The 106,606-nt window shown below is 44.0% G+C and overlaps 2 protein-coding genes across 3 annotated transcripts; both read right to left on the reverse strand.

The window, feature by feature from the left end:
* Nucleotides 1–470: 470 nt before the first annotated feature.
* Nucleotides 471–23,733, reverse strand: DUSP11 (dual specificity phosphatase 11). Of its 2 annotated transcripts, XM_075273040.1 has the most exons (13): nucleotides 23,592–23,733; nucleotides 17,009–17,084; nucleotides 16,794–16,925; nucleotides 13,766–13,889; nucleotides 12,806–12,866; nucleotides 11,631–11,677; nucleotides 9,858–9,933; nucleotides 7,817–7,921; nucleotides 5,220–5,372; nucleotides 4,835–4,930; nucleotides 4,499–4,588; nucleotides 3,468–3,560; nucleotides 471–2,496 (listed from the first exon to the last, which is right to left on the reverse strand). In XM_075273040.1, the coding sequence occupies exons 1-13, from the start codon at nucleotides 23,705–23,707 to the stop codon at nucleotides 2,268–2,270; spliced, it is 1,398 nt and encodes a 465-aa protein (XP_075129141.1). In that variant the 5' UTR covers nucleotides 23,708–23,733; the 3' UTR covers nucleotides 471–2,267. The 2 variants fall into 2 exon arrangements, with proteins under 2 accessions (XP_075129141.1, XP_075129142.1); XM_075273041.1 differs by lacking the exon at nucleotides 4,835–4,930.
* A 2,907-nt stretch (nucleotides 23,734–26,640) lies between these two features.
* Nucleotides 26,641–62,206, reverse strand: LOC142202938 (disintegrin and metalloproteinase domain-containing protein 9-like). Its single transcript, XM_075273327.1, has 21 exons — nucleotides 62,162–62,206; nucleotides 58,557–58,677; nucleotides 56,654–56,703; nucleotides 56,471–56,532; nucleotides 55,764–55,842; nucleotides 55,089–55,165; nucleotides 54,319–54,484; nucleotides 51,887–51,946; nucleotides 50,776–50,847; nucleotides 45,779–45,951; nucleotides 44,353–44,434; nucleotides 44,108–44,244; nucleotides 40,823–40,994; nucleotides 39,143–39,235; nucleotides 37,283–37,478; nucleotides 36,028–36,130; nucleotides 32,832–33,009; nucleotides 31,064–31,144; nucleotides 30,127–30,277; nucleotides 29,951–30,081; nucleotides 26,641–26,655 (listed from the first exon to the last, which is right to left on the reverse strand). Exons 1-21 carry the CDS (start codon nucleotides 62,204–62,206, stop codon nucleotides 26,641–26,643), a joined length of 2,244 nt encoding a protein of 747 aa, XP_075129428.1.
* Between the last annotated feature and the right edge of the window lie 44,400 nt (nucleotides 62,207–106,606).

Consider the following 106,606-nt stretch of genomic DNA (forward strand, 5'->3'; position numbering starts at 1 on the left):
TTCCTCACCATTTTCCTACATGTGAATGGACCCTAAGTCTGGCTGGGGTCAGGGACCCTCATCTATCAGAGATTTATAGCATATCTTGTGGATAACAGAAATAACCCCTTAAGGCTGAAGCCCCTTGTTGCATTTTACATTACCTGCAAAGTGGATGAGATTCTGACTCAACCCATCCACACATTGCAGAAAAAAAAAAAATCTGCAGCAGATACGCTGTCTTTGAAAATCGCATTATGTCAGTTATACCTACGGAAATGCTGGCGGTTTAATAGTGGCAGAAAGTCTGCAGCGTTTTTCTTCCTTTACTTCATGTGAAACACTCTGTAAATAGAAGCAATGCTTTTCCCGCAGCATTTTCTGGCTGCGGCCTACTATTTGGGGCCTTAGCCTGACTCGGCGTTGTGTCCATATCTATACACAGGCTTCCATTCAGTTTACAGTAACATTTCCCACCAAGATTACAGAGATTTGCAATTTTGGTTCCTTTATTCTTAGAGTATTGGACACAATAAATCTTTAACATTATTACCACACAGAGCTCAAGCCTTTTAATACATTATCGTGTTCTTGTCAGACTGACATGGCGTCATTTCCACTTGTCAAGGCATAATTCTACCAACAGAAAGAGTAAAAAAGATTGGACACAAAAATTTAAGAGATGAACATTGAACTCTGTCTCCGGCCTAGTGGAGGTAAAATGGCTCAAAATTCTCTGATGCCGGGACAGCAGTCCACTCGTGGGCTGGAGAAATCACAGAACCAGCAGCATACAGGCTCTTGTGATATATACCCAAGAAAAACATATAGTACATGTATACCACAGAAATACAAGACTGAAGGAGATAGAACGTACAAGGCCTAGTAACTGTGGGAGCCACTATCTTATTAGCGGAAAATACTCTAGGTGATAAGGATCGACCATTGTGCCAGTGCTTTACTCACAGGCACACCTGCAAAAATATATGAAACCTGGTGGGTGGAATCTGATCGAATGCAATGGGCACACATTTTCACGCCACTAGGCTCATTTACGTAAACAGTATAAGTGGCCGTGTTGCCCGTAGCATCTAATGTGCACTCAGCTTTAATTTCTTATACTGTTCTTGGAAATGGAAAGCTTAGATGGGATTGGTCAGTGTAGACAACCAGGCCAGGTTTTCTGTTCTAATAAATGGGACTCACTAGTGTTACCGTCTACAGAAGTCTTTGAGGACCTTTTACCATTTCCAGTTCATAGTATCTTTTAATAGGTGCTGCTCTCCACCGATTCCAGTGCAGTCCCCACCGTTCTTGAGTAATAAAGTGCAGTTAGTTTTGATGCCTGTTATTCTACTTAGGCTTTGGATTGTCAGGACGGCGGTGTCAGGCAGGAACAGAGAATGGTGTAACTCAGAATCATACCCCATGCTTGCTCGTGACTAACAGCGCCCACCTAACAGTACAGAGCCCAAGTAGAATATTAGGTACCAAAACATAGCACTTATTGCTCAGGAACAGTGGAGGCTAGAGAAAAGAAATCCAACTGTGCCAGAATCAGTATATCCAGAAGTTGGACTTTTTAGGGGTGGTGAAAGGTCCTAGTCTGAGGTGGAATGGCTGCCAAGCTGCTCACCTACTTCATGTACGGTGCTCCAAATGTGATGTTTGACACACTTATTGCTAGGGAAAATCTACAGCAGTAGAAATCATCTGACAGGTTCACTTTGAGGCAATGCTGCAAATGTATGCACCAGTTTAGTTTGTCTAGTAGTTTATCCTGCACCTAGTTTTCAAGATGATAGTCCCTTCCGGACACGAAGTTATGACCTTGTTTTGAGAGATAAGATACCCATTTGCATTCTTGTGTACATGATCTTTTATATATATACAGGCAAACATATAGTGGTGAAGACAACAGTATGAGGACATGCCTAAAATGCTGCACGTATAGGATTCAATGATCTTTGCAAATGGAGATCTCTGATATACATAAGGTAGATGTTATGTAATAATCCTTCTTGTACACTATATATGTAATGAGGTAATATCTAGACGGAATGGGCAAGGCTACCATTCAAGTATCCAACCCTTACAATATAATGCCAATAGATTAGCAGCAATATTATATCATATTTGTTTTTCTCTGCAAAGACTGAACTTTAAATGTAATTTTAAAACATAACTTTGTAAAAGATCTTGGGGCAAGAAAAAAACAAAAACAAAGAAAAACAACCTAATAATTAAAAACAAAACAGACACCATAAAATAATAAATAGCACCACTTGTTAATGCATGGGTTTATTTTTGAGTCCAGGTTTTGGATGCCTCTTGTAAGGTTTTTTCTTGCCTTGCTGTTGTGGTTGAGGAGGCTGTGCTGGAAAACTGCCAGGATTTTTGGGGCTCTGCTGAGGAAACTGTGGTCTATAGTCTTGCGATGGTGCACCATTGACTCCATCATAATCTCTGTGCTGAGGGTTGGGTCTATGCCGATCATGCTGGTGTGCAGTAGGTCCTCTAATGTACAAGAGAAAAGGAAGTGGTTCATAAAAATGGTAAAAAGTGGTACACAATGGGTAATAGGCAATGTAAGTATAATTTAAGGGGTAGAGGCAAAAAACAAAACAAAAAGGCTGTCCAAAAGCGGTTCCATCTCACTAGAGAGAAGTGTCCTTAGTTCAGGATCCTCATCTCTTGAACAGAGTGAAGAAGGTCCCCAGAGAGCATTGCTCACTCTAGAGGACCCATCATGTCCTGCTGTACACAGAGGTCATTGATTTTAATGGGCATTGTGCAATGCCTTAGTTCACCTTTAGTGGCGCTGCAAGAAAACAGCACACTTGCTACCGTGTTTTCACATAGTTTATGGGTGAACACCCCGGGCCCAAGCAGAGGGACATTTTGTTATCTGCAAACTGTATACGTATTAAAGAGTACCTTTCATGGCCTCTAAATTCAGCGGTGTTGTATTCCGCTAGCAAGCTGACAGTGCATTAAACTGAGCGCATTGTTTGCTTTGCTGGTATGTGTCTGGTGCCAGAAATAGCAGTGCCGTTAGTTTTGGTACCGATATCCCTGCACTGTCAGAAGAACGGGCTTTACAGCTCAACATCATTGTATGCCCTTCCATAGCTTTGTACAGTCGTGGGGCGGGGGGTCCTCACAGCCCAGAGATGCCACTGAGCTGTAAGGCTGCCCTTCTGACAGTGCAGGGATATCTGTGCTTGACATGATCAGCCGCTTTCGGCCAAGCTTTAGCCAATATGTGCACACATGGCATTTTCTCCATTAGTGTTGATGTTGGGATCCCAACATTGATCAAATGAATACATCATAGCCATCCAACATGTATGGAAGCCTAATGCCAATCTGGGATTTTATCAAGGTTGTCCGATAGGATAAACGAGCACATATAGACGTGATGTTACACACTAAGCACTTTGGAATGAGGATGCTACAGTTTACTAAAGTTACTAAATTGAGATTACCCATCTCTCCTGGGCTGCTTCTCCGGATGTGGCGGCATTGAATTGGGATTCTGTTTTTGTTTCTTTGCTTGAGGGTCATCTAGTCCGGCATTACTTTATAGATAAAACAAAAAGAAGGGTAACAGAAATTTCTACACAAATCCAGACGTCACATGACAAGTCCATTTTTAGTTTATTCTATTAAAAGTCTACTACACCAGCACCGCCCCCTTAAATGTCCAGACAAAAGATACTGACTGGTGGTGGTAACAGAAGACACCAAGATCAGAACCTACACAGGGAATTAAGCAGGAAGCAAACATGTCCACCCTCTGTGTAGTGGCCAAGCCAGGTTACTGCAGCCGAGCTGCTGGGTATATGTTTGGGTATATACAGTATGGAGGAAATGTCTTAGGTGGGTGTGGTACAATGCTGGAAAGTAAGAATGCGTTCAGAAATACAAGTGTTGGTAGTTTAGGTTTGTCAATTAACAAAATGAAGTGAACAAAGAAAAGACAAATCTAAACCTTATCAATATTTGGTGTGGCCTTTGCCCTTTGGAGTTGAAGGCCTGGAAGTGATCATACAGTCCTCATGAAGCCCTGATCTCAACATCATCCAGTCTGTCTGGGATTACGTGAAGAGACAGAAGGATTGGAGCAAGTCTACATCCACAGAAGATCTGGGCTTAGTTCTCCAAGATGGCGGGAACAACCTCCCTGCCAAGTTCCTTCAAAAACTGTCTGCAAGTACCAAGAAGAACTGATGGATGGCAAAGAGCGGTCACACCAAGTATCTGACGTGATTTACATTTTTTTCCTCATTCCATGTGCATTTTGTTAGAATACAATAATAAAAGTGTCACAAGCCTATCCTTAGGCCTCTTGGGAGCTCACATTAGCTGTTTGAAGGGGCCACAATACCTGTATAAGTGCTGTAACATCTCACGTGGTCGTTTTTATAACAATCGAGCAATGTATTTACCGCCCCGCCCTACAGAAGTGAATGAGACAAAACGATAGTTTTTACTAAAGTTACTAAATTAAGATTACCCATCTCTCCTGGGCTGCTTCTCCGGATGTGGCGGCATTGAATTGGCATTCTTTTTCGGGAGGTGTTGCTGATTCTTGGCTTGAGGATTACTTTATAGATAAAACAAAAAGAGGGTTAACAGAAATTGCTACACAAATCCAGAAGTCACATGACAAGTCTATTTTTAGTTTATTTTAATAGAAGTCTACTACACCAGCACCGCAAACCAGGATGCTAACCACTGAGCCACCGTGCCACCAAGGAGTGTAGTTTTAACCAATAAATTTCTATGTAAAAATAAAAACCCATGCTAAACTTAACAACTCAAAAAGGTAACTAGTATATTAGAAAGTTACCTAAACTGGCGGGGCGGGTGACCAGTCATATGAGGAAAACTGTGCCTGGGACCTGGCATACGATGGAAACCAGGAGCAGGTGTCCAAGGACCATGACTACAATGAAGTACAATAGAAAGATATAACAACGCGCAGTCCTTGTTACAGCAGATAATGTGTACATGATGCTACATCATGGGGTGAAATAAAATCTACAAAACAATATAGCAGGCACTGCATGGCAGCCAACCAGCGGTGTTCTGATATGACCATGTCGGATCATGTAATATCCTAAAAAAATATCTTCTACAGGGACAATGATTCACAGTTGGCACAAACATGGAAACACAGAATTGCATTCCCCATTCAAAAACAAAGGAAAAGAAAGAAAACGTGAAAAACTTACCTAGGAAATCTCTCATAAGAATGGGAAAACCCATGGCGTGGTCCATTCATTTGACCTCGGTGATGAGGAGGAAATCGTTGGTGAGGAAATCGTTGGTGTGCAAACGGTGGCCCGGAAGCCCACGGTCCCTGTCTTGGAGTTTCATTACTGTGGCTGCACAAGAAGGGGAAAAAATAAATAAATAAAGATCTCTGTTTTCAGTCCTACAATCCAAACTTTATCTTTTTTTCCTTCCAGGAGCTAAAACGTTGCCCAAGTCATGTGAGGACTCATCTGTAAGAACCATTATAAGGAGCTGGGCACCTTGGCGTCCACCACATGACACTGAAGATTCCTACTGAAGAAAGCAGAGACACGAAAAACCACGAGATTCCGACGCACAAACGACACATCAGAAAATGGTATTACAAACATTTTAATTTTTTTTTAGCAAATAATTGCTGAACTGTTAACAGGTTTTTTGCAGGTGGATTATTGAGGTGGATTCTGCCACAAAAAACATCTCCCACCTCTCCCATTTATTTCAGAGGGACTTTTTTTCCCCACTTCCTATTCATTTCAATGAGCTCTGGAAAGCAGAAACTGCTTGAATATAGATCATGATGCTTCTTTTTTCCTGTAGCGCATAATAATAATAATAATAATAATAATGATAATGATAATCATCACCTATCTGCTGCTGACTCTATTGAAATGAATGACAGTTGGAAGATGTGTTTTTGAGATGGATTCCACCTCAAACTCTACAAAAAAAACAAAAAACTTTCCTTAAGGCCAATTGTACAAGGCCATGAATTACCGGTATACCGCCCATGGTTCCGCGGCCCCTTTCATTAACTGAATAGAAGCTGCAAAATAGGACAGGAATAGGACTTGTTCTATAAATTGAGGCCCAGACTGTCGGCCCACACATGTTATTGTATAATTCATGGTCATGTGTACGTGTATAGAAATTAATGGGTCAGTGTGCTATCCTGGAAAAAGGTAGTATACGTTGGGTGAGAGAATATATACCGCTTGCTTAGCTAATATTTGTTAATTCCTACATGTCTAATGTCAGCTTTACGCTAGGTTCACACCTGCGTTCATCTGGCCGTTCTGAGCTTTCCGTCTTCTGCATGCCAGAAGTCGGAAAGCTCAGACCGGGTCCGGCCGTGAGCGTTTTAGGCTCTCCGCCGCGAAACCAGATTTTTTAAATCCGGACACAGAGTACTGCATGTCCGACTCTGTGTCCGGATTATAAAACCCGGTTTCGCGGCAGAGAGCATAAAACGCTCACCGCCGCTCACGGCCGGACATCTCTCTCACCCATTCAAATGAATGGGTGAGAGACTCCTGCAGGTTTCCGTCTCCTGCTCTGTTTTAGGCAGGAAACGGAAACCTGAAGTACGGAGTGCCGGCACAGATGTGAACGAGCCCTTAGCAGTTTGGTCTTGGGGATAGAGACATTACAGAATATGGCTGCTAGTCTGACCGGCTGAACAAGCTGCAGCTCCTGCTATATCTGTAACCCACGGATGTACGGGCTGAATTACACTATGTATGCCTGAACAGCACTATCTTTACTTATATTTTGGAGTTATCGATAGTTTGTCTATGAGGGGGAGGGCTTATGTATATGTAGTCCTTTAACAATATATTCTCAGTACCTAGCAATCAGATAGCCAGGTCTGAGTGTCTGGACTTTATCCTTGCCCTACCTCCTATGGATGTATGAATAGTGAGGTCTTATACAATTTAGGAGGCCTCCTCTCGAGTTTTAATAGGGACTTGGTTCTTTTATTGGAGTTAATAAAAGTTACGTTTTAGGGTTATTATTTTTCTTTTTCGGGGGTACCCTTTTTGATAAATTACTATCCTGGAAAAACCCAGATAGCACACTGCTCTCGGCCACAGTTGTCTGCAAGAGGCCTACGGTCCCCTTCAGACTGGCTGTAATGCACCTGTATTTCACAGTTTTTATTATGGCAGCGAATCTCATCCCAGCCTGCACTATATACTATGAAGATCAACTAGCACCTACAAATGCATTCTACAAAACAATGAATTTTATTTTACCTATGAAAGATAAAAATCAGGTTTTTGTTGATGGCACTAGACACTATCATGTGCTGCAGTCTACCATTATTTGAGCCAAGTACCTTAAGAACATCTTAAGCATTTATTGATGTTGAATTGTTCAAAGGGGTTCTCCAGGCTAAATAACTGATGGCCTATCCTTAGAATAGGTCATCAACTAAACCTCAGCAAGGGTCTGACCCGTGGCCCCCAGCTGATCAGCTGTTTGAAGGGGTCTCAGCATACAGGTGGGTGCTACAGCCTCTTCAGCACTCACCACCACAACATGGTACATTTGTACAGAGGCCATGCTTGGTACCGCAGATCAGCCCATTCACTTGAGGGTTTGACATGATCAGCTTTAGCCAGTATACGAGCACACAGCATTTTCTCCGTTAGTGTTGATGTTGGGATCCCAACATTGATCAAATGAATGCATCACAGCCATCCGCCATCTAACATGAATGGCAGCCTAATGCCAATCTGGGATTTTATCAAGGTTGTCCCACAGTTTACTAAAGTTCCTAAATGAAGCTTACTCATATCTCCAGGGCTGCTCCTTTGGATGTGGTGGCATTGAATTGGCATTCCTTATTGGCAAGTATTCTTGTGTCTCAACTTGAGGTTCATCTAATCCAGCATTACTTCATAGACAAAAAAAAAAAAAGAAAAAAAAAAAAGAGATGGTTAATAGAAATTGCTACACAAATCCAGACGTCACACGACAAGTCCATTTTATTTTTTCTTTATTTTAATAGCAGTCTACTACACCAGCAACGCACCTTTAAATGCCCAGACAAAAGATACTGACTGGTGGTGGTTTAACACCCAGCACTCCCACCTACCGCCTGCTAACAGCAGATACCAATATCAGAACATACGCAGGGAATGAAGCAGGAAGCAAACATGTCCGCCCTCTGTGTAGTGGCCAAGCCAGGTTACTGCAGCCGAGCTGCTGGGTATATGTTCGGATATATACAGTATGGAGGAAACGTCTTAGGCAGGTGTGGAATAATGTATAAGTGTTGGTAGTTTAGTTTTGTCAATTAACAAAATGAAGTGTCTGAAGAAAGGAGAAATCTAACCCCATCAATATTTGGTGTGACTGCCCTTTGGAGGAGGAGCCTTGGAAGTGATGATACGGCCCCCGCAGAGCCCTGATCTCAACATCATCCAGTCCGTCTGGGATTACATGAAGAGACAGAAGGATTGGAGCAAGTCTACATCCACAGAAGATCTGGGCTTAGTTCTCCAAGATGGCAGGAACAACCTCCCTGCCGAGTTCCTTTAAAAACTGTTCACGAGTGTACGGAGAAGAACTGATGGATGGTAAAGGTCACACCAGATATTGATGGGATTTACATTTATCTTGTCCCCGTACCATTTGCATAAACTATTAAACACTTCCATTTTTGAAAGCCTGCTTCCACACATGCTTAAAACTTGCGCACAACAATGTGTATCTGACTCTTTAGATCCATTGAGGAAGTTGACCTGGGTGAAAGGCGCCCTAATATTGGATGCTGCATGGACCCCAGTGCCAATATTGGCGTTTTACTGCTACTTCTATTCACCACTGTATTTTCTGAAGTGTTACAAGCCTATCCTCACTAAGGACACTTGGAGCTCCCATTAGCTATTTGAAGGGGTCACAACACTTGTGCAAGTGCTGTAACATGTTCATGGTTTACATCGCACGTGCTCTGTTTCATAGCAGTCATGAAATGTATTTACAGCCTCACCCCACAGAAATGAATGGGACAAAACTATAACGCCACCACATGGCCACTATGAAATAGACAGTGTTCAACGTAAACAGTGAAGAGGTCACAGCAGCTGGGGTCCCCCCCCACTGATCTCTTATTGATTACGTATACGGAGGATAGATCTTTGATAAATATTAGTTGGACCTTCCTTAAAAAGTATAGAGAATGTAACATCACTGGATTCTATATAGGAAATAAGTAGTCTAGCGGACTCTAGTGGTAGAAATCCAACAGTACAATGTGTTATGGAGGGCACTACTGAAAATAATAGTGTATATTGGCAAATATATTATGCATATTGAACCCTAGACAACAAGCAGAACAAAGTTTTGCCCTGTCGGGAACACCCAGCAATCCATTTTAATCTGTGCAGAAAGGGGCTGTCCAGGATTCAAGTTTTTATGGTCTATCCTAAAGACAGGTCATAAATAGCTGGAGGGTCCGACAGGCGCTGCCCTGCACCAATTAGCCGTAGGGATTATTTCTGGTGTGGCGTTCATACTATAAACAAAATGGGTCTGCCAGCAGTTGACCCTGTGCCTTGTATATTGGTATACTGCAGCTCAACCCCCTTTTGACTTCAATGTAATCTGAGCTGCAATACTGGCACCTAGCCACCGTACAGGGATAGGAGCCATCTATTTCTGACCCCATCATTTGTACAGTATAGAGTTTCAAGTGGCCCCGTATAGCGGATCCACGTGGGGCCACCGTTTCAGGAATCCTAAATCCTGGACAAGCCCCTTCAACTCAATATTCCCTAATATAGTATATTATAAGGAATACCCACAATCCTTATATTGTAGATACTTACCTTCTAGTCTGGCCTGTCAAAAGGTCATCTAGGTAATTACTTCTTTCTATGCAGTGTCCACGGCTGTTGTTGAATCCTGTAAAAGACGAAGCGCTACGTTCCTTACACAATACAAAAGACGTGGTAAACTAGAGTGCTTTCATGTTGTATCGGAAGGTATCCAGGATGAAATGGGAGACCTAAAGACGCTGCTAATACAATAGGACAGGAAGCTAGACAGCCATCCTCTCTGCAAACCGATGACTGCTTCAGGACTACAGGCCGGAAACCCGGTTTACCTCATCCACTATTTTCAGGGATCTATTAGGCTGAGTTCACACAGAGTTTTTTGGTCAGGAATCCAGCTCAAGATCAGCCTCCCAATAGAACTCTATTGCAAGGCTTTTCTTGGAGGCCGATTCCAACAAACTCTGCCTTAGGTAGATTTCTGCAATACTACTCAGTGAGGCTAAGGAAAGCTTAAGAACCCTTCAATTTTAAAGACATCTGTACTAAGGATAGTATAAGAGCATCTTCACACTGGTGCATGGGTTAAGGGTCCATTCGCACGTTTAAGATTGGATAAGGATTAGGTGTCAATTTCACACCTAAAAATTCTGATGAAATCATAGACACATGCTGCAGATAAAAATGCAGGGTGTGCACAGTGGGAAAATACGCATAAGCATACTGCATCAGGATTCCACATAGGAAACCTGCAAATGAACAAACCTGACATGTGTGAACACACCCTACTTGTGGATGAAGGACCATATGGGAAGTTGCCTATTTTGGAGAGGGTGCAACTGCTTGCAATGGACAACTGCTCCACTTTTCCCCAGTACTTGTCCTGTGTAGGTTTTCACATGATCCTGTAAGTGTTGTTTCACTTATAGAAGTTATATGAAAATAGCATTCCTCGCTGTTTTTGGATAGTGATTTATCCTTGGTAGCATGTGAAAACAGACTCTAAGGGCCAGTTCACACGGAGTTAACGGGTGCGCATTCTGCCACGTATACACATGTCAGAATGTGAGCGCCCAAAACAGAATCCCATTTGTTTCAATGGGTCGTTACGGGCGTATAACGCGCATAATTTTGTGTGCCAGAATGCGAGAGCGTTAACTCCATGTGAACTGGCCCTTAGACAGGGCCAGGCCATTCATCTAATCACACAGTCACAGACTTAGTGTGGCATATAAATAGGGGGAGTGGCAAGTAAAAAGGGGAGTGTTCTAAAATAATCCTTCATTAATTGTAATGGAGGTGACATACTCAATTAATTGTGATTTTGGTTTAGGTTATAATCACCAAGCTGTACTCTCATCAGGAATACTTTTCTAGCCCACTCCCCCCATTAGGCAATTGCTATATCTGTACATAGCAGAAATAAACAGTAAATACACCCCATGCCCCCTTTATCTACAATGCTGGCTGCTGAGAGATACATTCAAAGGAATTATGGCATCTGTGTGTAGCTGCAGTAACTATAATCCTGCCCAGAGACTGTTAGGTTGGGTTCAGACAGAGTTTTTTGGACCGGATTTTGAGGCGGAATCTGTGTCAAAATTCGGCTCAAAAACCCGGCTCCCATTGAATTCAATGGGTTCCTTTTTCCGTGAGCGGTTTGTTCCTGCTTGCGGAAAAAAGAAGCGACATGCTCTTTCTTCAGGCAGATTCCGTGGTTGATTCAGCCGCAGATATCCGCCTTGCAAAACTCCCTCCGGATTAGGCCCATTCATTCCTAAATCTAATATCCCAGCTCAGTAAAGTGTGCACATATTCTCCACTCACTTTCTATAGCTTCAGAGGGATCCATGCTCTGCACATCAATCAAATACCTAAGATAGAAGGGAAAATAACACACTGGACAGTAAGACATAAAGCTTCATTTCATCAACAACTTCAAGATTTACTTTTGCATACAGAGAAGAAAAGTAGACATGGGGAAAAATTCAAAGACTGGCATGTAAGTCGGTCTTGTGGTCCATGTGCCAGCAAATTTATGATAAATTAGGCGCTTGCCTCAGACATACTTGCGCCCATGTGCAAATATACAGCAGCCAAGGAACTGCCATAGAGTCTAGTGGCATTTGTGCCACTTTTGCGGCATAAGGGCCCGTTCCCACGGAGTAATGCTGCGCTCATTCTGGCACGTAAATACGTGTCAGAGTGAGCGCTGCAAAACAGAATTCCATTTACTTCAATGGTTTCCATTTAACGCGCGTAACACATTGAAGTCAATGGGATTCTGTTTTGAAGCGCTTACTCTGACACGTGTTTACATCGTTTGCATTGTTACTCTGTGGGAACGGGCCCTAAAGGTTCATGAATACGACACAGACAGGGCACAAAGGTGAAAACAAGCTGAAAAGCTGACCAAAGCCAAAGGGGCACTGCTTTCAGCACTTTTGCCTCCTTATTCTAGCAACTTGTGAGATTCTCCATACCCAAACATGAATAGGAACAGAGCTGGTTCCGGCCATATACGGCTTCCAGTGGCCAAAACAGCTGATCAGTGTGGGGTTGGCTATCCAACTTTGACAAGTCCTGCACTATCTTACTTCTTAGGAAGCACAGCCATGTACGTTGCATAGTGGCTGTGCTTGGTATTGCAACTCGGACTCATGCACCAGAATGGGAAAAAGTTGTGGACAGGCCATGAGAGCGATGAACATGACATCACAGGCCTGTGAAACAAAACAGCTGATCGGCAGGTGGGTTCTAGTCTCCCAACCAATCTTTTATCAATGACTTATCCCCAGAGTAAGTCCATAGTTACATTCCAGAAAATCCCTGCAGTTATAGGACGAATTTAGGCGATCTAGAATCAGACCGTGCATTTATTTAATTTATTGTGTGTTTGTAATAAAGCCGCTTGCAGGATCAGACTAGAGGGTCCTCTACTCATGAATACAGTGAACTTGTGTCGCTAGCAATAGAATAGTTTAAGCAAATGGTCTACTAACCTGCAAATTAAATATCCAGTCCTATTCAATCCATGAGTACAATGTACACCAACAAGTTTATCTGTGAAGGGGGAAAAAGTCGGATTATATTAGCCATTCATAGTAGGAACTCTTAAGCACATACAGTGACCTATATTCTAAAGTGGGGTTTGTTTTGTGATGCTTACATTACATTAAATGGGATTTTCTACTCCAAATGCGTTTTTAATATGCCTGACCTGTCCACAGGATCATCAGTATATGATCTGCAGGGTATTAACATCTGAGAGCCCAAGCAGATCTGCTGTTCCAGCAGCTGCAGATGAGGTCTGATCCTATTCAAGTAATAGGAGCAAAACTGCAGCTCTGTCCTGTATTGCGGTGGCCCCAGGGTATTGCAGCTCCTATTACGTGGAGAGGAGCAGACTCTATCTGCTTCCTTTTCACTACTGCAACTTCCAGAATCTGGCTGAGCTGTGAAGGGTGTGGGTGTCGGGCCCAAACAGGTCATATACTGATGACCTATTCTGTGGATAGGTCATCAGAATGAAAAAATGCATTTGGGGCCTGAAAACTCCTTTGATATCAGATTGTTAGGTTCTGACTCCTGGCACCCCCAGTGATCAGCTGAATAGAGCAACTACAGCACAGTGCTGTACTTCACTATACAGTGTCCTAGAATAGGGTTGCAGCTCCCTCCTATTCCCTAAAACTGGAAAGGCTTGCTGTACCATCCCAGGCCAATGTACAGTGGAAATTGTGCTGCCATTTCCAGTACGGCAGTGGCCCCTTCAATCAGCTGACCAGTGGCCTTGTTAGGAGTCAGAACCCCATTGATCTAATAATGATGAAGCCTAGAGATTATGTAATCAATACAAAAGGGTCTCAAAAACCCCTTTAATGGAACTAAGATGACACTGCCTTATCTGGAGGCTGCAATACTAAACCAAGTGCCAGGCATCTACACAGGAGACCACTTACTATTCTCAGAGTTCTGACTTAGATATTGCTTCACCGTGCTCTTAAATTTTTTGATGACTTCATCACTAGGCACTGCTTTTCCCATTGTGAATATCTTCAAGTGTTTTATGTTTCGGGGAAGCTCCTAAAGAAAATGAAGATAATAAAATGAAGAATCTGTTACTATAACATACCCCTCTACAGTATGTGTGTGAATATAGGGTTTTTTTTTTTTTGCTCATAAACAATACATATTTTACGGCACTTACGTTTTTCATATTTTTTGATGTATTAACATCAGATTGAGGGGATTCCCGGCACCTGACTGAAGCAGCCGGGGCACTGGGATAAGAACTGTGTCCATAGCGCCATATGCTGTACAGTGACTGTGTTTAAAGGGGTATTCTCATGTACATAGATTTTTTTTTTTAATTTGTAGATAATTAAAAGTTGAACATTTTGGCAAATATAAGTAATTACACATTTTGCAGAGTTTTAAAGATTTTCTCTAAATATCTTGTGGTCGCAGTCTTGTTGTCTTGATCAGATGCCCGTGGATACGACCACTAATGCAGAACCTCTCTAAGGTCAGAAAATCAGCCATGATTTCCTTATTGTGGCCGGGATATCTTCTGATACTTGTAGTGTCCCTGCCTGATACTCCGGCTACAATAAGAAAATCATAGCTGGTTCCTGACAAGACCCAGACCATAGAAAGTTTCTGCATTAGTGGTCATAGCCATTGGCAACCGATCAAGATAACAGACTGTCACCATTAAGAATGTTAGAGAAAATCTTTAAAACTCTGCAGAATTTTTAATTATTTATATTTGCAAAAAAGTTTAACTTTTAATTACCGTATTTTTTGGACTATAAGACGCACTTCCCCCCCCCCCCCCAAATTTGGGGGGAAAAGAAGAGTGCGTCTTATAGTCCGAATGTGGCCGCCCGGCATCTGCTGTAATAGAGAGGCGGATGCCGGCGAGGGATAGACGCCGGGGCCTGAGACATCGCTGCGCTCCTCTGCCCTGCATGAAGCCAGCAGCGGGAGGAGCGATGCTGCTATTCCGCTCCTCCGTCCCCCCCGCCGGGAATATCAGCATCGCTCCTGCCGCTGCTGGCTTCATGCAGGGCAGAGGATCGTAGCGATGTCTCAGGCCCCGGCGTCTATCCCTCGCCGGCATCCACCTCTCTAGTACAGCGGATGCCGGGTCTGTATTGGCGGCCCCACCAGCCCCATACCTGTAAAGTTGCAGGCCGGCTCCTGCGCGGCGATATCGCAGGAGCCGACCTGTTCGGGTGACAGCCGGGAGCCTAATGAAGGCTCCCAGGCCTGTCACTGCTATATTACTATTGCGGCTAGTCTACGACCAGCCGTAATAGTAATATACAGACTGTCCCATAGACGGCAATACAGTTGTATTGCCGTCTATGGGACTTGCAATCAAATGACCGCAGGTTCAAGCCCCCCAGGGGGGAATAAAATTGTAAAAAAAAAAAAAAAAAAAAAAAAAAAAAGCTTTAAAAATATATAATAAAAAAATGAAATAAGTAAAAGTTCTAAATCACCTCCTTTCCCTAGAATATATATAGCAGTAGAAAATGCCCGGTCTACTAATACTTTTCCTGTACGGTGAACGTCAATATCACAATTGCTAAACCGCCGGGTTTTTTTTTCAATAAAAGGTGATCTAAGCAATAGATATTCCCCAAAATGGTATAACTAAAAAGTACATCTGGCCCCGCAAAAAAACAAAAAAAACACTCTATGCGTCCCCGTACAGCTGCAGGGTCACCTGTCAATATGGCCTTGCAGCTGTTGCAAAACTACAACTCCCATATATTAAATATTTTACCATTTTTTGCTTCAAATTTTTTTCCCCTTATTTTCCTCCTCTAAAACCTAGGTGCGTCTTAGGCTCCATTCACACAGAGTAACGCCAGGCGTCATTTGTGTGTCTTTTACGGCCGTCATAAAACGTTTACATAGAGTTCTATAGGAAAAGACGTCCGTAATTTACGGCCGTCATTGTAATGACAGCCGTAAATGACGGCCGTAAATTACAGACGTCTTTTCCTATAGAACTCTATGTAAACGTTTTATGACGGCCGTAAAAGACACACAAATTACACACAAATGACGCCTGGCGTTACTCTGTGTGAATAGAGCCTTATAGTCCAGTGCGTCTTATAGTCCGAAAAATATCTATAGATATGATTATGTACATGGGAATACCCCTTTAATACAGGAGCTCAATACCATTCATGTCAATAAGAGCATCTTAAAGCTACTCCTGGGTTGTGTTAGGCCGGGTTCACACAGAATATTCTGGCTCGTCATTTGGTACGTAGATGCCGCGGGAGGATTTGCGGGCCGTATACGCTCCCATTGTTTTCAATGAGAGCCGGTACCGTACAGGCGGCGCTATTCTGCGGCCGCCGCAAAATCACAGCTGCAAAATAGCGCCGCGTGTACGGTACTGGCTCTCATTGAAAACAATGGGAGCGTATACGGCCCGCAAATCCTCCCGCGGCGTCTACGTACCAAATGACAAGCCAGAATACTCCGTGTGAACCCGGCCTTACAGTTTAAAGCTCTTGTCAAAAGTGAGACGACTCCCCTGACTGGATGGCAGGGGATTGTCTGGAGGCTGAATAAAGATAAAGCCCCCAGCATTCACTTTACATTAGTATGCTCTGTAATATATCGCTGGAGTTGAGCTTCAATATATCACCCTGTTGAACTGCACCCCAAAAGGCACATAATACTAGGAGCCTCTAACAGAGTTTGAGAAGCTACGGCCTTATTAAACACAGCATCACTATAAGCAGTGAGGTGACTGTAGATTTCTCCCAGCCGGTTCAGTATGTGGGCAGGAAAAATCTATAGCGAACGATATGCACCTAGTTTGTGACTGTCTGCTGGCCTCTGAGTGACAGATAGAAATAGCTAGATCAATTTTTGGGCAGATTGAGGGATCAAAATAATAAAAAACTGACACATTTCGCACGGGGCCAAGAGTGGTTCCCTGGCATACTATAGAATTACCGATGGTGAATAGTAGCGCTCGGTGCACGTTAAATCCACAATCAATCCGAGTTCTTCATTTTGTTTCTCCACTTCCATCACAAGATCGCTCGGGGTGAATCGCTGCCAAGGTGACAGTCTGTTGTTATACATCTAAAAGTGAAGAGCAGGGCACATTCAGCTACATGTAGTACTATCGGCATGTAGGAATTCACTGTTCTAGGCACAAAGCTTACACTTGCTAGTGGGACCTTAAAAGCAATAAAACGTGTTCCTGTGATACGTCGTCCAATTGGAATGTATTGTGTCCACCTGCAAGAGAAGAACAATGATAAGAGTTCTAATTCACATCGATAGAAGAAGGATTGACCCCGAGAATCACAAGAATCCCATAAAAGGAGTCTTCCCCCTTATTATAATGTACTGGATTAAGTCTGTAGGCTAGTAAATGACCCCGTATTCTAACAGTATATAGGCAGTTCCTACCCATAATGCCCAGGCAACAGGAAACAGCCAGTCAGCTGTATGTAATTCAATGGACGCTGGGCTGTCTGGTCATACTAGGTACCAACCTTTATGGTGTCACGTATTTTTTTTAACCCTTAGTCTCTCCCTTTAATGTCACAATATGACATTTAAGGGGTTAAAAAGCTGAGCCCACCATTAAGTCGGATCTGTGCGGTGTGCAAGTGGCTGCAGCTGTGAGTTACACAGGTCGGGTAAAAATAGAAAATGTGCAGGGGTGCCGATAGTAGGAATTCCTGCCCATCTACAATTTTCTTTTTTATAAAAGTGGATAAACCCTTTAAGGCTAAGGCCCCACTGGCCTTAAGCGCTGCAGGAACAACCGCGGCGTGAACGCATTGCAGTTCTTCCTGCAGCGCTTTGAACAGAAAGTTCATGGAGTTTTCCTCCGCAGACTTTCTGTTACAATTATATCTATGGGAAAGCCGCTGGCATTTCTGTAGATATAATTGACATGCTGCGATTTTCAAAACCGTGACGGTTTTGGAAATTGTAGCGTGGCCGCGCTGCGATTTTTCAGGAAAGTGGGGATGGGATTCATGCGAATCCCATCCACTTTGCAAGTACTGTAAAACTCTGCGGGCAAACTGCAGCGTTTCCGGCCTGATGGTTCTATCCAGCGACGTGAACCCTGCTGTGTGTGGACATTGGTGCTCAGGTCTGTATATGATCACCAATATTGTTAGGGCTAGTTCACATGGGCGGTGGATTTTGGCACCGAGAGTGAAGCGGGGAGCCGCGTCACTCTCTGGTCAAAACCCGCCTGTCACGGCTTCCCGCTCCGGAGTCAGCTCAAATGAATGGGCCAACTCCAGAGGTTGCTGCCGCCAGGCGGACACTGCGGCTCATTGAGGCGCGGAATCCACCTGAAGATATTACAGCTCGCTTCTTTTTTCAACATGCCGCTAGCGGAAAAACGAACGCTAGTGGTCTCCATAGACCACCATTGTATGGAGGCGGATTTTGAGGAGAAATCTGCGGTCAAAATCTGTCTCCTTGCCCCCGTGTGAACTAGCCCTTAAAGGAGCTTTTAAAGACAGGGCTGTTTGTACACTTCACAGAGTAGAGATTGGAAGGGGCTCAATCCCTGTAAATTGAGAGCAGCCCGATCTATAGTCACGGCACTTCTGAGACAGGAGTCAGAATCAGTCAGACAAGGAGTGCCGGGGAAGCTGATGGCATAGTGATATTCAATGTAATGTGTGTGAGATCCAGGCAGTATGCCCATGAGACAGCAGCATCTCCTCAACAGGCTGAAGCAAGCTGACTGCATTAGTGACCTATGATGCTGTGAATTCTGATCCAACTATCAATATACTTCTATAATGCTGTGAGTACAGGACGGCAGACGTGCGGCCAGGCTAGAACTCACTGCCTTGTAGAGCACTGTATAACAAGGATTTTAGTTCAGCCAAGCTGTGGCCAGTCTGGGAAATGCAGCCGTCACATAGGCCATACAACCATACCCACCAGTTCCCTGGTGTCTGTTTGGTCTCTTGCCATTGTCCTCAATGTCCTGCACTTCATGTGACCACTGTGATCAATCAGTGGCCTCATCAATCATTGGAAAGGAACGTTTGCAAGTGAAACCTCTGGTCTCACTGGCAGCGGACAACAAAACGTCAATGGAGAGGTGATTTTTTTTTTTTTATATTTCCCTCAGCCTCTACAGGGGATGGTCATATTCCTGGACCAACATATCTATTTCCCATTAAAATCTACTACAGCCAACACAAAAGTGGAGTGTGAATCCATCTCTCGAACTCAGCAGCTAGCTATACAGCGCCTTGGTCTCATATTATTTATTTTACTAAAGTGTATTTTGCCAATATATTCCGCATTGTTTTACAGACAGTCACTGTCCCATTAGGCTCACAATCTAAAATCCATTCAGAATGTGTTTGGAGTGGGAGGAAACTATAGTACCTGGAAAAAACCTATATGCATAAAAAAAGCGGTTACCAAACGAAACCTGACGACCCCATAGACTATAATGGGGTCCGTGTGGTTTCCGCACAAAAAATGCGGAGAGAAAAGTGTTGCTTGCAGGACTTTTCTCTCCACATATTTCATGCGGATAGGGGAACGGAATGGCCCAAACGCAGATGTGAACGGGGCCTGAAGATAACGTTGTACAGCCCTTGTCCACCATTTCTGTTGCAAATATATAGAGATTAGATTATATCCAGCACCATCCCTTTCTACAGGGGAACAAAGTCTATAAACATACTATATTATGCTGCATTTATACACTGAGTGGCCAAAAGTTATGGGAAGGTACCAGATGCGCCATTAATAGCGGGTCGCCTCTCCGCGAGCCCTAATAACTGCAGCAAGACGACGAGGCATGGACTCCACGAGGTGTTGGAAGAGTTCTGTGTAGGTGCTGAGTCCATGGAGCGGACACTGGTATCCACAGCAGCCCATAAATGCTCTATGGGGTTGAGGTCGGGTGAGTGGGCAGGCCAATTAAGGGTCGTGAGGTCACTGGTGTGTTCATTAAACCAGTCTCATGCCACCAACAAGCGATGACATGTTGCATTGTCCTGTTGGTACACAGCATCCCCATCAGGGAACTCCAACACCAGAAAGGGGTGCAGATGGTCTGCCATAAGTTGCACGTATCGAGCACCGGTCATTGATCCCTGTACCCAGACAATGGGGCCCAATTGCGACCATGTTTACACAGCCCAGACCATGACGGAGCCACCTCCCGCCTGGACAGGGTCCCTGTTGGCATGCAGGATCCATGGCTTCATGGGGGCATATGCCACATTTTCATATGCCCATCGGCTCTATACAACTGGAACCATGATTCATCAGACCATGCTACATGCCGCCACTGTTCCAAGGTCCAATGACGAAGGTCGCAGGCCCATGCCAGTCTTGAAGCTCTGTGTTGCGGCGTTAGCAAAGGGATACGGGTGTCGATGGTTGAAGCCTATTCGATGCAGTTCTCGGCGTACAGTCCTAGTGGAAATGGGGTCCCAACACCCCACATTCAAATCGGCAGCGATTTGACCCACAGTAGAACGTCAAGAGCCCTGTACGACTCTGCAGAGGTGACGTAACGTCCGTTCATCGAACGCTCGTGGTCAACTGGTGCGCTCCACCAGAGACACTGTTGACCTCAGAAATCTAACTTCCTGGTTAATCTCCAAAATGCTATGCCCCATGCGTCTTGCACCGATCATTCCACGTTCAAAGTCACTTAACTGGTGACGTGCTGCCATGTTCATGAGACACCTGTCTGCATCAGACTGCTCAGATATCCTGGCGACACTAGCACCATAGGCCGCATTGTGTCACACTGTTTGAGTGTCACATCCGACACAATCGGCACTGGGACACGCCTTCCTGTGACTTTTGGCCACTGAGTATAAAAGTATAAAAGTACGGTTTTCAAGAAAATAATATAAAAAGCTTCTCAGCAATGGATATACAAAGAATGGAGCAGGAAGCAGGCAGCTCCATTCTCTGTGTAATGGTTAAACTAAGTCACTACAGCTCAAGTCCCATTCAAGTGAACAGGAGCCGATCTGTAGTAACCTGGTCTCATCTGTCAGAGGATCAGAGCAACGCACTACAAATTGACAGATACAAGAGAAAGACTGTTTGTTTGTATCCATCATCACCATCAGGTGGGATCTACTGTTCTGAGCCCCTGACAAATAAGAACAATAGACTAAGGCCAGCCTACTGTGACTTAAAAGCCTTAGGCTCGGTGCAAACGACCATGGCGTGCGTCAGTGTGCTATCCATGTATTTCCCGGACAGCACACTGACCCATTCTTTTCTATAGGCCCATACACACGACCGTGATTTTCACAGTCCTGTGTGTGGGCGGGCTGACAGTGCGGGCCGCATCAGATAGAACAGGCCCATGCTTCCACGGCTCATATTCATTTTATGAAGGGAAGCTCGGACGCAGGGCCTGTGAGGCACACAGGGACATCCCCTTGTGCAGCCCATGCTTTTAAATCACAGCAGGCCGGTTGCAGCATGGTCGTCTGCAACTGGCCTAACCCTTCGTTCACATCTGTGTTCAGTATTCCGTTCAGGGAGTCCACATGGGGACCCCCAAACGGAATACCAAACGCAACTGCAAGCGGTGTGCAGTAAAAGCAGACGGATCCCATAGACTATAATGGGGTCCGTGTGCTTGCCGCGCGCTGCCCGCACGAAACATGCGGACATGCAGGCAGCGGGGGACCAAGAAAATAAAAATGCATTACAAGTATCCTCATGTTTCTCTAGATAAAGGAGTAAGTAAGGATCTTCAAACTGTGCTAGATCTGAGAAGATTTGGATTACCTGCATCCCCCTCTCTGTTCCTGCCCTGGACCACCAATATACACAGAGCAGAGTTCGGCTGCTTTGGTCTCATCGATGTCACCTGATGTTGCCACTCTGTATACAACCCAAGTGGTGACAGTGAAGGATAGCCCAGGACAGGAATGGAGGGGAGGATGCAGGTAAGCGTACATGCATTTTTACTTTATGACCCTCTCCTCCGGCCTGCGTCTTGCATTTAACTTTTTGATCCTAGACAACTCCTTTGGGATGAGGCCCTTATGTTGCAGAAAATGCTGCTTTTTTTGTTGCAGATTTTGCTGTGTTTTTATGACCCAAAGCCAAGTGTGAATACAGTAGAACGTAGAAGTATAAGAACATAAGAACTTTCCATATATTTCCCAATCCTCTTGTAATCATTCTTGGCTTTGGCTCAAGAAAACACAGCAAAATCTGCAATAAAAAAAAATCTGCAAAGTTTCCGCAATGTGGGTCCTCAGCCTAAATAGGTTGTTCAGGCAAAGTGGGCCGGGAGAGGTTTTTTTTTTTTTTTCTTAAAAAAAAAAAATATATATATATATCATACTCTCGTGTGCGTCACATGTTTTTCTTTGAGGCCGCTGATTGACCACAGTGGTTACATGCGGTGGAGACTTCCACTGTACAATGGACCAGAAGGACTGGATCGCTATAAACAGCTGTCGATACTTTTTACTCACCTGTCCCGGCCGCCCTCTGCTGCCTACACTGACGTCACAACGCTGAAGAACGCCGGGATGCTACGTACAGTGTCCCAGCCTTCTTCAGCGTTGGCAACAGCGCACCCTAGAGGCGGCAGTGTACAGGAGTGTGGACAGGTGAGTAAAAAAGTATCAGCCACTACTCTGTGTGGGGAGAAAACAGGGGGTCATATACTGTATGTGAGGGGGGTATAAAAGGTGTCAAACTGTGTGAGGGTCATAAATAAGGGAATCATATGCTTAGTGTGTGGCGGGAAAAAAAAAAAAGTGTTTGATATACTGTTGGGACAGAAAATTGGGTCACCATATGAGGGCTAAAAAAGTAGGTCGTATACCATGTGACGGCCCAGAAAAATGGCTTCATATACCGTGTGAAGGGCCAGAAATACATATAACTATATCAAAATATAACTTTTTTTAAAAATTTACTATAGCTACAAATATCACAAAATTCTGAATATTTCTAGATGTGACACGCCACCCGAGTTAACCCTTAAGTACTATCATGGTGCCTACCATACACATATCATTACTAGAGATGAGCGAGTACTGTTCGGATCAACGCTCCATAGAAATGAATGGATGCACCTGGTACTTCCGCTTTGACGGCGGCGGCTGCTTAACCCCCCGCGTGCCGGCTACGTCCATTCATTTCTATGCAAGCGTGCTGTTCGGATCGGCTGATCCCAACAGTACTCGCTCATCTCTAATCATTACAATAGACACCATAATAGTACGGGAGAGTTAAAGGGATTCTATCATTAAAATTCAATTTTTTTCTCCCTAACACGTACGAATAGCCTTAAGAAAGGCTCTTCTTCTGTCTTCTCCGCGCTGCCGTTCCGTAGATATCCCAATTCTCGTCGGCATGCAAACGAGTACGAGAGAACTCATTTGCAGATAGAAGAAAACTGGGATATCTAAGCAACGGCGGCGTGGAGAAGACATCTAAAGGTAGGAGAAGAATAGACTTTCCTAAGGTTATTCCTACGTGTTATGGAGAAAAAAAATTGAATTTTAATGATTGAATTCCTTTAAGCTAGGGTTTTTTGTTTTTTTTTTACAATTTTTGACACATGGAGTTTAGACGGTCATCCTGACAACTATCACCCACTGCACTATCAGGAACAGAACAGCCCAGCTCTTACCACGCACATCCCTATAGCTATGGAGCCATCATGGCTCATCTCCACCCCATGATGGAGCCACCCATCAGCCCAGAGTCTCCCCGTGCCACCCCGGCCATGCAGCCTGCTCTCACCGGTCAGGTAAGGTGTTATTCTTGTTCTTCATGGCTCCGGATTGAAGATGGATATGACGGACCACAGGAATCCGGAGAAACGAAACTCGAAACTTTAGCAGCCAGATGACTATCATGCAGACCACGCCATGTCCGTAGCCACGTCACAGGATGCGCGCAGGGTGATGACGAAAGCGCGCCGACTGGAAAGGCGCCATGTTTGTTTTGGGCAAGAGAAAAAGGTCAGTGCATGTCTTTCGTGATCACGTGATCGTGTGGCTTAGCGCCGCCTAGCGCTGTAGTGAGAGCTTAGGTTTAGGTGCATGTTTAGCCATGGAGGAGTTTAGCTTCTTGGTCACATGGAGTGGCAGCATTTATCTTCATGGCATACAGTTGTGTATCATACTACATTAGTTCAGCTCACACAATACAGGCATATCTTACTGACCAATACATAGCCATTAAAGCATGCAGCCGCACAGAAAATAATGGATCAAATACAAATGAGCTTTATTAGCGTTACCAAAGAATAAGACATTTGGTGTTGCCAAAGCAAAAGGAGGTTTGGGGGTGGTGGAGGGGGTGGGTACGGGGTCCGTGGGTTGGGGGTTTTAGTGTCCTCGTTTGGGGCATGTGGGTGTCGGTGGGTATGGGGTAAACAGGTGATGGGGGTGGTGGGGGGTTTGATAATCCATGCGTCTCATCTTCCTCTTGTTTGGTGACAGCTGGACACGTATTGGGCAACGATCTCCACAGTGGCCTCTTCTTCTCTCAGTAGGATGTAGAGTTTCCTCTTCTCATCTGCAGATATGAAGTCTGGGATGTGGGCAGAGAGTCTTTGGTAGTAGACGGCCCTCACAGCTGATTATTTGGTGCAGTGTAGCAGGAAGTTGGTCTCGTCTTCTAGGGCCCCCTGGTCACACTGCTGGCACAGTCTGTTCTTCCGTGGCTTGTACGTCTGCCTGTGTCGGCCTGTTTCGATCTCTAGGTTGTGGGCGCTCAGTCTGTACCGGCTCAGGGCTTGTCTGTGTTTGGGGTGGCGTATTCTCTCCAGGTAGGTGGCCATGGTGTAGTCTCTTTGTAGGGATTGGTCTCTGTTTGCCTCTGTGGTCGCATTTATTTGGGCCATGGTCATCGTCTGTTGGTGTTTTTGGTTTGGTGGTTGGCTGCTGTTTGGTTGGGGGTTTCTGTTTTTTTTCGAGTTATGTGGCTTAGCCATGCTTGGTGGTGGTAGGAGTCGGGGTTGCTGCCCTGAATGTGCGCCTGGAAAGCTAGCGCCCTCTTCTGTATGGTGAGCCATAGGGGGAGTCTGCCTAGCTCTGCCCTGCAGGTCATGTTGGAGATCCTGCGGTGGACATGGAACAGGTATTTGCAGAACTCCAGGTGGAAGGTCTCTGTTGGGCTTCAGTCCCATTTTGTCTGGTCTGGGTAGGTGGCTGGGCCCCAAACCTCGCTGCCATAGAGAAGGATCGGAGCAATGACTGCGTCAAATATCTTCAGCCAGACCCTCACCGGTGGTTTGAGGTGGTACAGTTGTCTCCTGATGGCGTAGAAGGTTCTGCAGGCTTTTGCTTTCAGGGTTTCTATTGCTGCTTTGAAGCTTCCTGATTGGCTGAGCTCCAGCCCCAGGTAGGTGTAGCTGTTGGTTTTCTCCAGTGTGGAGCCGTTCAGTGTGAATTGTGGGGTGAGGGCTTTGTTGTGGCCCTTCTTCTGAAATACCATGACTTTGGTTTTCTTGTGGTTGATGGGTAGGGCCCATGTGGTGCTGAATTTTTCCAGCACTGACAGGCTTTCTTGGAGGTCTTTCTCGGTCGTCGGCGTATAGTAGGAACTTCACCTTACGGTCATTCAGGGTGAGGCCTCCAGGACTGTAGCCAGTTCATTGATGTAGATGTTGAAGAGCGTTGGGCTCAGGCTACAGCCCTGTCTGACCCCTCGGGCCTGTTGGAAGTATGCTGTCCTTTCCCCATTCACATTCACACTGCATTGGTTTCCGGATCTATTCACAAGGCCATTTATGTAATGGTCTCTGTCACCCATCTGTTAAATAATATAATATGCCATTTCTATTTTCCTTAGATCCCTCAGTAGGGGTCAATGAAAACAGATTACCCTCACATGTACACTGGCCTTGAAAATGATATTTTTTCAGGGACAAGTACACGGTCCTGGGGTATGAATGTGTTTGCTGGCCACAGTGTGGCTTTTTTGCTCCCCCCAAATCCATTCAACCTTGACCCAGCAACCAGCCCAATTGCCTCCCCTCTCACCCCTGCACTAGCCATGTGACTGGTATAGCCATATGTTGTTCATGGGCCTCACCACAGTGGACATGTACTTGCCTTGTCTTCCATCCATGCACTAGCCATCTGATTTTGTTAAGGCTCTATTCATATTTTGTCACGTCATGAATGGGAAGGTGAGACATATAATGTATGGAAGGAAAGGTGCGGTCACACCAAATGTTGATGGGATTTACATTTCTCTTTTCTTCATTCACTTCATTTTGTTAATCAACAAAAATAAACTGTTAACCCTTCTATTTCTGAAAACATTCTTACTTATATTCACTGCTAGTAAAGCTGGGACCACACAGGGACTTTGGCCCTAACTCCCATTGTATGACCCAAGTTTGCAGTGTCACCCTGCGACTTCTATCTTGAATGCAAAAGTCGCAGGGTGACATGGTGACCTTCTGTTGTGCGCCAGGAGTCGCGACCAAAGTCGCTTTATAGCCCTAGCCTATATGTTGAGAAGTTTCCAGTATTGTGTTGATGGCCTGTAGAAGTCAGACTGAGATACACGGTAAGAACAGTTTGAGTCCCAATGAAAAATGACTGCGAGTAAACGTATTCCCAATTATTTTAATAATCTGACAGCAGAATGGATTTTCCTAGAACTATGGTGTATAAAGCTATTATTTCCTGCAATAATATTTTACAGTAACCATAAACAATATATAATAGAAAAAAATGATGTTACAGATTGAAGATACATATTTTAGATACTATAACATAGGCTGTAATCAGGATAGCAGGGCAAGCAAGGGTTAACGTTACGTCCCAGTTCTTTACCCCATTGGAAGCTGAAAAAAAGAAAAAATACATTAGTAAGTAATCGACGGTAGGGAAATGTAGTTTCAGCATTTCAGCACTTTACACAAATTAATAGCAACTTTCTAGGATACTACAAACCCTTCGACCTGTGCAAGAGGTGTAAGCTGACCATACACATTAGATATATGACGAAGGACTCTGCCAGGAACAGATGACCATCTAATGCGGTGTTCACACTTGCACCACTGTCCACCTTTTGGGTTTCCACCTAAATCCCCGGAAAAACTGCATTAGGGGACAGTTTAAAAACCTATTCATTTCACTGGGTGTTGAAGCAAACTGATGGTATCCATATGCGGCCTCTCCGCGGTAAAACTATTTTTTTTTGCATGGACACAAAGTCCTGTATTTCTGACTTTGTAACTGTGCAAAAAAATGTTTGTTTTTTTTTACTGTGGAAAGGCCGCATACGGACACCGTCAGTTTGCTTCAAAAAACCCAGTGAAATGATTTACAGAATCTATCATTAGAATCCGTTTTTGACTTACCACCACATTGGAATAGCCTTAAGAAAGGGCATCCCCTGTGCTGCCAGAAGACTCTCCAGCGACGTCTTGTATCTTCTTCTCGAGACCACCTCTTCACCGCGTCTTGATCCAAAAGCGCCGACTGCGCATGTCCGACTTATTTGCATACGTTGAAAACTGAGAATATCAATGGAACAGCAGCGCGGAGAAGAATTCTAAAGGTAGGGGAAGAATTGCCTTTCTTAAGGCTATTCTCATGTGGTAGTAAGATTCTAATAATAGAATCCCTTTAAGGATATACAGTCCTGTGAAAAAGTTTGGGCACCCCTATTAATATTAATCATTTTTAGTTCTAAATATTTTGGTGTTTGCAGCCGCCATTTCAGTTTGATATATCTAATAACTGATGGACACAGTAATATTTCAGGATTGAAATGAGGTTTATTGTACTAACAGAAAATGTGCAATATGCATTAAACCAAAATTTGACCGGTGCAAAAGTATGGGCACCTCAACAGAAAAGTGACATTAATATTTAGTACATCCTCCTTTTGCAAAGATAACAGCCTCTAGTCGCTTCCTGTAGCTTTTAATCAGTTCCTGGATCCTGGATGAAGGTATTTTGGACCATTTCTTTCTACAAAACAATTCAAGTTCAGTTAAGTTTGATGGTCACCGAACATGGACAGCCAGCTCTCAAATGATCTGAAAACAAAGATTGTTCAACATAGTTGTTCAGGGGAAGTATACAAAACGTTGTCTCAGAGATTTAACCTGTCAGTTTCCACTGTGAGGAACATAGTAAGAAAATGGAAGACCACAGGGACAGTTCTTGTTAAGCCCAGAAGTGGCAGGCCAAGAAAAATATCAGAAAGGCAGAGAAGAAGAATGGTGAGAACAGTCAAGGACAATCCACAGACCACCTCCAAAGAGCTGCAGCATCATCTTGCTGCAGATGGTGTCACTGTGCATCGGTCAACTATACAGCGCACTTTGCACAAATAGAAGCTGTATGGGAGAGTGATGAGAAAGAAGCCGTTTCTGCACGTACGCCACAAATAGAGTTGCCTGAGGTATGAAAAAGCACATTTGGACAAGGCAGCTTCATTTTGGAAACAAAAATTGAGTTGTTTGGTTATAAAAAAAGGCGTTATGCATGGCGTCCAAAAAGAAACAGCATTCCAAGAAAAACACTTGCTACCCACTGTAAAATTTGGTGGAGGTTCCATCATGCTTTGGGGCTGTGTGGCCAATGCCGGCATCGGGAATCTTGTTAAAGTTGAGGGTCGCATGGATTCCACTAAGTATCAGCAGATTCTTGAGAATAATGTTCAAGAATCAGTGACGAAGTTGAAGTTACGCCGGGGATGGATATTTCAGCAAGACAATGATCCAAAACACCGCTCCAAATCCTCAGGCATTCATGCAGAGGAACAATTACAATGTTCTGGAATGGCCATCCCAGTCCCCAGACCTGAATATCATTGAACATCTGTGGGATGATTTGAAGCGGGCTGTCCATGCTCGGCGACCATCTAACTTAACTGAACTTGAATTGTTTGTCCAAAATACCTTTATCCAGGATCCAGGAACTGATTAAAAGCTACAGGAAGCGACTAGAGGCTGTTATCTTTGCAAAAGGAGGATGTACTAAATATTAATGTCACTTTTCTGTTGAGGTGCCCATACTTTTGCACCGGTCAAATTTTGGTTTAATGCATATTGCGCATTTTCTGTTAGTACAATAAACCTCATTTCAATCCTGAAATATTACTGTGTCCATCAGTTATTAGATATATCAAACTGAAATGGCTGTTGCAAATACCAAAATATTTAGAACTAAAAATGATTAAGATTAATAGGGGTGCCCAAACTTTTTCATAGGACTGTAGATACTGGTATTTATTTCACTACTATAGGGGGAAATCTCTTTTAGGCTAAGGCCCCACGGGATGATACGCAGCGCTAAAACGCTGAGGGAAAAACCGCAGTGGGAACGCATCACGGTTCTTCCTGCAGCGCTTTGAACAGAAAGTTCACAGCATTTTCCTCCGCAGACTTTTTGTTACCATTATATCTACGGGGAAGCCGCCGGCCTTTCTGTAGATATAATTGACATGCTGTGAATTCCATAACCGCGCCGGTTTTGGAAATCGCAGAGTGTCCAGGCTACAGTTTGAAATGCAAAGTGGGCATGGGATTCGCATGAATCCCATCCACTTTGCAGATACTGTAAACCGCCGCAATTTATCCCGCGGCGTTTCTGCTGCAGCCATATCATGCTGTTTCCGGCTCGTGGGGCCCCGACCTTGGGCTATGGCCCTACGTTGTGGAAATGCAGCTTTTTCTGTTACAGATTTTACTAAGATTTTTTGAGCCAAAGCCAAGTGTGCCTACAAAAGGAGTGGGAAATATATAGGAGGCCCTTATACTTCTCCTTTCTGCTCAATCCACTCTTGGCTTTGACTCAAAAAAACGCAGCAAAATCTGCAACAAAAAAAGCTGCGTTTCTGCAATGTGCGGCCTCAGCCTAAAGGGTACATTTGGTGCACTAAACCAACAACAGATCCTGGTCCAATGGTTTAATGTTTCATATATCTATATAGTCAAGTTCCTACAAATATGTTTATACTCATCTGGCTACTAGTTCTCCTTCTGCACGCAGATTGTTCACTGAAGCTGAGATAGTACATCTCAGTTTCACTGCCCATGTGCCAGAACACGGGCACATACATAATAATGCTGAGTTCTTCTGCCCAGTCTTCAGTGCGCATGAGATGAGTCCCATGAGACTCACCAGACTCATCTCTTCTTCCTCTTTTTTCCTCCCTCTTTTCCCAGACACAAACAAGATACTTGGGAAACCAAACCAGTGGTCCATAAGGACCTGTTGTTGGTTTAATGTCCCACATTTACATGACATGTTTCCTTAATGGTTAATTGAGGAACATGCATGCGGCATAGTATGTTTACCTGCAGACTTTCCTTCTTTTGGTGGGCTGTATCTGATGAAGGAGTTCTTGGTTAGTGGTCCACTATCTACACTTCCTCCATAGCCGCGCCTGTTGCAGTGCGGAGGGGCCCATTCCATATCACAGTGACAGTTCTTCCTATTATTGCATACCTTAACCATAACCATAGTGTTATATGTTGTTTATTATGCTTAATATGTAACCATATAAAACATATCACCCTACTTGTGTGCTTAGTCCTTGCAGCTTTACCATTAAAAATATCATGGTTGTCACATCTATGGATACTCATATGAGACTCATATAAGAGGTGACCAAATAGAAAAGTTGTGACTCTACATGTGTGCAGTCCTTAGGATAGGCCATCAACATAAGATTGGTAGGGTCTAGCTCATGGCATAGCCACAATGTACTAATTTAAGGGGGCATACTCCCTTTAATTGTTGACCAGGCATAGCCCTGCGCTTTTAGTAGTTGCTGTACCTGTTATTGCAGCTCAATCTTATTCACTTGAATGGATGAAGTTGTAGTAAACCACCCAGGACAGAAGGACCTGTTGAGTCTTCTCCCACACAAACCCTTTCCAAGACCTTTGGTCAAATTCCCTTGCCTCTTTTTGCTTACAATGCAGTTCCTCTGGAGTACCCCTCATTTACACGACAGTGCTACTGTTTTGACATGAGTCTATTGAGGGATCTATGAAACCGGTCCGTGAAATAGCAGGCTCTAATTTTTCTTGTACCCTTCACATGGACTGTTAAAACAATGGTTGTGTGATTAAGGAGTCAGTAATACAATGGCTAGCACATGGATGATGAATGTAGCATGAATGGCACATATGAAGTCCTGGACCACCCAGTGGCAAAGCAGTTGAGATTAAGACGGACCTAGCAGCCGCACGGTAGGCCTCTATGGTATTGACCTTGCCCTCTACTTACCCCTTTTCCGCCACACTTGTTCTTTGTGTCACAGTCATATTCTAGTACAGTCAAATCCACACATTTTCTGTGAAAACAAAACTTAACAAAGAAATAATGTGACTAAGTGTAATGTTAGAGAACTGTATTCAGAATGTAATAATACATATATATAATAATAATAATAATATATATATATATATATATATATATATATATATATTGTAGGCAGGCAGTGGGAATGGTTGTGGAGGGGAGATATATCCCATTGAGATGGCTCCTCTCCACCTGGTGAGGGACAAATCCATGTCCAGGTTTTGGGGTTTGTTGGTAGACCCGGGCCCGATGCTCTATCCCAGGGTTTGGTAATAGCAGCAGTGGGAGCTTTAAACCCTGTCCAACAGTTGGGTGTGTCTCTGACTTTCATTGTTGCTGCTGCTGTTGAGAGCTGAGGACCCAAACCCAGTATAGCTGAGGAGAACCAGAAGGGCCAGCCTGTTAAGTTTATGGACTGCATTGCCTTGTGGCTGAAGTAAGCCTTTTCTTTTCCTTTGTTGCTGAAGAAAGCTGTTTATGTTGAACTTTGTGAATTTGCTCTTAATAAACCGAACATCCGTTGAACCTGAAGACCAAGCTTCACGTGTATTTTACTTGCCTAACAACCAGCCCCAAGCACCCGCTTTTACAATATATATATATATATATATATATATATATATATATATATAAAATAAATATCAGTAACAAATTGAAGTAGTCTCAGCACGCCGGATGATACGTTTTCTTAAAAAAAAATTCCAAATTTTATTGTGGAGACATGCTCCAAGTTAAAAATATATATATATTGTTCTTGGAAGAGCAGTTGATGGATATGTCCTTGTGCAGACGGGACAGAAGGACGAATAAGCCTACGCGTTTCGAGGATATGACCCCTTAGCAATGTGGGGCCTCAAGCTAAAAGAACAGATACCTGGCAGCAGGGGTGAGCCTATTCTTTGTGATGCCTGAGGCGGACGTCAGAAAGCCCCCCCCCCCCCAGGGGGCAGAGCCGAGTTGAGGGGGTGGAGCAGAGGGGGCGGATCAGAGCGGAGGGCGCATAGCGGGCGGCGTTAGCAGGCAGAGAGCAGGCAAGGAGAGGACCTGCTCTCTGCTAAGCGTGAGGGGCAGCCGCTGGAGCAGTGCTGCATCCACAGGGCTGTCCCAATCCACCGCTCGGTGACGGTGATGCTAAGCCAGTCCAGCAAAAATGCCGCCCCCCCGTCGCTTCAGGTCGCCTCATGAGAGGTGCGGCGCTGCCTGGCAGATCCTATTATAGTTAAAGGGGTCCATCTGACGGCGTTGGTGTTTCCATTTTAGTGGTCCGTGTGTCTGTTGCTCCAATCCTCTGATGGACCAGAACAACAGACAAAGTGCCACAAATATGAACATAACATAAGAAGTCACGTTTTCTTAGGTATTCACCAAGACAATAATTAGAACAAATACAAATCCATGGCAAGATCCAGCAGTAGTTAACATGTCAACATGCTTGCTGACAGTTTCCAAATGCCAAAATATTTTTCTTCCCTAATTAAACAGAAAAATAAGTGAAAACAACAAAACAGCTGATGATCAAATACAAAATATTTTCTAAAGAAAAATTGTGGGCACAATGCAATTAGTAGTCCTGTAATGCCTGCATTCATTTGTGTTACATGTAGAAAGATGATCTTGCTATGCAATATCTCTATTTTAAGAAACGTCTATTTCTGTGTCTGGATACGCACTAGTTACTTTTATAATTCTATACCTTTCCTATATCACATAATGCTCCATCTGGCACAGCGCCCTGGTCATGGGATCCTTTATGGAAATCCAGACCCCAGCACAGCACGTCTCCTACTGGGGTTGTTATGTAGGAGGACAGTTCAGGATGAGAGAAGTTTCTGCTCACATTGAAGCACTGGATCTGTCCACACATTACATCCCTGGCAAGGAAAGGAACATAAAATTAGTTATTAAATATTCATCCAATATTCTAGTTTGAGCTCATCAACATAGATGCATGCAAATACATATCTATCTATCTATCTATCTATCTATCTATCTATCTATCTATCTATCTATCCATCTCCTATCTATCTATCTATCTATCTATCTCCTATCTATCTATCTATCTATCTATCTATCTATCTATCTATCTATCATCTATCTAAACTCACCGGCCACTTTATTAGGTACACCTGTCCAACTGCTCGTTAACACTTAATTTCTAATCAGCCAATCACATGGCGGCAACTCAGTGCATTTAGGCATGTAGACATGGTCAAGACAATCTCCTGCAGTTCAAACCGAGCATCAGTATGGGGAAGAAAGGTGATTTGAGTGCCTTTGAACGTGGCATGGTTGTTGGTACCAGAAGGGCTGGTCTGAGTATTTCAGAAACTGCTGATCTACTGGGATTTTCACGCACAACCATCTCTAGGGTTTACAGAGAATGGTCCGAAAAAGAAAAAACATCCAGTGAGCGGCAGTTCTGTGGGCAGAAATGCGTTGTTGAGGTCAGAGGAGAATGGCCAGACTGGTTCGAGCTGATAGAAAGGCAACAGTGACTCAAATAGCCACCCGTTACAACCAAGGTAGCCAGAAGAGCATCTGTGAACGCACAGTACGTCGAACTTTGAGGCAGATGGGCTACAGCAGCAGAAGACCACACCGGGTGCCACTCCTTTCAGCTAAGAACAGGAAACTGAGGCTACAATTTGCACAAGCTCATTGAAATTGGACAATTGAAGATTGGAAAAACGTTGCCTGGTCTGATGAGTCTCGATTTCTGCTGCGACATTCGGATGGTAGGGTCAGAATTTGGCGTCAACAACATGAAAGCATGGATCCATCCTGCCTTGTATCAACGGTTCAGGCTGGTGGTGGTGGTGTCATGGTGTGGGGAATATTTTCTTGGCACTCTTTGGGCCCCTTGGTACCAATTGAGCATCGTTGCAACGCCAAAGCCTACCTGAGTATTGTTGCTGACCATGTCCATCCCTTTATGACCACAATGTACCCAACATCTGATGGCTACTTTCAGCAGGATAATGCAATGCCATGTCATAAAGCTGGAATCATCTCAGACTGGTTTCTTGAACATGACAATGAGTTCACTGTACTCCAATGGCATCCACAGTCACCAGATCTCAATCCAATAGAGCATCTTTGGGATGTGGTGGAACGGGAGATTCGCATCATGGATGTGCAGCCGACAAATCTGCGGCAACTGTGTGATGCCATCATGTCAATATGGACCAAAATCTCTGAGGAATGCTTCCAGCACCTTGTTGAATCTATGCCACAAAGAATTGAGGCAGTTCTGAAGGCAAAAGGGGGTCCAACCCGTTACTAGCATGGTGTACCTAATAAAGTGGCCGGTGAGTGTATCTATCTATCTCCTATCTATCTATCTATCTATCTATCTATCTCCTATCTATCTATCTATCTATCTATCTATCTATCTCCTATCTATCTATCTATCTATCTATCTATCTATCTATCTCCTATCTATCTATCTATCTATCTATCTATCTATCTATCTATCTATCTATCTATCTATCTACTGAGGTCTCTGATGTCCCAGCTACCTGCATTGCCATCTAAAAGAAATACAATGGCCAAGGATGCATGTTTATCGCCACACATGTCACTACAGTATGTATGATCCGTTTCCATGTTTAGAAGCCATGAACAAGATATCCTGACACCCTGCTCTAAATAAGGAGTTGGGAGGTAGGGGCAGAAGAATATTATAAGATACGTATATTGGAAAAATGTTTTATATTTGGATTTTTACATCAAACTCCCTAAAAACTACCTTCACATTATTGGTACATCCAGTACTTTGGTACAAGGTACAGTTCTTGCCCCATTTCTCTTCACACTGTACACTGCGGACTGTAGGCACAACTCCTCCAGCTGTTACTTACAGAAGTACTCCGATGACTCTGCAATAGTAGGCCTTATCACTGATGGTGACGATAGGGAATACAAAGACTTAAACCGGGAATTTGTGGAATTGTGCCAGCAGAACCATCTCAGGATTAATGCTGGGAAGACCAAGGAGATGGCGGTGGACTTTAGTAAACAGAGAAGTGCTCCGACCCTGGTGGAGATCCAAGGGACATGCATTGAGATAGTCAGGACCTATAAGTACCTGGGGGTGCGCCTCAATAATAAACTAGACTGGGCTGATCACCTGAGTGCGCTGCACAGAAAGGGTCACAGCAGACTCTACCTGCTCAAGAGGCTGAGGGCCTTTGGAGTCCAGGGCCTTTTTCAACTCTGTGGTTGCTGCAGCCATTTTTTCGGTGTAGCCTGCTGGGGGAGCAGTATATCAACCAGGGACAGAAACAGACTTGACAGGCTGATCAGAAGGATCAGCTCTGTCCTGGGGAGCCCCTTGGACCCAGTACAGGTGGTGGGTGATAGAAGGAATCTGTCCGTAGTAACCTCCATGCGGGAGAACAAATCCCACCCCATGTATTGGACCTTGATGGCACTTGGCAGCACTGTAAGTGACCGTCTGCTTCACCCCAAGTGTGAGAGGGAGCGCTATCGCAGGTCCTTCCTTCCAACCATGCTCAGGCTGTATAATCTACATCAGACCAAGCGAAGATCACACCACACAGAGAACTAAATGATTCTGAAGTCTTCCTTCTTTCTTCTCTTCTGAAGCTGCTATGGACTCCTAGTATATCTTCTTTTTCTCAGCATATGTATGTCTTTTTCCGTAATATAATATTGTTTATTATCCTGTATCTGTATTATCTATGCTGCTGTAACATGCTGAAATTTCCCCACTGTGGGACTATTAAAGGATTATCTTATCTTATTATCTTGTTAATTAGGATGGAACCCTGACCATTTTTTTTGTCAAGTGTCCTCCAGCAACCTTGGTCTGACCCTAATCACAAAATAGAAACCAGGCTAAAATCTTATAAGCAATGATAACATACTCAATGTCACACTCAGGCAACTCGCCATCTCTGCCACAGTTTCCAAACCTGTCGCCAGCAGTGTTCACAATCTGAAAACAGGAAAGAGGAGCCACCGTGGCACCTGTAAGAGGGAAAATAACCACAGCCGTGTTATAAAACAGTATTAATCCAGAAATGCTCATACCAAGATCAGGCATATTATATAAGGCAGGGGATCTTGTCATAAATGTTATACTGTAGGGAGCAGTCATATAGCTGAATATAGCTTCATAACATCACTTCTATGACTGCAATAGGACATGATTCTGGCAGATATATATCCTGCAGCAAAGTCCTGTACTGTGCCAGTAGAAACAAACTGGAATAGAGCCGTCCTGGCACACAGATATGCTAATCTCTAATGGAAGAGACTGTGAGAAAAGGGCAAATGCTGTGATATATTATAATGTAGGATCTACAATGAACCTGGCTATGAGGACCTCTATGTATCTCAACCAGCGATTCCCAACAGGGGTGCCTTGGAACAGCCAGAGGCCTACAACACTCTGGTTGGGACTACATGACTTCATACAATGCCTTATGTGTCCATAGAATGTTTTTTTGTCTTTTGGTCAAAATTATTTGGTAGGGGTGCCATGAGGATTTTTTTTTTTCCAGGGGTGTCCTGAGTTGGAAATGGTTGTGAAATACTGATCTAGACCATGGGAGATAAGCACTATGAGCATTGTTATGAGGCTGCCACTAGGGGGAGCTACTACAAGTACTGTCACTACTCTCCGAGCAGGATTGGACCTGCTTTATAATCACTGGAACAGAGCATCGGACCCTCTCATCGGAAGAACCCTGGTCTGCATACTCGGTTGTGTGCTTGAGGCCTAAGGCCCGGTTCACATCTGCGTTTGGGCCATTCTGTTCCACAAGCAACACTTTTCTCTCTGCATTTTTCGTGCGGAAACCACACGGACCTCATTATAGTCTATGGGGTCTGCTGGTTTCCTAAGAAAAGCACTTTTTATGCGGACTAAGTTTTTGTTCAGGGGGTCCCCAAGCGGACTCCCCAAACAGAAACCTATGCGCAGATGTGAAGCGGGCCTATGGCGTACCACTGATTTGAAAACCTGTAGGATGCACCAACATCATAAATGTGACCATTGCTATTAAAATTAATTTGTACTATTGTTTCTTAGGCCACCACTGGTGCCAGCTATGCCCCTGGAGGGAGAGTAGCTGCAATTATTGGCACAAACAACATAAGCAGATGGAATCGGCGTACCTTTCCCAAATAACCTTTGGCAATGTTCATTGTAATCATAGCAGTTTTTCTTGTAGCACACAGACTGTCCATCTTTGCACGGTGTACCATCCTGGTGATATACGTCTGTAGGGCAGGCGCTGGATTTACCATCACAGTATTCTGCAAGGTCACACTCTGTGCTGGGAAGTCTGCATGCTGTCCCTTCAAGTGCAAACTAAAAATGGATACAAAGAATCATCTCTCTAGCAGTGGCTGTAATCCTTGCTGCATATAAGACATTTTAAAGCAATTTTGCAGGTGGTGGATTCTTTATATAACAGTATTCCCCCTAAAATAACTCAGGAGCATCTTTACTTACACTCACCGGCCACTTTATTAGGTACACCTGTCCAACTGCTCGTTAACACTTAATTTCTAATCAGCCAATCACATGGCGGCAACTCAGTGCATTTAGGCATGTACACATGGTCAAGACAATCTCCTGCAGTTCAAACCGAGCATCAGTATGGGGAAGAAAGGTGATTTGAGTGCCTTTGAACGTGGCATGGTTGTTGGTGCCAGAAGGGCTGGTCTGAGTATTTCAGAAACTGCTGATCTACTGGGATTTTCACGCACAACCATCTCTAGGGTTTACAGAGAATGGTCCGAAAAAGAAAAAACATCCAGTGAGCGGCAGTTCTGTGGGCGGAAATGCGCTGTTGATGCCAGAGGTCAGAGGAGAATGGCCAGACTGGTTCGAGCTGATAGAAAGGCAACAGTGACTGAAATAGCCACCCGTTACAACCAAGGTAGCCAGAAGAACATCTCTGAACGCACAGTATGTCGAACTTTGAGGCAGATGGGCTACAGCAGCAGAAGACCACACCGGGTGCCACTCCTTTCAGCTAAGAACAGGAAACTGAGGCTACAATTTGCACAAGCTCATCGAAATTGGACAATTGAAGATTGGAAAAACGTTGCCTGGTCTGATGAGTCTCGATTTCTGCTGCGACATTCGGATGGTAGGGTCAGAATTTGGCGTCAACAACATGAAAGCATGGATCCATCCTGCCTTGTATCAACGGTTCAGGCTGGTGGTGGTGGTGTCATGGTGTGGGGAATATTTTCTTGGCACTCTTTGGGCCCCTTGGTACCAATTGAGCATCGTTGCAACGCCAAAGCCTACCTGAGTATTGTTGCTGACCATGTCCATCCCTTTATGACCACAATGTACCCAACATTTGATGGCTACTTTCAGCAGGATAATACGCCATGTCATAAAGCTGGAATCATCTCAGACTGGTTTCTTGAACATGACAATGAGTTCACTGTACTCCAATGGCCTCCACAGTCACCAGATCTCAATCCAATAGAGCATCTTTGGGATGTGGTGGAACGGGAGATTCGCATCATGGATGTGCAGCCGACAAATCTGCGGCAACTGTGTGATGCCATCATGTCAATATGGACCAAAATCTCTGAGGAATGCTTCCAGCACCTTGTTGAATCTATGCCACGAAGAATTGAGGCAGTTCTGAAGGCAAAAGGGGGTCCAACCCGTTACTAGCATGGTGTACCTAATAAAGTGGCCGGTGAGTGTATATCTCTGTGTTGTGCCATTGCTTTTGTTTTTTATTCTTGGCACTGGAATTGTATGAATGGTCTCCATTTCCTTTTGTCAAGAAGTATGTGCCTACATGTTCTGTCACTGTCCAATGAGTGCTGAAACTTTCAGATCTTTGATGTAAGAAATGGACGTACTTGGTATATTATATCTACTGTCTGGTGTAGAGATGGTGTATATAGCAGTGGGCCTCTATAAGATACCCATATATCCTAATATGACCCTATTATATTACCATAGTCTACATGACTCTCATCTGAACTGATGATCCTCACCTTACACTTGTGGCAGCATGGTCCTGATAAACATGTTGCGTTCTCCTTCAGTTTACAGGTTACTGGGTTACAGCACAAATTATTTTGACATTCCTGTAAATAATAGTACAGTAAATTAGTAGGCAGGCAAGTTAATAAAAAAAAAAAAAAAAACTATCAAAGCATTGGAGGAGTTTTTAACCCCTTCCTACTGCAGGCTTTTTTTGATTTTCACTCTTGACTCCCCGTCTTCCAAAAACCATAACTTTTTTATTCACAGAGCCGTGTGTCAGCTGTATTCTATGGATCAACATGATTTCAGTGACACCAAATGTTTTTACCCAAATCTTTGGGAAAATAAAAGGGCTTTTTTTTGTGTGTGTGTGTGGGCAGATTTATTAATAACTAGCCTCTGCTTGCAACTTCGTTTGCGGGTTGTTGGAGTGGATGATCTGCCTATATTCAGCAAATTGCTGCCATCGATGGTTTGCCTGCTCCAGCATTTTGTCAGCTCTCAAGCTGTCCTGCTGTTGAATTTGTTCCTCACACCGTGCCTGTGATTGTACCGATATCTCAACAGCTCGCTGGGACGCTATATAATGAGCGTGTTGTTGGTGTGGATGATCTGCCTGCTCCGACGTTTCGACAGCTGTCAAGCTGGCCTGCCGCTGAACTTGTTTCTTGCGCTGTGCCCATGATTGTTCTGGTATCTCAGCAGCTCGCTGAGACGTCATATAATGAGTGTGTTCTTGGTGTTGATCATCCGCCTACTCCGGCATTTCGACAACTGTCAAGCTGGCCTGCCGCTGAACTTGTTTCTTGCGCTGTGCCCATGATTGTTCTGGTATTTCAGCAGCTCGCTGAGACGTCATATAATGAGTGTGTTCTTGGTGTTGATCATCCGCCTGCTCCGGCATTTCGACAGCTGTCAAGCTGGCCTGCCGCTGAACTTGATCCTCGCGCTGTGCCTGTGATTGCTCCAATATCTCAGCAGCTCGCTGGGACGCCATATAATGAGTGTGTTGTTGACGTTAATGATCCGCCTGTTTCGGCTTTTCGACAGCTGTAAAGCTGGCCTGCCGCTGAACTTATTTCTCGTGCTGTGCCTGTGATTGTTCCAGTATCTCAGCAGCTCCCTGGGAAGCCATATAATGAGCGTGTTGTTGGTGCCGATGAATCGCCTGCTCCGGCATTTCAGCAGCTGTCAAGCTATCCGCTTGAGGAGAACTCTGTTGACTTCTGGCTCCTTCATAGCTCTCGTTGTTTGCGACAAATTAGATTTTCTTTTTCCAGGCATGTTTAAAAGTAGCAAACTGCCAATTTGGATTAAAGGTGTTTTCCCATCCGGTGTGTCAGCATGTTGCCTTGAGCAGATCAGATAATATGCAAAAGCATGTACACAATGGACTGAGTGTTAGCTGAGTGTTTATAAAGAGAGATAACAGTCCTGACTTTATCAGAAGATGAGATAAGCTGCTGCCAAGAACAGTTTAAAATAGTATGTGAACATAAATTCATAACAGTCGTGAAGCCATGTCATTTACCGGGATAAAAAGTAGCCTATGTGTTAATCCAGGTTATAAAATGCTATCTATGTGCCAAATTTCAATCAAATCCGTTCAGCCGATTTTGTGTGATTGAGTAACAAACATCCAAACACACAAACTTCCACATTTATAATATAAGTAGGAAGGCACAAACCTGTACAAAGCCACAGTCACATTCTTCCCCAGTTTCTAGTATGTTGTTGCCACATTGAGCTGTCTCAAAGGGGACGTCAGAGGCCGGGACATTCCACAGACAAGAAGCGTTGTCACTGGCATAGAACTTCTCCATATCTCTAACACTGCAATCACTAAAACTAGAGGACAGCCTGTAGGAAAACAGCATTCATCTTAAAGGAACTGTCTACAAACACAGGACTGCCTTCTTGCAGAAAAATAGCCACACCTGTCCATGTGTTATGTCTTGTGTGTCAGCTAGGACAGGGCTGCAGTACCACATATAAATTGGGGACTGGTATGGACCTGTTTCAGTATTTTAGCTAACAATATCAACATCCCAGGTCAGACTGCGTCCAGGGTTGCAATATGTGGCTTTAAAAGGGGTTATGCCATGAAACGTATTTCTCGTCTATCCACAGTACAGAGGATAAATACCTGATGAATGGGGTCTGAACGCTGAGACCCCCACCAATCCCATGAAAGGGGTGTCCTATCCCCCGACTGCATATTCAACCTTTAATGGGATTACCTGAGATAGCTTGTTAGTGTATTTTCCTGTAGTCATGCTGTATGAGGAGCAGAGGAGAAGGATACACTATTCTAGGGGTCTCAGTGGCCAGACCCGCATCCTATGGATACAGCATAAATGCTTTTCATGACATAACCCCTTTAAAGGGGCTCTATCATTGGGGGTATGCCAGGGGTGAACCTAGTCTTTGTGGTGCCTGAGGCGGACGTCAAAAAGCGCCCCCCCCCCTCCCGGGAGGAGGGGGCAGAGCCAAGCGGAGGGGGCAGAGCCGAGTGGAGGGGACAGAGCAGAACGAAGCGGGCGGCGTTAGCAGGCAGGGAGAGGACCTGCTCTCTGCTAAGCGTGAGGGGCGGCCGCTGGAGCAGTGCTGCGTCCACAGGGCCGCCCCAATCCACCGCTCGGTGACGGTGACACTAAGCCAGTCCAGGACAGCTTGTCCTGGACTGGCATAGAACGGCAAAAATGCCGCCCCACCCCAGAGCCCCGGCATAGCGCCGCCTGAAGCGGTTGCTTCAGGTCGCCTCATGAGAGGTGCGGTGCTGGGGTATGCATTGAGAATATGCTCGGCGGCCATCTTTATTCTACACCTACATGAGCTAGGAGGACCAGGACATCGCAAGGGGTTTGATGCAACAGCCCAGGAGATGGCATTCAAGCCATGACAAAGCTGTGTTTAGAGACCCCTGTGCTTTCTACATGGGAAAAGGGATTTATTTAAAAAATGGCGGTGTTGAGAACTGAACCAAAGGTAGGAGTAGAATAGCCTTTCCAAATTAGTTTAAATTGCATATCCCCAATGATAGATCCCCTTTAAAGGGGTTGTCCAGGCAGAAATGGACAACCCCTTTAACTTTTAAATCAGCTGGGGGACAGTGGAAAAAAAAAAAAGAAGCATACTCACCTGTCTCCAATGTCTCTGGTGTCCTACTGGTGTGTTCCAGTCCTTCTTCTGAATGGGTCTCTTCCAGAGTTCTCATTAAGCTGCTAATTGGCCTCAGTGGTCACATGACCGCTGAGGCGAATCAGCAAAAGGCCTTAGTTGAAGGGGCTTGTACCAAATTTCAAACTTACACATTGGACAAGTAATAAGTGTCTAACCAATGGAGATCTAACCAGTACAACCCTTACCGATCATAAGAACAGGGCTCCAGTTTCTCCATGTTACATATGAAGAGAATAACCTTCACACATGCGTGAAGCAACTACATTCATCACTGTGGGACTGCCAAAGATAGCAAACATTGGCGTCTCCTTGGACATTTATATGGAGGAACTCAGGACCACCATCCTTGTGGTCAATGAAGATACCAGCAGTTGGACCATCATAAATCAAACCCCAATGGCCTACCCTATGGATTGGTGATACGTTTGGTATAGCACCTTTAAACTTGACCCCTTATATAGATGTGACACTCTTTAACTTGACTTTCTGCAGTGTGATATCTTATCTCCGAAGAAAACAAAAGCCATTGTAAACCCATTGAAAGAGTCAAGATAACACTCTTGTTCCACAGTGTTGTTAAGACATTAAAAGTCATGTTAACCTGTACATGTTGATTTCAACCTAAGATTAGTAGTGAATTATATAACGAACACTACATTACTAATTGTAAGTATTACGCTAGGTTCACACCTGCGTTCGGGTCTCCGTTCTGTGGTTTCCGTCTTCTGCATGCAAGAAGACGGAAACCACAGACCGGGTCCGGCCGTGAGCGGCGGTGAGTGTTTTATGCTCTCCGCCACAAAACCGTTTTTTTTAAACCGACTCTGTGTCCGATTTTTAAAAAACGGTTTTGCGGCGGAGAGCATAAAACACTCACCGCCCCTCATGGCCGGACAGCTTTCAAACCCATTCAAATGAATGGGTGAGAAAGAGTCCTGCAGGTTTCTGTCTCCTGCCTCTGTTTTGTGCAGGAAACAGAAGCCTGCAGAACGGAGACCGGGCGCAGATGTGAACGAGCCCTTATCGAACCATGTAAAGACATCGTGTCTTATTATTTTCTGTATTGACCACTTTTTTCTGTTCATCACTTTCATAAACTACAGCTTTTTTTCATCCTTCAACAGACTCTGCTCAGGGCCATTTTAACACATTGGTGCAAAGATTTCATAATTGGGCCCCTCATCACCACTACTTAGAAATACTTGACCTGCACAAATTATAATGCTACCCACATAGTATAATGCCCCTTAGTGTCTCTCACACAATATAATGCCTCCCTAGTGACCCCATACAAAATGTCCCCTTCCAGGTTACCTCCAGATTCCTATCCGTACACCTGTACAATGTCATGTGCCCCCCCCACGATGCCCACACACTGTCATGTCCCCCTCAAGTTACCCCCACAGTATCATGTCCCCCCATTCCCCAGGTTGCCCCCATAGTATCATGTCCTCCCACCCCATAGATTGCCCTCACGGTTTCATGTCGCCAACTGTATATATCAAAGAGAAAAACAAACCTTAATACTCACCTTTCCCCATTCCCCCGTTCACTCCTCTCTGGTCTCGGAGTTAAGGAGTAACAGGCGCAATGTAAGTGACATCACTACATCGCGCCTCCTGCTCCCAGGGCACTTGAAGCAAAGACAGCGGCCTAAATAGATTACCATACACCAACATTAACTGTACTTATTAAAGATTCTAACTGGTGAAAGGTCCTCTACATAACTAAGTGCTTATATCAATTAAGAGAATGGACATTAGACGTAGATGGCCATTATTACTACTTACAAGCCTTCTCCAGCCATAGCACAAGGTAGTCTCCCAGACTGGCAGCTACATCCCAACGCATCATGCTTCATTCCTAGAGCATGACCTAAGTCATGTATAAAGGTGGCAGAGCTTATTACCAATTTATCACGATCCATCTGCAGAAAAGAAAAAATGACCAAAATACAGCATAAAGATATAAAAGGCAGACAAACCTGAACTGTACAGAACCAGATGAAGAACAAGTACAACAAAATATTCATTACCACAGAAATAAACGCTGAGTTGTCTGGGTCACAGGCCCCACACCAGCGTGCCAGTCCAGATGATGACATCTTATGTTCTCTCCTACAATGCACACAATACAATTTATTAATGCACTAAATTGACTTTCCATGTTAAAAACTTACCTCCGATTATTAAACAACTTTTCATGCCTGAAGAGTACAAGTGAATATAATGTAATATATCTTGAAGAAAAATGATTTGTACTTCACTTATCAAACTGAGTTACTTCAACACAGAAGTCTATGGAGAAGAGAGGAGAACAAAGCTGCTAGAAAAGATACTCATAATGCAGCTGCTAAGTTCTCCCATACTTAGTAACTAAGATAACTTGTTTGATTTTATCTTGTTGCTAAAATGTTGTCACTGTACAGAATGAAGCAATAAATCAATTACTAGCTGTCATAAGCCTTCTTCTCCCCCTCCCCTCTCCATAGACCTCTATAGGCAAGTGTGAGAAGGTGACAGGTAGATTGCTGGAGTCCTGGTATATCTCCTCCAGGTTTCTGAAATATGTGTAGTCCAGTGCAGGTCATGAGGCCTCCGCCCCAGGTGTGGGTCCTAGGCTCGTTATCGGGCCATAAAAGGCCACAGAGCCTGCAGTTCAGGGCAGATTCTGAGAGCGAGAGGAGGTGCCTGGGTCTGTCTTGAAATACTGAGAGTCTGGTGAGACCATACAGTTCTACTTTGTTTGTTCGTATGGTTGGTAGTAAGCCACATATATATTTTTTTACTGTTTAGTTCAAGCTCGGACAAGCAGGGTTTTGTTTGACTTTTTTTTTTTTTTGCCCGACGTTAAGGCTGTATTTTATTTTGTTTATTCTGTGCCTGAAGTGAAGGTTTATTTATTTTGCTGTTTTTCCAAATAAACCTGTTTGCATCAGACATTGTGTCCCTGTCTCTGACTGGTTGGGTCCGTACCATTGCTCCTACCGTGCTACCTTCCCCACACAAGGTACATGTAAATATATATGTAGAGGTGCTAGTATAGATTAGAGTCTGTGTAAAGGAAAGGAGGAGAGAAGCAGCCTTATAAATGGAGAAGAAAACTTGATTCTTTTAAAAAAAGTTTCTTATTTCCATGTGTATTTTATAATTGGGGGTACACTTTAATATATTCTCCAATATACATTTTCCTAAATATTCGTTTTATATGGTCATGGCTTTGAGTTTAGGAATGGTGCAGCCTGTGCAGGTAGGGCCTCATAGTAAAAGGCTTCCCTGCTCCTCCTTGATAACTGGTCATAAACCTTTTCATTTCTTGCCTTACTCTGGCCTTTGTTCCCCACACTGTATAAAAATAGTTTATGCATGTACGCCATTGTTGGTACCACTAAAACTCCCAAATCCCCCAGTGTGCATACATTCAGTTTTATTATTCCAGCACCGCTTCTTGTTCTTACTTACAAAGACAATCCCACAACATCATAGGTTATTCGATCATCCAAGGACTTCTTTTTCCACTCCAAGAAATCTGAAAGGATGTCTTTGGCTGACTCTCTTTCTGTGTAAATGAGGTTCCCCTTGGACCAGATTTCGAGACCCACAAGGACTATCTGAGTGTTCAAAGGCTGGAAGACCTGGGGAGGAATATACAGTACATGAAGAACTGTATTTTTCGGACTATAAGACGCACTTTTTTTCCGCCCAATATGGGAGGAAAATGTGTGTGCGTCTTATAGTCCGAATGCAGCGTGTGCAGCGTCTGTGTCCTGTCTATGAGAATCAAAAGGAGAGCAGCACGGTGCCTGCCTGCTCTGCCCCTCCTTCCCTGTCTGTGTCGCGTCTTTGCAGGAGCGAGATATGAGAGGCAGGGAAGTAGGGGCGGGCCAGACAGGTGAAGGAAGCGTGGTTTCAAGCTTGCCGAGAAAACCACGCCTCTTTCTCCCGTCTGGCCCGCCCCTCCTTCACTGCCTCTCAGATCTGGCTCTGGCAATGAAGCCACACAGACAGGGAAGGAGGGGCAGGCCAAACGGGAGGAGGAGGCGTGGTTTTCTTGGCAAGCTTGAAACCACGCCTCCTTCACCCGTCTGGCCCGCCCCTACTTCCCTGCCTGTGTGGCTTCATTGCAGGAGCCAGATCTGAGAGGCAGTGAAGGAGGGACGAGCCAGACAGGTGAAAGAGGCGTGTTTTCAAGTTTGCTTAGAAAACCACACCTCCTTCACCCGCTGGCCCGCCCCTTTTTCTCTTCTTGCATAGCTTCACTGCAGGGTGTCTCTTTCCATCCATGGATGATATATATATATATATATATATATATATATATGTTCAAATCACCCCCATATCCCTAGAATACATATAAAACAAAAACATTACTGTGAAACACATACAGTGGGGCAAAAAAGTATTTAGTCAGTCACCAATAGTGCAAGTTCCACCACTTAAAAAGATGAGAGGCGTCTGTAATTTACATCATAGGTAGACCTCAACTATGAGAGACAAAATGAGAAAACAAATCCAGAAAATCACATTGTCTGATTTTGTAAGAATTTATTTGCAAATTATGGTGGAAAATAAGTATTTGGTCAGTAACAGAATTTCATCTCAATACTTTGTTATATATCCTCTGTTGGCAATGACAGAGGTCAAACGTTTTCTGTAAGTCTTCACAAGGTTGGCACACACTGTTGTTGGTATGTTGGCCCATTCCTCCATGCAGATCTCCTCTAGAGCAGTGATGTTTTGGGGCTGTCGCTTAGCAACACGAACTTTCAACTCCCTCCAAAGGTTTTCTATAGGGTTGAGATCTGGAGACTGGCTAGGCCACTCCAGGACCTTGAAATGCTTCTTACAAAGCCATTCCTTCGTTGCCCTGGCGGTGTGCTTTGGATCATTGTCATGTTGAAAGACCCAGCCACGTTTCATCTTCAATGCCCTTGCTGATGGAAGGAGGTTTGCACTCAAAATCTCACGATACATGGCCCCATTCATTCTTTCATGTACCCGGATCAGTTGTCCTGGCCCCTTTGCAGAGAAACAGCCCCAAAGCATGATGTTTCCACCCCCATGCTTTACAGTAGGTATGGTGTTTGATGGATGCAACTCAGTATTCTTTTTCCTCCAAACACGTAAAGTGGTGTTTCTACCAAACAGTTCCAGTTTGGTTTCATCAGACCATAGGACCTTCTCCCAGTACTCTTCTGGATCATCCAAATGCTCTCTAGCAAACTTCAGACGGGCCCGGACATGTACTGGCTTAAGCAGTGGGACACGTCTGGCACTGCAGGATCTGAGTCCCTGGCGGCGTAGTGTGTTACTGATGGTAGGCTTTGTAACATTGGTCCCAGCTCTCTGCAGTTCATTCACTACGTCCCCCCGCGTTGTTCTGGGATTTTTGCTCACTGTTCTTGTGATCATTTTGACCCCACAGGGTGAGATTTTGCATGGAGCCCCAGATCGAGGGAGATTATCAGTGGTCTTGTATTTCTTCCATTTTCTAATTATTGCTCCCACAGTTGATTTCTTCAATCCAAGCTGGTTGCCTATTGCAGATTCCGTCTTCCCAGCCTGGTGCAGGGCTACAATTTTGTTTCTGGTGTCCTTTGACAGCTCTTTGGTCTTCACCATAGTGGAGTTTGGAGTCTGACTGTTTGAGGGTGTGCACAGGTGTCTTTTTATAGTGATAACAAGTTTAAACAGGTGCCATTACTACAGGTAATGAGTAGAGGAAAGAGGAGACTCTTAAAGAAGAAGTTACAGGTCTGTGAGAGCCAGAAATCTTGATTGCTTGTAGGTGACCAAATACTTATTTTCCACCATAATTTGCAAATAAATTCTTACAAAATCAGACAATGTGATTTTCTGGGTTTGTTTCCTCATTTTGTCTCTCATAGTTGAGGTCTACCTATGATGTAAATTACAGACGCCTCTCATCTTTTTAAGTGGTGGAACTTGCACTATTGGTGACTGACTAAATACTTTTTTGCCCCACTGTACACATTTGGTATCCCTGTGTCCGAAAGCCCCCGGTTCTATTTACATTGGTGAAATATTATATTATTTGGTTATTAAATATTTCACCAATTTTTTTTGCTTAAAATTTTTTTTCCCTATTTTCCTCCTCTAAAACCTTAGTGCGTCTTATGGTCCAAAAAATATGGTAAATGCTGTATGATAGAAAGCAGCACTGCGTAAGGCTCGCTAATATCTGTTTCTTGCTTCAGTTAGATGTATACATCATGATTTTTTCCATTAGATTTATTGGGGTATTACCACAAACTTAACCATTTTTAAATATGTAGATATTCAAAATTTTGCAGAGTTTTAAAGATTTTCTCTAACTATCATGTCCTGACAATTAGAGATGAGCGCACACTGTTCGGATCAGCTGATCCGAACAGCACGCACCCTTAGAAATGAATGGAAGCACCTGGCACGTACACTTTTCCGGCGGCCAGTCGCCGTGCCAGGTGCTTCCATTCATTTCTATGGGTGCGTGCTGTTCGGATCGGCTGATCCAAACAGTGTTCGCTCATCTCTACTGACAATCTGTTGTCTTGATCAGTTGCAATTGGACACGACCATGAATGCTGGACCTTTCTAAGGTTGGAAATTCAGTTATGATTTCCTTATTGTACCGAGTTATCGTCTCATATACATAGTGTCCCTACCTGATAATTTGGCCACAATAATGAAATCATGGCTTGGGTTCTGCATTCATGGTCGTATCCATTGCCAACCGAACAAGACAACAGACTACACTACGAAGATAGTTGTAGAAAATATTTAAAACTCTGCAAAATTTTTAACTACTTATATTTGCACAAATGTAAAACTTTTAATTACCGTATATACTAGAGTATAAGCCAACCCGAGTATAAGCCGACTCCTCTAATTTTACCACAAAAAACTGGGAAAACTTATTGACTCGAGTATAAGCCTAGGGGGGAAATGCAGCAACTACTGGAAAATTTCAAAAATTAAAATGGTTGGAGTTTTTGGGTGCAGTAGTTGCTGGGTGCTGGGGAGGGGGTGTTTTGGTTGTCTGTCTGCTCCTTCCCTGAGCTGGAGGACTGTTTTTTTCCCCCCACTTGGAATTCAGACTGGCTGAATATAGGGGATCTGCACTGCTCCTATTAACCCCTTCCCGACAGAAGAGGAGCACTGCAGATACCCTATATTCAGTAGACCGGGCACTGTCAGACACGGGGATACCTAATGTGTATAATGTGTTTCACAGTAATTTTCTACTTTTATATGTATTCTAGGGAAAGGAGGGATTTACAACTTATATATATATATATATATATATATATATATATATATATATATATATATTTTTTTTAAAGCTTCTTTTTTTCACTATTTTATGGGAGATTCTATACATTACTACTGCAGCTGCTCATAGACACCCCCCCCCCAAAAAAAAAAAAATAATAATTTTTTTTTTTTTGCTTGACTCGAGTATAAGCAGCAGGGGGCTTTTTCAGCACGAAAACTGTGCTTAAAAATTAGGCTTATACTCGAGTATATACGGTGTCTATAAATATAAATGTAATAATCTTCATGGGAATACCCCTTTATGAAAAGTAGTGAGAGGGTCATTGGTAGTGAAGAGAAGCCAGAAAACAAGTGTCTGGTGCCCAATGATTTACTGGACCAAAATTGGTCTACACATAGGTTGGCAATAGCGGAGAGTGCAAGGAACCTGCCATAGGGGGCAAGGACACGTACAGTCAGGGACAGGTGTATACTCCTCACATATATACACAAACGTATACAGATTTTGTGTCTCTCACATGGTCTCTTGCGCCCACACTCTGTCTTGCCTCTCACTTGCTTTCCTGATGCTCATGTTCTGCTACCCCTTACGTATTCTTTTGTCCCTCACAGGCTCTTTGGCCCCTGGCATACTCTCTTGCCCCTCACATGTCCATATATGCCATAAATGTTTGATAGATGTGGTCCCACCTCTGGGACCTGCGCATATCGCTAACGTGAGTTCCCCCTACCTTTGCGCCAACCAGTGTAGGTCTGAGCTATGCTGTTTCCAGAAATCCAATAAAGGAGAATGAGAGATACAGAAACAAAGTATGACACCGATTTTCCTGCTAACAGATTCCCTATAAGACCTTTGCTATCAAAACAGTATTAGTAATGGCAGAGTGACAGCAACATATATGACTGCGACTGATCCAGAGTCCCTCATGACTGTCTGCGGTAGAGAAAAGACTGTCTGAAGGCATTATGGGGAATCCCACCAACTCAATACCCAAGGTCATGTGAACCTTGTTCTTCTGATCTTTAAATTGGTGGCCGCCATATCCAGTTATTCATTTGGGACAAAAGCTTCAGATTTGCTGGAATCCAAAACTTTAGGAAATTGGTAATGAATTCAGTTCTTGTTAGATCGATTTGCTCATCTCTAGTTTTCAACACGGGCAGTTTGCATTTGTCATACTTACAGTATTGACATGGTTAATGAGTTCGAGCATGCTCTCAATCAGATACGTGGCGTTCTCATCATGGAATTGGAACTGGAGAGACAAACATAGCTGTACATATGTAAAAAGTTCCGTAATACTATATAATACAGCACTACATTATTATACTATATTAGACTTGAATGCAATTTAGGAATGAGGACATGCTCTGCGACTTAAGTAAACAATTACATATGCAGCTGCTGCCCTCTACAGGCATCTTTGTAGTATAACAACATATTTTATACGTACACTGAACATTATCTACGTTGTAAACTGTGAAAGTAAATCTGGCCATAAATCAGACATACAGTCATACAAAAGTCATTACAGTACAATGGCTTATGAACCACATTTTTGGTCAGATATCAAATATCTTCCTGCTAGTAAAGTACAGTACGAGGAACATCTGTCCTGGGTTAGGAATGGTCACTCAAGCAATATCAGCACAAGAACTGTTTGTTGGGAGCTTTGGGGATTTAGTTTCCATGGCTGAACAGCTGCGTGACAGCCTCTGTTATTGAGAATGAGAGACCCCCAGCATCGAAATGTAATGGAAACACTTGGAAGAATGGAGCAGAAAGAGGGGACAGAAATGTATGGCCATGTATTACATCTGATTCTGGTTATTATTTATATACCATTGATATACTCTGCAGAATATGGATTTACGGTAGTCACATCAGTCAAACTGGTTTAAAAGGGTTATGCAATAAGATAGAGGATAAATACCTGATCGACAGGGGTCTGAATGCTGAGACCCTTACAATCCAGAGAATGGGGGTCCTTATTCTCCGCTGTGTATTCAGCCATATCGTATCCAAGTGCAAGTGTGTCACTTGTTGGATGGCAAGCTCAAGTTTGGATGGCAAGCCAAGCAACCTACGGTCAGGCTGAATGTGCAGTGGGCAGAAAAGACCTCCTGTTCTTAGGATTGGTTGGGATCTCAGCAGCCAGACCCCACAAATCATCATTTATATATTTATTGTCTATCCTATGGATAGAGGGTACATAGTTTCTGTTGTTTTTGCGCTTCTTGTGCCTTTATCCCATAAGTGCTATAACTATACAATGTCACATGTAGAGAACATACCTGTAAAGAAGAAACCACCATAAATAGCTCCAAGTATGCCATTCTCCGTTCATGTGTCTTCTGCAAATAAAGATCATAAATCAATTCATGGGAAGAATATACAAATCTGACTTCCATGATGTAATTAGGAAGTCAGTGCCTCAATCATACACACCAATAGAGGGCGCTCACTGAGGATGTGCAAGTCTATCTTCCATGATGAGGCACCGACTTCCTAATTACATCATGGAAGTCAGATTTGCATATTCTTCCCATGCTCCCTTGCACAGTGGAGCGCTAATGGCTTAATAAGACTCCACACACCTAAATGGTGGTCTCTCCCTATGGAGTGACGATATCCCCCCAACCCTACATCAATTCACAAACTGACATGTGGGAATCTGGTTTCCACTGATCTTTCTGATCCCCTGACAATCTTTGACAAATTCATTTGGTTATTTCTAATTCCAAATGAAAAAAGTTGTGATTAAAACAATTATGAAACTTGGCTGCTACTTACTGCTCGACTTTAGAGCTGAGATTGGGTTGTTAATACAATGGCAAGTCACAGATATGGTGTGTGAGACTTCCCAACGAAGTCCATTGTAAAGTCACAAGCGACCAAAATCCAACCAGTCTGGATTTTTTGCAATTGTTGTGTTGCAGTTGCATAATGTTGAATGTGGCAATGTGATATTTATGTTGTGCAACTTTTGGTTGCGTGACATGTGTCATTGTGTAGCCCTAGCCTGACTCTAATCCCAGCCCTGGTGATAAATAGGTGACTTGTGTAGAACATGGTTTGGATCCATTTTTCTTCAGACAAGAATTATTACGATATTTTGTATCATGCCATTGCAATGGTTGCACAGGCTGTGCCATTGTCTAATAGAAAGACATTTCTCCAGTGGTGTAACTACCACGGTAATAGTGGTAGCAGCTGCCACAGGGCCCAACACCTTAGGGGGCCCGGGCCCCCTCACTAGTTAATACACCAAAAAAAAGAAATAAAAAATAAACTTTACTTTTTGAGGTCCGAGGCCACCTTAGGTGTCGGGTTCCGGGCAAGGGAGAGCCTCAGCGTGCGTCCTGACAATGGAGGAGGGGCGGAGACATTGTGCAGGAAGAAGATAGTGTCGGGGGATTCATCTTATGCAGTGAGCAGCGCAGCGCTGAAGTCTTCTGAAGGGTGAGTGTAGACTGGTCAGTTTAACCCATGTGTGCAGGGCAGGCTGTCAGCACACAGTACTGTCCTGGCAGCCGCCTGCTGCTCTTTCTGCTGTTTGAGAAGAAGGGGTTACAATGCCACTTTCAGTGCTGTAACCCCTTCTTCCCCAGGCAGCAAACTTATTACAGTATTATGTATTACAGTACATAATACTGTGTGCAGGGGCCACTATTGGGCATAATACTGTGCACAGGGGCCACTATAGGGCATAATACTGTGTGCAGGGGCCACTATGGGGGATAATACTGTGTGCAGGGGCCACTATAGGGCATAATACTGTGTGCAGGGGCCACTATGGAGAAATAATACTGTGTGCAGGGGCCACTACAGGGCATAATACTGTGTGCAGGGGCCACTATGGAGGAATAATACTGTGTGCAGGGGCTACTATAGGGTATAATACAGTGTACAGGGGCCACTATGGGGCATAATAGTGCGTGTGCAGGAAAGCAGCAGGGGGGGGGGGGGTGGTTTGAGGCGTTCGGTCAGGGTCATTAGGGGGGGGGGGGGGAGGCATGTCAAAAGTTCACCACGGAGCCCATTCCTAGTTACACCATTGCATCTCACATCTACATCCTTGCAGCTTATGGCAACAAAGCTATTTCTAAGACGACATACAAAAATCTGTGTGTGTTTGGTGAGCTGTGATATGTGTGGATGACATCTGTGTGCCACCTGTGCCTCCTTAGTCACAGTGAGGACAGGCCACAGAAATAGGGAACATGAAAATACACATTATACATTACAATGCCATAAAGCGGAGCAATAATAAAACTGAAATATTCAGTTATGGAATTCCTTAATATAGTCATTAAAATGGCAGAAATTCTTTTTTTACCTAAACCTCCAATGCACTATTAAATGTACCTAAACTTTTAAGACTTATGTCTATTTAAAGGGCTTTTCCATTTTCTATAAACTCTTTTCTGTTCAGTCTATATGCTAATATAGAGCCACAATTGATGGTTGTCCTACCCTTGTTCCGTTTTCTATGGATAGGGCTCCCATCCATAACATGGCGGCAGCTGGAGGACCGTGTGACTATTACATCGCACAGCCTTCTCCATAGTACAATGCTGCACTCTGGAAAAGAGTGCAGACACATTAGGGAAGGCTGGGTGACCTCTGGGGTCACATGGTCTCCATCTGCTGCCATGTTCTGTACAGTAGCACTGTCCACAGAAGTGGTGGTGGGGCTCTGACAATAAGATTAGATATACTCTACCTTTGCATTGTCAGTGTTTGCTCCCATAGTTTCCTTGCTGGATATATGTAGGTTACAGTTTACATCAGGTTCAGAAGCTTCAATATTGTACACAATGTGCCTAAAATCCTGCAGAGGTCCATCTGGCTCAATGATGTACATAAAGTGATCTGTGTACATGGTGCCCCTACAGCAGGAAGATACAAGGAGAGTCTAATATGCAACATGGATACTATAAACATTAAACCATAGTATATTCCCATCAGCTATACTTAAAGGGGCTGTCTAAGAATTTTTCTTTAAATAAATATCTGGTTGGTGGGGGGCTGGCAGCTAGCCCCTGCATGGATCAGCTGTTTGGAGGTACATCCAGTTTCCCTACTATACAGTGCATGGAACGGGAATCAGATGGCTGTGTGCCGTGTATAGTGGTTGGGTGTTGTTCCGCTTGGGGACACCCTGAACGGAATATCGAATGCATTAAGAAGCGGTGAGCATTGAAACCAGATGGACCCCATAGACTATGATAGGGTTTGTGTGTTTTCCGTGCGGCTTCCGCACAAATCATGCAGAGAGAAAAGTGCTGCGTGAAGTACTTTTCTCCCTACATAATTCGTGTGGACACTGCGTGGAAAACACACAAACCCCATTATAGTTTATGGGGTCCATGTGGTTTCATTGCTCACTGCTTTTTAGAAAAACACAAGAAAAACAAGATAAAACTGCATAAATGTGAATCCAGCCCATGTATTTACATCAAATAGTCAGGAACGGAGCACAAGCTTGTTTACCTAAGCCCAGAACATATGTTTATTGCCACTGCTGAGTGTGGATGATCTTCTATGTATCCATGATAAAAGCACGTCGTCTGCAAAAAGAAGCAATAGAATAATATATAACTACAACCAATATGTAATGTATAATCCTGTATAAACCAATGTATAATCCGGAAGATATACGCCAAATCGAAGTAATAACAGTTCCCAAGACACCTTTCTACCATATGCACTGAGGTTGGGCTCTCTGCCAATACCAACAACAGCGGTGCTTGGTCCCTATTCCTGGCAGGGTGGCGGTCAGTGATCTTCCATTTTATGGTACATGACATCATTAAAGGGCTCATACCACCAATATAGTGGATAAACTGATGATCGGTGAGGTTGTGACTGCTGAGATACCCACCAATCCTGGGAGCGGGAGAGTTTTCCCAGAGATAGCTGAAGTATAGCACCCAGCTATCCCTGGCACTCCCACTGAAGTGAATGGGGCAGGGGCTCATCTCTGTTTGTCTGCTTCTCCCACGACTGCATTCCCAGTAGGGTAAAACACCCCCGTTCTCAGGACTGGTGTGAATCCCAGTGACACCTATCAGCAATTTATCTTATCCTATGGAGAATGGATAAATATTTGATGGCTTAACCCTTTTTAATGTTTGGGTATGTGAAGAAAGACTGGAAAGGACTTACCGCAATATGAGGTTCATAGGAATATAACTGTTGGTTCTTACTATAGGTAAACACTTTGAAGTCTGGTGTCATAAGCACTCTGTAGTGGAAATAATACATGAACTTACATGAGCCAAATAGAATATAGCTGTAGAAATATGAAACAAAATAGCTAAATAACAGTCGCCAGCACTATTAGGGCCAGTTGTCCAGGACGCTAGTAAATCTCAGTTGCTTCATATAGGCTCGATTTATGATTGGTAATTTTGGGATCAGTGGAGCAAGTGACCAAACCTCCAGTGATCTCCAGTACAGGCAGGTGCCGGCCATCAATACAGATGTGTCCACCTTTTACTTCCAATGAGTACTATAGATCACCTATTCTAACTGGGGAGGTTACTGCAATGTCTCATTGACTTGAATGGATCTGAGCTTAGGACAGATGATCAATACCGGGGACTGGTGTGCTGGGGCTGACACCCGGCACACCCACTGATCTGTCCTATATAGTGGGCAGGTTGGGTTACTCCATATTATCTCCCTTTCACCTGTGCATGGGTAAGCAATACACCAACCCATTCCCCTTCTGACATTGGTGAAAGTTCCTTATGACATAGAATAGTTTTAGTAACTTTCATATTTTTCCGTGCATACAAAATATCCTTGTTTTTGAGATTTTTTTTTTGCATTCTGTCTTAAATACAATGTTACATTATTGGAATACTCACGCATCATGTACTAGATGTAAGATATAATTGTTCTTCTCCAGGGGGATCATATATGACAGCTCCTACACAATTGTAAAAAGAAATAATGTTACATCATTGATGTGTAGTACTAAATAACCATTCATTGGACTTGCTATATTATACTATGTAACTTTATCTACTGTATTATGTTTAATAACTTACTTTAGAATTGTTATTTTCCAGCTTTATGGGGATCACTATGTGGTTGACATCTAAAAGGGAGACAAGGCAGTAAGTAACAGGTGGGTCCCACATATGTAAAACATTGGATGCTATATACTGTGGAGGAAATGGACTAGTTCTTTAAGGAGAGAAGATTACCAATAGCTTACATCATATTATCATACTTGGTATTAATGTGTGACTGTGTCATCTTTTGATGTCAGACATAATGAATGTTACGGATCTACTCCCAAATATCTACAGTCTTGTAAATGGGATTGTACTCATATTACCATTTTTTTCTATCTCTTAGGCCGGTGGCAGACGACTGTGGCCGTGTTCAGTGTGATATCCATGTATTTCATGTATAGCACAAAGACCCATTAATTTCAATGGGCCCGTACATGCAGCCGTGAAATTCACTGCGCCGTGCGCGAGCTGACAGTCCAGGCCGCAAAATATAGAACAGGTCCTATTCCTGTCCTATTTTGCTTCCGTGGTTCCTATTCATTCAATGAAAAGAGCCACGGAAGCACGGTCCATGCACGGGCGACAAACGGGGGGCATCCAAGTATCCCTGGTGTGTCACCCGTGCTTTTAATTCACGGCCGGCCGGTCGCCTGTAACTGACCTTACTACTACGTTTCAAAGACCTTTCTTGTGGCGCCCCCCACTGAAACTTCTGTTACTGAAAAGTCAAGTTATAAGTTTTTAACCCCTATCCACTGCAGGGAATTTTTCGATTTTTCTTTTTGACCCCTCATAACTTTTTTTTTTTTAATTTAATGTTTGCCAAATAAATTACTTGCACTTTGTAATGGTACCATTTAATGTTCCATAAGATGTACTGGGAAGCTAGAACAAAAACCAAGAAGGGACGGAATTGGAGAAAAACTGCGTTTGTGCGACTTTCCTACGGGCATCATTTTTACAGCGTTCACTCTGCAGCCAATATGATAAGTCACCTGTATTCTATGGGTCAGTACTATTCCTGGGATTCCAAATATATATGTTTTTTTTAACGTTTTAACCCCTTAAATGTCAGAGTCCCTATATACAGACACCCATAACTTTTTTTAAAATATTTCCATGTATGTGGATGTATAAGGCTCCTTGTACATGACCATTTACAGGCCATCGACCATGACTGAACTGGCCTTCTTCAGCAACCCCATTAATTCAAACCGTACAGGAATAGGAACTGTTCTGATTTTTGTGGCACAGACTCTTGGCCCACACATGGAGCCGTGAAATACACAGTTGTGTGCTTAGGCCCATTGGAAATGAATGGGTCAGTGTGTTATACGGGGAAAAACAAGGATAACACAGTGAAATAGCATTACACTGCTGAAATAATCCAGTATGTAATGGCCTACAGTGCCTCTGTGGGGGTCTGTTTGTGGGGCGCTATATTATGTGGGGGCCTGTAATAGGGGCCCGTACTGTATGAAACAGGGAGACAGTATACTGTGTGGGAGGATCAGTAAAGGGAGCGTTATACCGCTCTGAGCAGCATATTAACAATTAAAGGGCAACTAAGAACGATATTACACAACTTAAGACCCTATTACACCAATCCCAGCCAGGATGGGTGCTGATCAGTGACAAACACATTGATTGACACTCATTTGCATCAACCTAAATATACAGGCGGATACCAAGGAAATGATCCATTTGGCTGCATGGACTGTAGTCAGGAATGTTACGTAATGTGTGGCTGATAATCTAAATCTCTTAAACATGCAATGAGCCGACTCGTCTTATGTTCATCGGTCGCAGGTTAGACAGGGCAGCTATCAGGGATGAACACTTCTGGGAGAACTTATTCATGATAATTGCCCTGAATATTAAGCTGTGTAATAGGGAAATCCTGATGGGAGATTTGGGGTCTACACTTGTGTACCTTCTATATATGACAGTAGTTCATTGCCTTCATGTTGACTCTTATTCCACTGTGGGCTGTCTCCTTCACCTTCCACAATTTCCAGATCATCAGTGAACTGCATATTGTGACTTTTCACCACCTAATAAACAAATTATTACAGTCATAAAGAAAGTATGATCCCATGACACCTAGAGGAGTCTTTAAACATGTGGAAAAATAGGCGCATACGTGTACATCCATGATTTATTGAAAAGAACAGGAGGCTTGCCATTGGAGAGTGAGTGATATCTAGAATTATTGTCTGCAGGCAGAATCGAGCTCCGTGCCTTATACCAATCCTCAGCTCCCCCGTGGCAATTTATTCCGTTTTCTATTATCTTAAATGATCTCATAGCACCATCTCATGCCAAATACAATATTGCTGCTCCCAGAGTAATAACACTGTGTAAGATGCTTCATTTTAAAGCACATTTGCCAAGAAAAGGATTGTTGTGTTTAATGCACAGACGGAAAGCGCTTAGTCTATTTTGGTGATTGAGATATGTGCGTATATATATATATATATATATATATATATACAGTCCTATGAAAAAGTTTGGGCACCCCTATTAATCTTAATCATTTTTAGTTCTAAATATTTTGGTGTTTATAACAGCCATTTCAGTTTGATATATCTAATAACTGATGGACACAGTAATATTTCAGGATTGAAATGAGGTTTATTGTACTAACAGAAAATGTGCAATATGCATTAAACCAAAATTTGACCGGTGCAAAAGTATGGGCACCTCAACAGAAAAGTGACATTAATATTTAGTAGATCCTCCTTTTACAAAGATAACAGCCTCTAGTCGCTTCCTGTAGCTTTTAATCAGTTCCTGGATCCTGGATGAAGGTATTTTGGACCATTCCTCTTTACAAAACAATTCAAGTTCAGTTCAGTGTGATGGTGGCCGAGCATGGACAGCCCGCTTCAAATCATCCCACAGATGTTCAATGATATTCAGGTCTGGGGACTGGGATGGCCAGTCCAGAACATTGTAATTGTTCCTCTGCATGAATGCCTGAGTCGATTTGGAGCGGTGTTTTGGATCATTGTCTTGCTGAAATATCCATCCCCGGCGTAACTTCAACTTCGTCACTGATTCTTGAACATTATTCTCAAGAATCTGCGGATGCTGAGTGGAATCCATGCGACCCTCAACTTTAACAAGATTCCCGGTGCCGGCATTGGCCACACAGCCCCAAAGCATGATGGAACCTCCACCAAATTTTACAGTGGGTAGCAAGTGTTTTTCTTGGAATGCTGTTTTTTTGGACGCCATGCATAACGCCTTTTTGTATGACCAAACAACTCAATCTTTGTTTCATCAGTCCACAGGACCTTCATCCAAAATGAAGCTGGCTTGTCCAAATGTGCTTTTTCATACCTCAGGCGACTCTATTTGTGGCGTACGTGCAGAAACGGCTTCTTTCTCATCACTCTCCCATACAGCTTCTCCTTGTGCAAAGTGCGCTGTATTGTTGACCGATGCACAGTGACACCATCTGCAGCAAGATGATGCTACAGCTCTTTGGAGGTCATCTGTGGATTGTCCTTGACTGTTCTCACCATTCTTCTTCTCTGCCTTTCTGATATTTTTCTTGGCCTGCCACTTCTGGGCTTAACAAGAACTGTCCCTGTGGTCTTCCATTTCCTTACTATGTTCCGCACAGTGGAAACTGACAGGTTAAATCTCTGAGACAACTTTTTGTATCCTTCCCCTGAACAACTATGTTGAACAATCTTTGTTTTCAGATCATTTGAGAGTTGTTTTGAGTAGCCCATGATGCCACTCTTCAGAGGAGATTCAAATAGGAGATCAACTTGCAATTGGCCACCTTAAATACCTTTTCTTATGATTGGATACATCTGGCTATGAAGTTCAAAGCTCACTGAGGTTACAAAACCAATTTTGTGCTTCAGTAAGTCAGTAAAAAGTAGTTAGGGGAATTCAAATCAATAAAATGATAAGGGTGCCCATACTTTTGCACCGGTCAAATTTTGGTTTAATGCATATTGCACATTTTCTGTTAGTACAATAAACCTCATTTCAATCCTGAAATATTACTGTGTCCATCAGTTATTAGATATATCAAACTGAAATGGCTGTTGCAAACACCAAAATATTTAGAACAAAAAATGATTAAGATTAATAGGGGTGCCCAAACTTTTTCATAGGACTGTATATACACACACACACACATAGATGAAAAAAGAAAAAAAGATAGCACTGTGATAAAACACCATTATATGCATGTGCTGTGTTGACTCATTGGGGGAATTATTAACCCATTTTTTTGGCGTACATGGGTGTCATTGTGGTACATCTTTGGCACATTGCTATTTCTTGTGCTGTAGATGTGCGACAATTCCCCTTCTGCACCTCACTCGCCATTTTCTGCAAATGTTGGTGAAGTGGGGTGAAAAGTGGGGCTCTGGCTTATGTATTATAACTCAAGCCAGAAAGCTGGTGGGAATTATATATGAAAGTTTTGTGACTCGTGTAGATCTATTAAGAGGCCAGAGCTTCTTGATAATTCAGGCAAGCCTCGTGCCAGTATGGCCTTATATTAAGACTAGTATAGGAAACCAAGTCTTAATAATTTCCCCCAACTCCAATTTTGGAGTGGTGCATTTTGGACGTTTAATATATTACTATATATTATAATTTTTTAGATGTACAGTGTAAATCCCATCAATATTTGGGGTGACCTTTGCCATCCATCAGTTTTTCTTGGTACACTTGCAGACTGTTTTTGAAGGCGCTCTGCAGGGAGGGAGGTTGTTCCCGCCATCTTGGAGAACTAAGCCCAGATCTTCAGTGGATGTAGGCCTATATCCACTGTCCTACATCCTTCTGTCTCTTCATGTAATCCCAGACAGACTGGATGATGGTGAGATCAGGGCTCTGTGGGGGCCGTATCATCACTTCCAGGACTCCTCCTCCAAAGGGCATAGGTGACACCAAATATTACTGGATTTAGATTTCTCTTTTTTTCATTCACTTCATTTTGATAATTGAGAAAAAAAATAACCTATTAACCCTTCTATTTCTGAACGCGTTCTTACTTTGAAGCATTTGTTCCACACCGGCCTCACACTTTTGTATAGTAGCGTATATATAGTACACACGCAGTACATACATTTACCTGGAGAACAGATATATAGATGGCTCCCATGATTTCTCGTATCACACAATGTAAATAACAAGTGCTCATTTATGATCACTGTGTAAAATTACAGCGCCCATTTGTGTTCCTTATCTCTATAATTAAAAATGGGTGATACTGACCGAAGCTGGTGTGATATAGGGCTGAATTTATAGCATATATATATATATATATATATATATATATATATATATATATATATGTGAACCCTTCATTATAATACCTGACCCCGTATGTGTGTGACTGATACCATAGCTGAGTCTATTCAAGTGAATGGGGACCAACAATCAAATATTGTTGGACAATCCTCGGGTTGGTCATGGATGTAAAATCCAGGAAAACCCTATAAGATGATGTTATTCCTATCCTGGATACACAAGTAAAAATAACATAAGATGATGATGACATACTGTCAGATATATCACTGCGACAACAAGAACCAGCGGAGCCGACATGTCTGCCGATGAGGGTCTCCAGGGGACTAAAGCCCTACGGGTGAGTCCGTTGCTCGGCATCTCAGTGTCATGTGACTTATTCCCAATCACATGATCCAGCCTGTAGGGAATGGCCATTATATACTGTAGCTTCATGGGTCATTTATATGGCGTCTATCACCGCCATCCAATAATACAAGCTCTCATGACTTAAAGATTAAACTTAGCTAAGACATAACCTTCTACTAATAACTAAAAATATCAAATATCAGAAACTACCAAACTAACCCTAAACAAGCTGGAATCATTGATAACTATTAACTACTTCATGACTGGGCCACTTTTCTTGGTAAATAACTGGGGGTAATTGAAACAGTTTTGTGTTTATTTTCAGTGACTTTATCACTTATTATTGAAGTTTTTTTTAAAAATATCTGGATAAATGTAGAAAAAGTGGAGGAAAACATCAGTTTTTAACATATTTTTAGCATATAGTATTACTTTTTTCCTTTTATTTATTCACGTTGTGGTCATTTGCATTTGCAAGCGGTGAGCAGTGAAAGCACACAGATCCCCATACACTATAATGGGGTCTGTGTGCTTGCAGTGAGATCTCCACAGGGAACATGCGGACAGGAAAGTACTTCACAATCTACTTTCCTGCCCGCATCTTCCATGTGGAGATCTCGCAGCAAGCACACGGACCCCTTTATAGTCTATGGGGATCTATGTGCTTTCACTGCACACCATTTGCAAATGCGTTCGGTAGTCCATTCGGGGGGGGGGTGACTCCCCATGCGGACTCCCCGAATGGATTACCAAACGCAGATATAAACCAAGGGTAAGAGGCTAAAAAAACTGTTGTTAACAAAGCCAGTCTTCATTAATCTGCCCATTCAATTGTATTTCACAACAGCTCCATTTTTATTATTCAGTAAATATATCCATTTTTTTATAAAAAAGGAAAAAAAGGGGGAAAATTGTAGCCGTTTTATTACATGGAAATTAATGATAAGACAGAGGTGACTAGATCACCGAGGATTCAGCCACAAGTCCCATAGTATACTACTGTTGGGACCCAAGTAAGTGATGACATCCAGTATTAACCCCTTCCCGCCAATGGCACTTTTTGACTCCTGACAAAGCTCGATTTTTCAAAACTGACTTGTGTCAATAAGTGATTTTGAGATTGTTTTTTCGTAACACATTGTACTTCATGTTAGTAGTAAATTTTGGTTGATATGTTTTGTGTTTAATTATGAAAAAATAGGATATTTGATGGAAATTTTGAAAAATAAGCATTTTATAAAGTTTGAAATGATGTGCATTGCATACAGATAGTCAGACCGCCAAAATTATATCATAAATCTCATGTCCCAGATCTCTGCTTTATGTCACCATCAAACTTTAGGCGCCCTTTTATTTTTTCCGGACCTTATAAGGTTTGCAAGTAGAGATGAGCGAACAGTGTTCTATCGAACACATGTTCGATCGGATATCAGGGTGTTCGCCATGTTCGAATCGAATCGAACACCACGTGGTAAAGTGCGCCAAAATTCGATTCCCCTCCCACCTTCCCTGGCGCCTTTTTTGCACCAATAACAGCGCAGGGGAGGTGGGACAGGAACTACGACACCGGGGGCATTGAAAAAAATTGGAAAAAGTCATTGGCTGCCGAAATCAGGTGACCTCCATTTTAGACGAATAGTGGATTTCAAATCCGGGTCATATGAGAATGTGAACTTTGTGACTATGAGACAGGGATAGCTGTACAGGCAGGGATAGCTAGGGATAACCTTTATTTAGGGGGGAATGTTATTAAAAATAACTTTTTGGGGCTCTATCGGGTGTGTAATTGTGATTTTTGTGAGATAAACTTTTTCCCATAGGGATGCATTGGCCAGCGCTGATTGGCCGAATTCCGTACTCTGGCCAATCAGTGCTGGCCAATGCATTCTATTAGCTTGATGAAGCAGAGTGTGCACAAGGGTTCAAGCGCACCCTCGGCTCTGATGTAGCAGTGCCGAGTGTACATCAGCAGTGTGTAGTTGAGCAAAACTGACTCAGCACTGCTAAGTCTGCATTCGCATAGGAATGCATTGGCCAGCCTTCGGCCAATCAGCGCTGGCTCTGCCGGAGGAGGCGGAGTCTAAGGTCGGACCTGAATGGAGACTGGTGTGGAGCGATCTTAGACTCCGCCTCCTCCAGCAGAGCCAGCGCTGATTGGTCGAGTTCCGTACTCTGGCCAATCAGCGCTGGCCAATGCATTCTATTAGCCCGATGAAGTAGAGCTGAATGTGTGTGCTTAGCACACACATTCAGCTCTACTTCATCAGGCTAATAGAATACATTGGCCAATCAGCGCTGGCCAATGCATTCTATTAGCTTGATGAAGCAGAGTGTGCACAAGGGTTCAAGCGCACCCTCGGCTCTGATGTAGCAGAGCTGAGGGTGCACAAGGGTTCAAGTGCACCCTCGGCTCTCCTACATCAGAGCCGAGGGTGCGCTTGAACCCTTGTGCAGCCTCAGCTCTGCTACATCAGAGCCGAGGGTGCGCTTGAACCCTTGTGCACACTCTGCTTCATCAAGCTAATAGAATGCATTGGCCAGCGCTGATTGGCCAGAGTACGGAATTCGGCCAATCAGCGCTGGCTCTGCTGGAGGAGGCGGAGTCTAAGATCGCTCCACACCAGTCTCCATTCAGGTCCGACCTTAGACCTTAGCACACACATTCAGCTCTACTTCATCGGGCTAATAGAATGCATTGGCCAGCGCTGATTGGCCAGAGTACGGAATTCGGCCAATCAGCGCTGGCTCTGCTGGAGGAGGCGGAGTCTAAGATCGCTCCACACCAGTCTCCATTCAGGTCCGACCTTAGACTCCGCCTCCTCCAGCAGAGCCAGCGCTGATTGGCCGAATTCCGTACTCTGGCCAATCAGCACTGGCTAATGCATTGTATTGGCGTGATGAAGCAGTGCTGAATGTGTGTGCTTAGCACACACATTCAGCTCTACTTCATCGGGCTAATAGAATGCATTGGCCAGCGCTGATTGGCCGAATTCCGTACTCTGGCCAATCAGCACTGGCTAATGCATTGTATTGGCGTGATGAAGCAGTGCTGAATGAGTGTGCTTAGCACACACATTCAGCTCTACTTCATCGGGCTAATAGAATGCATTGGCCAATCAGCGCTGGCCAATGCATTCTATTAGCGTGAACTGAGTTTGCACAGGGGTTCTAGTGCACCCTCGGCTCTGCTACATCAGATTGCTACATCTGATGTAGCAGTGCCGAGTGTGCATCAGATGTGTAGTTGAGCAAAACTGACTCAGCACTGCTAAGTCTGCATTCGCATAGGAATGCATTGGCCAGCCTTCGGCCAATCAGCGCTGGCTCTGCCGGAGGAGGCGGAGTCTAAGGTCGGACCTGAATGGAGACTGGTGTGGAGCTATCTTAGACTCCGCCTCCTCCAGCAGAGCCAGCGCTGATTGGTCGAGTTCCGTACTCTGGCCAATCAGCACTGGCCAATGCATTTCTATGGGGAAAAGTTAGCTTGCGAAAATCGCAAACTGACAGGGATTTCCATGAAATAAAGTGACTTTTATGCCCCCAGACATGCTTCCCCTGCTGTCCCAGTGTCATTCCAGGGTGTTGGTATCATTTCCTGGGGTGTCATAGTGGACTTGGTGACCCTCCAGACACGAATTTGGGTTTCCCCCTTAACGAGTTTATGTTCCCCATAGACTATAATGGGGTTCGAAACCCATTCGAACACTCGAACAGTGAGCGGCTGTTCGAATCGAATTTCGAACCTCGAACATTTTAGTGTTCGCTCATCTCTATTTGCAAGTGAAACAACAATATTCAAAATTTTCAAGAAATTTCTAAAACCCATTTTTAAAGGGACTAATCCAGTTATGAAGGGGTTTTGAAAGACCCTTGTATTAAACCCCCCCCACAAATCACCCCATTTTCAAAACTGCACCCCTTAAATAAGCCAAAGCAACATATGCCTAGTATTTTAACCTTATAAGTGCTTAACTGGAATGAAGACAAAATGGAGGTGAAATTTATACGTTTGATTTTATTTTACTAATATTTTCGTTTAGCCCTAGAATTTGCAAATTCACAAGGGGTTAAAGGAGAAAACGCGTCCCACAATTTGTTAGGCAAGTTCTCCTGACTACCATAGTACCCCACTTGTGGGTGTAAACTAATATATGGACGCACAGCGAGACGCAGAAGGGAAGGCGCGCCAAGGAGCTTTTAGAGGGCAGATCTGGCGGTGATCAGTTTCTGGAACCATGTCGCATTTACAAAGCCCTTGAGGTGTCAAAACAGTGGAAACCTCTAGAAAGTGACCCCGTTTTGAAAACCGCACCCCTCGAAGAATTTATCAAGTGATGTAGTGAGCATTAGTAACCCCGAAGTGAATGTGTAAGCTGTGCGGAGTAAATTGGGTACACCAAATCCCATTCTACTTTCCCACTAGTTCCTATGACACGGACGGGGAAGAGGGGCATTCTGGGGGATCAGCGCTGGAGTATTATCTCTCATAAGCTCTAAATATGGGGTGTCCCCTGAAAACGCTCGCACAGCTTATACATTTCCTTCTAGTCGCAGCCACTTATGTCCGAATGATTTGGCGACTTTTGGGGTTTTTGTCTTCACATTGTACAAGCTAGATTTTTATTTTGATCTTCTGGCAATCTGGCCATATGAGGGCTTGGTGTTTGCGGTATTAGATGTACTTTTTAATGTCATCATTTTGGGGTGCCTGTAACTTATGTAACTACATTTTATTAACTCTTTCTGGGTGGGATGTAAAAGGAAACATCAATTCTGGCATTGCTTTTTAGCATTTTTTTTTTCCCATGCAGCGTACACTATAAGTAACATGTTACCTTTATTCTGCGGGTCGGTACGGTTACGGGGATACCTCATTTATATTATTTTTTAATGCGTTGCTATTTATGCAGAATAAAATTCAATTTAGGGAAAAAAATCAATTATTTTTGCATCGCCATCTTTTGAAAGGCATAACATTTTTATTTTTCACTAGACAGAGTTGGTTGAGGGCTTATTTTCTGCAGGATGACCTTTGCTTTTTATTGGTACCATTTTGATTTTCATCTGACCATTTGATTACTTTTTATTGAACATTTTGTGAGGCAAAGGTGGTGAATAATCATTATTTTGTGCGGTTTTCTACGTTTTTTTATGATGTTCGCTGTTCGGGTTAAATAATGTTTTAATTTTATTGTTCAGGTTATTACGGACGCGGTGATACCAAATATGTAATGTTTTTTCTATTTTTCTTTATTTTACATAATAAAACATTTTATATGGGAAAATGGGATTTTTGGGGCTGTATTTATTTCTAATTTATTTTAAACTTATTTTAACTTTTTTATTTTTACTTTTTTTATAACTTTTTTTATGTCCCCACAGGGGATTGAAGCAGTGATTGGATGATCACTGCTTAACTACATGTACACTGCAATACACGCACGGGGCTGACAGTTTCCATTTTGGCAGGATCAACCAGGTACGTGGAGGGGGAAGTGATGGGGCAGACCCGGGGTCACTGATCAGACCCCGGGCTTCCCATTACCAACACCGGCACCCCCCCAAATCCATTGCGGGGGTGCCGATCAGGACCGATCGAAACCGAAACCCCTGAGATGTCGGCGGTCATATTTGACCACCAGCATCTCAGGGGTTAACATCCGCAACTGGACCCGGTTCCGACCGCGGGTGTTACAGGGCACTGTCAGCCATAACATACTGGCACTCGCAGAGCATGGTGCGCACACAGGTTCTGTGTGCGCACCGTGCAGCCGCCATAGTACTACGACGGTTTGCGGGAAGTCCTTCCCGACAGCGCCATACTATTACGGCGGATGTCGGGAAGGGGTTAAAAGTCACGGTGGCCACACAGGTAGATAGGAGAGACCTAGAGAACACCTCAGAGGATTATCTTATCTTATCTTATTAAGGTCCCACGTAGCAAGCCACAGCCTAAAAATGTTGCGTAAAAGATCACGGCAGAAATGCATAGTGTTTTTTCCTACATACCGATAGGAAAAACGCCAGTGTTTCCGTAGGTATAATATAAAATGCAGCATTTTTTGCCGCAGCATTTCCACCATGGCCAAAACGTTGCGTTTTCTCAACTTGGGGCCTAAGGAAGAACTCAGCAGGAGATTTACTAAACCAAATGTGCCAGAATTCTGGCTTAATTTGTAACAAAAAACTGAAACCACTACTGTATACATTTATTATATTTTTTACATGCTTTGTACGTCTTGTTTGTCAGGGGGGCATGGTTTAGGAGAAAAGAAGCCTGGTCAAGCAAAATATCCTATATAATATATTTTATATCATATATCCAAATACAAATGACATCATAAATGGAAGCAGACACAATGAACAAAACCACCCATCTGTCATGTCAGTATTTGCTATGTATATACAGTAGTGTGAATGCGGTCTTATTTTTGATGCCAGTGCCCCCTTGACATATATTATTTTTGCACTCGTCACGTGTAGAGCTCCGCCCCCAGCAGTTGGGTCATGTGACCTGATTCGTGGTAACGGTCCACCTGACCATCTCGCTGTCCTTGGTGACTACTGTAACTGGCAGACATGTCCGCACACTTGGTGTTGTCAGTCTGTCTGTTCGCTGTAAGTCTTTTATCACTTAGTTTTGGATGTTTCCTCTTGGTAATGTTATTTACACCTGTTATTGACCTATGTGATATCCATAAAAGAGAATATTGCTTAATATTGAACAAAATACTTGGACAACATTTGTCATAGCTGCCATTTAAGCTAAAGATGTGGCCCTGTCATGCATTGGAGGCGGCCATTTTGAATGAATGTGAATGATTACTAGAAAGTAGAGAGACACCGAGCACACTTATAGTGTAGATGGTCTATTATAAATATATAGATGAATTATCTGGTATTTATGAAAAGAACTCATGGACCTGAGAGCGCCGTCCTTTTGTTCTTCCATTGATTTACTAGAAAGAGAAGACATGGCTGAACCATGAGATATAATCCATCACATCTATATACACATGGTGCAGGCTATACATACCAATTCTCCCCCCCACATTAATACATTATTAATATGGACATATATATATATATATATATATATATATATATATATATATATATATATTAGTATTAATATAAACAATAATATACATGATATTGCTATGTAAAGTCTCCATGTGTAAATAGGTATAGGTATAATTGATATGCTGCGATTTCCAAAACTGCAATGGCTTTGAAGATCGCAGGTTGTCCGCTGCACGTATTTTACTGCAAAGTGGAGATAGGATTCACTAGACTACCATTCACTTTGCTGTGACTGTACAATGCAGTGGTTTATTTTTTACTTGTGGCAAAATCGCCATATAGTAGATGTATATGTTGTTGCAGACATACATGGTAAACTTTGGCAGTAGGGGGCAGCACTGACTGGATATTCCACTAAAGACACATATTAATATCGGGAACTGCCATTCTGTCTTGTGGGTCAGACACAGTTTTTACGGTACTACATTTCACCTTTTTTCCTCTAGGTATCCTAAACACATTGTATTTCTGTCTACTTTGGACATGTGTTTCCTAGAGCCTTATTCACATGCAGATATTGCTACCTAGATGTAGAGTAGGGGAGGATATATATATGTCCTTAAAGGGTTTTTCCAGGTAAGGATAGGTCAGGAATGTCAGGTTGGTGGGGGTGCAACACCAGATGTGCCTAGAGATCAACTGTCTTAGAGGCTAATACACAGAATGGAGCAGGGAGCAGATAGCTCTGTTCTCTGTGTAATGGCCAGACCAGGTACTGCAGATCAGCCTCCATTCACTTGAACGGGAGCTAAACTGCAGTAACTCAGATCTACCACTACACAAAGAACAGCGCTATCTGCTTCCTACACCAATCTGTGTATTAGCCTCTGAGAATGGCTGATCAATAGGAGTAGTGGGTGACAGACGTCCACTGATCTGATAGTCCACCAATATTTTTAACATGGAAAACTCATTCCATTAAATATGCCAATAAGAGCCTTCTTATTTATGGACTGAGCACTTACTAAAACGAGCACAAGCCTTTATTATGCCCCTGGTAGCTACCGCCACTAGGTGGCACTAAACAGGCAGCTTCTCCCTCCTGGGTTAGTGCTAAAGTACACACTTTTCCCAGACATCATTGCTCGCCCTATGCCCTACATCATAAAGTGGTCAAGAAGAAACAGTACCTGCCAGACCAATATATTACAGGTGTAAAATTTCAGCTATGCTTGTGGGACAAATCCTAATGCAATCTGTACAGCGTTTTTATAAAATATCCGTACAAGCAGCATAGTCAGTAGAGATAAATTAGGAGTCCACTATACACATTATATTATGACTGTATTGTGTCCATAATAGGGCACGTATAGGTGTGTATGGGGCCTTATGTCTTTTTTTAATGTAGATTGTGATTCCCATATAGGGATCGCAAAGTAATTTTTTTCCCCCTATCAGTATGTCTTTGTAGAATGGGAGGAAATCCACGCAAACATGGAAAAACATACAAACTTCTTGCAGATGTTATTCCTGGTGGGATTGGAGCCCAGGACTCCAGCTCTGCAAGGCTGCAGTACTAACCACTGAGCCACCGTGCTGCCCCCAGGGCTTATGTCTCTTGTTATTTTTCCGGCTGTATCTCATGGTCAACATAGTTGGTTAGTGAATTGTAGAAAAGCACCATGATATTCTGGCAATGATGGTCATTATGTATTTTTATCAGTGGCTGAAGGATCAGGAGGTTCCAGCTCAGCAGATTTTCACAGATCCGAAGGGAGAGATAACTGATTTCTTATTTTGGGACGATTACCTGCAGGAAGACAATGACCACCAAATCCTTTCTCCAGCAGGTATATACCCATCATATTTATGAGTTAAGACTCTCTTAGGTAAGTTCACATGGGGTTTTTTGGTCAGGATTTTGAGGCTATATCTGCCTCAAAATCCTGTCCAAAAAGACAGCTCCCACTGACATCAATGGGAGCCAGTCAGTTCTTTTTTCTGTTTGTTCCGGCTCCGAGAAAAAAGAAGCAACATGCTCATTCTTTCAGGCGGAGTTGCCTTGCGACGTCTGCCTGAAGACACTCCCTCCTCCAGACTAGGCCCACTTATTAGGGCCTAATCCGGAGCGAAGTGCGCGACTGGTGCAGTGCACTGGAATCCAGTTCCCATATTTTGGTCTGGAACCTGAGCAAAAAACCCTGTGTGAACTTACCTTTAGTCGAGTTCTTACTTTTTGAGTTTTGTATACCCATAGACTGGAATCACTGCACTGAATTCACCAAATTATTCACAGAATTATTTTTTGTGTAGCTTGCCTGGTTCCAAACATAGTTCTGCAGTCCTGTATTGCCAAATATGTGATTTTCATGGCTCAGCGCCATTGATGGTAGTGCTGGACCTTCCATTTGTCACATTGGCTACTCCTTTAAGTAGTCAATAATAAAAACACAGATATTTTATGTAACCCCTGTGTGCAGTTCCAGGCAACAATGGGTTAACAGTTTCCAGACATTGTGCATGGGGAATGAAAGCAGCTGCGTTTGTTTTACAAATCCTTGAAGGAGGGGAGGGGCTGCTTTACAAAAGAACAAGTGTTGATTCAGTCTGCAAGAGCGAGAGAGATCAAGGCTGGATGCTACAGCAGGATCTTCTGAGCCCCCAGAGGCTGAAAGTAAAAAGAAAGAGGATTTCATCCCTTCAGAGAAAAGGATACCGGCTCCACAGGAGGATCTGCTGAAGAGACTGGGTGTTGATACCTTCCACAAAGGACGGAGGCGTCTCCCAGCTACACTTGTATGTTCTTCTAACCCTTTGGCTGTTGGGTGGGACAGGGTTAATCCAGCTGGAACTGTAAGTGTACTACCAGCATTCTTATTTAAACTGCATCCTACGATCCAGGAGTAAATGGTTCTTGGCTAGAATAACTTTTCTCTGCTTAAAGAGGACCTTTCACCATTTTGCCCACAGGCAGTTCTATATACTGCCGGAAAGCTGACAGTGCGCTGAGTGCACTGTCGGCTTTCCCGATTCTGGGCCCAGTGTGAAGAGCTTACGGTCCGGTACCGTAGCTCTTCTATGGTCAGAAGGGCGTTTCTAACACTCAGTCAGAGATGTCCTTCTTCACAGCACAGCCAATTCCGCTGTGCTGTGAGAGCCGGGAGGAACGCCCCCTCCATCTGCTCGCAGTACTCGTCCATAGACGAGCATTATCAGGGAGGGAGGGGGGCGTTCCTCCCGGCTCTCACAGCACAGCGCGATTGGCTGTGCTGTGAAGAAGGACGTCTCTGGCTAACTGTCAGAAACGCCCTTCTGACCATAGAAGAGCTACGGTACCGGACCGTAAGCTCTTCACACTGGGCCCAGATTGGGAAAGCCGACAGTGCGCTGAATTCAGCGCACTGTCAGCTTTCCGGCAGTATATAGAACTGCCTGTGGGCAAAATGGTGAAAGGTCCTCTTTAAGTTGGAGCACTACAGAAGGAGTAGAGGAGACTTGTTGCTTGCAGACATCTGCTGTGCTGCTGTGTTATATTACAAGGGATATAGCCTGCTGCTGCTGATAGATGATTGTTGACAGTATTGGATTTTCTGCAGTGTACTAAATCTTCTGGCACTAAGGAATCTCACTCTGCTAGGAATTAAAGGAGCACTGTTAATTTCAAACATAACTCGTGCACCAATGAACGAAGATCTTCCCAGAACTGCGGCAACAGGCCTTCTAATAAGACTGAGTTCTTTGTGATTGTTATTAGAGATGAGCGAACAGTGTTCTATCGAACTCATGTTCGATCGGATATTAGGCTGTTCGGCATGTTCGAATCGAATCGAACACCGCGTGGTAAAGTGCGCCATTACTCGATTCCCCTCCCACCTTCCCTGGCGCCTTTTTTGCTCCAATAACAGCGCTGGGTAGGTGGGACAGGAACTACGACACCGGTGACGTTGAAAAAAGTAGGCAAAACCCATTGGCTGCCGAAAACATGTGACCTCTAATTTAAAAGAACAGCGACGCCCAGCTTCGCGTCATTCTGAGCTTGCAATTCACCGAGGACGGAGGTTTCCGTCCAGCTAGCTAGGGCTTAGATTCTGGGTAGGCAGGGACAGGCTAGGATAGGAAGGAGAAGACAACCAACAGCTCTTGTAAGAGCTAAATTCCAGGGAGAAGCTTGTCAGTGTAACGTGGCACTGACGGGCTCAATCGCCGCAACCCAGCTTTCCCAGGATCCTGAATGGAATACACTGTCAGTGTATTCCCGTATACCCGATATATACCCCGATACCCGTTCCAACGGTGTGCCCCCCCACCTTCACCCCAGAAATACCCTGCAAGTCCCCTAGCAATAGAATTGGGGCTATATACACCCACAATTTTTACTACTGGTATACAGTGCCATTGTCTGACTGGGAATTCAAAGAATATATTGGGAATACAAATACCCTCATTTCTTGCTACTGCCATATAGTGCCAGTTTCTGACTGGTAATTCAAAGAATATATTGGGGTTACGTGCACCCACAATTTTTACTACTGGTATACAGTGCCATTGTCTGACTGGGAATTCAAAGAATATATTGGGAATACAAATACCCTCATTTCTTGCTACTGCCATATAGTGCCAGTGTCTGACTGGGAATTCAAAGAATATATTGGGGTTACGTGCACCCACAATTTTTACTACTGGTATACAGTGCCATTGTCTGACTGGGAATTCAAAGAGTATATTGGGAATACAAATACCCTCATTTCTTGCTACTGCCATATAGTGCCAGTTTCTGACTGGGAATTCAAAGAATATATTGGGGTTACGTGCACCCACAATTTTTACTACTGGTATACAGTGCCATTGTCTGACTGGGAATTCAAAGAGTATATTGGGAATACAAATACCCTCATTTCTTGCTACTGCCATATAGTGCCAGTGTCTGACTGGGAATTCAAAGAATATATTGGGGTTACGTGCACCCACAATTTTTACTACTGGTATACAGTGCCATTGTCTGACTGGGAATTCAAAGAGTATATTGGGAATACAAATACCCTCATTTCTTGCTACTGCCATATAGTGCCAGTTTCTGACTGGGAATTCAAAGAATATATTGGGGTTACGTGCACCCACAATTTTTACTACTGGTATACAGTGCCATTGTCTGACTGGGAATTCAAAGAATATATTGGGGTTATAAATACCCTCATTTCTTGCTACTGCCATATAGTGCCAGTTTCTGACTGGGAATTCAAAGAATATATTGGGGTTACGTGCACCCACAATTTTTACTACTGGTATACAGTGCCATTGTCTGACTGGGAATTCAAAGAATATATTGGGGTTATAAATACCCTCATTTCTTGCTACTGCCATATAGTGCCAGTTTCTGACTGGTAATTCAAAGAATATATTGGGGTTACGTGCACCCACAATTTTTACTACTGGTATACAGTGCCATTGTCTGACTGGGAATTCAAAGAGTATATTGGGAATACAAATACCCTCATTTCTTGCTACTGCCATATAGTGCCAGTGTCTGACTGGGAATTCAAAGAATATATTGGGGTTACGTGCACCCACAATTTTTACTACTGGTATACAGTGCCATTGTCTGACTGGGAATTCAAAGAGTATATTGGGAATACAAATACCCTCATTTCTTGCTACTGCCATATAGTGCCAGTTTCTGACTGGGAATTCAAAGAATATATTGGGGTTACGTGCACCCACAATTTTTACTACTGGTATACAGTGCCATTGTCTGACTGGGAATTCAAAGAATATATTGGGGTTATAAATACCCTCATTTCTTGCTACTGCCATATAGTGCCAGTTTCTGACTGGGAATTCAAAGAATATATTGGGGTTACGTGCACCCACAATTTTTACTACTGGTATACAGTGCCATTGTCTGACTGGGAATTCAAAGAATATATTGGGGTTATAAATACCCTCATTTCTTGCTACTGCCATATAGTGCCAGTTTCTGACTGGTAATTCAAAGAATATATTGGGGTTACGTGCACCCACAATTTTTACTACTGGTATACAGTGCCATTGTCTGACTGGGAATTCAAAGAGTATATTGGGAATACAAATACCCTCATTTCTTGCTACTGCCATATAGTGCCAGTGTCTGACTGGGAATTCAAAGAATATATTGGGGTTACGTGCACCCACAATTTTTACTACTGGTATACAGTGCCATTGTCTGACTGGGAATTCAAAGAGTATATTGGGAATACAAATACCCTCATTTCTTGCTACTGCCATATAGTGCCAGTTTCTGACTGGGAATTCAAAGAATATATTGGGGTTACGTGCACCCACAATTTTTACTACTGGTATACAGTGCCATTGTCTGACTGGGAATTCAAAGAATATATTGGGGTTATAAATACCCTCATTTCTTGCTACTGCCATATAGTGCCAGTTTCTGACTGGTAATTCAAAGAATATATTGGGGTTACGTGCACCCACAATTTTTACTACTGGTATACAGTGCCATTGTCTGACTGGGAATTCAAAGAGTATATTGGGAATACAAATACCCTCATTTCTTGCTACTGCCATATAGTGCCAGTGTCTGACTGGGAATTCAAAGAATATATTGGGGTTACGTGCACCCACAATTTTTACTACTGGTATACAGTGCCATTGTCTGACTGGGAATTCAAAGAGTATATTGGGAATACAAATACCCTCATTTCTTGCTACTGCCATATAGTGCCAGTTTCTGACTGGGAATTCAAAGAATATATTGGGGTTACGTGCACCCACAATTTTTACTACTGGTATACAGTGCCATTGTCTGACTGGGAATTCAAAGAGTATATTGGGAATACAAATACCCTCATTTCTTGCTACTGCCATATAGTGCCAGTGTCTGACTGGGAATTCAAAGAATATATTGGGGTTACGTGCACCCACAATTTTTACTACTGGTATACAGTGCCATTGTCTGACTGGGAATTCAAAGAGTATATTGGGAATACAAATACCCTCATTTCTTGCTACTGCCATATAGTGCCAGTTTCTGACTGGGAATTCAAAGAATATATTGGGGTTACGTGCACCCACAATTTTTACTACTGGTATACAGTGCCATTGTCTGACTGGGAATTCAAAGAGTATATTGGGAATACAAATACCCTCATTTCTTGCTACTGCCATATAGTGCCAGTGTCTGACTGGGAATTCAAAGAATATATTGGGGTTACGTGCACCCACAATTTTTACTACTGGTATACAGTGCCATTGTCTGACTGGGAATTCAAAGAGTATATTGGGAATACAAATACCCTCATTTCTTGCTACTGCCATATAGTGCCAGTTTCTGACTGGGAATTCAAAGAATATATTGGGGTTACGTGCACCCACAATTTTTACTACTGGTATACAGTGCCATTGTCTGACTGGGAATTCAAAGAGTATATTGGGAATACAAATACCCTCATTTCTTGCTACTGCCATATAGTGCCAGTGTCTGACTGGGAATTCAAAGAATATATTGGGGTTACGTGCACCCACAATTTTTACTACTGGTATACAGTGCCAATTTCTAACTAGGAATTCAAAATGCGCAAGGCTCCCGGAAAGGGACGTGGACGAGGCCGTGGGCGAGGTCGGGGGAATGGTTCTGGGGAGCAAGGTAGCAGTGAAGCCACAGGGCGTCCCGTGCCTACTCCTGTGGGGCAGCAAGCATTGCGCCACTCCACAGTGCCAGGGTTGCTTGCCACATTAACTAAACTGCAGGGTACAAACCTTAGTAGGCCCGAGAACCAGGAACAGGTCTTGCAATGGCTGTCAGAGAACGCTTACAGCACATTGTCCAGCAGCCAGTCAGACTCTGCCTCCTCTCCTCCTATTACCCAACAGTCTTGTCTTCCTTCCTCCCAAAATTCCGAAGCTTTACAGAACAATAACCCAAACTGTCCCTGCTCCCCAGAGCTGTTCTCCGCTCCTTTCATTGTCCCTCAACCTGCCTCTCCACGTCACGATTCCACGAACCTAACAGAGGAGCATCTGTATCCAGATGCTCAAACACTAGAGTCTCCTCCATCTCCGTTCGATTTGGTGGTGGATGACCAGCAACCCACCCTCATCGACGATGATGTGACGCAGTTGCCGTCAGGGCATCCAGTTGACCGGCGCATTGTGCGGGAGGAGGAGATGAGACAGGAGTTGGAAGAGGAAGTGGTGGATGATGAGGACACTGACCCGACCTGGACAGGGGGGATGTCAAGCGGGGAAAGTAGTGTGGATGTTGAGGCAGGTGCAGCACCAAAAAGGGTAGCTAGAGGCAGAGGCAGAGGTCAGCAGCTTAGGCGAAGCCAGGCCACACCCGGAATCTCCCAAGATGTTCCAGTTCGTACCCAGCCCCGAAAAACTCCCACCTCGAGGGCACGTTTCTCGAAGGTGTGGAGTTTTTTCAAGGAATGCGCCGAGGACAGATATAGTGTTGTCTGCACAATTTGCCTCTCGAAATTGATTAGGGGCTCTGAGAAGAGCAACCTGTCCACCACTTCAATGCGCCGTCATTTGGAATCCAAGCACTGGAATCAGTGGCAGGCAGCAACGGCAGGACAAAGGCCGACTGCCGTTCACGCCACTGCCACTGCCTCTGCCTCTGCCTCTGCCACTGCCACTGCTGACTGTGCTGGCGATGCACTCCAGAGGACGAGCCAGGACACCACTTCATCTGCCTCCGCCACTTTGTTGACTTCTACCTCATCCTCCCCTGGTCCTGTCTTATCTCCTTCTCCTGCACCATCAAAGGCACCATCAGGCGTTTCTTTACAACAACCCACCATCTCTCAGACATTGGAGCGGCGGCAGAAATACACTGCTAACCACCCACACGCGCAAGCCTTGAACGCCAACATCGCTAAACTGCTGGCCCAGGAGATGTTGGCGTTCCGGCTTGTTGAAACTCCCGCCTTCCTGGACCTGATGGCAACTGCGGCACCTCGCTATGCCGTCCCTAGCCGTCACTACTTCTCCCGGTGTGCCGTCCCCGCCTTGCACCAGCACGTGTCACTCAACATCAGGCGGGCCCTTAGTTCCGCGCTTTGCACAAAGGTCCACTTGACCACCGACGCGTGGACAAGTGCATGCGGACAGGGACGCTACATTTCACTGACGGCACACTGGGTGAATGTAGTTGAGGCTGGGACTGCTTCCCAAACTGGCCCGGTGTACCTCGTCTCCCCGCCTAACATTCCTGGCAGGGACACGAGAAGAACACCCCCCTCCTCCTCCTCCTCCTCTACCGCCTCCTCCTCCGCCACCGCCTCCTCCTCCGCCACCGCCTCCTCCTCCGCTGTTAGATTGACCCCAGCTACGAGTTGGAAACGTTGCAGCACTGGCGTTGGTAGACGTCAGCAGGCTGTGCTGAAGCTGATCAGCTTGGGGGACAGACAGCACACTGCCTCCGAGGTGAGGGATGCCCTCCTCGATGAGACGGCAATATGGTTTGAGCCGCTGCACCTGGGCCCAGGCATGGTCGTTTGTGATAACGGCCGGAACCTGGTAGCAGCTCTGGAGCTTGCCGGACTCCAACATGTTCCATGCCTGGCCCACGTCTTCAACCTAGTGGTGCAACGTTTCCTAAAGAGCTACCCCAATGTTCCAGAGCTACTGGTGAAAGTGCGGCGCATGTGCGCCCACTTTCGCAAGTCGACAGTAGCCGCTGCTAGCTTAAAATCTCTCCAGCAACGCCTGCATGTGCCACAACACCGGCTTTTGTGCGACGTCCCCACACGCTGGAACTCAACGTTTCAGATGTTGAATAGAGTGGTTGAGCAGCAGAGACCTTTGATGGAATACCAGCTACAAAACCCTAGGGTGCCACAAAGTCAGCTGCCTCAGTTTCACATCCATGAGTGGCCATGGATGAGAGACCTTTGTGACATCCTACGGGTCTTTGAGGAGTCCACAAGGAGGGTGAGCTCTGAGGATGCGATGGTGAGCCTTACAATCCCGCTCTTGTGTGTTCTGAGAGAATCCCTGATTGACATCAGGGATAACTCAGATCACACAGAGGAGTTAGGGATAGCATCCGATCCGTCACAGCTGGAGAGTAGGTCCACACATCTGTCCGCTTCACTGCGTTTAATGGAGGAGGAGGAGGAGGAGGAGGAGGAAGAAGAGTTGTCCGATGATGTGATGGTGATACAGGAGGCTTCCGGGCAACTTCGAATCGTCCCATTGTTGCAGCGCGGATGGGTAGACATGGAGGATGAGGAGGAAATGGAGATTGAACTTTCCGGTGGGGCCAGAGGAGTCATGCCAACTAACACTGTGGCAGACATGGCTGAGTTCATGTTGGGGTGCTTTACAACCGACAAGCGTATTGTCAAAATCATGGAGGACAACCAGTACTGGATCTTTGCTATCCTTGACCCCCGGTATAAAAACAACATCTCGTCTTTTATTCCGGTAGAGGGGAGGGCCAATCGCATCAATGCTTGCCACAGGCAATTGGTGCAGAATATGATGGAGATGTTTCCAGCATGTGACGTTGGCGGCAGGGAGGGCAGTTCCTCCAGTAGGCAACCAAGTTCTCACCGGTCCACACAAACGAGGGGCACACTGTCTAAGGTCTGGGACACCTTGATGGCACCCCCTCGCCAAAGTGCCGCCACGGAGGGTCCTAGTGTCACCAGGCGTGAGAAGTATAGGCGCATGTTGCGGGAATACCTTTCCGACCACAGCCCTGTCCTCTCCGACCCCTCTGCGCCCTACACGTATTGGGTGTCGAAGTTGGACCTGTGGCTTGAACTTGCCCTATATGCCTTGGAGGTGCTGTCCTGTCCTGCCGCCAGCGTCCTATCTGAGAGGGTGTTCAGTGCAGCCGGTGGCATCATCACTGACAAGCGCACCCGTCTGTCAGCTGAGAGTGCCGACCGGCTCACTTTGATAAAAATGAACCACCACTGGGTAGAGCCGTCATTTTTGTGCCCACCTGTGTAAAGCACCCCAACATGAAACTCCATGTCTGTACTCAACCTCTCCAATTCCTCCGCATCCTCATACTCATCCACCATAAGCGTTGCACAATTCTGCTAATACTAGGCTCCCTCCACCCTGATTTCCCCCAACTCTGCTGGTTAGAGGCTCCCTCCACCATGAATTTGCCCAAACTGGGCTGTTTAGAGGCTCCCTCCACCATGAATTGGTCCAAACTGGGTTTTTTAGAGGCTCCCTCCACCATGAATTTGCCCAAACTGGGCTGTTTAGAGGCTCCCTCCACCATGAATTGGTCCAAACTGGGCTGGTTAGAGGCTCCCTCCACCATGAATTTCCCAAAACTTGGCTGTTTAGAGGCTCCCTCCACCATGAATTTGCCCAAACTGGGCTGTTTAGAGGCTCCCTCCACCATTAATTGGTCCAAACTGGGCTGGTTAGAGGCTCCCTCCACCATGAATTTGCCCAAACTGGGGTGGTTAGAGGCTCCCTCCACCATTAATTGGTCCAAACTGGGCTGGTTAGAGGCTCCCTCCACCATGAATTTCCCAAAACTTGGCTGTTTAGAGGCTCCCTCCACCATTAATTGGTCCAAACTGGGCTGGTTAGAGGCTCCCTCCACCATGAATTTGCCCAAACTGGGCTGTTTAGAGGCTCCCTCCACCATTAATTGGTCCAAACTGGGCTGGTTAGAGGCTCCCTCCACCATGAATTTGCCCAAACTGGGCTGTTTAGAGGCTCCCTCCACCATGAATTGGTCCAAACTGGGGTGGTTAGAGGCTCCCTCCACCATGAATTGGTCCAAACTGGGGTGGTTAGAGGCTCCCTCCACCATTAATTGGTCCAAACTGGGCTGGTTAGAGGCTCCCTCCACAATTAATTGGTCCAAACTGGGCTAATTAGAGGCTCCCTCCACCATGAATTGGTCCAAACTGGGTTTTTTAGAGGCTCCCTCCACCATGAATTTGCCCAAACTGGGCTGTTTAGAGGCTCCCTCCACCATGAATTGGTCCAAACTGGGCTGGTTAGAGGCTCCCTCCACCATGAATTGGTCCAAACTGGGGTGGTTAGAGGCTCCCTCCACCATTAATTGGTCCAAACTGGGCTGGTTAGAGGCTCCCTCCACCATTAATTGGTCCAAACTGGGCTGGTTAGAGGCTCCCTCCACCATGAATTTGCCCAAACTGGGGTGGTTAGAGGCTCCCTCCACCATTAATTGGTCCAAACTGGGCTGGTTAGAGGCTCCCTCCACAATTAATTGGTCCAAACTGGGCTAATTAGAGGCTCCCTCCACCATGAATTGGTCCAAACTGGGTTTTTTAGAGGCTCCCTCCACCATGAATTTGCCCAAACTGGGCTGTTTAGAGGCTCCCTCCACCATGAATTGGTCCAAACTGGGCTGGTTAGAGGCTCCCTCCACCATGAATTTCCCAAAACTTGGCTGTTTAGAGGCTCCCTCCACCATTAATTGGTCCAAACTGGGCTGGTTAGAGGCTCCCTCCACCATTAATTGGTCCAAACTGGGCTGGTTAGAGGCTCCCTCCACCATTAATTGGTCCAAACTGGGCTGGTTAGAGGCTCCCTCCACCATTAATTGGTCCAAACTGGGCTGGTTAGAGGCTCCCTCCACCATGAATTTCCCAAAACTTGGCTGTTTAGAGGCTCCCTCCACCATTAATTGGTCCAAACTGGGCTGGTTAGAGGCTCCCTCCACCATGAATTTGCCCAAACTGGGCTGTTTAGAGGCTCCCTCCACCATGAATTGGTCCAAACTGGGTTTTTTAGAGGCTCCCTCCACCATTAATTGGTCCAAACTGGGCTGGTTAGAGGCTCCCTCCACAATTAATTGGTCCAAACTGGGCTAATTAGAGGCTCCCTCCACCATGAATTGGTCCAAACTGGGTTTTTTAGAGGCTCCCTCCACCATGAATTTGCCCAAACTGGGCTGTTTAGAGGCTCCCTCCACCATGAATTGGTCCAAACTGGGCTGGTTAGAGGCTCCCTCCACCATGAATTGGTCCAAACTGGGGTGGTTAGAGGCTCCCTCCACCATTAATTGGTCCAAACTGGGCTGGTTAGAGGCTCCCTCCACCATTAATTGGTCCAAACTGGGCTGGTTAGAGGCTCCCTCCACCATGAATTTGCCCAAACTGGGGTGGTTAGAGGCTCCCTCCACCATTAATTGGTCCAAACTGGGCTGGTTAGAGGCTCCCTCCACAATTAATTGGTCCAAACTGGGCTAATTAGAGGCTCCCTCCACCATGAATTGGTCCAAACTGGGTTTTTTAGAGGCTCCCTCCACCATGAATTTGCCCAAACTGGGCTGTTTAGAGGCTCCCTCCACCATGAATTGGTCCAAACTGGGCTGGTTAGAGGCTCCCTCCACCATGAATTTCCCAAAACTTGGCTGTTTAGAGGCTCCCTCCACCATGAATTTGCCCAAACTGGGCTGTTTAGAGGCTCCCTCCACCATTAATTGGTCCAAACTGGGCTGGTTAGAGGCTCCCTCCACCATGAATTTGCCCAAACTGGGGTGGTTAGAGGCTCCCTCCACCATTAATTGGTCCAAACTGGGCTGGTTAGAGGCTCCCTCCACCATGAATTTCCCAAAACTTGGCTGTTTAGAGGCTCCCTCCACCATTAATTGGTCCAAACTGGGCTGGTTAGAGGCTCCCTCCACCATGAATTTGCCCAAACTGGGCTGTTTAGAGGCTCCCTCCACCATTAATTGGTCCAAACTGGGCTGGTTAGAGGCTCCCTCCACCATGAATTTGCCCAAACTGGGCTGTTTAGAGGCTCCCTCCACCATGAATTGGTCCAAACTGGGGTGGTTAGAGGCTCCCTCCACCATGAATTGGTCCAAACTGGGGTGGTTAGAGGCTCCCTCCACCATTAATTGGTCCAAACTGGGCTGGTTAGAGGCTCCCTCCACAATTAATTGGTCCAAACTGGGCTAATTAGAGGCTCCCTCCACCATGAATTGGTCCAAACTGGGTTTTTTAGAGGCTCCCTCCACCATTAATTGGTCCAAACTGGGCTGGTTAGAGGCTCCCTCCACAATTAATTGGTCCAAACTGGGCTAATTAGAGGCTCCCTCCACCATGAATTGGTCCAAACTGGGTTTTTTAGAGGCTCCCTCCACCATGAATTTGCCCAAACTGGGCTGTTTAGAGGCTCCCTCCACCATTAATTGGTCCAAACTTGGCTGTTTAGAGGCTCCCTCCACCATGAATTTGCCCAAACTGGGCTGTTTAGAGGCTCCCTCCACCATTAATTGGTCCAAACTGGGCTGGTTAGAGGCTCCCTCCACCATGAATTTGCCCAAACTGGGGTGGTTAGAGGCTCCCTCCACCATTAATTGGTCCAAACTGGGCTGGTTAGAGGCTCCCTCCACCATTAATTGGTCCAAACTGGGCTGGTTAGAGGCTCCCTCCACCATGAATTTGCCCAAACTGGGCTGTTTAGAGGCTCCCTCCACCATGAATTGGTCCAAACTGGGCTGGTTAGAGGCTCCCTCCACCATGAATTTCCCAAAACTTGGCTGTTTAGAGGCTCCCTCCACCATTAATTGGTCCAAACTGGGCTGGTTAGAGGCTCCCTCCACCATGAATTGGTCCAAACTGGGGTTTTTAGAGGCTCCCTCCACCATGAATTGGTCCAAACTGGGGTTTTTAGAGTCTCCCTCCACCATGAATTGGTCCAAACTGGGGTTTTTAGAGTCTCCCTCCACCATGAATTGGTCCAAACTGGGGTTTTTAGAGGCTCCCTCCACCATGAATTTGCCCAAACTCTGCTGGTTAGAGGCTCAATCCACCCTGATTTTCAAAACAAATGTTGGTGCCAACCTCAACTTACTACAAGGGCCAAATTCACTGCTGGTGACAAGCTCTCCTCACTGCAAGTGCCAAATACACATGTTTCAAGGTGTTTTCCTACTGTCAGAGAGGTGGTATTGAGTGTGTAAAGTGTGTAGTTGTTAGGCTGTGATGTTGGGGTAATAGAGGGTCTTTGGTGTGTTAGATGCCCCCAGACATGCTTCCCCTGCTGTCCCAGTGTCATTCCAGAGGTGTTGGCATCATTTCCTGGGGTGTCATAGTGGACTTGGTGACCCTCCAGACACGGATTTGGGTTTCCCCCTTAACGAGTATCTGTTCCCCATAGACTATAATGGGGTTCGAAACCCGTTCGAACACACGAACATTGAGCGGCTGTTCGAATCGAATTTCGAACCTCGAACATTTTAGTGTTCGCTCATCTCTAATTGTTATACATTATTCTAGGGATTTGCCACATAGACTTGCCATTTTCTAGATAGGTTTTTTCGCTTAAAGTACAACTTTTGTCACACCCCCGGGTAGCGGGGCGTTCAGGTAAGTATGAGCTACCGTTCTACCTTGCTTAGCGCAGTGCCTCCACCCTTGTCGGGGATATTCTGGTGCTTCCGGGTTGAAAGTGCCTTTCTTCAGATCTCTGCCCAAGGCTTGACAAGGGAAAGCCCCGTCCACACCAACACGCCAGAGAGGATTGTGGTATACACAAAGAAACTTTTATATAGAACCTAAAAGTAATGGTGAAGTACAATATGCAATAACATTCACAGCATCAGTAAGAGGTGATGCTGTAAGCGATAAACCTATCTAGAAAATGGCAAGTCTATGTGGCAAAGCCCTAGGACAATGCAGAACAATCACAAAATTCAGTCTTAATACAAGGCCTGTTGCCGCGGTTCTGGGAAATCTTTCGTTGGTGCACATGAGGTATGTCAGAAATGAACAATGCTCCTTTAATTCCTAGTAGGGTAATATTCCTTAGTGCAGAAGATTTAATACACTGCAGAAAATCCAATACTGTTTACAATCATCTATCAGCAGCAGCAGGCTCTATCCCTTACAATAGGACATGGCAGCACAGCAGATGTCTGTATGCAACAAGTCTCTTTTACTCCTTCTGCAGTGCTCCAGCTTAAGCAGTTATACTAGCCAAGAACAATTTACTCCTGGATCATATGATGCAGTCTAAATAAGAATGCTGGTGGTACACTTACAGTCCCAGCGGCATTAACCCCGCCCTGTCCAACAGGATGCCAAAGGGTTAAGTCTGGAAGAACGTTCAGGTGTAGCTGGGAGGCGCCTCCGTACTTTGTGGAAGGTATCAACACCCTGTCTCTTCAGCAGATCCTCTTGTAGAGCCGGTAGCCTTTTCTCTGAAGAGATGAAATCCTCTTTCTCTTTACTTTCAGCCTCTGGGAGATCCTCCTGTTGCATCTACCTGTGATCCCTCTATCTTGCAGACTGACTGAACACATGATCTTCTTTGCAAAGTAGTCCTTCCCATCCTCCAAGGATTTGATAAACAAACACAGTTGCTTTCATCCCCCATGCACAAGGTCTGCAAACTGTTATCCCCTCGTTGCCTTGAACTGCACACAGGGGTTATATATGACTTGTCCATGGTATTGAAGATGTATTGTATTCTGCCAATTGAAGTTGTTCAATATGCCTGTGTGAATAGGTGCAGAATCCTTCCTTCCATCTTCGTATGAGGTCGTAGAGGTGAAGCCATTATCTCCTGATTTGCCTGGGAATTCTGTGAGTTTCAACTTCTTATTCCTATGGTTTATATTATTACTCTTTTAGTAAGTTATGGTTATTGCCCTGTATGTAACTGACATGTGGAGATCAGTGGGGACCTGAGTACTGCCAGGATGGGAGCAGTAGGGGATTAGTCAAGTGAGTGTCGGTTCTTCCGCCCCCCCCCCTTTTTTTTTTTTTTTTTTTTTTTGCTGCATGAGCAAATTTTTCAGCTGAGCAAACCCCTTTAAGGCTGAGGCCCTACGCATCTTTTTTTTTATTGCAGATTTTGTTGCGCTTTTTTAAGCTAAAGCCAAGAGTGGATTGAGCAGAAGGTAGAAGTATAAAAACTCCCAATATATTTCCCATTCCTTTTGTCGCCACTCCTGGCTTTGGATCAAAAAAGCTGTGTTTCCGTAACATAGAGCCTTAGCCTAAATGTACAGGGAACAGACAAAATTCTCGCACAGGGGCCCTATGCCGTCATTGATGTGATGTAGGAAGAAGTAATAGCATTGACACTCCCTACCTTCTTGCTCCACAGGATCAGCTCTTGTACTCCTTCACACTAAAGGGGAAGCCTCTTACCATATCTTTGGAAAAACAGTAAGTGACCATTGTTGTGCGCAAAGTAGTGGTAATAGGAAATTAGTAATGGAAAATGACACAATCTCTGAGGTTTATGTATAGCTGGGATAGTTGAAATGTCTGTAACCCCCCTGTGTCTTTATTATACTGCAATACATAGATGCTAATGTGCAGTTGTATTGTAGAAGTATATATGCTAGGATTGCTTCCCATCTGTGTTTTTTTTTACTTTGCAGGATATTTTTGAACAGAGATTTTCAAGTATTCATTGATAACAAAGAGGAGACCTGGCTATCGACATTCACGGTGACCATGGTCAGTCTGATCGTCACTACTACTTTCCCCCTCATCTACCCAGTTATACTTACCATTAAGGCTTCTTCCAGTGAGACGGCACCTCCTCCTGTACTGATTCTGTTTGTGCATGCATTTCTCCAAGTCCCGTGCACACTGCTGCCGATAATTCACCTCTACTGCACATCCATGCATGCACAGTAGAGGTTGATCATTGCTGGAGGAGAAGACTGAATCAGTACAAGAGGAGGGGCCTTCTCACAGGAAGAAGCGTGGAGGGCAAATATATAATATGGGTCAGGGGTTGGGCTGAGTAGGTAGGGAAGGATGGGATAGCTAGAGAGACAGGGAGGGGTGGGGAGAGAAGAAGGAGAGGGGAGAAAGGAAGGAGAGGGATTAAGGTGAGAGGAGGGGGCGAGGTGAGAGGGGTTAGTGAGGAAGTTACAATGCAGGAAGCAGAAGCATATAAACAAAAGCAGGGAATACCAGGAGCTCCCAGAGACACCCAGAAATTACTCAAAACACAAATAAAGGTATATAGGTGCATTTATTAACCCATTAATAGCAGACAGATGGAAAATTGCTTTAAATTGTACCATTATGAAGAATAATTTGTACCATGAACATTAAGCCCTCAAAGGGAGCTTGGAAAGCGGGGAGCCAAAAAAGAAAATCGAAAAATGCCTGTGGTGGGAAGGGGTTAAAGCCTGGATATCCCCAAGTATGTTCAACCTCTACCAATGCATTACAAAGCACATTTTGCTATAGATGCTTGCTCTATAACATGGCGCTAGAAGTTGAATATTCTTGGGGGAGATGTTAGATTACCTTTAAATCATGAGTGACAATATCCCTTGTTTTCTTTTAGGGCGATTGCTTCTATTTTGGACAGATTCTGGAATCCAACGAGTCATCTGTTACCCTAGGGACATGTTTTGGATTGCGGTATGTCCTCTATTATGTATTTAAGCAATGAAATGAGTTGGTTAATTGTTTACATAAATAAACAATCCCGTGGGATAGTGTGGTATGTGCAACCCTATCGTGGATTAATATTTAGAAGGATCAACCTCTAAGGTTAGCTTCACATTGCAGAATTGAGAGACTACTTTCAGGTAGTCTTCCAAATTCCAGCCCTGTGGAACATACTGTAGAAAGCCGTGAATCTCCAACCATTGTATTCTATCAGTTAAGCTCAATTTCTATCTTTTTGTGCTCGGAGGGTAATCATTTTGGCTATGACCCTCCTGCCGCCCAGTCTATGACTCTCCTGCTCTCTGGTTCCATTGCACATTATAGATACCTTAGAGATGAGCGAACACTGTTTGGACCAGCCGATCCGAGCAGCACGCACCCATAGAAATGAATGGAAGCACCTGTGACGCCGGCCGGCCGCCGGCAAAGTCAGCGTCACAGGTGCTTCCATTCATTTCTATGGGTGTGTGCTGTTCGCTCATCTCTAGATACTATGGTACATGCCACATTTTTTCTTACAGATGAATTACTCAGAGAAAAATCCCTAAGTGCTACTATAAAATTGGAGTCAAATAGAAATACAATATTGGACCACAGTAGTCCACTATATGTACTATATGAATATGAATTGTACACCAGGGGATCTCAGGTGTATCTTTTAGCCCTTGAATTGGCTTTGAGGGAATCATTTTGTGTCTACAGGGGAATTATACACTTTGTGAATGAAAGCTTTATTATTGAACCATTACCAAGGACACACAACTTTCTACATGTGATATACAAAATGGAGGCCAATGAGGACATAGCCATGGTCATATCTGAGAATGACACAGATCTGGACAGTCACAATTATCAGCACAAACTTCTGAAACCGTTTCAAGGAGTTAAAACGGTAAGAAATATATATTGTTTGTCTATGTTAAATATTAATTAAAAACCAATAGGCAAAGTTTCCCTGTGTATTTTTAGGGTTGCAACTATCATGTAGTTGAATACATATCTATTGTCATTCATAAGCAAATGGCAAAGGCAAATTTCTTTACTTTCTGTTTTCTATTTGGTGCATTTTTTTTTTATTAGACATTATTTTCATGTAAGCCAATTGTAAGTAAAACCACTAACCTGGAGTAAAATTATTGTTTTGGCATGAGAGCAGACAGTATCACAATAGAAGATAACACCTCCACAGATATTACACATAGTTATAGCCCCTACCTGCTAACCCCTGCCCCCTTGTCAGGCAAGGTGAAAAAGTGTCTAAATCTCTCTATCTTATAAAAATGAAATCTTGTCTGTCTGTTCTTTATGCACGATCAAACGACTGGACTGATCTTCACCAAATTTGGTACAGAGATACTTCAGGTATCCGTGAAGATTTAAGACGAGACTCCAACTCGCTTGGAAGTACCGAGATACAGCATTCCCAACACAATGCCCTCCCTCCTTAGCCAATACAAACCTGCAAGTCTTTCACTCATATTCCAACTGCAATACACACGGTCATTCCACATGCACAATACAGCACTGATATCCAAGCTGAGATACACGCATCAGAGGATTAGATACACAGACCAGCACACAGTATCACACTAACGGCCTATTAAGAAAAGAAAAAAAATGCAGGGGTAGCGGCTGTCGCCGAGCCCCTAATGTCTTGGGCCGCTACCCCTGCTACCCCGGTAGTTACACCACTGCATAGAATTTGGGACAGTTTCTTGGTTCAAATACAACTAAGTAAATCTGCCTCAGTATTTTAGAAATGGACAATTATAATGCAAACTCCTGCACTATAATATTTTTTCTTTTATAACTGGAGCTGCCCATTAGTGAACGTCTGTTGTCTGAGCATAGCTATCGGCGGTGCAGTGGTAGACGTCCCTACAGGACCATTGACCATAGTGGGGGCTCAAAGGTCTTTCTGCCACATAAAATATACAACGATTCTAAATAGCACAACGTAGGATAAAGCCTTTTTAGATTAAGAAATTGCGTTCAAGTCTAGCACATGTTACTATGTCACCCATATGCTAATCGATATTAAATTGACAACCCCTGGTGTACTGGCATAGTAAAAATGTGGTAGTCATAACTGCAATTAAAAGAACCATAGGATTCCTAATTAGAAAAGCATCATGTGAATCCAGCCTTATATCAGTTGTCTGAAATTTAATGATGATTTGTCACAATACTTCTCAGACTATATTTTGTGTTTTTCAGATCGAAACATCTATTTTTAGTACAAGACGATATGTGAAGGTGTCTTTGTTTGTGACAGTGGAAGCAGTGAGTATTATGATATCTATATACTATATGCCTGTAGGATTACATAGGATCACCTTTATGTACAGTATGGGCTCTTTATTTGTAGTGAATAATGCAGCTATAAGAACCACATGCTGAATATCTTGCCCAATTTGGGGACATTAAAGTGGACCTTTCATCTAGACTAGGCTCTAACAAATACCCCTCTGACAGTACTACTTGTACTGTTGGTGGGGGGTGTTCCTCATAGCCCAGCGATGACATTGAGCAGTAAGGCCCTCTCCTCATTTTTCATGCGGAAACCGAGCGGTCTAGGGGATCCACAGATTACCTAAGGAAATGCTTTTTTATGTGGATTAGGTTTCTGTTTGGTGGTCCCCGAGCGAACTCCCAAACAAAAACCCATGCGCAGATATGAATCAAGCTTGAGATGGACTGCAGGTTATATGTATCAGATTATACATGTCTATAGCAATCTGTGGAGAGGGGAGGGGGAGAAGTAAGAAAGTTGAGGGAAACAAAAACGGAGACTTTAGGCTGATGCAGGAACTAAGGCGTCATGCACACAAATGTGCGCTTGGTCAGTGTGCTAGCTGACCTATTGTTTCCTATGGCCCCATACACATCCTTGTACTGTATTATTACAGGCCTGTGTATGGAACTGTGAAAACAGAGGTAAAACAATAGACATATCATATTCCTGTCTATTTTACGGTCTGGACTTGCTGCAGGAAATCAATGGGTCCATGGGGCCATGAGCGGCACACGGATCTCATCCATGGACCCTTCATAGTCATATTCCAATGACTTTATTCACATCAATCTAGTACTTCTCTTTATATGTCCTGCATGATCCTGGAGTTGTTTCAGAGTGAGATAGAGACAGTTATAGATTAGATTATCTTCTACTTACTGTGCATGTAAGTTTATAGTCACACCTGCTATCTCATACTTTACAACATGTATGGCTAGTAGTCATTGACTACTAAACACTTTACATATAGTATTTTTGATTGCCAATAATGGGAAAAAGATTATATTTTCCAGTGATTTTAAAGAACTGTGTTATAATAGCTTTAAAGTGTATTTTTTGTTCACAATCTATTACAGTACAAAGTCCTAGGTGGCAGTCCAAATATTGTCATAGCTACTTTACTACAAGTATTTAGTTACGTTAACACTGTAAGTATAATTTTTTTGACAAAAAGTTTTGGTCGTCTTTGTACTATTTTTTTACTATTAGTCCAGGGCTGAATTTTAATTTCTACAGGCTTTGCTTTATAGCTTAAAGGGGTTTTCCGGTGTAAAAAAAATATTTTTTTTTAAAAAAAGGTCTGTTAGTGCTATTAATGGGTTAAAAGTGCGTCTATATACTTTTAGTGGTGCTCTGAGTGATTTTTAGGTGTCTGTGGTATCTTCTGCATTTGTTTAGTAGGTGTTATCTTCCTACTATGTAACTTCCTGTGTACGTTCCACGCTATCTCCTTGTCTCTGCTTCTTCCCACCTCTGTCACTGCATTATACCCCCTCCCTGTCTCCCTAGCTAAGCTACACTAAGCTATCCCACCCACTACTCCCCCCTCCCTTCCTAGCTACTGTAAGCTGCGCTAAGTTATCCTGCCCACTGCTAGCCCTTCTCGAGTAACTAAGCCCACCACCCCTGCCCTATCGCATCATACTTACCTAGCTTCTGATCTGTGAGACGGCTCCTCCTTTCCTCTTCGTTGTGAGCAGCCTGGAGATGCAGTGCACAGACCGGAAGTACTTGTGATGTCTGCACAGTACAGATGGATTGCCATTTCTACTGCACATGTCTTGCAGTCACCTCCAGACTGCGCAGGCGCTTGAGGAGAGGGGAAGCAGTCCAGGAAGACATGTAAGTATTGATGGGGGGGTGGGGGTGATACTGGTGACATTCCGTTTTGGAAGCTGTGAAACGGAACATCACCAGATTATCAGAAAGCATCCCTGGGGCAGTCACATAACCGCCCCAGGGATACAAGTTATTATACATTTTTTTTAATACAAGTAAATTAGAAGTTGGGAGGGAGTTTAGTTTAGGGGAAGATTTGCAGTTTATCCCGGACCACCCCTTCAAATCTTCTAGCAATCTTTGCTGACTTAACATCTGTATAAAGTATGACCCAAATAGATACTGTACTGATCAGGGGTGTAGCTGTAGGGGGTGCAGTAGTGAATAGGCAGATTCCCATCACAGATTTTGCACAGAGACCCAGGAACTTGAAGTTGCGCCTCTGGTACTGGTGAGAGCTGCTATGTCTTTGTGTTACATCTACAGTTTCCACTCTCACCCAGCAGAATTGTGAATGTAAGTCAAAACTGCACAATGATATTCAAAGGTAGACATATAGGGCACATAGACTAGGGTCATACATCATAGAGTTTGTAGAGCTTGGTGCCACCAAGTATTACCGGAATGCTCTTCATTTGCTCATCCAGATGCATGGCAGGTTTCTGCTTCTCAGCGAGGAAGGTTTTAAATAAAGTTGGGGTTGTCCCGGTTTGACAAAACAAAAGAAATCAGAAAACATAGCAAAAAAACAAAACAAAACTAAAAAACTTAATCAAAAGTAATGTAAAACTGTTCTGTGTGGTCCTCTATAGATTATTAATCCAACTGTTTTATTACATGCTCTTTTATAGAAGTTTCTTCCACTTCAGATGGAGATATTTCTAGCTACTGTAGATCTTTGGATAAAGTCCGATCTTTGTGTCATAGCCGATAGTGTCAGTGACACTCTAGAGAACTTCAATGAATGGCTGTCAGGATTATCACCTAACCCGAGAAGCTTCAATATACCTTTATTAATTGTGTAAGTACTGACTTGTCCACTCCTTCCTGAATGTATATCAGGAGCTTAGATTACCTGCTCACATCTCTGTTAGGCTACAGCCCCATCCGTGTCGGAATCTCTGGAGCGTCTGGTGCAGATTCCTTCAGAAATCAGAGATGAAACTGTCCTGAAAGCTCAACTATTTCATCCAGCAATGTCCCTTGGGATCCGTTGTTGTCCATCATTAGACTGATTATTTTGTTCTTCTGGTCTGTGATGGCATAGAAAAACAGAGACAGAGACAATAATCTAGGTGGCTACAATGGAACTCTGAGGACACCTGGCTTATGGGCTTCTCTTATGCAGCCCCTGACTAGACAACCCCATGGTAAGCAAGTATTTAGGAATCAGTCAGGATTTCTGGCTCTTGGATTTTTCTGCCTTGGCTTCTCCATCGCTGTCTGTAGAGACTGGCACAGGAAGAAGGTTAAAAATACAATAATTTTGAGGCTACAGCTAGTACCTTGGATTAAGGTGGCTATATGCCTTAGACAGGTGTCACCCAATTGCTTACTCAACTGAAAGCTATTCCTCTCAATCCCGTCATACACAGTCCAGTCACATTGATGTGATCACCTGTCAAAATCCAGAATAACCACCTTTGGCAGAGCGGACCCTGCGAGACGTGCAGGAAGAGAGGGGATGTTGTGATGATGTTCACTGGGATGTTGAGCCATGCCGACTCCAGTGTCGTGGCCAGCTGCGCTAGGTTACTCAGTTGAGCATCCATGACGCAAACAACCCAATCGAAGTGGTCCCACAGATTCTCAATTGGGTTCAAGTCCGGAAATTTGTTTGCCAAGGGAGTACGGTAATCTCATCCTGGTGGTCCTTGAACCACACACTTAAATTGCGAGCTTTATGACATGTTGCATTGTCCTGCTGGTAGATGCCATCATCCTAAGGAAAAACAATTCGCATGTAGGGGAGAACATGGTCCACAAGGATAGATACATACTTGTGTGGATCCATCGTGCCTTCCACAATGATGAGTGCACCCAGATGGCTGATGACACGTGCCTTCTGCGATTGGTTATTTAACGTTGATGTCAAAAGTAGGTGGCGGTCACATTAATATGATTGGACTGTGTATATGAATTCTTAGCTCTGCTGAGAGAACGTACATGTGCATGTATCCTATTAATATTATAAATGTGAAAGTTTGTGAGTTTGTGGGTTTGTGGGTTTGTGTGTTTGGATGTTTGCATGTTCGGATGTTTGTTCCTCAATCACGGAAAAACCGCTCGACCAATTTGGCTGAAATTTTCCACAAACATAGTTAATACACCCGATTAAACAATAGGCTACTTTTCGTCACAATAGCGCACATACGTTTGTGCCAGGACCCCCACAAAACCCCAAACTCACAACACCATCTCTGCAATCTCACACACTTTAGACCATAGCAAGCCACAAAATTCATATTGCCCTCTACAGCCTCGCCCCTAACCCCACACAATCTCATATACATATACTTTACCACTTTGCCCCTCACCTTAGCGATACTCCAGGAGGCTCTCTTTAACGCTCCGGAGCAGCCATGTTTGCCAAACCCCACCGCTCTGACAATCCGCGACACCGGCCACCCATGTCAATACCCCTAGGCGGTCTAATAAATGCAAAAAAAAAATTTAACAAATGTAAAAAAAATATAAAAAATAAAATAAAAAGGATTAAAAATTCAAATCACCCCCCTATCCCTAGAACACATATAAAAGTAGTTAAAAAACTGTGAAACACATACATGTTAGGTATCCCCGCGTCCGAAATCGCCCGCTCTACAAAGCTATACAAATATTTTTCCTGTTCGGTAAACACCGTAGCGGGAAAAATGGTCAAAAGTGCCAAACCGCCATTTTTTCACTGTTTTGATTCTGATAAAAATTTGAATAAAAACTGATCAAAGCAATAACATTTCCCGAAAATGGTAGAACTACAAAGTACACCCGGTCCCGCAAAAAAAGACACCCTATACATCCCCGTACACGCACGTATAAAAAAGTTACGGCTGTCGGAATATGGCGACTTTTCAAAAAATAATTTTTTAACACAGTTTTGGTTTTTTTTTAAGGGGTCAAAATGTACATAAAACCATATAAATTTGGTATCCCCGGCATCGTAACAAAACACAGAATACAGGGGACATGTCATTTTGGTTGCACAGTGAACACCGTAAAACCAAAGCCCGTAAGAAAGTCGCAGAAATGCATTTTTTCTTCAAATCCACCCCATTCTGAATTTTTTCCCTGCTTCCCGGTACATTATATAGAATAAATAATGGTGGCATCATGAAGAAAAATATGTCCCGCAAAAATTAAGACCTCATATGGCTCTGGGAGCGGAGAAATAAAAAAGTTATGGGGTTTAGAAGGAGGGGAGTCAAAAACAAAAATCAAAAAATGCCATCGGCGGGAAAGGGTTAACTTCAAATACTTCTGTCCCAAAGTCACTATGTACAGTTTCTCACAACACCGTATAGCAGCTCAAATACAAAGTAACTTCAACACAAAAGTCTCACGTATTCTCTGAATTACAGCAACAACAAGATACAAACTTACATTTCATATCCCATCCCTTATACACAGTACGAAAACCTTACCCACGCCTGTATATACCCACTGCTACAATCACCACAGACGAAGTCGCGGGTACCAGCTAGTATGTTTATATATGTACAGTATATGCATATATAGAAGAGGGAAATGAACTGCTGCCAGACACCTCTCCTGTGAAAGAAAATGATCAGCCATCTTGAAATCCAACATACCCAATCCTACTTTTCCTGGATGTCTGTTAAGGGGAAAGTTCACACATCCATACACAAAATTGATGGGTTCAGCATGTTTATGACCACTCTTAAATTTGCTTTGGCGCAGTCTTCCATGCCTCAAACTCTGACATCTAAACATGTTTGTTGCTCCCAAAAGGGCAGATTTAATATGGTTTCAGTAAGTGCTAATATTCTTTCTTTCTTTTTCTTAGCGACGGACAACATTCTGGAATTGGGAAAACCTATTATGGACAGATGTGCTCTAACAACAATGGGGCAGTACTTACGGTACATGAGCTTACAATTCTACATGAATAATGCATCGGAAAGAAAAACATTATTACAGACATTATCCAGAAACAGCATATAATTCCAAATCTTCATACGGTTAGGAATGATGAATATTATTATGAGGTTGTGATTCTGATGATAATGACGAAGATTAGAATTTATGATCATTGTTATTATTGTTAGTAGCAGTTAATATGATGATGATTACATTTATTTATGAGATTTCCTAATAGGCTGATGCTAGGATTACAATGAAGAAAAGCTGAACTGAATCACTTTACAGAACAAACCAATCTCCGTAGGGATCCACTTATGGTTTGTTAGTTTTCCAAAATTAAACTCACTACTGCAGCTTTAAAATTTCGGTATAATGGTTTACGTTGAACCTTATCCCAGGATATGGGGCTCAACAGCGAAGGGTGATAGAAGAGGAATAGAAAAATGAATTGGGGCCGTTTTTATATGTTGAATGAGAGCCCAACAGATATTTGTTATACTGTGCCATGTCTATCCCTCTACCGCAACATCACATTTTGAGTTATACAATTGCAGCGACATCAATATATGCATTACCTATGCTCTGATGTCACTGTGACATCATCTTGTGCTTGTAATGTGAAATTACTGTTATGGTGTAGTAGTTTATCTTTAAACTGTGACATCACTATATAAAATGTTTCTGTACTGTGACATCACTGAGGGCAATATTGCTTTACTGTGTCATCAACGAATGAATTATCTCTATACTGTGACATCACTGCATGATTTACTTCTATACTGTGACATCATTGTAGGTATTAACAGCTTTTTATGACATCACTGTATACATTATCTTTATACTGTGCTATCACCAAATCGGTTATCGCTTTCCGGTGACATCACTGCAGCCATTATCACTTTACTGTGACATCCTTTTTTCTTTATTAGTTTCATTAGATTTTCATGTTGTGACCTCAGCTATGTCCATGGTGGAGTAGGCTCTCGTTCTATGTTTTGTAACTACTGTGTTTCCCCGAAAATAGGTCCTCCCCTGAAAGTAAGACACGGGGAGGTTTTGTTGAATTGCCTTATATAAGGCACCCCCAAAAAATAAGACAGCCCCAAAAACCATTGCAGTCACAATGTTCTGTGTGCACAGGAAAGCCGGCTGCTGCCTCTGCTGAGATACTGTAACGTTGTATCCACTGTTTCTGCTGCTGTAGGATGAACTGGGAGATGCCCGCTGTGCATACACTACGGTAAGCATCGTATGTGGCGGGGGGGGGGGGGGGGGGTGTCTACTCTCCCAGCTCATCCCACAGCAGCAGGAACAGTGGATACAACGTACGGTATCACAGCAGAGGCAACAGCCGGCTTTACTGTGCACACGGAGCACAGCGTTCAGCCGGCAGCAATGCCCACGAAGTAAGGCTCTACAGCGCAAACGCTGGAAGCCTCGCTAAGCCCTTCCCACCACTTCTGCCACCGCGACCAACGGCAGCACCAGCGCTGCTACAACGATGGGGGAGGTAAGTAGCATACCTTCCCCCCCTCCCAGGGGCGTAACTACCGTGGTAGCAGCAGTAGCAGCTGCCACAGGGCCCGGGCCATTAGGGGGCCCGGTGACAGCCGCTACCGCTGCGGTTTTTTTTCAATAGGCAGTTACGGGCCCTATTCACTTGCCGATCCTGGCTGGGCCGGGATCGGCAAGTGACACCGCGGGTCCCACAGGGGCTATCATTATACTCGGGGGTCTTTGCAGACCCCCGAGTATAATGACCGGCGGATCGGGAGAGGTAATAAACATAAAAAACTGTTACTTACCTCTCCGCGATCCTGCCAGGCCTCCGTCCTACTGTTGTCTGACGTCACATGAACCCAGCATGCTTCCCGGGTCATGTGACGTCCGACGTCATTAACGAAGGACGCGAGAGGAGGACAGCACAGGAGCCGGGGAACAGGTAAGAAGCAACAGTGGTTTTTTCTTTAATGTTTTTATTCCCGATTTAGTCTCCGATTATTATACTCTGGGGTCTGAAAAGACCCCAGAGTATAATAATTGTTTATGGGTGTCCACAGAGGGACACTATTGGGGTTAACACTGTGTGTGCAGGGGACACTATAGGGGTTAACACTGTGTGTGCAGGGGACACTATAGGGGTTAACACTGTGTGTGCAGGGGACACTATAGGGGTTAACACTGTGTGTGCAGGGGACACTATAGGGGTTAACACTGTGTGTGCATGGGACACTATTGGGGTTAACACTGTGTGTGCAGGGGACACTATTGGGGTTAACACTGTGTGTGCAGGGGACACTATTGGGGTTAATACTGTGTGTGCAGGGGACAGTAAGTAAGGGACATAATAGAGTGCGGAGGAGGGGGTCAGTCGAGGTCTTCGGCGTCAGTTGGGATGGGGGGGGGGGCCCCATGTCAAAAGTTCGCCACGGGGCCCCGCCATTCCTAGTTACGCCACTGCCCCCTCCCCTAACCTCCTGCCCTACCTACAACTGGCAGTCATGCCGGAGCTCCGCTAAGCAAGCGCCGGCATGACTGCCATTGGCCCCCACTCCATAAGACATCCCCCGAAAATAAGACAGATCATATATTTAGGACTAGAGATGAGCGAATAGTGAAATATTCGATATTCGAAATTTGTTTTGAATAGCCCCTCAATATTCGACTATTTGAACGAATATCGAACCCCATTATAGTCTATGGGGAAAAAAGCTTCGTTTTAGGGGAAACCACTACTCGACTCAGGAGAGTCACCAACTCCACTATGACACCTCAGCAAATGAGGACAACACTGAGCTCTACTACACCTTAGATGCAGCAGAGCTGGCCGTGCGCTGAGCTCTGCAACACCTGAGATTCAGCAGAGCTGGCTGTATGCTGAACTATGCTACACCTGAGATGCAGCAGAGCTGGCCATGTGCTGAGCTCTGCTACACCTGAGATGCAGCAGTGCTGGCTGTGCGCTGAACTCTGCTACACCTGAGATGCTCTGCTTCTGAGCTTGAAAAAGTGCTAAACAGCACAAAATAGCTGTCGCTCTTCCTCTGAGTGTGCCTCCTCCCGTGTATGTAATTTTTTACTTGGACTTCAACAATAAAGTCTGGATTTTATGCACTGGGTGAGTGCCAAGTATTTTTTCTACTTTTTCACTATACTGATAACGTTTCATTTTATTGTTATGCAGTAGATAACATTTTATTTACTTATAAAATAATAAGTCATTATCACTCAAGCAAACAGTATCAAGTAGATTTATAACATAGAAATCATATTGGCTACTGCTATTTGAGAGTCGAGATTACAGACCCAAAACATACAAGATGAATTGGGTTTCTCCTAAAATAAGACAGGGTCTTTTATTATTTTTTGCTCCAAAAGATAGGTTAGGACTTATTTTCAGGGGATATCTTATTTTTTTCCATGAACAACAATCCTCACACCAGACCTTCTTGCACCCAAAACAATTTAGAGTTGGCAAGTGCTAATGGTGGATGGGTTCTCATACACAGATCTGTGTCACTCCTGTCTCAGGCCCCTGGCCATTGCAGCAGTGTTCCACTGCAGCCAAGTGTAGCAGTGGCTCCCCCTGGAGACCAAAGGCAGCTACAACATAGTCATGCCAGCAGGACTACCAGATCTGTGTGTGAGAAACCAGCACTACTGGTAATCAATCCTTGTCATTGTGGAGAACTCTCTCACTAGTACCACCTTGAACAGATACTGTAGTTCCCTAAGGCCAATGTGTGATTATCTTGGGGTGCAATTCTTTTGGGGTGTCTGCTTTATTTGATGAAGAGTCTTCTCTATCAGTTATTCTGTATTATATTTGCTTTTTTACATGTATAGCTGCTTGGACACATCTTTCTTTTAATGAACTGTAACTTATTTTCAGAGAAGGGCTTATATTTCAAGCATATTCCAAAAATCCTGAAAATCACACTAGGGCATTTTTGGGGTAGGTCTTGTTTTCGGAGAAACACGGCATATACCAGTCCATGATGAGTAAGAATTTGGTAGCATGTTAAATCAAATAGCCTCAAATTGATTTTTCATACTAATATGAATGAATCCACAGGATAGGTAGACTTATCAGTATTTGATCTGTTGGGTTTAACACCTGTACCTAGCACAGTTCAGCTGTGCCAGGAGCTTTTGGGTGTCAGAGGCCGCTGCAGTGAATGGGAACATGTGACACACCGATACCATTCAAATAATAGAAGTGGCGCTGCAATACTACAGAACGACTAGTACACAGTGGATGTGGCTGCTATATCTCTATTACTTATATAGAAGCAGTGCTGCGTGCGCTTCCACGTCGGATGACGAGACAGCTGATCTGTGTGGGGTCCATGTGTCGAACCTTGACAGATTACATACTGATGACCTATATTGCGCATAGTTTATAAGCATGACAAAATACATTTGTTGCCGGAAAGCCCTTTTATTGACTATAGAGAATTATTAGTATTTCACTTGTATGTAATTTTTGTATGCAGTTTCCAAAAGGATTGTCCTTAGAGAAATTCTCCTGCCTTATTTCTCATATCTTGGGTCACAATGTTGGGATGCTGCACCATGACTCTGGGGAATGTGCCTGCCTAGATTCTCCTTGTATTATGGATGTCAACATGATGTAAGCTATCATTTTTTATTTGTAGTTGTATATACAGTGCTATAGAATTGGGAGTATTCCTTATAGTGTGAAAGGTCCTCTTTAAGAAGTATATGTCAGAAGTGACCTACGGTCGCAGTAGATTTTTACAAGTACCTGTAACTACACTAATGCAACTTTTTTTTATTTTTTAAATGTAGATTGTGAGCCCCATTTAGGGCTCACAATGTACATTTTTTTTCCCCTATCTGTATGTCTTTTTTTTGGAATATGGGATGGAAATTCATGCAAACACGGGGAGAACATAAAAAGCCTTGCAGATGTTTTTTTGCTCTTGGTGGGATTTGAACACCAGGACCCAGCGCTGCAAGGCTAACCACTGAGCCACCGTGTGGCCCCTACACTAGTGAAACTTCTGTAATGGGGTCCTTACCTACCTTGTGCCATTTAGAAAAGCAGTATATTACATGTGGCAAAGGAAACTCTGGGACCCCCTCAGGTTCCAGGGTCTGCTGGTGCCTACTAGCTCTGCACCATGGATTGAGGATGAGCTTTCCTATGAATAGTCATTCAGCTGATAATCTTACCATTTGAAGGCTCTGAAAACTTTATCCTGGTGGGGGCCACAATCTTCATACAGTTTGGGGCCCATGGTAGTCATAATATGCCTGTATTCTGAAGTCTTAACTGTACTTAAAGTGATTATATCATTAGAATCCCTTTTTTAACTAAGTACACGTCGGAATAGCCATAAGAAAGGTTATTCTTCTCTTACCTTCCTTTTTCTGATCCACACGGCCGTTCCTTCAATATGTAAATGAGTTTTAAGACAACACTGGGGGCGTTCTCCTTTGCTCAAACAGCTCAGGGGGCGTGCCCTGTGCTGTCCGAAAACTGTCCAGCAACGTCTCTCTGTCTTCTTCTCTGGATCACTGGGTCATCAGCCACATTTTCAGCCAAAAGCGTCGACTGTGCATGTCTTTCGCCTATTTTCCCGTGGTAATGTGTTTTACAAAATGTAGAATAAGAGTGAATTCACACACAGCAGAAATTCTACAACTATCCATTTCATCTGACTAGGGATTACAGAAATCAGTGCACTTGCTGCCAAAACAACCTCATTCAGATGAACAGAATGGTCATTTTTATTTTTTAATAAATCCTTTATTTATATATAAACAATAACAAATACAAAACAGAAGCAGGACAGGGTCGGGATATCCGGGCCACTCAGCCTCAAAACAAATAGGATCACGTCCAATACGGACAGAAGAAATATTAACAGGCAAAATCAAAGAAAACGTGACAATAACATTAGGGACTGGTGGAGGAAAGGAAAGAGAAGAAAAAGAAAAAAAAGGAGGGGCGGAGTTTGGGAGGGAGGGAACCAGAGCTCCGAAGACGTTGTCTTACCAATCATCTGCCAGGGAGTCTCAACCAACGAGGTCTCTGTATGACTGAATGCCCTGGAAAAGGAGCCAGGGCATCCAGGCATCCATGTAGGCCGCATGCGCATCTCAGAGGGAGGTAATAAGGTCCTCCATAGACCTGATATCCTCCACTTTATGAACACAGAGACGGAGGGAAGGGGGATTGGTGGATTTCCATAGGGCCAAAATACAGGCCCTGGCCACATTGAGCATATGACGCAGGGAGGATTTACGGTAGGTGCATAGAGGGAGATCTGAGAAGTTGAGTAGAAAAAAAGCCAGGGTGAAGGGAATGGGGGATTTGAAAACCTGACATAACACCCTGTGGACTCCGTTGCAGAAGTCCATCAGGTTGGCTCAGTCCCAGAACACATGCAAGAGGGTACCCTCCCCTGAGCCACAGCGCCAGCAGGCAGAAGAGGAGGAAGGGTGGAATTTGTGCAGTTTAGAGGGAACACGATACCATTGGGTCAGGAGTTTGTAACCCGCCTCCTGATATTTGCTGGCCACTGAACACATTTGAGTAAACTCAAAGAATCCTGGCACATTGAGTGTCAGAGAGAGACAGGTTCAGGTCCACCTCCCACTTTGCATGAAACGGAGGTCTGTAGCCCAGGGTTGGGGAGACCAAGAATAAATAAAAGTCAGAGAGGGAATGCCTGATCGGGCCTGACCCTGAGCAGGCCGTCTCAAATTTTGTGAGGGATCTGTCAATGCCCGGCGAGTCTGGTAGCGAGGACAGGAAATTGGAAAGCTGAAGGACCTGCCATGGGCTCAAATGTGGGACATTTGGGTCTGAGAGGAGATCTTGATAAGATTGCCAGGAACTTGCAGTCCGAAAGTGGACAGCCCTACAGCGGCCCGCAGACCTCCACTGCTTAAACGGACCAGGAGAGAGTCCGGCCGAGAAGGCCGGATTCCCCAAAATGGGGAAAAGAGGGGAGGGGAAGGGAGAGAGTTGCTCCTTAGGAAAAAGCGCTTTGCATATCTGGAGGGTGGGAGCAATGATAGGATGAGACCTCAGAGGGGGGAGGCCAGAATGGTCATCTTGTCCTGCTGTCTGCAGAGTCGTCAGTTTCCTAGTTTTTACAATTGTATATTTTTTCATGTTCAGGACAGCTCCTGACTCAAAGACCTTCAGTGACTGCAGTATAATAGAATTCCAGAATTTCATCATGAAGACCGGAGCCTTGTGTCTCGCAACGCATCCTAACGCAAAGCCTTTGGTGAACCCTTCTTTGTGTGGAAATAGAGTTTTGGACAGTGGGGAGGCATGTGACTGTGGAACAGAAGAGGTCAGTCATCAGAATACTTATTGCCTGATATATATATATATATATATATATATATATATATGTAAACCAATGGACTAATAGTGTTCTTTTTGATAGGAGTGTAGAAATGACCCTTGCTGTGACCATAAGACATGTACTCTGCAGCCAGGTGCCAAATGTGCCGGCGGTGCTTGTTGCTCAAAATGTCAGGTAAAATATACATATACAATATACGTGTAATAAACATGAGTGACATTGGTGACAACCTGAGTGTTGTAAAACCTTACATTTTTATTGTTGTATTTATTAGACTAATACGTATATATGTCCCAGCATAAACTTTAAGGTCCGTTTCACACATAGTGGAGCAGGTTTACTAATCCTACAGTATATAAGGTTTAGACAATATGAACCTAGACTACACAGTCAAAAAATGCACCAGATTTATCAAAGTGGCTCATAACCCATAAAACATAACCATGTGTTGCGCGGCATGTAGGCCAGTTGTTTGGCACTAATTGAAGGGTTTTTCTGGACACAAATGCACTTTGTACTTTATTGCTTTCCTGCTCTTGCCAGAGTCAGTGCATGTCAGGAGAGGGGGGGGGGGGGATTTTTTGTTTGTGCGCTATGTTATCTATATGACCACTACAACCACAGCACACAATAGAAAATACCACTATAATGTTTCTTATACATGATTGTCTATGTTTACTTATAGTTTCTCCCATATGGGACACTTTGTAGAAAAAAAACTGAAGAATGTGATTTACACGAGTATTGCTCTGGAACAATGGCCGCCTGTCCTGAAGATGTCTTTGAGCAAAATGGCAATCCATGCAACGACAAGAAGAGTGTTTGTTACAATGGAAAGTGTCGAAATCTTGATCTGGAGTGTATGCAATACTTCGGCCCAGGTGACTACTTCATTTTTATTTATATAAGATAATATGCATGTATAAGGGTCAGTGCACACTGAGTTTTTTGGTGCTGATTTTGACGCTGATTGGTAGGGTTTTTTGGAGGCTGATTTTGAGGTGGATTCAGCGTCAAAATCGGCACCAAAAAACTCGGTGTGCACTGACCCTTAGTGTAGGATTGAATTTATAGTGGCATATGTGTAGGGTGTCACGGTTGCTAAGGGTCCATTCACTCAGAGTTTTTTGGCGCTGATTTTGAATTTCCGTTAGAATTCACATGGAAAAAAAGCCTCCCGTTGACTTCAATGGGTTCCTTTTTCCGCTAGTTCACTGTTGTGTGAATAAGGCCTAAGGCTGCTTTCAGGATATATTATCCCTAAGGCTGGGTTCACACAATGTATTTTAGCACGTAATGTGGCACGTAGAGGGCGCGGGAGCTTTTGTGGTTCGTATATGCTCCCATTGTTTTCAATGCTAGCCAGTACCATATAGGCGGCGCTATTTTGCGGTCGCCGCAAAATCACGGCCGCAAAATAGCGCAGCGTATACGGTACCGGCTCCCATTGAAAACAATGGAAGCGTATACGGCCCACAAAAGCTCCCGCGCCCTCTACGTGCCACATTACGTGCCAAAATACATCGTGTGAACCCGGCCTAATATGGTGCAGTTGGCTTCTGCCTCATGGAGTTTTTTGTGTATATCAGTGTATCTGGCTGGGGGTATCTGTGTATATGACCAGTAAGGATAGTATTTTACTAAAGTTTCCAATTATTATTAAGTCTACGGTTCTAAAAACTGTTGTGTTACTTAGCTTCAAGAAATGCCGATCTAGAATGTTATGAAAAGCTGAATGTCATAGGAGACAGATTTGGAAATTGTGGACAAGTCCAAGGACTTTATGGAAGTTGTAAGCCACAGTAAGTTATTTAAAGTCATTGTATTTGTATTTGTTTTTTTTTCTTTCTTTCTTTTTTTTTTTTTTAATCTTAAATTATTGGTGGATATTAGGATTGAGCGATCGGGATTGGAAAAGATCGGATTTTAATCGGCGCTGCAGTAAATTTCACGATTGTGATCGGAATTCCGATTCCGATTTTTTCCAGCAGGATTGAGTTCGGAGATTATCTCAAGATAGGCTCAACCCTAAAAGTGACTTTTCCTATAGAGAAGCATTGACTAGGGTTGAGCGATCGGGATCAGAAAAGATCGGATCGCGATCTGGATTGGCTGGAAAATGATTGGAAATCGGATTTTAAAATCGATCCTGAAATCTCCAGATCGGTTCAACCCTAGTGGATATTTAAAGGGGTAGCGCCGTGTTGGGCAGTTATGACAACATCCTCATATGGTCTCTGTCGCTGCTTACTGGGCTTTTTGTGTTACACAAGTAGATTTCACGTTAGAGGGTTAAGTGTGAGCTGGGACATATCTTGTGGGTAAGACATAAATACCTAAGAGGTGAATACCCCTTAAAAAAATTGTGAGGTTTGTAGTGTCTTCTTGAGGTTATTGCATCTGCCCCAAATATGGAAAACTCATACTTTTTTGTTCACAATTTCACAGTGTGAAAAACTGTGAAATAAAGTGGTCCATTCTCGTTTCTTTTTTTTAACTCCAGGGATGTATTGTGTGGGAAACTTCATTGTATAATAATGGATGGAGAAGCGATATCAAGATCAGACATGGCCATATCTTACTATACCTCCAAACATCTAACCTGCCTTTCGGGAGACTTTTTGACTGGTTATTTTACTGATCCTCTTTGGGTTAAAGATGGGACAAAATGTGGTGAAGATAAGGTAATGTAAGACATGGAGGATATTAATGTGAATCTGTTGCCTGAACAGTGTAGAGAGTCATTCTGAGAGGTGGCCCATTATGGATCCATGACAAATGTCAGCAATGTATGTCAGAAAAAGTGTCTTAGGACTTATTGACCGAGCAAGATCCTATATAAATAATTAAAGGGACCAATGTGAGAACTGGATTAACATACGATTTAGCACTAGAGACAGTTTAAAGGCCCCTTCACACGGCGTATACGCTCACTGCTTTGGAGCTTGTAAACATTCTGTAGCAGCGGCGTCTAAAGCAGTTCCCATTGTTTTCTATGGGAACCGGCATACGTGCGCTCCCCATAGAAATGAATGGAAAAAGCAGCCCATTCATTTCTATGGCGAGCGCGCGTCTGCCGGCTCCCATAGAAAACAATGCGATCTGCTTTTAGACGCCGCTGCTACGGAACGTTTACACGCTCCAAAGCAGTGAGCGTATCCGCCGTGTGAAGGGGCCCTAAGGGTCAACTGTGGCTTTATGCCAACTCCACCCATCCTGAACCTTTTGTTGCCAAAGAGTTCCCATAACCTTCAGCCACTGTGACTAGTATATGAGCAGCAGTGAAACCAATAGATCTCCATAAGGCCTTATTTACACGTCCGCATCTGTGCTCCATGCTTTTTGTTTTTACCATTTTGGGAAATCTATTTTATAGTATTTAAATGTTATTTCTTTTAAATTGGGGGGTAGGACTGAA

This window comes from Leptodactylus fuscus, chromosome 5 (assembly GCF_031893055.1).
Source record: "Leptodactylus fuscus isolate aLepFus1 chromosome 5, aLepFus1.hap2, whole genome shotgun sequence".
In the NCBI taxonomy this organism is placed as follows: Eukaryota; Metazoa; Chordata; class Amphibia; order Anura; family Leptodactylidae; genus Leptodactylus; species Leptodactylus fuscus.

Bases quoted from the DNA above. Each gene is read 5' to 3' on its own strand.
- DUSP11 (XM_075273040.1), bottom strand. From the start codon at position 23,707: ATGATAGTCATCTGGCTGCTAAAGTTTCGAGTTTCGTTTCTCCGGATT. The intron at 16,926-17,008 runs GTAAGCTTTGTG...CTTCACTTTTAG, and splicing joins TTAAGGTCCCACTAGCAAGT to ATGTATAACAACAGACTGTC. The intron at 4,931-5,219 runs GTAAGTTTTTCA...ACTTCATTGTAG, and splicing joins TCTTATGAGAGATTTCCTAG to TCATGGTCCTTGGACACCTG.
- LOC142202938 (XM_075273327.1), bottom strand. From the start codon at position 62,206: ATGTCGGCTCCGCTGGTTCTTGTTGTCGCAGTGATATATCTGACA. The intron at 55,843-56,470 runs GTGAGTATTCCA...TTTCCACTACAG, and splicing joins TTACATCTAGTACATGATGC to AGTGCTTATGACACCAGACT. The intron at 37,479-39,142 runs GTGAGGATCATC...ATCCATTTTTAG, and splicing joins CATGCTGCCACAAGTGTAAG to TTTGCACTTGAAGGGACAGC.